The 121,896-nt window shown below is 38.5% G+C and overlaps 4 protein-coding genes, 2 long non-coding RNA genes and 1 pseudogene across 6 annotated transcripts; 2 read left to right on the top strand and 5 right to left on the bottom strand.

Annotated features, from left to right (window-relative positions):
- Positions 1-4,012: 4,012 nt before the first annotated feature.
- Positions 4,013-4,949, top strand: LOC100461285 (olfactory receptor 5M5-like). Its single transcript, XM_009246674.3, is given in 2 exon segments — positions 4,013-4,678; positions 4,680-4,949. Coding segments are annotated over 2 exon segments (936 nt in total).
- Positions 4,950-5,974: 1,025 nt separating this feature from the next.
- On the bottom strand, positions 5,975-64,454 carry LOC112135509 (uncharacterized). Its single transcript, XR_002916793.2, has 8 exons — positions 64,102-64,454; positions 33,911-33,984; positions 32,998-33,115; positions 32,138-32,198; positions 29,600-29,764; positions 29,006-29,082; positions 10,206-10,286; positions 5,975-7,642 (listed from the first exon to the last, which is right to left on the bottom strand). It is a non-coding gene; the product is annotated as an uncharacterized LOC112135509 (long non-coding RNA).
- On the bottom strand, positions 40,160-40,257 carry LOC112135591 (U6 spliceosomal RNA; annotated as a pseudogene).
- On the top strand, positions 50,339-66,971 carry LOC129048699 (uncharacterized). The gene is made up of 3 exons (XR_008511257.2): positions 50,339-50,627; positions 65,658-65,831; positions 66,471-66,971. It is a non-coding gene; the product is annotated as an uncharacterized LOC129048699 (long non-coding RNA).
- Positions 66,972-77,087: 10,116 nt separating this feature from the next.
- Positions 77,088-78,032, bottom strand: LOC112135521 (olfactory receptor 10A6). The gene has a single exon (XM_024255903.2). The coding sequence runs from the start codon at positions 78,030-78,032 to the stop codon at positions 77,088-77,090; it is 945 nt and encodes a 314-aa protein (XP_024111671.2).
- A 21,666-nt stretch (positions 78,033-99,698) lies between these two features.
- On the bottom strand, positions 99,699-100,643 carry LOC100459431 (olfactory receptor 10A3). The gene has a single exon (XM_002822070.3). It carries the CDS (start codon positions 100,641-100,643, stop codon positions 99,699-99,701), a length of 945 nt encoding a protein of 314 aa, XP_002822116.1.
- Positions 100,644-110,691: 10,048 nt separating this feature from the next.
- On the bottom strand, positions 110,692-111,831 carry LOC100462258 (olfactory receptor 10A3). The gene has a single exon (XM_002834739.4). It carries the CDS (start codon positions 111,634-111,636, stop codon positions 110,692-110,694), a length of 945 nt encoding a protein of 314 aa, XP_002834785.3. The 5' UTR covers positions 111,637-111,831.
- Positions 111,832-121,896: the final 10,065 nt, after the last annotated feature.

Below are 121,896 nucleotides of genomic sequence, written 5' to 3'. Positions count from 1 at the left end.
CCATGCTGCTCATGTTCTCACACCTAGGCCTTATGAGTGGCCAAGGGATGGCCACTTGCAGGAGCATAAACAGAGCTTATACATTCTTGCTCGCATGTCCGTGCAAGTGCAGTCATGTGGGCTAGCAACCAGTCCTCCTCACGACACTGCCTTCCAGTCTGGAATTCCAAGGATCCCAAGAATTCTTCCTTCCAGATATTATAAAGGATAGTTGTTAAGGAGGTAGGATAAAATGTGTTTTAGTAATTTGTATTCTTGATTTTTAACTTTTAAATATGTAGGCATATCGTATGTGGGCCTTCATTTATTATTCTTGCCCTGGGCCCTGCCAATGCCAAAGGCAGGTTTGCTCCTAGGAAGCCTGCTTTCTAACCACACCAAATATTTGTAGTTCTTTAACACCTGGACTTCCTCAAACCTCAGTAACTTTGCACAGGCTATTCCCTCTGTCTAGAATGCCTGAGAATTTCCTTGTACTTCTGAAGCATCCTTCAAGAGGATAAAAGGTAAAAATTGCCACCACTGTTACTGTATATTAACACTGCTCTGGAAGTACTAACCAATACAAGTAGAGAAGAAAAAGGAACAAGAATACGTTAGAGAAATGATAAATGAAATGCACATCCTTTCATATTGTATGATTATGCAGTTAAGAAACCCAAGAGAATCAACCAGAAAACTATTTTTAAATGATAGGAAACTATTGTAAGGAAGAGAGTTATAAAATTAATTTATAAAAATCAGTAGTTTTGCTATATGCAAATAATACTTGAATAGACCACAAAAAACTCTTTTTAAGATTTAATTTGCAATAGTAACAAAAAGATAAAATATCTGTGACTAGAATTTAAAGAAATACATAGGATGTATATCTGTAAAGTTTAGAGAAAACTCTAAAACCCTATTTAGGAAATTATTTAATCAATAAAATAAATACCATAGTTACAGAAAAGATGATTCAGTTGTAAAAATGTCATTTTCCCTTAAATTGACAAATCAATTTAATGCAATAGCATTCCAAGTACAAACAGGATTTTTTTGGAACTTGATAAAATAGTGTTAGAGTGCATCTGGAAAATGTAAATGTGAGAATGGCCAGAAAAATTGCTACTAGATAGTAAAATGAATTATATAACTATTTAATTTAAATGTATGGTCCTGGTTCTAGAAAAGACTACAAAAAAAAATCATAAATTGACCCAAGCACTTCAGGATGTTTTAGTATTAGTATAGGATAAGTCTGGAGTTTTAAATCAAAACCAGCAGGAAAACAATTTCACAAATAAGTTGCATTAGAACATCTGGCTAGCCATTCAAAGAAATAAGTAAAAATACAGTCATGCAGTGCATAATAATATTTCAATCAACAACAGACAGCTTACAATGGTGGTCCCATAATATTATAATACTGTATTTTACTGTACCTTTTCTTTGTTTAGATGTGATTAGATACACAAATACCATTGTGTTACAATTGCCTACAATATTCAGTACAGTAACATGCTGTACAGGTTTGTAGCCCAGGAGCAATAAGCTATGCCATATAGCCTAGGTGCATAGTAGGCTATACCATTTCGGTTTGTGTAAGTACACTCTATGATGTTTACACGATGACAGAATCACTGAACAATGCATTTCTCAGAATGTGTTCCTGTCTTTATGTGATGCATAACTGTAGTTGATTGCCTCGTTCCTTATATCGAAATTAAATTTCCAGGAAAATCAAAGTTTGTAATATAAAATTGAAATGAAGTAAGTCTCTGGACTAAAACAGGAGATAATTTTTTAAATAATTTTAAATTGAAGAAGTTTCATTTAACCATATTGCAAAGATCAGAATTCAAAAGGAAAAGGATTGATAAATTTGAAATCAAACAATGCAAACTTCACTGCATAGCACACAAAGTAATTATCACACCAATGTTAAGGGACAACTAACAAACTGAAAAGTAATTTGCAATACATGCATCAGACAAAGAGCTGGTTTCCTTAATAAACGAAGACCTCCTAGAAATAAAATCTTCTAGAAAATCAATCAACCTAATAGAAAAATTCACAAAGGAAATGAACTGACAGTTTATAGGGAAAAAAATATGCACGCAAATAATTGTATGAAAAATGCTAAACCCTACTCGTAAAAGCACACAAAACTGCAGGAGTTACCAATGTCCACTATCACAGTGGCAAAGGCTTAAAACTTAATAAAACTTTGGATAAAAGTATGGGAAAATCAGTGTTCTTGCACAATCTTGTCAGAAGCGAGTTTGACTTGGTGAAATTTACTTGGAGGTCAATTTGTCTATCACGATCAAAAAAGTAAAATGAATATATACATTTTGACCCAAACTTCACTTCTAGTGGTTTATCTTTTTCTTTTTTTCTTTTGAGATGGAGTCTCACTGTGTCACCAGGCCGGAGTGCAGTAGCGCCTTCTCAGCTCACTGCAACCTCTGTCTCCTGGGTTCAAGCGATTCTCAGGCTTGAGCCTCCCAAGTAGCTGGGATTACAGTGGGATTACAGGCACGTATCACCGCACCCGGCTAATTTTTTTTTTTTTTTTTTTTTTTTTTTAAAGTAGGGATGGGGTTTCACCATATTGGCCAGGATGGTCTCGATCTCCTGACCTCGTGATCCGCCCACCTCGTCCTCTCAAAGTACTGGGATTACAGGCTTGAGCCACCGTGCCTGACCTAGTGGTTTATCTTTAATCCACATACACACTCAGACATATGAGCGCAAGCTTTATTTGAGATAGAAAAAAATAAAGAAACAAAATTGTAAGCATTTAAATATCCATTAAGAGAGAACTTATTAATAAATTATGATACAGTTATGAAAATGTCATGGATTTCTATTAACTGCTTTGGAAATGCTTCTTTAAGTTCAGGGGTACCTGTGCAGGATGTGCAGGTTTGTTACATAGGTAAATGTGTGTCATAGGGGATTCAATAAGCCCCAATGTGTGTTGTTCTCCTCTATGTATCCATGCGTTGTTATCATGGAAATATTTCTTAAGTGTAAAAAGAGAAGAGGTGCAAAACTGTGTGATTTCATTTATGTAGAAAAGTATGTGTGTGTGTGTTTTGTGTGTATTGATACTTGTTTATACCTAAGCATTTTTAGAAGAATACTAAAGGAACTGTTAACATTGGATACCATTAATTATATTGGAGGTAGAGGAGAGAAACTGTTTTTTCATTTATATCCCTTTGCCCTATTGATAATTTCACCAAGTGGATATATTACATTTATAATTTTAAATATCCAGCCTAAAATTTAGGACAATTCAGTGTTGCCTAAGACTGCTGATCCTCCACCCCCACACATAGTTGAGTTAGGAGATTCCTCTCTTTCAGAGCATTACCCACAGTGAATTGTAACTAGTTACTTACATGTATGTTTCTCCTACCAGCCTGTGCATTCATTGAAGGCAGGCATACGTTTTATTCATTTTTGTGTCACCTTCATTTAGCATAGCATCTGGCACATTGAAGAGGGGCAGTATGTGTTTGATAAGTGAACAAGAATGAATGAATGAAGCTTTTCCATTTCCACCATCCACATTCAATCTCTCCCTCCCGTGAACTCCTACAGCACAGCTCCAAAAATACTTGGCTTACTTCCTCTTAGGAATGTTTTACGAACCCTCTACTAGACTCCATAAGAACAAAGACAATGTCATTGTCATACCCATCCCCCCCCAGCACCAAGCATGCTATCTAGCCCCACACAAAGTCCAGAAGTATCTGCTGAGTTGAACTGAAAACACTAACACTGTTGACATAAAAACAGGTTCTGTCCTAGGAAAATCGTTCTCCTGGTTCCAAAAAGAAATGAGTTCAGTCTTGCCAAGTCTGTTTTAGCAGAATAAAGTCCCATAGCTAATGACAGCCTTTAACTATTGGAAATGTAAAGCCACATTTTTTTTTCATATGGTAATGCAACAAAGAGGTAAGAAGCGTTTGTTTTTAAATATCTAATCATTTCTTATTTTTGCAGCGGGCGAGAGAACATGGCAAAAGGCAATCGTACCACAGTGACTGAATTTGTCCTCATGGGATTCACAGACCGTCCTGAGCTGCAGCTCCCCCTCTTTGTGGTGTTCCTCGTCATTTATCTCGTCACCCTGGTGGGAAACCTTGGCATGATCCTGCTGATCAGAGCAGACTCGCGGCTCCACACCCCCATGTACTACTTCCTCAGTCACCTGGCATTCATTGATCTGTGTTACTCATCTTCCATTGGGCCCAAGATGCCGCAAAATTTATTGGTGAAGAAAAAAACTATCTCCTTTTCAGGCTGTTTTGCTCAGCTGTACTTCTCCGGTGCTTTTGCCACTACAGAATGCTTCCTCTTGGCCACAATGGCCTACAACCACTACATGGCCATCTGCAACCCCCTGATTTACACAGCTATTATGACGCAGCGGGTCTGCAGGGAGTTAGTGATAGGGGTCTATACCTATGGCTTCCTAAACTCTGTGATACAGACAGCTCTGACGTTTCAGCTGTCTTTCTGCGACTCCAACGTTATCCACCACTTCTACTGTGCTGACCCCCCTCTCCTGGCCCTCTCCTGTTCTGACACCCACGACAAAGAAAAGCAGCTCGTGATCTTCTCTGCAGTAAATCTCACTGGGTCCCTCCTTACCATCTTCATCTCCTACATTTGCATCCTCTTTTTCCATTATAAAAATCCCATCTTCCGAGGGCAAGTGCAAAGCATTTTCCACCTGTGCCTTCCACCTCACTGTCGTCACCATCTTTTATGGAACACTGTTTTTCATGTACCTGCAGCAACCAAAAGCAGGGAATTCATGGAAGCAAAACAAAGTAGTCTCTGTGTTTTGTAGTCTTGTAATTCCCGTGCTTAACCCTCTTATCTATAGCCTGAGAAACACAAAAGTAAAGGATGCCCTGAAAAAAATGCTAAAGGGCAAAGAGTTATAGTGAGTGAGTTAATGGAATGCAGCATATTGAAAGTTTGATATATTGACAAGTGTAATATCTCTAATTAAGTTTAGATTTAGCAGGCCAACTGCTGTCCAATCAGGAAGCAAACAGTAATCCAATTTGGGAATTTTAATGACCAAAGTACTGGGTCACTTATTTAACATAGTAATGTTTAATCCAATTATCATGAACTATCAGAATTGACTTACAAGCTAGAATGTCAATAACTGTGTCCTTCACATGCCAAAGAAGAAATGGCTTACTACCAATTAAATAATAATATAAGCTCTAAATTAAAAAAGATCCTGAAAAGCAACATTCTGGGTGAAACTATAATTTAACAAAGCTGGGTACAAAACCCACACATGAAAATCTGTTATTAGAAACACTTTTCAGTTTACAACAGGCTGTATTGTAGAGAGTAATTTGTTAGTCTTAGAACATATTTCTTCATAACACTTTGCTACAGATGGTGATTAAGTTTCGAGACCAGCTTACAAAAACCTTATTTAATCCAAATGTAATTGAAATACTGCATGCTTTAAATAAACAATAGAAAATATAGTATTGCAGCAATAGTAGGGGGAGAAAAGAACAAAAAAACACTAGGATTCAATTAGATGTAGGGGTTGTTTAGAAAAGACAGTTTAATTAAAAGAGATAAAGAGAAGGTTTAGGAAACTTTTAGAGATGTTAAAAATAGTCATTCTTTCAACAGCCAGGGTTCAATTTTTCTAGTCTCTGGAAAGTGGAGCCACAGTGAGTTTTTGGGAGGGGGTGAGGGGCAAGTATGGAGAAAAAGGAATGGAAAGAGGGAGAATTTGGGGAAGTAATCAGGCCTGTGTATATGTGAATGTTTCTAAGAAATAAAATTATTGTCTTAATTAATTTGAATGATCTAGAGAAATACTTTAGTTTTGCAACATTTTCCATGTTCTTTATTTTTGTTTTCACAGATCCAGTATTCCAATCTCTTGGAAATAAGGCCATATGCATTCTTGCTGTTTTGGGGGATAGGTGAAAGAAAAATCTCTAATCTTTTTCCATTTAGGCAAAAATATGAGCACTCTTTGTTTTGGGGTTTGTTTGTTTTTTGTTTTTTTGAGATGAAGTCTCACTCTGTCACCCAGCCTGGAGTACAGTGACACAATCTCGGCTCACTGCAACCTCTGCCTCCCAGGTTCAAGTGATTCTTCTTCCTCAGCCTCCTGAGTAGCTGGGACTACAAGACTGCACCACCACGCCCGGCTAATTTTTGTACTTTTAGTAGAGACAGGGTTTCACCGTATTGGCCAGGCTGGTCTTGAACTCCTGACCTCGTGATCCACCCACCTCGGCATCCCAAAGTGCTGGGATTACAGGCATGAGCCACTGCGCCTGGCCAAGCACTCTACCGTTTTTCTAAGCCTCGATTCTAATACTTCTTTCGAAATAATTCTTAAGGCAAACAAATCTGCCATAAAAATATTTATTTTCCTATTTTCAAAAGTGATTACTATTAAGTAATTTTTAATGGTTTGTAACATATACAATTAATTAATTACAATTAATTACAAGTAAGTTTAAAATTAATCAAAAAAACTAAAAGGTCCCTGTTGTCCCCAAATTAACTCTGCAGATAATAATATGGGATCTTTGTTTTATTGTTGCTTATAATCAGATAATTTAGAAAAATAAAAAGAGTTAAATATTTATAACTTCTCCTACTTAGTTCAGAAAGCCTTTCCAGATAGTTGAGGTATAAGTTGTATCGCTAAGCATTTAAAGATGGAGTGTTGGCTATGGTTGAAAAGGAAGACACTAGCAGGATAAAGGAACAGAGGGAAGAAAGGCAGGAATTGAGCCAGAGAGGGAGGAGCAGTTGCACAGGTAATGAGCAACAGGTGAGCAGGCAAAGTGGAGAGGATAATGCTGAGGGATTATAAGAGCTTGAGTATTAGACCAGGAGCTCCCCCTTGAGGCCAAGCAAACTATCTTCTTCACTTTGTACCCCAGCACCTACTGCAGTTCCTGGCATAAAACAGATGCACCGTAACTGTTTGCTGAACTGAATTGAACTCGTGTGTGTTTATTCCTAACTCCCATGGGTGGGTGGACATGGTGCCCAGCCAATGGGTCCTGCGGTTTGGAAGTGACAGAGAAAAGGAAGCCACTGGGGTTATAACCGGAAGACTGTTTTTCAATATTCTCATAACGAAACTAACATCCTTGAGGTGGGAAGACATACAAAGGCAACAGCGCAACCTGACCAGGGGAAGAGATGCATTTAGGAAGTTGGTACACTGGGAAGATGGCATGAGCTGGAGCTGTCGACGGACCATAACAATCAACGAACAACTGCTGCAGAACAAGGTTGCTAGTAACTGAGATAAAGATGAACACGGACCAACATTTAGATGGAAAATTGTGCTTTCAATCAAAAGCCATGTCTATTTCTTAAACTTATTTCTCAAACTCTCTCTGTCAGTTTAATTTAGAAAGTGAAAAATAACCATGCACTAGACATCACGTTTCAATACATGCCTCTCAGCAAATGAATTCTATTCATGTTTTCAAAGGAATATTTGGTCTAAAAGTTTCATCAGTTTTCAGTTCTTTTCAAGGAAACCTGAAGGAAATGTCACAAGACCTCTCCATAATACCTTCCCAGCTGTTGAATTTGTACACTTTGCTCAACATGCTTGATTACTCTGTAAAACAAGGCATAAAATTGAGAATCTTGTATTCATAGATTGTGAAGGATATAAATCTACATTTTACTAAATTTCCCAAGAACTTGAAAAGCAAATAGTTAGGTATGAGAAAAGGTCAGAATCAGCTAATTTTTGAGCTAATAATTCCTATTTTATTTTCCCATTGAGACTCAGCCTTATAAATTTATCTCCCTGACTCTGGCCGTATGAAGTAAGAAAGGTCTCAGGTGAAGAATTCTCGAATTAATTATTTGCATTAAAAAATAGAGTACTGTATATATGTGTAGTATTAATATGATAATATATAATCCACAAGAGAAAAAAACATAATTATACACCTTTGTTTCGTTATAAAGTGAGGCTGTTTCAGTCAATACGCATAATAATTACACTAATTATTCAGCCCAAAGTAAATATCTTCTGAATATGTAAATGTTACCAAAATAATGGAAGATTTATCAGAATGTAAGAGTGCAACATTTTGCTGAAAGTGAAAATAAACTGTTATCACATGTAAATAAACAGTGTATTCGTCTTCCTTATGGTAATCCTAAAACTGAATGTTATTTGCCAGCATTCACCACTTAGACTTTTCATTAACAAATATGATATGTATCTGAAATACTCATTTGGACATCAAATGCTGAATTTTTCAACTGGTATAGATTTCAACTTCTTATCTCTCTTCATTTTACACTCTATTGATTTCTCATGCTTGGAAACATGCCAAATGAATTTTTTTATTATTCCAATCAAAATAAGGAACCATGAGAGGGAATCATATTATTCTTTTCCATTTTCTTTCATATTATTTGATGTATTAGAATTTCAGAAATTTAAGCATTTTAAAATCTCGAATATATGCCCCAAAATTTTCAACTCTGCCCTGGATGTATCATTCTAGCATTCTTTGGTGAACAAGATTGAATAGAAAAGTGTTAATTCAGTGCTCAAGAGTGGCTCCACCTGCAACTAAGTGGTGCATCCACCAGTGATAAAGAGGCCACTGATGTCAGAACTTGGGGAGTTTAGGCTCCTGGGAAAGTGACAGATTTAGCCTACTCTTCCAAGCCAGCTTGCTCTAAAAATATAAACATTTTATAAATAACTGGAACTTCCATGTCTGGTAATACAGGAAAAATTAGAGAAGGGAAAAGATCATCTTTAATTTTTAAAAACTAAGTAAGTATCTCTAGGCCTGGGCAGAAACTATCCTAATAGGGACAGTTTCCAGAAGGTCTTATTCTGTGGCCTAAAACAAAAATGTTTTATTCCCTCAAGCTTCTTTTTTTTTTTTTTTTTTCCAATAACGTAATAGTTTGTTAGTCAGTCAACAATATTACAAATATTTTTAAATTACTTAATATAAATAGTTGGCAGCAAACTATTCCATTACAGAGTTAAATTACCAGTACAACAGACAGACTGGAGATTTAGACACCTGGAAGATAACAATAAAATCAGCTAAAATATTTAACAAAAAATTTAAACTGAAGGCGTTTACCTAGTGTCCATAAAAGCACAAGCTTACTTTCTTCGCTTGGGTGTGTCAGCCACTCAGGCACCTGGACACCTACAAACCTGCAGCTCCTGCTCCTCATTGAAAGGCAGTCTTGTTTGCCAGCCACACTAGATGTGGCATGAGGAGAAGGATAGTCAATGAGCCAGTCAGACTCCAGCACTCTCCCGCCCACCTCTGCCTCACCCTCGGCTGGGGATGCTACGTGACTACAGCTTTCTCATATTTAGGCGAGAGTACAGAGAGCTCTCAGGTCCATCTCTGGGTTTCTCCTAAAAGCTTTTTATTTCATTTTTTATTGTCTTTCCTCTTTAGAAAGAGCCACTTTTAACCATTTTTATTCTTATCATGTCATATTTCATGTGAAAGTTATAAATAGCATTTCACTTATTTGCTTTGGCAAAAGTAGCTACTAGCTTTCCTTAGACCTCTTTCAAATGCAGAGTTTAAATTAGTGTTAACTATAATAAAGGAGCAAATTGAAAGGAAATTCTCATTAATGTTGCTTGTGTTGGGGAGTAGTCATTTTATGAAGAAAGGTTGAAATATCTTCTTAAAATTTTGGACTATCTTTTCTTATATTTACCACAAATCACAGATAATTCTCAAGTGTTCACAGGCTCAAAATAGCAACTCTATTAGCTTTAATCTAAGAATACAGTTCTCTGCTCTGCTTTATTTAATTAGGTGTTAAAACACAATCTGTTAAGCCTTTATCTCCTGACATATTCATATTTTCCTATATATTAAATTGTTAAATTTATCAAAAGAAGGCTGTCAGTATGATCACTTCATTAAAGCTGTAACTGACCCCTGATAATGCCTATTAGTCCACACTTTAGACGCGTGTAATAAAGCACATTAGTAGACACCTGCAAACCAAGTAAGCAGAATAAATCATGCTGAGCCTGAAAAAATGCATGTTCTTGGAGGTAAAGATTTTGCTTACCAAAAATAAAGTATGGTCTCAAAAAGCAGATGCTCAAAGCCTGTGGAAGCAGTGGTGATGTACTAGGAAGAGGAATAGATTGGGAAACTCACAGTCTGAGCTTGAGTCCTTTGTATGCTCTGATCTGTGGTATCAGTCAAGTGGCTTGACCTCTCTAGCCTTAACTTTTTCATCTGGAAAATGAGGAAAATTGTACCTGAAAGAGCTGCCAAACAGACAAAATAGTCTAGGGTATGCTAAAATATATTTTAAACATTATAAAAGTATAAAGCTTTTATTTTTAATAACCAGACTCTACCATGATTAGTGTTTAACTTTTAGAGTCTTTGATTTGAAGTGTTTGGGAAATCCTTGCTGGAAAATGTTTTTATATCTACCTCTGTGACAAAATATAGAAGTTGCATACGTCTCCAATAACGGATTTTCTTTATGCATGACTGGAAGAAATTAGTGCAGCCCATTTCCAACTTACAGGAGTTCTGGTCACACTGTCTGTTTGCAAGTCAATGATCTGGAACATGGAGACTGTCTCCAGGACACAAAGTTGTCTTCTTAACTAATAATAAATGTTCACAGACATTTCTTTGACCCTAAACCACTACAGCTCACACATTTCCATAGCGGACACTAGAAACGTTTTTCTTGTTACTGCTGCAGTTCTGAAAGGCAGCATTTGTCCCCCATGTCTGTGACTGCTCTGAGCTTCTGCTGGTCTCACTCAGCCTCTGAAAAAACATTAGAGGTAAGCTATAGGAGGCAGGCCACAGTGTGCTATGGGGAAGGGGTAAGGGTAAGAGACTTTTCCTTGGTCTCTGCTTGGACTAGCAATAAGCCTGGCAGAAGCTGAGGGAAAGTAGCACAAGAGTTAAGGTTCTGCAGATGCCTCTTCCCCTACCTTCTTTCCCTTCCTGTGCTCTCTACCTTCCCCCAGCAGGGCTGCTAGGATGAGAATTCCACCGCCTCTTTAACTCTAGGAGGAGGGTGACGAGGAGCCTGAGATGTGAGGATCCAAGGCTGGGTAGGAGGAGAGAAAAGGGGGCAGGGAAGAAGGCCGGGGAGAAGATGATGTGCCATTCTGAGATTCTGTGGAGATGCTGGCTATTGCTTTACTCTTTTGAGAAAGAGTAAAATCTCTCAAGTGTTGACGAACCATCCAGGAAAATGCAGTGTTGCCTATTAGAGTAAATAAAGTAGTTACAGTAGATATGTAACAAAAGTTAACTGAATCTAGACTTAATCTGCTCCCTGCTTCTCTCTCTCTCTCCCTCTCTCCCCCCATTCTTCCCTCCCTCCCTCCCTCCCTCTCTCCCCACCACAACACAGATACTCTATTGGGACCACAAACTCAAAATCCTAATGATTAAATTGATCATCATCTTCTACTTCACAGCCAACTACTCCTGCTTTCCCTATTTTTGCACATGACAATTTTCCCCAGTCATCTAGTTCAAAAAATATGTAGTTTTTCCTTATTATCTCATATTTCAAAGAGGAGAAAAGACTTATCTATTATTCATCTATGCATTCATGCAAGATTTCTTGCACTAATCCTTTTCCTTTTCATTGCTACTAGCAGCTTTATCATTACTTTGCACCTGGACCTCCCTGGTATCTCTGCATCTAACCTCTTCACATCAAAGATCCTCAGTAGATTCATGTATGTATAACATATAATAATATCACCATTCCAGATCAGTGAGGGAAAAGATAGATTTATCGTAAATTAGAGAAAATGCAAGCCACAACACAGTTACTTTTTCTTATACTCTATATCAAAAGAAATTCAACATTGATCAGATCTTAAGGTAACAAATGAAACCTTAAAATTGCTTGAATAAAATATTGCTGAATATTTGCTAGGCTTGGAATAAGAAAAGCTTTTCCAAGAAAAGAATTAAGTTGAGAAGTTGCAAATAAAAAGTGTGACAGTTTTGATGAAATCAAAAATTTTAATGTTTATTACAATAATTAGTAAAAAAAAATCAAATGGGAAAATATTCACTATACATGACAGAATTAATGCAGACAAATAATAAGATAAATCAGTGAAAGTATAGTTACAAGATATGAATGGATAACTCACAAAATAGGAAATATAAATGGCCTTTGATATGCAAAATATTTCAATCTCATTGTAATCAATAAAATACAAATTAACATAATATCATTTTCCCCTTTCAGACTGGCAAAGATGTTAATAAATATTAATAACCAGGATGACACTGTAGAGAAAGAGGAAACACAGTGTAAACTGGCATAAAATTTCCAGAGGGCAATTTGACAATACTCACCAAAAGCCTTAAAATTAAGCATCCTTTGATCTAGCAATTTCCTTTACAATAATTTGTTTGATGAAAGTACTCCAACAAATTCATGAAGATCTGTGTATTTAGCAATTTACTGTTAGTGATTATAATAGTAAAAAAAAGTATTAATATACAAAATATCAGTGGAGGATTGATTAAATTAAGGATTAGTGACACAATAGCATGTAATGCATCAATTTAAATGATTTATTTATTTTTATGAAAATGCTCATGATATATGTGCAAATGATTTCAAATTATGCGTATGATTTTTTAATCACATATGTGAAATAGGTAAAGATATAGAGATTGCTGGTAGTGGTTGGTATTGGTTATTTCTGGGTGATAGAATCCCAGATGCTTTTTACTGATTCTTTATAAATAAACAGAAATTAAGAAATCAATCCCATTTGGGAAATAGTCTTAAATCTTCAGTTGAGATTTTACCCTATATTAACTCCAAAGTTATATATACTCTATATTAACTCCAAACTAGGGACCCTCCTAGTGACCAATGTCAAGGCTACAGGCAGGGGCCAAATTAAAAGGATGTTACCACAATCTAAAGGTATAGTGAGCAAATAATGCTAGTGGAAGAGACAGAGAATGAGACAATACAGGGGTCAAAGATGATGCTGGAGTTTTGACTAGGAGGCTGTTGGCCCAAAGAAGAGATGGTTAACAGAAAGATGTTGGGTCTTTAAGTGCCTAACACAGAGCCTTAAACATAGCAGCCATTCAAATTTTTTTTAATGGAAGAATGTGGTTCCAGATGATTTCTTATTATGATCAATTGTATCTACGCTCTGTACAAAGTATTTTCTGGAGATTCCAAGAAGACTCTAATAGAGGCAGTTTGATCAAAACAAGAAACATCAAAATGGGAGTCAAGAGACCTCTTTTGGTACATGTGCACAATGTGCAGGTAAGTTACATATGTATACATGTGCCATGCTGGTGCGCTGCACCCACTAACTTGTCATCTAGCATTAGGTATATCTCCCAATGCTATCCCTCCCCCCTCCCCCCACCCCCCAACAGTCCCCGAAGTGTGATGTTCCCCTTCCTGTTAAAGTATAATAATAAAAAAATAAATTAATTAATTAAAAAAATAAATAAACAAAAAAAGGAAAGGGGAAAAAAAAAAAAAAAAGAGACCTCTTTTACCCATCTCCTAGCTGCATGTTTCGGAGCAAATCACCTCACCCTTTAAGGAGTCCTCATTCTGCACAGGGATTTGAATGCTACTGTTTTAGAGAGATCTTTCCTGATTTCCGGTCCTCAAGAAAAAGAAAGTAGCTGAGTCCTCCTGTTCTCACTTGTCGGGTTGTCAGAATCCAGTTGGCGCCTAGGAATTCACAAATCTCTGTCCTTCTTGTCTGGACTTGCCACTGACATAGTTAGTTCCCTTATGTTTTGGACTTAACTGACATAAAGAATACACTAAGGAACCTGCTCAGAACATCGCAGGATATTGAGCTGGGCCTCTCCAAAGGGTCTTAAACCCTGCGCTTAACATTCATTGGGCTCTTACTACCCTTTAGGCCCTGCTCTAAGCACTTTGCATACATGCGCGTATCTCACTACATCATTACTTAGCAAAAGCCGTTCTGATTAACCATAACACAGATAAGTAAAGTGGAGCTTAAAAAAACTAAATGATGGATCCTGCATCACATAGTGTGGAAATGGTGGAGGCCAGATTCAGACCCAGGAAGGAGATCGGCAGCGGATTAACAGGTGCAGATGCTGCAAGATCTGAGGCCATAAGAGGTTTTACAGCTTTCTTCACTGAAGTTTTTCACTGTACTTTATTACACAGTGTATACTTATATCAAGTTATTACATTGTACTCCTTGACAAATTTTTGTCAACTATATATGTTTTAAGAGAAAAAAAAAAAGAAAGAATGGGAAACATAGTGCCCTGCTGACCTGTTATAGGAGTGGGGACTGATAATAGCACAAATGCCCTCTGATTCATGGTATATGTCTAAATGATGGGGCTAGGTTCAGGCGCCAGATTGCTTCTCTGGAGCACCACAGTGGGCTGTGGCCTATTGTCCCTATGCCCACAGGGATTGTACTGCTCCCCACTGTCCTCACCAGGGAAAAGCCCAGAGCTGGGCTTGGATTGCTGACAGGGCTGGCCTAGGCATCAGCCTGTTTGCAACAGGAACCAACGCACAGCAAAGCTTTTCACACTCTGCCATCTGAACCAGAAGCCTAGCTTGCTTTTGTCCGAAGTGTTCTTAGGTACATAAATATAACAAGGAATTAAATAAAGCACATCTGCAGATTTCCTTCAGGCTTTACATATTCTCTTCCAAAGAACACATGCTTGAGGCTCCATAGGACAAGCAGTGGCTCACCTTCCCTGGGCCAGCTGGTAAATAATTTGTATCAGAGTAGATGTCTGAACCCTATAATTCTTGTTTCTTCCATATTCTCCATATCCTTTTTTTTATATTCTCCATATTCTTAAGCTGCAGGGTCAAATTACTGTCATGATGCAAAAAGCACCAGAGTAGACACAATTTTTTTGACAATTTAAATCCTATTTGAACCTCTCAGTTTTGGAGTGAAAACTAACTTTTGAGATGTGATAGATGAGAACCTAACAATTGCTAAAATTCTGGAATAAAAATAAAAGAAAGGAACTGCCTCTAAAACCTTACAACCCTTTGCTTAATTAGTAAAGGAGCAACAAACAATTCATAAGCCCCTACAACAAACATCACACTAAGAAAAAACATTTTACTTAAGAGCCTTTAAAGCATTTAAAAAAAATAATGTTCCACAATAAACATACGTCTGAATGTGTCTTTATACTAGCATGATTTATAATCCTTTGGGTATATACCCAGTAATGGGATTGCTGGGTCAAATGGTATTTCTGGTTCTAGATCCTTGAGGAAATCATCACCCTGTCTTCCACAATGGTTGAACTAATTTACACTCCCACCAACAGTGTAAAAGCATTCCTATTTCTCCACAGCCTCGCCAGCATCTGTTGTTTCCTGAGTTTTTAATGATTGCCTTCTAACTGGAGTGAGATGGTATCTCATTGTGGTTTTGATTTGCACTTCTCTAATGACCAGTGAAGAATGAGTTCATGTCCTTTGCAGAGACATGGATGAAGCTGGAAACCATCATCCTCAGCAAACTAACACAGGAACAGAAAACCAAACACCGCAAGTTCTCACCCATAAATGGGAGTTGAACAATGAGAACACATGGACACAGGGAGGGAACATCACACACCAGGGCCTATTAGGGGTGGGGGGCAAGGGGAGGGAGAGCACTAGGACAAATACCTAATGCATGCGGGGCTTCAAACCTAGATGACGGGTTGATGGGTGCAGCAAACCACCATGGCACATGTATACCTATGTAACAAAACTGCACATTCTGCACATGTATACCAGAACTTAAAGTAAAATTGTAAAAAGTTCCAAGTTTTGATACCTGAAAAAACTTTGCAGAACTCAAACACATTAGAATAAAATTTGATTTTAAAATATTGATTTAAAAGTTGAGTTGAACTAAACTGTCTGATGTATTACACACTCCTGATGATTTCAAGTCTAATATTTTAGACTTCCTTAAATATACTACCTACAAATAATCATTTTAAAACAACTATTTAAAAAATATCTGTGGCATTGAAGCTAGAAGCCACTTACTTGCATGTTTTTGCTATCTTGAATGTGTTGTTACCAGGTTCATACAGTGGTATAAATGGGGGGAGTTTGTTGAGTCTGAGTTTTACATAACTTGAGAAAATGGGTTCTTGCAACTTTCCTCTGGGATTTAATACTAATCCTGTTACTGAGGAAATGATGAGGATATTATTAGAAAAATCACAGCACTGATACCCTCTTGAAAAACATGAACACTGTGGCCACAGTGCATTCTAGTCTTTCTAGCCTCTGTAAACTCCAGGTAACTCACAGGTTATTTTTGCTCTCAGTAGATAGTTTTATTTGCATACCTTTTCTTAGTCATAAAAGGAATATCAGCCTGAAATTACAAGCCCAGTAGAAAGAGTGTTTTAAGCAGAGGGAACAGCAGGCTGAGGGGCCCAGATGACAGAGAATATGTACCGGAAGAACTGAAAGTCTAGGAGAAAGGTGCTGAATTAGAAAGTACAAACTAGGGAATGGCAGGAAATGAGGCTATAGATGCTGTAAAGGACGGATGACGCAAGGCCTTGGCCATATTAAGGAGTTTGGACTTTATCCTAAAAGCAATGTGAATTTACTAGACTTTCAAGCAGAGGACTAACAGACAAAAATGCATTTTAGAAAGGTTAGTCTGACCAGTGTGGGAGGTGAACAAGACAGAGATAAGACTAAAGGCAAAAAGAATTATTACAGTTAGGCTCACGTAGCAGTCATACAGGAGCAAGATGATGGGATGAACAATAATGATGGGATGGAGAGACATGGATTTTTTTTGTTTTGTTTTGGAGACAGAGTCTTGCTCTGTTGCCAGGCTGGAGTGCAGTGGTGCAATATAGCTCACTGCAACCTCTGCCTCCCGGGTTCAAGGGATTCTCTTGCCTCAACCTCCCGAGTAGCTGGGACTACAGGCGCGTGCCACCATACCCAGCTAATATTTTGTATTTTTAGTAGAGATGGGGTTTCACCATGTTAGCCAGGATAGACTCGATCTCCTGACCTTGTGACCTGCCCGCCTCTGCCTCCCAAAGTGCTGGGATTACAGGCGTGAGCCAGCGCGCCCAGCCAGGTTTTAAAAAAAATTATTAATTACTTACATGGTATATTTTTGCCATCACTTTATTGCTAAAATTCATCAGTTATTTTGCTTTAGTTGGGTCCCTTGTAAACAGCTTATATTTAAATTTTACTTTTGATGTAATTTGAGAATATTCATCTTTTAATTCAAATCTAAATTATTCACATTTATTTTTATAAATATGGCATTTGGTCAAACTTTATCATCATATTTTTCTATTAGTATGTTTTTATTTTCCTAATTTTACACCTTTTTGCTTTTTCTTTTTTCTAACTTTGCACTAGTGATTATCTTTCCTCCATATTTTACTTGCTAGTTACTGGTTATCTGTGATTTTTTTCTCAGAAAGGATGTCACCCAGGCTAGAGTGCAGTGGTATAATCATGGCTCACTGCAGATTCAACCTCACAGGTTCAAGTGATCCTCTCACCTCAGCCTCCTAAGTAGCTGGGACTACAGATGCAAGCCACCACTCCTGGGTAATTTTAAAAATTTTTGGCTGGGCGCAGTGGCTCACACCTGTAATCCCAACACATTGGGAGGCCAAGGCGGGCGGATCACGAGGTCAGGAGATCAAGAACATCCTGGCTAGCATGGTGAAACCTCGTCTCTACTAAAAATACAAAAAAAATTAGCCGGGTGTGGTGGTGGGCACCTGTAGTCCCAGCTACTCGGGAGGCTGAGGCAGGAGAATGGCCTGAACCCGGGAGGCGGAGCTTGCAGTGAGCCAAGATCATGCCACTGCACTCCAGCCTGGGTGACAGAGTGAGACTGTCTCAAAAAAAAAAAAAAATTTGTAGAGATAGGGTCTCACTATGTCGCCCCGCCTGGTCTTGAACTTCTGGGTTCAAGCGATCCTCCTGCCTCAGCCTCCTAAAGTGCTGGGATTACAGGCATAAGCCACCTCACCCAGCTGTGATTTTAAACATTGCATTTGAATTTGAATCACTTTCCAGAATACATCATGATTTTTACATACACCCTATAAAAGAAACAGTTTATCACACGTTTGCCTCCTCACTTATCTCCCTATAACCCCAAGTCCCAATGATCTGAATATTTTAGATTCATATCACAATTTTTTTTAACAATGCATCTTCTCCTTAAAAAATCACAGATGGGCTGGGCACAGTGGCTCATACCTGTAATCCCAGCAGTTTGGGAGACCTAGGCGGGTGGATCACCTGAAGTCAGGAGTTCAAGACCAGCCTGGCTAATGAGGTGAAACCCCATCTCTACTAAAAATACAAAACTTAGCCAGGTGTTGTGCTGCGCACCTATAGTCCAAGTTACTTAGGAGGCTGAGGCAGGAGAATTGTTTGAACCTGGGAGGCGGAGGTTGCAGTGAGCCAAGACTGCACCACTGCACTCCAGACTGGGTGACAGAGTGAGACTCCTTCCCAACAACAATGACAAAAGTCACTTATGAACCTATATGTTATTTCAAAATCATATGAACAGGAATTATCTAAACAATTGTTTTAGAGGTGTTATTATTTATTACCTTTTCTTTCTACCACATCTTTCATCTTCTTGAGTCAATCCTTTTTTCTAAATCTTTTCTTCAATTTTGTTTTTGTCTGACATTCAATGAACCTTTCTAACCTGAAGATATGAAGTTTTCATTAGCTCAGGAAACATTTATTTTATTTATCTATTTGTATCATTGATTCCCCTAAGTGTTCTGTTCTTTCCTTCTAAAACAAAAAAAATTTCAAGAACATTTACTTTAGATTTCAATTTTGCTCCCACACTTATTACTGTCTTGAGAACCTCTATGACAATTTAGGTCAAGGGACAATTTATTCAAAAAGGAACAAACCATCTACAAATTCTCTTATCATGTGAGCCTCACTCCCATTCTGCATCCAGTGTGGTTTCCCACAAAGATGTTTAGAGAAGAGAACCAATGGAGGTGGAAATCTTTGGTCCAGCAGTTGGATGAGTCACAGGAACTTTTGGCCCTTCTATTGTGTTTCAGAAGGAACAAGCATAATATGTGTGTGCAAATTTCAACACTACATGGACAATAGCATAGCTGTTATTGTTGTGTATTCCTCTGCAAGAGGCCATGAACCCAAAAGCCTTGTGGTGAGGGGTTAAGACTAAGATTTTATTTCTTCTTTGTTAGTTGTTCTTTGTTTAGTTTCTTCTTTCTTTTTAATTTAATTTTATTATTATTATACTTAAAGTTTTAGGGTACATGTGTACAATGTGCAGGTTTTGTTACATATGTATACATATGCCATGCTGGTGTGCTGCACCCATTAACTTGTCATTTAGCATTAGGTATATCTCCAAATGCTATCCCTCCCCCCCTTCCCCCCCCCACCCCACAACAGTCCAATGTTCCCCTTCCTGTGTCCATGTGTTCTCACTGTTCAATTCCCACCTATGAGTGAGAACATGCAGTGTTTGGTTTTTTGTCCTTGCGATAGTTTGCTGAGAATGATGGTTTCCAGTTTCATCCATGTCCCTATAAAGGACATGAACTCATCATTTTTTATGGCTGCATAGTATTCCATGGTGTATATGTGCCACATTTTCTTAATCCAGTCTATTCACAATAGCAAAGACTTGGAACCAACCCAAATGTCCAACAATGATAGACTGTTTAGTTTCTTCTTTGTGCTTAAAAAAATATAAAGTCATTACATGTGAAAAAAATAGATGTACATTATTTTAAGGTCCCATTCTGTAAAACATGGTACAAATATGCATTAAATGAGAGACCTCAGTATAATTTAACTATCAGTGTTCAAGTTCAGTTTTTTCAACTCTGTGTTTCCTCATTCTTGATTTAATATTTGGTTCATTTCTTGCCAAAATAATTATGTCTTTGAATAACTTTCAATGAAATGTGCATAAATAATTCATTTTCAGAGGCCCTATTTAAGTGAGAATATATCTATTCTCTTATCACATAAATTCCTGGCTCATCAACATTTCCCACAAAGTTCTTTAGACTTCTTGAAACTATTTGATTTTTGTCCCTTGTGAAATTCAAAAACTTCACTAATCTGTCTCCATGTGAGTCTCTTCTCATTATTATTTTTGCCTGAAATACAGGGAATATTCTCATTCTATAGAATCATATTTTTTTAGTTTATGAAATTTTCTTTAATCTATTATGGCTTCTGATTCACAGTAAATAAATGCTTCCTCAGAGATGCCTATTATCTGTATGTTGGATCTTCAGTCTCTGTACTCCTTATTTCTTATCATCTCTTTCTCTCATCATTTTTAGCTCATATTACTTTCTGCATTGTGGAAGAGTCTCTCAACTTTGTGTATCTAGCACTAATTCAATAATATGCAATACCCATGTTTCACTTTCACATAATTAAAAAAATTTAATTATGATTTTTTTAGATTGCTTTTATTATTCTTTCTCTGTTTTAGTGAACCAGTCATTTCATTTCATCTACCATCTCCCCACTAAGATTTTTTGTTTTTTGTGGTTTTTTTTTTGAGATGGAGTCTTGCTCTGCCACCCAGGCTGGAGTGCAGTGGCGCTGTCTCGGCTCACTGCAAGCTCCACCTCCTGGGTTCACGCCATTCTCCTGCCTCAGCCTCCTGAGTAGCTAGGACTACAGGCGCCTGCCACCACGCCTGGCTAATTTTTTTGTATTTTTAGTAGAGACAGGGTTTCACAGTATTAGCCAGGATGGTTTCAATCTCCTGACATCGTGATCCACCCACCTCGGCCTCCCAAAGTGCTGGGATTACAGGCTTGAGCCATCATACCCGGCCAAGATTTTTTCTTTTTATCTTTCATGTATTGTTTCATTTAACAATGTTTTGGATTTTTGTAAATAAAATGTATGTTGTTTCTAGTACTTTTTTATTTTCTCATAAAATTTAGTATTTATATTTCTGTGTCTTCAATAATTAGTCTTACCTAGTCCCTGTACCAACAAAAAACAGAATGCGTCCATCCACCTCTACTTCTGCAGCACTGCTCTGTGAGTCATGCTGAATACTATTCTTATTTATGACTTCCTTTGAAATCCTCTTGAACAGAATTGAGCAAGAAGTGAGGCTAGGAAGGGGTGCAGTAATAAAGTTGGTAGCCACCATGCATTTAGAGTGCTCTAGACAGAAGCAGACAGAAATGATAGAATTTTATGTAACTCATCTTCTCAGAGAAAGTCAATGCAATGTGAAGAAAATGAAGTTAAATAGAGCAAATATAAACAGAGTCAACAGCGTTAAGCCTTTTTAAGCAGGAAAACCCTATTTTTAAAATAAAAATGTCACATAGATTTCCAATAAGAAAAGGAAAAAGCATACTTAACAATAACTCTTCCATGAACATAAAAGTCACACAAGTTGTATCTGAAACTTGCACTCCATTCCTGTGCCCTACCAGGGTTAAGTCAAAGTATCATGGAGATAAGTATGGAAATAAGGGCCCTCTCCAATCAGAGCTGTCCTCAGAAAAACTGCATAATTATTAATGCTATTATTATTATGCATATTCCTAGGAAATTAAAAACAAACTGCACATTCAACTCAGAAAGCAAGAGGAACAAAATATATAAAAGTCAAAGTAAGAAGTTATGATAAGAAGAAAACCAGTTAGAAAAACAGGAGTATAATAGGATATACAAATAGTTCTAAAGGCTGGGCCTTCTATTTTAAAACTCATTAAACAGGAAAATCTCCAAAAAATCTAATTAAGAAAAATGCAAAAATTTAAAGACACAATATTAGAAATAAGAAAAAAGCTGTATAGCAGCTACTGAAACTTTAACAAGTATATAAGAACACAGTACTTAGCACTTGCACTATGCATAATCACTATTAAAAATAGCAGAAGTGTGGAAGATGTGGAAGTTTTATTTACAAGATTTCCAAACTTATTCTTCGAGACTAACATAGCCTTGATGTCACAGCCAGAAACACACACACACACAGAAACTATAACCCAATATCAGTTGTGAAGACAGAGCCAAAAGTTCTAAGTCCAACACGTGCCATTTGAATTCAATACATTATGTATTAAACAGTCCACACCATGACCAGGTAAGGTTTATTTCACAGGGTCAGATATGAATAGAAACTATGTTAATTAATTAATTCTACTAAGGAAGAAAAATGAGAAAACATGTTAATTTTAGACTTGAAGCAATAAAAGCATTCTCAAAATGTAAGAAAAAAAGAAAGGCTATGACCATGATCACAGCCATCAAGCAACATGATTTGGGAGAGGCTAGCTATTGCCTATGATGAAAAACTGATATTTTTATGAATCATAACAAGTAATACAAGGTTATTGTTTTAAAAGATTAAACAAATAAATGACATGGACTTCCACAACTCACTTTCTGGAGATAACCACTATTGAACCACTATACATGAAAATATTCATGTATTCTCTTCCAGGGTATTTTTGTTCCTCAAACTTTCAAAATTGCATCAATAAATACATGGTTATAGAAACTAAAATATTTTAACAATATATTGAGGTAAAAAGTAAAAATCCCTCTTACTCCTCCCTGCTATTACTTACCTCATAGAAACAAGAGTTCACAATTTGATATGCATACTTCTGAAACTCTTCTGCATTTCATATATAGGATATGCAAATATTCTCTTTCTTAAATATTTGAGATCTACTATGATCTATAAATATGTATATATACATATACAAATAACATATGTATGCACACATATTATATGTATATATATTTCTCTGCCTTGCTTTTTTCACTTAAATTTAAATCTGAACTCTTTATGAAGCTGAATTAGAGAAGCCCAGCTGGATTTATGACCTAGCAGGTCTTTTGACAGTGCAAAGGCTTCCCCTACAGGACTCACTACAGAGAACACAGAATACATTATTTGGTTCTAAGAGAGAGTAAATAAATGACTAGTCCAGTCTCTTCTGATCTCACCAATCAGATAAGTCATCACTCTTTTCATATCTTCACATGTCATTGTGAGATGAAGAGAAGCGTGGAAACCATTTTCCCCTACTTCTTAAAGGGTGAATATTTCTGTTTCTAGGGCCAAAGCAGGAAGGTATGGAGAGGAACTAAGATAATTCCAACCATACAGGACATAGAATATAGCACAGAAGTACCACAATTTATTTAATCATTTGCCTATTAACATTTTTTGTTACAAATATTGCCATAATAAACAGTAGGATAATGAATGCTTCTGGAATAAGACTGCTAAAAGTAGAATCACTGGATCATAGAGCATATACACTTTATTTTTATATATTGTTTCATATTTTAATTCTAAAACCAAAACATGAATATGGCTTTAAAAGTTCCAAAAGTACAGCAGAGTAGAAAAATTGAAAAGCATTATCTCCCTTTAAAATTTCTATTGACCACCACAAAAACTCCATTTATTATACCACTATTTTCCTGATTTATCAATCTAAGATCTTAGCTGCTGCCTCCCAGCTATGAAAGATAAAAAGGCAGTACATTTAAACTATGATCCATCTTCTCTCACACCAAAGCCAAAATCCATTCTCAATATCTCTCTCTGAAGTATATAAAGGATGTGATACTAAAGGTTATGTAAATGCCCAACAGACTGTCTAAAAACAAATGCATATCAAGGCTTATCATTGTGAAACTTCTGACAAAGGAGGCAGAAAATGGATTTTGCTAGATTCCAGAGAGAGGAAAATAAATACCACAAGCTTTATTAGCAATGAGAATGGCTTTAAGACTTTCAATAGCAATATGGGAAGCTGAAAGACAATGGAACAATAATTCAAAATGCTTTTTTAAAAAGTGATTTCCAACTTTGAATTTTATAACTATCCAAGGGCCAGGGCAGAATGTAGAGCTTTTTAGATGAACAAGGTCTGAAAATGTTTACCTCCCACACACCCTTTCTCAGGAAACAACTTGAAAATGTGCTTCATCAAAATAGGAGAGTGAAGCAATAGAGACATTAAATACCAGAGACACTCCCAAGATAAAGGTAAAGAAGACTCCAAGATAATAGCTATGCATCAAATAGGCGTGGAAGCACGTTAGGAAACACCAGTAAGAAAACACCAGGGACTCTCCAAAATGATGAAATTCATAGAATACCTGATACGAAATAACATACTGAGAGAATTTTTAAACAAGCAGAGGAGAAGAATTTGGAGATTGAATTAGCAGTATAGTTTCCTAGTTAACTATAGAAAAAATAGAAAGTTATTTAGTTAAGTTGGCTCAGGTAAAAAAGTCATTATTTACTACATATCTCAGTTCTGAATTACATACATTGTCATAATAATTTAAAACTAAATATTGATCTAATTTCTATTAAAGAGTAGCAATATCAGGAGTGAAATAACAAGAAATTAGCTGTGTAGAGTGGGAAAGAGAGAGGAAAGAGAGGTAAATACTCATCTTTTATAACAGGAAGTCAATGGATAGTGCTTAAACCAAAAAAAAATAAGAAATAACAGTGCAAGCTTGATTTTTAAAGATATAATGATAAACTATCCAGCTAAAAAATAATTTAAAATGCTCAACTGTGGGGTAGGAGAAAAGTTAAAAGGGAGAGGGGACACTGAGTACACTAATTTTTAACTTTCAAAATTAAATTAATATTAAAACGTGCAATTTTGACTTCAGTAAAGACAAAAATTTTGAAAATTTTAATATAATGCATAATGATCCCGTTAATAATAACAACAAATACAGCATCAAAATATTCAAAACTTATGTTAAAACAAGCAAGCAAACAAATGATATAACTTTACCCACAAATATAAATACCTGAATAAACAGAAATGTATTTCACATGAGAAAATTCAATATTACAAATATGATTATCATCTATTTCACTTATATATTTAAATAATTTCTCATGAAAATTTTACAACATTTTAACTAATGATGCTGAGATAACTGAATATCCACATGCAAAAGAACGAACTGGGACTCCTACCTCACACTATAAACAAACATTAATTCAAAATGGATCAAAGATCTGAATGTAAGAGCTAACACTATAAAATCTTAAAAGAAAGCATAGGTGTAAATCTTTGTGATCTTGCATTAGACAACAGGTTTTTAGCTATAATACCTACAGCACAAACAATCAAATATATACACAGGAATGCATCAAAACTAAAAACTTTTGTGGTTTGAAGGATACTATCAATAAAATGAAAATACAACCCAAAGAAAGAGAGAAAATATTTACAGATCATATATCTGATGAGCCTAGTATCTAGAATATATAAAGAACCATTACAACAGAATAATAAAGACAAATAACACAATTTTAAAATGGGCAAAGGATTTGAATAGACATTACTCTGAAGAAAGTATGCAAGTGACCATTGGTCCTTTGAAAAGCACATGAAAAGATACTAAACATCATTAAATATCAAGGAAATGCAAACCAAAACCACAATGAAAAGAGTTCCACTTCCTGAGTGACAGCATAGTGAGCTCCAAAGTCCAACCCCCCAGCAAAACAGGTGAAAATTGTATTTGAAAACACAATGATTTACTCTGTGGAAATGCTTCTAAGGGTATACAACAAATTTTTTTTAAAATTTTATTCAAGAAAATCTACTAAAACTTAATAAGAACAGTAAGATTCTGTAGTATTCGAAACAAGACCTGCTCCCTCCATCCTCTATCCCAATTCATCAAGAGACAAACTCTACTCCAAACTGATGAGGTCAAGAACACAGGGCTCTCTTTCATCCCAGCTTCCAGTTGGGGGGCTAACTTCCTAGAAGAGGGAGGATTTCAGCATTTCTTATCCTATGCCTAGTTACTGCTTTCTGAAGCTAAGTTTCAGGTGAGAGGTCAGTTCCAGCTGAGAGGTCAGGGCTCCCTTCTTCCACCAAGCCCCCACTTGTGGGATAGAGGATCTACCTTAGGCATAGTATCATTGTGAATTGTGAGGCCCTGATCACTCTTGCCCTAACGAATAAGTCAGTAAAGAAGAAATTGAGGAACAAAAGCATGCAAGACATACAGGATACAAAAACTAAAATGGCAGACATAAATCCAACTATGTCAATAATAACATTAAATGTGAATGTATTGAACAATCCAATAAAAAGGCAGGAAATCACAGGCTGCATTTAAAAAAACACACACACAAGATCTAATTCTATGCTATCTACAGGATATACACTTTAAATGTATATACAGGATATATATGCTTTCAAAGTTCATCCATGTTGTAGCATGTGTCAGCACTTCATTCCATTTTGTGCCTGAATAATTGTCTACTATATAGATATACTAAATTTTCTTTATATATCTATAAGTTGAACATTTGGATTGTTTCCATTTTTGGCTATTATGGATGATGCTGCTATGAATGTTTACATACAAGTTTTTGTGTGAACATACATTTTTAGTTCTTTAAGGTGGCACTTTGGAGCTCACCATGCTGTCATGGAAGTGGAACTCTTAATTGTGGTTTTGATTTGCATTTCCTTAATGTTTAACGACGTTTGGTATCTTTTCATGTGCTTTTCAAATGACCAATGGTCATTTGCATACTTTCTTCAGAGAAATGACTATTCAAATCCTTTGCCAATTTTTAAATTGTGTTATTTGCCTTTATTATTCTGTTATAACAGTTCTTTATATAATAAATATATTATACTATAATATAGAAATATCAGTGTATATACAGGATATACACTTTAAATTCAAAAATTCAAATACATTAAAAGTAAAAGGATGTATCATTCAAACAATAACCATAACCACAATAAAATTGGAATGGCTACACTAATATCAGATGACACAGACTAAAACAAAGCATGTGACTACAGGGATATTTTATAATAAAAGGGTCATTCCACCATGAAAATAAAGCAATTACAAATATATATGCATCTAACAGCAGGACACCAAAATACATGAAGAAAAAACTGACAGAACGAAGGGAGAAATAGACAATTCAATAATAATAGTTGAAAATATTAACACCCCACTTTTAGTAATGGATGAAACATCTAGGCAGAAGATCAACAAGGAAATAGAAGACTTAAACAACACTATAAACCAAATAGACCTACAAGAAATCTATAGAATATTCTACCCAACAATAACAGAGTATACATTATCCTCAAGTGGACATAAAATATTCTCCAGGAAAGACCACAGGTTTACCAAAAAACAAACCTCAGTAAATTTAAAAAGATAGAAATTATAAGATATGTTCCATACTTGGAATACTATGAGAAACAATGGAATACTATGAGAAACCAATAACAGAAAAAAAAAATTGGAATTTCACAAATACGTGGTAAATAACACAACCATAAATAACCAATGGGTAAAAGAAGAAATCAAAGGGAAATTAGAAAATAATTTTAAATAAATTAAAATTAAAATATAGCTGTCAAAGTTTATGAGGTATAGCTAAAGTAGTTACTTTAGAAAAGAGTTTGACAATTCTTCAAAAAGTTAAACATACAGTTACCATATGATCCAGCAGGTCCACCCATAGAACTGTACCAAAAACAACTAAAAAATACATGTTCACACACAAAAGTGGTACACATTCATAGCAGCATAATTCATAATAGCCAAAAATGGAAACAATCTAAATGTTCAACCTATAAATATATTTTAAAATGTAGTATATCTATATATAGTAGACAATTATTCAGGCATAAAATGGAATGAAGTATTGACACATGCTACAACATGGATGAACCTTGAAAACATTATGTTAAGTGAAAGAAAAGAGACAAAAAGCCAATATATTATATGACTACATATATATATGAAATGTCCAGAATAGACAAGTCCATAGAAACAGAAAATATGTTAGCAATTGCTATTCTGGACATTTCATATACATTTAATCATACAATATGTGGCTAGAAAAGTTTTTTATAGGTGATTTCCACAAAAAAAAAAAAAAAAAAAAGATGTTTCTGTGAAGATTTGCGGGTTTACCTTTCACCAGGATACAAGTCCCAGTTAGGGGATAAAGTTCTGCTTGCTGGGCTGAAGTAGCCACTGACAACAGGGCTGCTTCAATTACTTAAAACGAGTGATAACAGTACATCCAGCAAGATACCTTCCTTCATTAACTGACTTACATGATCCATCAGTAAACTATGAAAATTCTGTATTTGGTATAGGGGTTTCTTGTAAATCAGCTCTAGGTTTTAGTAGCTGGTCAGTTAGATTTAGTCAGTTATGAGTTGTCTTGTCATTGAATAAGAGAAGGCAATTTGCTGGATTATGATTATTGAAATGAGAAAGAATAATATGAGAAGTCAACAGCAAGATCTCATAAAAAGTGACTCTGCTTGCAGAAAGATATTGAGTATTATGAGAATTGATTAAAGCTTCTACAACATGAGGAACATAGATGTAGTTAAAGCCACAGTGCCTGATATAGCTCCCATGCAGGAAGGGAGTCCCTTAGCTACTGAATCTAATTGCTGGCTATAACATCCAAGGGGTGTTAATCTCCACGTTTTCAGTTAAGAACCCCAGATGCATTTTCTTCTCTTTCATTCACTAGAAAGGAGGAAGGGGAGCAGATAATTGGGGTGCCCTAAGGCAAGACGACTTAGAAGTCCTTATTTTAATTGAAAGGAGACTATACAAGCATTCTCTTCCCAGTCCAGAGGCTCTAGCTTGTTAAGTTTCAAAAGGATATATAATGATTGAGCTATTAAGAAAAATTAGATATCCAGTTTCAACAGTACTCTGCCAGGCCCAAAAACCCTTGTGACTGTCTCTTAGTCTGAGGTCGAGGAAAGTTTAAAATGCTTTTGTATTAGTCCATTCTCACATTGCTACAAAGAAATACCTGAGACTGAGTAGTTTACAAAGAAAAGAGGCTTAATTGACTCACAGTTCTGTGGGCTGTTCAGGAAGCATAGCGGCATCGGCTTGGCTTCTGGAGAGGCCTCAGGAAACTTACAGTTATGGCTGAAGGCAAAGAGTGAGCAGACATGTCACTTGGGCAGAGCAGGAGGAAGAGGGGTGGGGGACAGGAAGGTGCTACACACTTTTTTAAACAACCAGATCTTATGAAGACTCACTCACTATCCTGAGGACATTATCAAGAGAATGGTGCTAAACCAGTCATGAAAAATCCCACCCCCATTATCCAATCACCTCCCACCAGGCCCTACCACCAACAGTGGGGATTACAATTTGACGTGAGACTTGGTGGGAACACAGATCCAAACCATATAAGCTTTTAAGTCTATCAGGATCCAAGAGGTCCCTAGTTTAGTATCAAGTATCTGAAATATTTGACATGCCTTGGTAAATTGGAATTTTCTCTGGAAACTTTATGGCCTTTGTCTGCTAGAATCTTAAGGATATAAACACTATCATGTTCACAAGCCTCTTTACAAGGAGAACAAAAAAGATTATCAACATAATGCAAGAGAGTTGACCCTTGGGGGAAATAAATGTCCGTTAAATCTGTCTTCAGTACCTGTGAAAAGTGACAGGGGCCTTCAGTACATCCTCGAGGCATTTCTGTCCAGGTATGTTGTTGTCCTTTCCACATGCAGCAAATAAAAATTGACTCTCAGTGTCCACCAGAACTAGTGCCTTTAAAAAGCACTACAAATGTCTATCACTGTGAAAAATTTACTTTCTGTGGAGATGAAAGTCAGGAAGGTGCAGACATTTGTAACAACAGTGTCAAATAATGATATTGTTATCAATGGCTCTTAGGGCCTGTGCAAATCTCCACCATTGCCATGAGGTTTCTTTACAGGAAAAATAGAAGTATTACAGGAGCTAGGGCAAAGCAGTACAAAATTCTCACTATGTGAAAGAAAATGAAGCAATTAAGGCTAAGGCTTTAAAGTGGAGACAGGAGATTGCGAGGGGATTGCACTCACACCTGCTAAAGGATTACAGGAGGTTCCAGCTGACTTGGATAACAACCGAATTCAGTGTCTGCAGCCCTTTAACATCTCTCAGCTGGGAGTATCCTAATTAACCAATCAGAATGGGTTTGTGTTTTAGGCTTTCTGCCTAGCCAATGAACTACCTCAAAAAATAACTTTTCGTGGAAGTCACCTAGAAATAAAAGTGTAGATCAATGAAACAGAACAGACCCAGACAACAGACCAAAGTATAGCTGGGAGCTAAAAATAAGATAAAAGAAGTATTTCAAGTTATTGCAGAAAAGATGTTATTCAAAATTGGTGTAAGACTAGAGATTGCGAGGGGATTGCACTCACACCTGCTAAAGGATTACAGGAGGTTCCAGCTGACTTGGATAACAACTGAATTCAGTGTCTGGAGCCCTTCAACATCTCTCAGCTGGGAGTATCCTAATTAACCAATCAGAATGGGTTTGTGTTTTAGGCTTTCTGCCTAGCCAATGAACTGCCTCAAAAAATAACTTTTCGTGGAAGTCACCTAGATATAAAAGTGTAGATCAATGAAACAGAACAGACCCAGACAACAGACCAAAGTATAGCTGGGAGCTAAAAATAAGGTAAAAGAAGTATTTCAAGTTATTGCAGAAAAGATGTTATTCAAAAGTGGTGTAAGACTAAAGATTGCGAGGGGATTGCACTCACACCTGCTAAAGGATTACAGGAGGTTCCAGCTGACTTGGATAACAACTGAATTCAGTGTCTGGAGCCCTTCAACATCTCTCAGCTGGGAGTATCCTAATTAACCAATCAGAATGGGTTTGTGTTTTAGGCTTTCTGCCTAGCCAATGAACTGCCTCAAAAAATAACTTTTCGTGGAAGTCACCTAGAAATAAAAGTATAGATCAATGAAACAGAACAGACCCAGACAACAGACCAAAGTATAGCTGGGAGCTAAAAATAAGGTAAAAGAAGTATTTCAAGTTATTGCAGAAAAGATGTTATTCAAAAGTGGTGTAAGACTAGAGATTGCGAGGGGATTGCACTCACAACTGCTAAAGGATTACAGGAGGTTCCAGCTGACTTGGATAACAACCGAATTCAGTGTCTGCAGCCCTTTAACATCTCTCAGCTGGGAGTATCCTAATTAACCAATCAGAATGGGTTTGTGTTTTAGGCTTTCTGCCTAGCCAATGAACTGCCTCAAAAAATAACTTTTCGTGGAAGTCACCTAGAAATAAAAGTATAGATCAATGAAACAGAACAGACCCAGACAACAGACCAAAGTGTAGCTGGGAGCTAAAAATAAGATAAAAGAAGTATTTCAAGTTATTGCAGAAAAGATGTTATTCAAAAGTGGTGTAAGGCTAGATTATTCTTTTGGGAAAAAAAAATACTGGATATCTAGCTTATACCATAGCCAAATGTAAATGTGTCTGTGGGAAAAATTGGAAAATGTGTTTTAATGAATTTTAGGTTGGATATATTTTTCTGCAGATGACACCAAGAACATGATTCAAATTGAAAATGATGACATATTTGATCCCATACTTGTTTTAAATATTTGTATGAGATATTGGAAAGAAACTGTAAGGCAACTAAAAAATACTTGAAATCTATTCAATTCAATCTAATATTTATATTATATAAAAAGTACTCACAAACCAAAAAAACCATCCAATTTAAAATATATTAATATTATATATTATTATATAATATAAATATATAAATGTAGGATATATATTTTAATGGTGTGTGTATATACATAAATTCATTTAAAATAAAATACATATAGGATAAAGGACTCAACTTTATTCGTGATCAAAATAATGCAAACAAAATAATAGTGATATATTAATTTTTACCTATCAAGTTAACCAAGATTTAAAATGTAAGCATAAACCCCGCCCCCCCATGCTAGTAAGGCTAAGGAGGAAAGGGAAATTTCCATACATAGTAGGAGTAAAATGTTTCTGGAGGGAAACCTGGCAACATTTATAGAAGTTAAAAATACAATTTTCTTTTATACAAAGAATTGCACTTGTAAGAATTTATTTTAAGAAAAAAAAATCATGTAAGTGCAAGGATATTCATTTGAGTATTCTGTATAATAGTGGAAAAAATTGGAAACCACTTACTTGCTCATCAAAAGGAGGATGTGTAAGTAAATCCAGGGCCATTCACATCATGGGATACTATCTGTAGTTGCATAGAAAAAATGCCCATGGTCTTCTATTAAATTACAAATAAAAGGATTCAAAACAGTATATATAAGATAATTTAATTTCTATAAGTAAAAATATGTATGCATAAAATTTGGAGGGAATATAAACAAAAAAAGGAAACTGGGAAAGTGTACAACTAGATATTATATCTCTAAGCTGATGGGAGTATGGATATTCTCCTTGTTTTTATTGCTTGTTTGTATTTTCTAGCCTTTTAAAGCATTTATTTCTCTGTTAATTTTCCAAAATAAAAATTTTAAATAGGAAAAAGAACAAAGAAAGAAAATTTCTTTGCTAGATTTAAAATGTATCCTAACAATAACAAAGTAATAACTAAAACAGTGTAGTGCACTGGCCCAGGAAAATAATAAGCACATAAAGGAAAAGAAATATGATATAAATATTTATAAACTCATATAGATGAATATATTTTTAAAATGTGTGGATATTTCAATAAATTGTGCAATAAATGTAGGGTTTTTTTGGAAAAGTCACAAAGTACCAGAAATGTAGGTGAAATTTATAAATCCTTAAGGGTAGGAAAATTCTTTCTAAGCATGGTATCAAAGGCAGAATCATGAAGGTAAAACAGATTTAACGCACAATTTAAAACGTTCTGTGGCCGGACGCAGTGGCTCACTGTGCAATTCCAGTACTTTGGGAGGCCAAGGCAGGAGGATTGCTCTAGCCCAAGAGTTTGAGACCAGCTTGGCAATATAGCAAGACCTATCTCTACAAAAAGTAAATAATTGGCCAGTCATGGTGGCACACACCTGTAGTCCCAGTTACTCATGAGGCTGTGGTAGGAAGATCAGTTGGGCCCAGGAGGTCGAGGCTGCAGTGAGCCCTAATTGCACCATTGCACTCCAGCCTCGGAGACAGAGAGAGATCCTGTCTCAGTAAATAAACAAATAAATAAAGAAATAATATGTTCTATGAACTTAAAATATACCCAAATCAAAAATAAAATGAAAGTTTTGAAAAATATTTGTTAAGAAATGAAAAAGACAAATGCTCATAATATATAGTTTTCACAGAATAAAAATGTAGCTATGATTATATCTCTATTGGCTAGTGTTTTTCACATCCACAGTCCACATCAGAAAACAGCAATCCTGGGTTGATTCTTCTGCCTCAGGTACTATAATTTTCAATATATTGCATATAAAACACACCCTGTATCCTGGCCCCAACTGACTGGAACAAGCACCAGTGTGTGCTCTGGTTATCCTTTTTCTGACCTGGTAACAATCTTTTCTTGCCCTTCTCTGATCCACTCTGCTCTGTGCCCCAGTGGGCTACACACATGCATACACACACACACACACACACACACACACACACACACACTGAACCACCCAGGCTCTTAGATCTCTGCATTCTGGTTGGGTCTAGCCGATTGAAGGCACCAGCGAAAGGTTGGAAGTGTAGGAAGAGAGGTTAGGGGATGTAGTCTCTGGCTTCCTCCCTGCTCCCCCTTGCACTGTGGTTCTGGCAGTGTCTAGTCCCTCTACCATTAGTGCTCTAACCAGGCAACCCCCTGCCACAAGTCCACCACTCCGGTGACACTAATTCCTTATCACCATTTCAAGCCTAGGGTCTTAATGGCTTTATTTTTAGTTAATGTTGTTACTAGTCTCTGAGTGCCTCAACATCCCTTATGATTCCCCTTAACTCTGCCCACACCTTGGTAAACAGCCTCTTCATTAAATTCTCTCCAAAATCCCCACAAGATCACCTTCATTTCCTGTAGTCCCTGCCTGAGAAAATGGATGAACACAATGCTATCAAAAATTGGCAAGGAACTGCAACCTCCTCTGAGTTGGTTTAGTAAGATTTTATGCCTAATCAGAATGATCCCCATTAAGATGACACATCTCCCTATTGGTATCTCCTTTAGGTGAACTCAGAGGAAGTGGGTCACTGAGTTCCAGCTGTATCTGGATGACCCTAAACTCTTGTAACTCTCTATGATGCCAATGCACTGGAAGCCCTGGGAGTCGTAGGGGGCTTGTTGTTATAACCCAGATTTCAACAGGCTTTTCTAACTCCTTGAGACCTGGAAAAGTCTCTGAAATTTTAGCCACCGTCAGACTTATGAGACTATAAATATTGGAACAAAACAGGTAAATTGTCATTACTTCCTGATGATGCTCATGAAGCCCAAGAAAATCAGCCAAAAAGATTACTATGTATAAATAATTTTTCCATAGCTGACTGATTCCATATTTGTCATAAATTTTTTTTTATTCTTGATTTTTCCCTCTTCCTAATGTCCCATTGTAATGGGATCTTTGGGGTGTCACTTTTCTGGCCAGAAACCTCTGTGGCTGGCTGGTGACACCTTTGCCCAAGTTCTTGTCCTATGTCCAGAAAGAATGAGGTATGCAAACAAGTGGAAGTTGAACAAGATGAAGAGGAGCTTTATTGAGTGTTATGACAGCTCAGAGGAGACCCACAGAGGGTAGTTCCTCTCTGTAGACAGTCCTGTCAAGTGTTCAGCTCTCAGCAGAGAGAAGGGCCTGGAGAAGGTAGCGCCTCTCTGCAACTGGTAATCCTGATGTCTGCAGCTCGTCATCCTGATGTCTGCAGCTCGTCATCCTGATGTCTGCAGCTCTCAGCAGAGAGGAGGCCCTGGAGAGGGTGGCTTCTCTCTGCTGGCAGGTCATCCTGTGATCTCTGCAGCTGTCAGCAGAGAGGGTAGCTCCTCTCTGCAGCTGATCATCTCATTGTCTCCAACTCTCAGCAGAGAGGGTGTCTCCTCTCTGCGGCTGATCATCCAGTCCTCTCTCCATCCTCTGCCAGCTCTTGCTGAGCCCGTGGCTTTTATGGACCTCAGAGGGGAGGAAGTGTGTGCTGATTGGTCCATGGCGGCCATGGGTGGCAGGTCCTGGAAAAGGCACCACAAGCCCCCACTCCAGTTTGCGGGACTGGCAGCCCAGCCCCCAGAATTCAGGCCCTCCCTGGCCTGAAGGTGGGGCCTTACTGGGACTGCCCTCTTTTGCCCACGAACCTGTTTGCCTCCTGCTGCCATTCATGGTGCCAAAGCTCACCCAGACTTCTCTGAGATCTGAGCAGGCACCAACAGCAGAGAGAAGCCAGGCAGGCAGTGGGAGCAGGCACTTCTGAGTCTACAAGGGCAGGGGGGCCTTCCCAGCCCCCAAGAGTTCAGGGATGCTGGGAAAGAGGGAGGGTCTGGCTCCTGTTCCTGCTCCATGAAGTGGGAGGCCGGGATCTGTAGCCACTGATCTGGTTGCTGCAGCTGCACCTGGGAGGGTGGGGCTCCTGCCTGTTCCATGAAGCAGGAGGCCCAGGTCTACAGCTGCGGTGTGGGTGGCTGCAGGGGCACCCTGGGAGCTCCAACCCCAACTTGGAACAGGCAGGGCTTCCACTTGTCCAAGGATCCCGCCAGCTCCATGGAGCATGCAGTCCTGGCAATGCCTCCCTGCTGCTGCCATCACCATGACCTATCAGTCGCTAAGTGAGCAATTCTATCTGATATTTCTTGAAACTCTCCATCTGACTCCATTTTTATTTTGACTGCCCAGACTATCCAGGGTCAACAGCAGTCAAGGCCTCTTTGCCATGGCAGCGACCCATGAGTCAGCCAAGATGAGCAGACAGGCTGCCTGAAGAGCCCACTGGGACAGGGCCTTCTGAGCTCCACTGGGCAAGCAGGTGGCAGCAGGTAAATGATCAAGTGAACTGATTCATGAACATTAAAATGAAGCAGAAAACACTAGAAGTGTGTGTGTGAATGCATGTGGGTGAGTGTGTGCTTAACTTTAGATCCCAATAGGAACACATGCGCTTTTCAAATGCTTATGACACACACAAATTGACCATAGATTTGGCTGCAAAAAAAAGTTTTTAATAAATTTCCAAAGATAGAAGTCATATAGAGCACAGTGTTTATCGAAATAAATTAAAACTGAAAATGATAACAGAAAATAGAAAAAAAATTCTAAGTACTTAAAAATGAATACCTCTCATAAATATCTTGAGTTTTTAAATATATTCCTTTTATGGCATAACTAGAAATGGATCACTATCATCAAAGGAATGCATTGTATATCACTATTTGTCCAAAGTGGTAAACTGAAGAAAACTTGTAGCCTTAACACTATTTAATTTAAAATTAGAGTGATTTATAAAATGAAACATTCAATCAAGGGGGCTAGAAAAATACCACTAATCATAATGCAAAAAGTGGTGGAAATGAATTAATACATATAAAAGCATGAATTAAATAAATTACAGAAAACCAGTATACTTGATTTAATGAGGAAATATCTACTTCTTTGCAATAACCAATAATTGGCACATCCTGGATAAGTCTACCAAAGGGAGAAAAGAAAAAGAAAGAAAAGAGATGTAAGAAGAGAAAGGAAAAAAAACATAAAATTAAAATAAGGACAAGATGTATAACCACAAATTAAAATAATTTGCTAGGTTCAGCTTGATACTATAACCATTTTATAACAAATAATTTGAAAAAGCTAAATGAAGGAATTGTTTTCCCAACTGTTATAGAGTAATACTTCCCAACATTTTTCACACCATAGAATTCTTGGAAAATTATAATGTTGCATGGCACAGTAGTGTGAAAGAAAAATTTTACCTGTGCCTGGAAGCAACAGCCATTAAAACTCTGGCCATCTCAGCACATCTGTTACCCACTTATGGCAGGCTGGTTGGAAGTTGTATTCTAAAAGTCCTAGTCAAGGCAATATGCCAAGATTAGGGGGAGACAACGAGGAAGAAAATGCTAAAATGAAGAAACAAAATTATCACAATTATGATTTTTGCAGATATTATTATGTAATTAACTTGATAGAGAAAAAATAGGGAAAACCTCAACATAAACTCATAAGCAGAAGAGTTAGGAGTGGAACTCTAAGTTCAGAATCAGTGGATACAAGCAACAGGAAGAAGCATTGGAGATAGTCATCAGAATGATTAAATAAGGTATTGCCAATGGTTGACCAATCCCTTTTCCTATGCTTATGCTGAGCACAAGCTCATTCCCTGTGAAATTAAAGTAGTCAGTGTGGCCCCTAGGAACAGAGACTCAGGGTAATTTTCCAGGTAGGGTGGGCAAACCGAGATGAATGGATTGCACCAACAATCAAAAAAAATTTTTTAATTATTGACTTACCTACATGGCATGTTCTACTCCTCCAAATGATAAAGGGAAGTTCATCAGAAACCACATACATAGGTAAATACAGAGAAATTATCAATCCAAAGGTGAGATGGCAATCAAAAACCACCAAGCATTTGAGGAAATTTTATGCCTTAAAAGAGAGAAACTGGACAGGTGCAATGGCTCATGCCTGTAATCGCAACACTCTGGGAGGCCAAGGCAGGAGCATCACTTGAGCCCAGGAGTTCCAGACTAGCCTGGGAAACATGACGAGACTCTGTCTCTACAGAAAAAAAAAATTTTTAATTAGCCAGGCATGGTGGTATGAGCCTCGGCTACTCAGGAGGCTGAGGCAGGAGGATCTCTTGGCCCAGCAGGTCGAGGTTACAGTGAACCATGATTGCACCACTGCACTCTAGCCTGGGTGACAGAGTGAGACCCTGTCTCAAAAAAAAGAAAGAAAGAAACAGAGAAACTTAATTTCATTAACAAGAGATAATACCTAATAAAACAGATCACAAAACAAAAAAAAAGTTAAAATTACTTCAATTAATAGAAGCACACATTATTAAGAAGATTACTTATGTACTTTAAATACTTGAAATTGTGATGACTGAAAAATATTTGAAACTTATTAGATAAAAGAATGGGCTGAAAAAGGGAATAGATATGATTGAAGAAGGGACTGATGGACTAGAAAACTAAAATTTCTTTTTACCACCTAAAAGCAGAACAGAAAGAAAAGATTTGGAAAATAAAAAAGTGGACATGCAAAAGGTATATTCAGAAACTCAACCCCTATTTATTTAAATAGAGTTCCAAAAGGGGAAAATAGAATGGAGGAGAGAAAACGGTCAAAGATAACTTTAAGAACATTTCACACAGCTTAAGAAACACAAAAGTCTTCAGATTTAAAAGTCCCATTGAGTGACAAGCATGGTAAATGTTACAGAGCCATAAATCCAGATTCCTCCCATGGTAAGTTTCAGAGCACCAAGAATGGAGTGTAATATTACAAATTTTGGGCGCGGTGGGGGAGAACATAATTTGACTCTAAAGAAATAAAAAGATTAATCCCATGCTTTTCTTTAGCAACAGTTTGTGATAGAATGCAATAGGCTTTCCTCAAAGTTCTAAGAAAAGTTTATTTTGAGCCTAAACTACATTTAGTCAAACTAGCATTGAGATGAATTACAAAACAAAGCATTTCAAACATGCAAGATTTCAGGAGGTTTATTGCTCTCAGGCTCTCTCTGAAAGAAACCCGGTCTCTACTAAAAATTCAAAAAATTAGCCAGGCGTGGTGGCAGGTGCCTGTAGTCCCAGCTACTTGGGAGGCTGAGGCAGGAGAATCGCTTTAACCTGCGAGGCAGAGCTTGTAGTGAGCCAAGATCGCGCCACTGCACTCCAGCCTGGGCAACAGAGTGAGACTCCATCTCAAAAAAAAAAAAAAAAAAAAAGAAAAGAAAAGAAAGAAATATTCAAGGATATAGTCCAGTAAAAAAAAAAAAAAAAAAGAGGATTTCAAGTCAAAGGGAAATCATACACACAGACACAAGTGATGAAGTAAAACTCAAGGAAATCATATAATTAAACACAAACAATTATTGATGCAGGCTGCAAAAAAAATGAGTTTGGAAAGAAATCTCAGTGTCAACTAGAGAGATAATAATATAAGGCAAGAGAGTGGGTTTGGGGGAGAAGGAAATAAAAGTGTACTGAAGTTTTGCCTTTTTTTTTTTTTTTTGAGACTGAGTCTTACTCTGTTGTCCAGGCTGGACTGCAGTAGTGTAATCTCAGTTCACTGCAACTCCCGCCTCCCAAGTTCAAGAAATTCTCATGCCTCAGCCTCTGGAGTAGCTGAGACTACAGACACGAGCCACCACACCCAGCTAATTTTCGTATTTTTAGTAGAGACGGAGTTTCACCATGTTGACCAGGCTGGTCTCAAACTCCTCATCTCAGGTGACCCACCCGCCTTGGCCTTCCAAAATGTTGGGATTACAGGCATGAGCCACCGTGCCTGACCTGAAGTTTTAATCTTGTTGAGGTAAAAGGATATAGTGAATAGATATATTGATTAATTATATAAATCAACCTAAAATATTTAACATTCAAAATTCTTAAAATTAAAATTCCTTAAGTGTAATTTTAAAATTCTTTAAAATTGTGTTTCTATTTTAATTTGGTTGTACTTTTTTCTCAATTCTTGAGATAATCACTAAGGATAGATACTTTTACCTCTAGAAATACTCTTTCATTTCATAAGAGATTATTTCAGAAGTTATCTTCAGCCCCCATGGCACCCTCTCACTCCCCTTAACCAATCCATCACTAATGGTCATGCCGGTTTCATCCCAATACCTCCCCAGTCTATCTGTCTCTTTTGTAACCACCATAGTTCAGCCCATCATACCTCTTACCTGGACAGCCTCAATAGCTAACTGGAATCCCCATATCAATGTCTGTTTCCCATTGCCTACACTGCAACTTCTCAAAGATCTTTTCAAAATGCAAATCTGTTCATGTCTGCTCTTGGCTTAAAACTTTTTGATGTCATTAGGTGTATATAAGAGACTTCAATTATAATCAAGGTCATATTATTTAAAAGCATTATCCAATTATAGCATTATATTTAAGTTAGTAGTAGTTACGTGGATATTTATTACATTATTCTCTGTCATCTATATATGAAACACTTCTCACATGAGAAAAACAGCCAAAAAGTTAAAAACAAACAAAAAATCAAAATCAAAATATAGCAACAGAGATTTTTCAATTGCATCCTTAATGAAGTATTACAGTTTTCTATATCCAATCCTTGCACATGGGCCATGCTAATCTTCTCTGTATCCAATTTTAGCACATGTGCTCCCGAAGCAAACACTATATGTCTAAACCCAAGACCTCCTCAGTTATGATATTAACACTTCTCATACTTCTTTCAGTTCTTTGTCTGAGATTTCTTTTTGCCACAGAGCTTTTGTTGTTTCTGCCCATGGCTCTCTCTCCCACCTACTCTCTACAAACTCCCTGGTTAATTCCTATTTAAAATTCAGATTTAAATGTAAATATCACTTTCTTGGAGATGTCTTTCTTAACCTGTCCAGCCTAAGTCAAGATAGATAGATCAATAGATAGATGATAGATAGATAGATAGATAATCTTATTGGTTTGCTTTACATATTCCTCCAAACACTTATTGGCTTGTGATGATGCGCTGATTTATGTAATTAGTGTATGTATGTATTTTGCCGTTTACTATAATGGCAGGAACATACAGGCAGGAACAATATCTGTTTCGGTTCCTTATTTTCAAGTCTAGCACGGAGTGACCCCTTGGTAAGTGTGAGTTGAATGAAGAAGAAAAGAGATATGCTGTGCCTAGGATATGGTCAAAACTTAGAGCCTCGAGTTAAAGGAAAGGGTAGTCTATTGCCTCTTCTGCCACTTAGCTTTGGACAATGCATTTAAGCCTTCCCAGCTAGGTTTCTTCATGAGTAAAATGAAGGTAATAGTAGTGCCTCTGCTACAGGACCGTTAAGAGCATTAAATGAGAAAGCACAAAGAGCTCAGCAGAGTGCCCGGCTCATAGTAGACACTCAAATCATTATTCATTATATTTTCATACTTCTGTATTTTTCTTTTGTTACAAAATTTTCACACTGAAATGTTCTCCCTCTCTGCTCATGCTCTTCCTACTGTGATATGTTGATCTTTTGTGTCAAACTTGAACTGCTTTCCGTTTCAGGCCATCTGTAGAGCGTTTGAATGATAGGAGAAGGAGATGATGGTGCTGCCATGTATCTGTCAGATGTGTCACTCTCTGTGAAGGGCTGGGTTAGCCTGGCACAGACCTGAGGTTCCACGGGCTGCAGGGAACCCACCCGAGGTAGAGACTTCTGGGCTGGGACCCTTGTTCTTTCCTTTCACTCTGTCGAATCTTTGGCTTTTATTTTTCTTCAGGGAAAACATGACTGTGTTTTTCTTGTAGATTTGTTTTGTTTTATTTTTACTTCAGATTCATGTGCTTATATTGGACAAGTCTTAAAGCCTCCATGTGTTATCCAGGGAAAAATGTATTGCTTTTTATTGAATTGAGACTGATCAAGCTATCAAAAATTCGTGCTTGGCTGAGGCTGTCTTAAGTTTGGTCAACTTCTCTAGGTTCGGCAAGATTTTGTAACTATTACTGAAGTCTGTGGTGGCAAAGGGGCTCCGTGAAGGGAAACATCTGGATTTAAAGTAGACTTTAATTACATTTCACACCCCTGCTCTAGACCAATGTTTAACCCCAGGGAGAAGCTTAAAAGTGTGACTCCTTTTGAAACTCAGGAGTCATTTTAACCTAATTGCTCCCTTATAGCTTAAAGCTAACACCTAAGCCTTTAAGAATAAACTCATAGTCCCTGATTCCTGACTCTATTTGCCCTGAGTAAGTGCTCCCACAGGATCTGCACACTATCGCTAATTTCAGTAAATGTTTTCATGGTCTTGGCTGTAGAGTTAATGCCTAACGAGTTCCAGAGGAACCAATTTCCTGCTGGAGGAAACTTCCTTACCAAGTTTCCTAATTATTCCCAGTCATTGCCCTGTAGAATCCAACTGGCCAGGGGAGGTTGTTAATAGGCCACAGGTGGCAGCTACGGTTAGGTTACCAAGGAAACAGATCAACCATGCAGAGAGCGATGTTTGACACAAGGAGACCAGGGGCCTGTAAATACATGTATTTCCTGCTGCCTCTTGTTTCCTGAGGTGGGGGGAGTCAGGACATACATCCTTCCTCTCAAAGTCATTGAGAAATCGACTATAGTGAATTCTCCAAGCCAACGTTCTGAAACTTTTCGTCTCAAGACTCCTTTATACTTCTAAAATTTCTAGAAAACCCCAAAGAGTTTTTGTTTATGTAGATTATAGCAATTCATATTTGCTATATTCAATATTAAAGCTAAGACATTTAAAAACATTTAACTCGTTCAAAAATAATAATAACTCTGTTACATGTTGACAGAAATAACAATTTTTATCAAAAATATTTAAAAGGATGTTATTGTTTTACATTTTTGCAAATCTCTTTAATATCTGGCTAAGAACACAGCTGAATTCTGTCTGTTTCTGCATTCAATCTGTTGTGATATAATGCATCATGTAGCTTCCGGAAAACTCTACTGTACATTCTTGGGCAAATGAGAGATAAAAGGCAAATAATATTTTTAAATTACTATGAAAATAATTTTGATCTCACAGTACTCATACAAGTGTCTCAGGGTCTCCCAGAGGCCCCAAAACCAACTTTGAGGACCACTATTCTAAACAAAACTGCACTAAAAGATGGTCATTGAATAGCTTTATCTGAATGAAACACAAAGCAAAGCAATAGACTGAGAGACAAGTTTGCAATTATGAAGGTGGGAGCATCTGTGCTCTGCTCTTCATATTTCTGCTACTTTCGGCCATCCCGACCTACAAGGACTTCCAACCTCCTGTCCAGACATCCTTATAATGACATCTGGCCCTAACACCAAAAATAGGTTTGCTACAATTTTCTTTTGAAACAGTGACTTGAAATTCTATAAACTGCCAAGTATCAGCAGTCCATAGAGTTTTTTAGCAAAGGCTACAATGTTAGGGAAAAGCAGGTAATATTTGGCAGCAATAATCACAGAGACTGAACGAATTTTCATTTGTAATAAATGCCTGATTTTCCCCACCTTTATAAAGGCATGTCTGAGAAGCCAAAAGATAGGGGAAACACGAACTTTCTAAAAAGAATTGCCCTTATGTGCTTCCCAAAAGTGGCTGTATCTTATGCCCAAATTGCATACGATGATGGGATTCTATGGATGCCAAAAGAGTTGCACAAGGACATGTGTGTCAGACCTCCAAGAACATCCAGTATTGATTTGAACAACTCTGCCCACAATCTCTGCTTAAGACCTGTTATTCCAGGCATACAGTCTACCCAATCTGGCCACCTCTGTAAGGCGTTTGAGCCTGGGCTACATATTGGAGACAAGATCTTAGTGCACAGTCACTAACGCAATGCCTGGGGCACTTAAGCCCAACATGGGGGTACTTTCAGTTCCTGTTCTTTTATCACATGAGAGGCAGTAGAATACACCTACTAGTCAAAAGCACACACTCTGAAGTCCAAGAAACCTGTGTTCTAGTCCAACCCTGTCACAAAATAATTTTGAATATTTGGGCAAATTATTTAGTATCTTTCAGCTCCTTTGTCAAATGATATTGTTGTGAAGATTAAATGAATTCGTACATGTAAGGGACTTAGTAAGGTATAGAGTATTCAATAAACACTGGTTATTTTCTTAAGGGACGGGGTCTCCCTGTGTTGCCCATGCTGGTCTGGAACTCCTGGGCTCAAGAGATCCTCCTGCCTCAACCTCCAAAAGTGCTGGGACCATAGGCATGAGCCACCATGCCCAGCCTATACTAGCTACTATTAAAATACAAATTTTATTTTGTTTTGCCCATGTGTTACATTCTTCAGTGACTCCCTATACCTTTTTAAATTGAGTTGGATCTCTTTTTCTTAAGTCATAACATTTTTATGGTGTGGCATCACTTCCTGCCACCCCCACCACTACCAGCGTTGTATGCAGATGTCACACAATTCTACTCAGAGACGTTAAACTCCCTCATGCTTTCCAAACACCAGCCTTAACATAATGTAGAGTCTTCTTTCTTGTTTTTCCCGTATAACTAACTCTTACTGCTCTTATAAACTGTGACCACAATTGTCCCTATCATGAAGCCTTTCCTGACCCTTGCCTTTTTTTTATTATTTTGGGCAAATTCTTTTTTTTTCAATTTTTAAAATTTATTTTATATTTCAATAGGTTTTGGGGGAACGGGTGGTGTTTGGTTACATGAATAAGTTCTTTAGTGGTGATTTCTGAGATTTTGGTGCACCCATCACCCATGCAGTGTACTCTGTACCCAGTGTGTAGTCTTTTATTCCTCACCCCCCTCCACCCTCTTCCCTGAGTCCCCAATGTCCATTGTATACTTCTTATGCCTTTGTGTCCTCATAGCTTAGCTCCCTCTTATGAGTGAGAACATACAATGTTTGGTTTTCCATTCCTGAGTTACTTCACTTAGAATAATAGTCTCCAATTCCATCCAGATTGCTACGAATACCATTATTTTGTTCCTTTTTATGGCGAAGTAGTATTCCATGGTATATATATACCAAATTTTCTTTATCCACTCATTGACTGATGGGCATTTGTGCTGGTTCCAAGTTTTTGTAATTGCATTTGCAAATTGCACTGCTATAAACATGCACGTGCAAGTAACTTTTTCATATAATGACTTTTTTCCCTCTAGGTAGATACCTAGTAGTGGGATTGCTGGATCAAATCGTAGGTCTACTTTTCATTATTTAAGGAATCTCCACACTCTTTTTCGTAGTGGTTGTACTAGTTTACATTCCCACCAACAGTGTAAAAGTGTTCCCTTTTCACCACATCCATGCCAACATCCATTAATTTTTTATTATGGTCTTTCTTGTAGGAGTAAGGTGGTATTACATTGTGTTTTGATTTTTATTGCCCTGATCATTAGTAATGTTGACCACTTTTTCATATATTTGTTGGCCATTTGCATATCTTCTTTTAAGAATTGTCTATTCATGTCCTTAGCCCTCTTTTTGATGGCATTGATTGTTTATTTCTTGCTGATTTGAATTCTTTATAGACTCTGAATATTAGTCCTTTGCCAGATGTATAGATTATGAAGATTTTTCTCCCGCTCTGTGTGTTGTCTGTTAATGCTACTGATTATGTCTTTGCTGTGCAGAAACTTTTTAGTTTAAGTCTCATCTATTTATCTTTGTTTCTGTTACATTTGCTCTTGTGTTCTTGTTTATGAAGTCTTTGCCTAAGCCAATGTCTAGAAGGGCTTTTCCGATGTTATCTTCTGAATTTTTATGGTTTTAGGTCTTAGATTTAAGTCTTTGATTCATCTTGACTTGATTTTTGTATAAGGTGAGAGATGAGGATCCAGTTTGCAAGTTATCACAGCACCATTTGTTGAATAGGGTTTCCTATCCCCACTTTATATTTTTGTTTGCTTTGTTGAAAATCAGTTGACTGTAAGTGTTTGACTTTATTTCTGGGTTCTCTATTCTGTTCCATTGGTCTATGAGCCTGTCTCTTTACCAGTACCATGCTGTTTTGGTGACTATGGCCTTATAGTGTAGTTCAAAGTCATGTAATGTGATGCCTCCAGATTTGTTCTTTTTGCTTAGTCTTGCTTTGGCTATGCATGCTATTTTTTGGTTCCATATGAATTTGAGGATTGTTTTTTCTAGTTCTATGAAAAATGATGGTGATATTTTGATGGGAATTGCATTGAATTTGTAGATTGCTTTTGGCAATGTGGTCATTTTCACATATTACTTCTTCCCGTCCATGAACATGAGAAGTTTTTCCATTTGTTTGTGTCATATATGATGTCTTTCAGCAGTGTTTTGTAGTTCTCCTTGTAGAAGTCTTTCCCCAACTGGTTAGGTATATTCCTAAGTATATTTTTTCAGCTCTTGTAAAAGGGGTTCCCTATTTGATTATCAGCTTGGTCGCTGCTGGTATATAGCAGAACTACTGATTTGTGTACATTAATTTTGTATCCTGACACTTTGCTGAATTTATTTACCAGTTCTAGGAGGTTTTAGGCTGAGTCTTTAGGGTTTTCTAGATATATGATCATATTATCAGCAACAGTCTGACTTTCTCTTTACTGATTTGGGTGTCCTGTATTTCTTTTTCTCTTGTCTGGTTGCTCTGGCTAGGACTTCCAGTACCATGTTGAATAGATGTGGTGAAAATGGACAACCTTGTCTTGTTCCAGTTCTTAGGGGGAATGCTTTCAACTTTTCCCCACTCAGTATAGTATTGGCCATGGGTTTGTCATAGATGGCTTTTATTACCTTAAGGTATGTCCCTTCTATGCCAGTTTTGCTGAGGGTTTTAATCATAAAGGGATACAGGATTTTGTCAAATGCTTTTTCTGCATCTATGGAGATCATCATGTAATTTTTGTTTTTAATTCTGTTTACGTGGTGTATCACATTTATTGACTTGCAGATGTTAAACAATCCATGCATTCCTGGTATGAAACCCACTTAATCATGGTGGATTTTTTTTATATGCTGTTGGATTTGGCTAGCTGGTATTTTTTTGAGGATTTTTGCATGTATGTTATTCAGGGATATTGGTCTGTTGTTTTCTTTTTTTGTTATGTCCTTCTCTGGTTTTGGTATTAGGGTGATACTGGCTTCATAGAATGATTTAGGGAGAATTCCCTTTTTCTCTGTCCTGTGGAAGAGCATCAAGAGAATTGCTACCAATTCTTTGAAGGTCTGATGGAATTCAGCTGTGAATCCGTCTAGTCCTGGACTTTTTTATTGTTGGCAATTTTTTAATTACTATTTCAATCTCGCTGCTTGTTATTGGCCTGTTCAGAGTTTCTATATCTTCCTGGTTTAATCTAGAAGGGTTGTATATTTCTAGGAATTTATCCATCTCCTCTAGGTTTTCTAGTTTATGCACATAAAGGTGTTCAAAGTAGCCTTGAATAATCTTTTGTATTTCTGTAGTATCAGTAGTAATATCTCCTGTTTTGTTTCTAATTGAGCTTATTTGGATCTTCTCTCTTCTTTTCTTGGTTAATCTCACTAATGGTCTATTAATTTTATTTATCTTTGCAGAGAACTAGCTTTTCATTTCATTTATCTTTTGTATTTTTTTTCATTTCAATTTCATTTAGTTCTGCTCTGATCTTCATTATTTCTTTTCTTCTGCTGGGTTTGGGTTTGGCATGTTCTTGTTTTTCAAGCTCCATGAGAGATAACCTTAGATTGTCTATTTGTGCTCTTTCACACTTTTTGATGGAAGCGTTTAATGCTATGAACTTTCCTCTTAGCAGTGCTTTTGCTGTATTGCAGAGGTTTTGGTAGGTTGTGTCACTATTATCATTCAGTTCAAATAATTTTTTAATTTCCATCTTGATTTCATTGTTAACCCAATGATCATTCAGGAGCAGGTTATTTAATTTCCATGTATTTGCATGGTTTTGAGGGTTTCTTTTGGAGTTGATTTCCAGTTTTATTCCACTGTGGCCCGAGAGAGTACTTGATATAATTTCGATTTTTTAAAATTTACTGAAACTTGTTTTTGGCATATCATATGGTCTGTCTTGGAGAATGTTCCATGTGTTGATTAATAGAATGTATATTCTGTAGTTGCTGGGTAGAAGTACATTATCTGTAAGTACTGTAATGTTCTGTAAGTACAATATCTGTTAAGTCCATTTATTGCAGGGTATAGTTTGAGTTGCAGGGTATAGTTTAAGTACATCATTTCTTTGTTGATATTCTCTCTTGATGACCTGTCTAGTGCTGTCAGTGGAATATTAAAATCCCCCACTATTATTGTGTGGCCATCTATCTCATTTCTTAACTCTAGTAGCAATTGTTTTACAAATTTGGGAGCTCCAATTTTAGGTGAATATATATTTACGATTCTGGTATTTTCCTGTTGGACTAGTCTTTTTATCATTATATAATGTCCCTCTTTGTCTTTTTTAACTGCTATTGCTTTAAAGTTTGTTTTTGTCTGATATAAGAATAGCTACTCCTGCTCACTTTTGGTGTCCATTTGCATGGAATATCTTTTTCCACCCCTTTACCTGAAGTTTATATGAGTCCTTATGTGTTAGGTGAGTCTCCTGAAGACAGTAGAAGCTTGGTTGGTGAATTCTTTTTCATTCTGCCATTCTGTATCTTTTTTTTTTTTTTTTGAGATGGAGTCTTGCTCTGTCGCCCAGGCTGGAGTGCAGTGGCGTGATCTCGGCTCACTGCAAGCTCTGCCTCCCAGGTTCACACCATTCTCCTGCCTCAGCCTCCCGAGTAGCTGGGACTACAGGTGCCCACAACCATGCCCAGCTAATTTTTTTGTATTTTTAGTAGAGACAGGGTTTCACCATGTTAGCCAGGATGGTCTCGATCTCCTGACCTCATGATCCGCCCACCTCGGCCTCCCAAAATCATGCTGGGATTACAGGCATGAGCCACCGCACCTGGCTGCCATTCTGTATCTTTTAAGTGGAGGATTTAGGCCATTTACATTCAATGTTAGTATTGAGATGTGAGGTATTATTCTATTTATCATGCTGTTTGTTGCCTGAATACCTTGGTTTTTTTTCATTGTGTTATTGTTATATATTGTCCTGTGAGATTTATGCTTTAAGGAGGTTCTGTTTGGGTGTATTTCAAGGATTTGTTTCAAGTTTAGAGCTCCTTTTACAAGTTCTTGTAGTTCTTGCTTGGTAGTGGTGAATTCTCTCAGCATTTGTTTGTCTGAAAAAGACTGTTTCTTTCCTTCATTTATGAAACTTAGTTTCAATGGATACAAAATTCTTAGCTGATAATTATTTAGCTTAAGGAGGCTAAAACTAGGACCCCAATCCCTTCTAGCCTGTAGGGTTTCTGCTGAGAAATCTGCTGTTACTCTGATAGGTTTTCCTTTGTAGGTTACCTGATGCTTTTGCCTCACAGCTCTTAAGATTCTTTCCTCTGCCTTGACTTTAGATAACCTGATGAATGTGTGCCTAGGTCATGATTTTTTTGCAATGAATTTTCCAGGTGTTCTTTGAGCTTCTTGTTTTTGGATATCTAGATCTCTAGCAAGGCCGGTGAAGTTTTCCTCAATTATTCTCTCAAATACGTTTGCCAAACTTTTAGATTTCTTTTCTTCCTTGGGAACACCAATTATTCTTAGGTTTGGACGCTTAACATAGTCCCAAACTTCTTGGACACTTTGTTCATTTTTTAAAATTCTTTTTTCTTTGTCTTTGATTAATGGGATTAATTCAAAAATCTTGTCTTTGAGCTCTGAAGTTCTTTCATCTGCTTGTTCGATTCTATTGCTGAGACTTTCCAGTGCATTTTGCATTTCTCTGTGTCCTTCATTTCCAAAAGTTGTGATTGTTTTTTATTTATGCTATTTCACTGAGGATTTTTCCTTTCATATCCTTTATCATTTTGTTTGTTTGTTTGTTTCTTTAAGTTGGATTTCACCTTTCTCTGGTGCCTCCTTGATTAGCTTAATAATCAACCTTCTGATTTCTTTTTCTGGCAATTGAGAATATTTCACCTTGGTTTGGATTCATTGCTGGTAAGCTGGTGTAATCTTGGGGGTGTTAAAGAACCTTGTTTTGTTATATTACCAGAATGTTTTTTCTGGTTCCTTCTCATTTTGGTAGACTATGTCAAAGGGAAGATCTGGGACTCAAGGGCTGCTTTCAGATTCTTTTGTCCCATGGGGTGCTCCCCCACTTCCCCTAGGGATGGGGCTTCCTAAAAGCCAAACTGCAGTGATTGTTTTTGCTCTTCTGGGTCTAGCCACCAGCAGAGTTACTGGGCAGCAGGCTGGTACTGGGGAGTGTCTGCAGAGTCCTCCGATGTGATCCATCTTCAGGTCTTCAGCCACGGATACCAGCACCTGCTCCAGTGGAGGTAGCAAGGGAGTGAAGTGGACTTTGTGAGGGTCCTTGCTTGTGTTTTTGTTTAGTGTGCTGGTTTTGTGTTGCTTGACCTCCAGCCAGGAGGTGGCACTTTCAAGAACGCATCAGGTGCAGTACTAGAGGAAGGATGCAAATTGCCCTTGGGTCACGTGGTTAAGTATTCAGATTTCTCAAGCCATGGGCAGGGCCATAAAGCTCCCAAGAGATATGTCCTTTGTCTCTGGCAACCAGGGTGGGTAGAGAAAGACCACCAGGTGGGAGCAGAGTTAGGTGTGTCTGAGGCGCAGCCTCTCCTTGGGTGGGGCTTGCTGTGGCTGCTATGGGGGATGGGGTTGTGGTTCCCAGGCCAATGAAGCTATGTTCCCAGGGGGATTATGGCTGCCTCTGCTGAGTCATACAGGTTGCCAGGGAAGTGGGGGAAAGCCAGCAGTCACAGGCCTCACCCAGCTCCCATGCAGCCCACAGTCCTAAAAGCTAGTCTCACTCCCATCATGCCCCCCCAGTAGCACCAAGTCTATTTCCAGGCAGCTAGTGACCAGGGCTGAGAACTTGCCCCAGACCACCAGCCTCCCTACTTAGAAAGCAAGCTGACTCAGAGTTTTTTAATATCTCAGAGAGCCTGCAGGACCGATCCAGTTCCTTCAAAGGATCTGTGGATTTTCTCAGCTTTCCTGGTATGTTCCTGTGGTAGTTCTTGGAGCAAAAGTTCACAAGGTGAGTCTCCACATGCTGCTCTGTCTGTCTGAGTGGGAGCTGCAAACTAATCCTGCCTCCTATCCCCAAATTCTTTTGACTCCTACCCTTAAGTGATCAATTTGGGAAGTCTCATCACACAAGTGTTAATGACAGTTTTAACACTCAACACAACGCGTTGTAATACTTTCTGTATCTACTTCAGGGATTTAATTGTAAGCTCCTAGAAATGAGTGGTTGTGCCTGATCTTTGTGCCTAACATCTAGCACAGCAACTGGCACATGGTAGGCACCCAATAAGTGGTTTTCAACTTATGAACACATACTCAAATTAGATAACAGACATAATCCATTACTGTGAATGTGTACCATGTGGGGTTTAGGATTTGTAATTATGATCATGGTCATGATATGAGTGGTGCTGGTGGTGGTGGTCATGGTGATATTCATGGTGGTGGTGATAGTGGTGGTGATGGTGATGATGGTGGTGGTGGTGTTGATGGTGGCAGTGGTGATGGTGATAATCGTGATGATGGTGGTGGTGATGGTGATGGTGGTGGTGGTGGTGTTGATGGTGGCAGTGGTGATGGTGATAATGGTGATGATGGTGGTGGTGATGGTGATGGTGGTGGTGGTGATGGTGGTGGTGGTGGTGGTGATGGTGATGGTGGTGGTGGTGATGGTGATGGTGGCAGTGGTGATGGTGATAATGGTGATGATGGTGATGGTGGTGGTGGTGGTGGTGATGGTGATGGTGGTGGTGGTGGTGGTGGTGTTGATGGTGGCAGTGGTGATGGTGATAATGGTGATGATGGTGGTGGTGATGGTGATGGTGGTGGTGGTGATGGTGATGGTGGTGGTGGTGATGGTGATAATGGTGATGGTGGTGGTGGTGATGGTGATAATGGTGATGGTGGTGGTGATGGTGATGGTGGTGGTGGTGATGGTGATGGTGGTGGTGGTGATGGTGATGGTGATGGTGGTGGTGGTGATGGTGATGGTGGTGATGGTGATGGTGATGGTGGTGGTGGTGATGGTGATGGTGGTGATGGTGATGGTGGTGGTGGTGATGGTGATGGTGGTGATGGTGATGGTGGTGGTGGTGATGGTGATGGTGGTGGTGGTGATGGTGATGGTGGTGGTGGTGGTGGTGATGGTGATGGTGGTGGTGGTGATGGTGATGGTGGTGGTGGTGGTGGTGATGGTGATGGTGGCAGTGGTGATGGTGATAATGGTGATGATGGTGGTGGTGGTGGTGATGGTGGTGGTGGTGGTGGTGATGGTGATAATGGTGATGATGGTGATGGTGGTGGTGGTGATGGTGATGGTGATGGTGGTGGTGGTGGTGATGGTGGCAGTTTTGATTATGGTGGTGGTGATGTGCTGGTGATGGTGGTGGTGGTGATGATAATGATGGTGGTGATGGCAATGGTGGTAGTGGTTATGGTAATGATGGTGGTGATGGTGGTGGTGATGGTGGCAGTTATAATTATGGTGGTGGTGATGGTAATAATGGTGATAATGGTGGTGGTGATAGTGGCTGTTATGATTATGGTGGTAGTGATGGTGATAGTGGTGGTGGTAATGGTGGTGGCAGTGGCGATCCTGGTGGTGGAGATAGTGGTAATGGGTGGTGGTGGTGGTGTTGGTGGTGGTGGTGATGGTGATGGTGGTGGTAAAAAAAAAAAAAGAGCAATACTGGGACGGGGGGAAGGGAACCTCAGCCCTTCTGCTCCTAAGCCTAACAAAAGATACACCTACACCTATTAGGGACACGAAACTTTCCACTACATTTATCACCTACCCAAATTTGTTGTTCCCAGAATTGATGTCATTGATACTATTGCTTTTTGTGAGCTGATGTGAGAGAAACGTTGGTAAACCATAAGCAAGTTTAATTCCCTGGACTTTCAGCAGTGAGAGTATAGCAATTACACACTTTAGCCATTAGATGGCAGTAAGAATTTAGTCTATCTTTTGGCATAAAGTGCCAACTATTTCCTGGAGCTTTTATTCATCTAGGGCTTGGAGGCTTCACCCTCAAGCTTCTTCTTAGATCCACTTCCTTTGTCCTTGCTACCCTGTCCCTTGGTCTCTTAATTTGAACTGCTTGGTCTCTGAAAGCCCTGTAACATCATGGGTCTCTACTCTTCCCTCTGTTTTGCACATACTACATCCATTTCTGTCTGTCTCTTCCTCAGATACAAACCACATCAGCACAGGGCCTGTGCCACACTGATTCAATCTCTCTATTGGATTTTTTTCATGGGACTTCAAACATTCTGCAATCTCTCCAGCTTAAGAAGATCCTCCCTGGATCAGGCAGCCCTCTCTAGGTATTGCTTTCTAACTCTGTCTCCACAATTCAGACCTCCATTTTGAGCCTGACCTATATACCCCAGCTATCTACTTGACTGATTTCATGCAGGCATCTGAATCTTAGTCATTCAAAACTGGATTTCACCCCCAAAAGCCCTCTCTTCCAGCGATCCATATCTCAACAAATGGAACTCCCATCCACTCTCTCTCCCAACCAGAAAGGTGGGCTTATCCCTGACACCTCTTTCTCCTGCCCTCTCCCCACATATAATCCTTACCAAGTCCTGTCAATTTGATTTCTTAAATATGGGTATAAACATTCACATTGCTGCCTTTCCACTGCAGAGGTGTCAGGGATAAGCCCACCTTTCTGGTTGGAGCAGAGAGTGGATGGGGTTTCCATTTGTCGAGGTAAGGAACACTGGAAGGGAAGGCTTAGTCCAAGCTAAGCTAAGGTGAAAGTCCCACTCTCAGCTGGGCCACAGCAATTGCCACTGCCTTGCCTATTATCTTCTCAGCAGCCAGAATGATGTTTTAAAATACAAATATGGCCATGTGACTACTCAGTGTTAAACCTTTCCCTGGCCACCTATTGCTAGTAGGTGAAGTTCAAAGATCTTATTGTACCTACAAGGCTTTGCACAGTCTGCCTTCAGCTTATTGCTCCACCCTACTCCTCCCTCTCCCTTTCCAGCCCTCTCCCGTTCCTGAAGTAGCATCAAGCTACTTCATATTCATACCTTCAAACACTTTATTCCTTCCAGAGGAACTGCTCCCTCCTCCACAGCTGGGCCTGGCTAAGTCCCATCATCCTTTAAAACTCCATTTAAGTGTTACTTTCTCAGGGAGGCCTTCCCTGTCCTCAGCACCACTCCTCTCCCCACCACCCCTCCAGATTAGATAAGTTCTTCCTATTATAATCTCAAGTATTTTGGGTTTTTTCTTTATAACAGTTATCACAATTATAATTATGTTTTGTTATGTATTTATCTAATAATCATCTCTCTCATTAGACTATCTTGCTTATCTTTGTGTTCCCAGCACCTGGCACAGTGCCTAGTACATAAAAATCGTTCAACAAACATTGTTGGTTAAAGATTAAATGGCTTTTTTTTTCTCAAACTGGCCATTCTCACTCTCACAGTGTCTTGGCAGAAACTGCTAGAAAGTAACAGCCCAACACACACACACACACACACACACACACACACACAGAGAGAGAGAAGGAAAGAGAGACATACACCAAATATACTCTCTATACAAATAACACTCATCCTTCACTACTTAATTCAAATGTCACATCAACAATGCAACCATAAGAAAAAACTAAAAATAGACATTGGCTTTGGGATGGGAGAAAGGGCAGAATCAGGAAGCATCTTGAGGATATTGCTGATGAAAGTTTGAAAAGCTTCAAGGAGATTGTTGATGTAGAACTTGCAGACAGTGAGGAAAATGTTATCAGATGCTGGATTAAAGAACACCCAAAAGATGCCTTGGCCAAACAGTTAACAAAATCATCACTGCAGCAATGTAGAAAATAAAAATATATCAATAAAATGGCAAATCTGACTAAGGATATTCCCAGGCAGAATATCATAAGAGCTGATTTCTTTTAGCTGCATATAATAAAATACTAGGAGAGAAAAATGAGCTAAAGAACAAACTATTCAGTTTTTTAACAGAATATAGAGAAAATATAAAGGATCCGGAACTTGCTATATTCAAAATAAATATGTCCCTCATTCCCAGTCTCTTCCAGTGAATGATTTTAAAAGAAATAAATGGTTTGGGGGCAAAGATCAAATTCAGGGAGTGGTTGTAAGACCCTTTGTTAAAACCTTAGAAAAACGTTTAACATAAAAGAACTCCATCCTGCCTTATCAACAGAATACTGTGGAAGGAAGTGACATTGCTCCAGTTTCTTGGATCAGACCTTGAGTGACTGGCAGCTTCCAGAACATTCAAACACTCACCATGATACATGTCATTTTTAAAAGGAGGGGTTGGGAGAGTTTGTGTGTAAATTTTCTGTTGATGATCCCCACTAAAGTCTTGCTAGGTCTTCTCAACAGTTCATTACTGTAATGAACAACCAAGTTATTTGCCTCGAGCCTGGTCAGGAGTCTACTGAAATAGCAAAGTTATGTTAATGAAAACAGTGAAATGATAAAGTCATCTTAATGTAGACAATAAGTTATATGGGTTTGGTAGTTTGGGTCCCTAGAGTTTTCATTCTATATGAATTAATATTAAAAGAGCTGTCAAAATAAAAGTTGCACTGGGCAAAGTTGAACAGGAAGAGATAGTTTATTCAGGACTATTGCAACAAGGGACAGAGATTAAACTCAACTCAGCTAAAACAAAAGCCTGGAGAGACTTTAACAGCTGGAGTAGAGGGAATCATAAGACAATGGTGTTCACCAATTGGCCGTACCCAAAGCAAGCTTTCTCTGCTTATAACAGGAGGTACTTGTATAACTTGGAGCAAAATGTCTACTGAAGTTAGGCTCCTACCCTCCCATGGAAACTGGAAGATAAGGAGCTATTTCTTTTGATGTTTACATTTAAAACTAGTAAGAGGCTTCTAAGCAGATTTACATACATTTCAAAGGAGGCAGAGAAAAAATTTTCAATTACAAGTTTTCTCCAGTGATTTAAGAAAAGGGAGGTCAGGGACCTAAAGTCAGGAAAAAAAAAAAAAATACACCTGTCTTAAGTTTACTTAAGCTGAGGGGAATGTTGAAGGCCATCTCGATCAAAGCATTCCTGTTATTTAAGTTGAAGGAATTTCTCTATTTCTGCACTGTATTATTTGGGCTACATTGTGCTGTTGTCCTTATTGCACAAGCTTTTGGTGAGTTAGTTTGAATAATGTGTCTATATGTAATTTGAGTTGGGAAATAGGTGGAAACAGCCCAGTAAAGAAATGTCAAGTAATGCCTTCACTTAATTAATTCTGAGCTCTTTCAGATGCTCCTTTTCCCAAGAAGATGTAAAAGTATAGTAATAGACACTAGGGCCGGGCATGGTGGCTCACACCTATAATCCTAGCACTTTAGGAAGCCAAGGTGGGAGGATTGCTTGAGCCCAGTAGTTCAAGACCAACTTGGGCAACATAGAGAGACTCTGTCTCTACAAAAAATAAAAAATCAACTGGGTGTGGTGATGCATGCCTGTAATTCCACCTACGCAGGAGGATTGCTTGAGCCTAGGAGGTCAAGGCTACAGTGGTACCACTGCACTCCAGCCTGGGCAACAGAGTCAGACTCTGTCTCAAAAAAAAGAAAAAGAAAATAGATACTGGGAGCATGGCCAGTTGTAACTATGCAAGGGAAAGGACACGCCTATTAGCTGTTAGCAGTGAGCAAATCAAGGGACTTCAGAAACCCAAAAGACTCCTTGTGTGAAGAAGTTGGCTGCAGAATTTGACCCCAGCCTTCACATGTCACAGGCTAAATTAGTTTGCTATGGCTGCTATAGCAAAATATCACAGACTTGTGGCTTAAACAGAAATTTATTTCTCATAGTTCTGGATGCTAGAAGCCCAAGATTAAAGAGTCAATAGATTTTGTTTCACCTGAGGCCTTTTTCATTGGCTTTGTTGACCTAAAGGAAGAAACTGAGGCAAAGTAAATATAAGCAGAGAGTTTATTTGGGGCCAAGTTTGAGGATTGCAACCCAGAAAACACAGATTCAAGTTGCCCTGTATATGTGCTCTGGCTAACAGCATTCATAAGTTATACATACACGTTTTCATATACCTTTTTGTATGTATGCTATATTTTCAAAATAAAAATAAAGACATGACCTGCAGAGTGTAATCATAGGCACAAGGAAGAGTGGGGGGCTTTGATAGAGATGTTAGGTCAGTGGCAATGAAAATCACACCAATGTATACTCTATGGTCAAGTTATTAATCCACAAAGTATGGATTTAGTTAGTTAAACTCCCAAATGACAGTCTTTCCCTTCTTAACAAGTTCTTGGGAGCCACCTTTTTAATCCTCCATTCTGATTACATTTCATTAGGATAAGCATTTGAGACATCTTTGCTGGCTTTTTACCACATGAGACATTCAAACAAAGTATAGGTTTTTTATTATATCCTTTGGAAATAATTATGACAGACAATAAGTTTCACATACCATTAATAAATTATGTGGCCCTGGGCCAGGTGTGGTGGCTCATGCCTGTAATCCCAGCACTTTGGGAGGCCAAGGCAGGCAGATCATAAGGTCAGGAGATTGAGACCATCTGGCTAACATGGTGAAACCCTGTCTCTACTAAAAATACAAAAAAATTAGCTTGGCATGGTGTTGGGCACCTGTAGTCCCAGGTACTGGGGAGGCTGAGGCAGGAGAATGGTGTGAACCCAGGAGGCGGAGCTTGCAGTGAGCCAAGATTGCACCATTGCACTCCAGCCTGGGCAACAGAGTGAGACTCCATCTAAAAAAAAAAAAAAAAAAAAAATTATGTGGCCCTGAAGAATTTACTTAATTTGAGTGACCCCATTTCCTCATCTGCAATTAATAGCAGTGTGGCAAAGACATTTATTGCTATTGATGATAACCTTGCCTTTAAATGATTAATTCCTGACATGGGTGTGAGGGGCATGACTGAAGACTCACTCATGTCTGTCTGGGCCTGATAAACTTTGCATACATCCCATTCTTCAAACTGCTATGAGCTACTTTTCTCAGCTAGCAGATAGCCATCTTCTCACTGTGTCCTTACGTGGCCGTCCTTCAGTCTGTGTAATGTCTGCATTCTAATCTCCTCTTCTTATGAGGATACCAGATTTTTTGGATTAAGGCCAGCCCTAGTGACCTTATTTTATCTTAATTACCACTGTAAAGGCGCTAGCTCTAAATATAGTCACATTCTGAAAGTTAGGACTTCAACATATGAATGTCAGGGGACACAGTTCAGCCCATAATGCAGAACATGACTAAAAGTGAGACTTGACTGTCACTCATGTTTGAAATGCTTGTTCCCTGGTGTCACAAAGAAATAGCACTTGAACATACATTTGATTTTCTCAGCAAGGCCATTTTTATTCTCTACAGAAAGGGTACACTCACCAGCAGTTTTGCCATAAGAGTACACCAAACAAAGGAGACAGGGTTATTTATAACCTGACGCATCCACCCTACTGCTGTGTCTGGTTTCCATTGGCTGGAATGGGACCTCACTGTAACCCACATGGACCTAGGGGGACTGAACAAAGGGGGCAAACGTGGGAATAAAACACAAGAGACAAAAGAGTACATTTGGAAGAAGGGGTCAGAGGGCACCTTGCCTCTAGTGGACAAGGGCCCTGAGCTTTACACAGCCCTCCGTATTTATTAGGCAATAGAGATAGCAAGAAGGGGGGAGTGGTTGTTGGCCAGCACTTTATTCACAGCAGCCTGGCAAGACTGCATGCTTAGAACACTATGCACTAGATCTCTCAATAGGTAACTTCAGGGAGCCTGGCACCAGGGAGTGAGGCCCTCAGCAAACCATTTGGTGGCAGGGCAGTGTGAGTTTGGCCACATCCTGCATTCATGATAAACAGTTTGCTTTTTAATCATATAGCCTCCAGCAGAATACTAAGTTGGTCATGTCCCATGGGCTTTCAGCTCCCTGCATATCCCACTTTTTGTTTATGTATTAATTGAAAGAATGTAAGGACAGACTGGGTAGCTCTCATTCTCTGATTGGGGGTCCATCCAATTTTACAGAAAACATAGCATTAGAACAGTGTTGTGACTCTGGCCGGCATTCTCTCTGTCTTTGCACTCAGGCTCAGCTGTCTCATGGCTCGTACCAGAAGGACCGGGCCCATGGTTGGCCACGCTGGGTTCCTCCAGTCTCCCAGTCCATGGTCACACGCATCTTGAGGGCACCCACAGGGTTTGTCCATCTGTAAAAACACAAGTATGTCCTCTTCCCCGTGTCAGTAAATCCACTGAACCTTTACATTTTCCTTCTTCCGGGGATTTCCATAACACTTTTGAATAAACTTTCCTCTTTTCCTCTAACATTTGCCAATGTCTTTCTAGTGGAGTCTTACCATCCATACTGGGAGTCAAAAAATTTAAAGTAGAGGCTGGGCACGGTGGCTAATGCCTGTAATCCCAGCACTTTGGGAGGCCAAGGCAGGCAGATCACAAGGTCAGGAGATCGAGACCATCCTGGCAAACACAGTGAAACCCCGTCTCTACTAAAAATACAAAAATATTAGCCAGGCATGGTGGTGGGCACCTGTAGTCCCAGCTACTCAGGTGGCTGAGGCAGAAGAATGGCATGAACCCGGGGGGTGGAGCTTGCAGTGAGCGGAGATCGTGCCACTGCACTCCAGCCTGGACAACAGAGCGAGACTCTGTCTAAAAAAAAAAAATTTTAAACAAGGCTAAATGTGGTTTTGATTGAGGTGGTAGTTGGCCTCCTATACCCCCTTTTTGTTTTTTCAACATGCATTGTAATGTTTGATGTGCCCACTCTATAATGCCTTGTCCTCTAGCATTATAAGGAATTCCTGTTTTATGGGTTATAGCCCAAAGCTGTAAGAAATTTTGAAAAGCATGACTAGTATAAATGGGTCCATTATCAGTTTTTAATTGTTTAAGTATCCCCATATGAGCAAATGATGACAGACAATGTCACCATACATGACCAGCTGTCTCATCTGTTTGGTGTGTAGCATGCAGCATCTATAGTCACATGAACATAGCTAAGCTTACCAAAGGTAACTGTGTGTGTAACATCCATTTGCCAAATTTCATTTGGAGCCAAACCTCATGAGTTACAGCCTTCTACAGGTGTGGCTTCAGGGACATGCTGGCAAGTAGGACAGGCTTGTATTATAGCCCTAGCTTGGCTGCAAGATAAATGGAACATGCAAGTAAGGGTGGAAGTATTTTGGTGCAGAAGCACATGAGATGCTTGAGCTTGCTGAAACACAGAACAAATCAATTTATCTACTTTACCATTCCCTAGGGATAATGGTCCAGGAAGTTGTGTGTGAGAATGAATATGAGAAATATGAAAAGGAGCTGCATGAGAATGAGTAACTTGTTGAAGTCTTAAAAATAAACAGATCTGGGTCTAGTGTACTTTTAATTGTAGCAGTTTCTATGTGACTGGCTGCATTTACAACATAAGCTGAATCACAGACAATATTGATAGGATCTGAAGCTGTGAGCTGTAAAACCTGAATGACTGCAATTAGCTCTGAGCATTGAGCTGCAGCCCCAGAGGTCATTATTATTTGAGTATGTTTAGGTCCATAGATAGCAGCATGACCTCTGGAAGAGCCATCAGTAAAATAAGTCTGTCCACCTGGAATAGGCTTGTGATGAGTAATCACAGAAAGAATGAAAGAATGGATTTTATAAAACTATAAAATTTTGTCTGAGGGGTAGTGATTATCTATAGCACCCGTGAAATCTGCAAAAGCAGTTTGCGAGGCAGTTGACATTTCCCAAGCTGTGGCTTGTTGCTGGGAGTCCAAAGGAACAATAATTTTGTCAGGGTCATATCCCGTAAGCATTTTTGACCTATGCCTGCCCATAGTCACAATTTGTGTAATTAAAGAAAGATAAACTTGCAAGGTTTTGACTGTTTGATTAGGTAGAAAAAGCCATTCTATTACTGTTGCAGACTTGTCTATGAACTGGCCCAAAAGTCCTGTTGGAGAGTGGGGGGTAGGAAGAATAAACAAAAGCAAAGGTTTTTGCAGTTGTAGCTGTGAGTCATGTCTCTGCTGTAACATTTTCTCTGCAAGCCGTAATTCGGCTTCTGCCTCTTTAGTTAGTTGCCGCGGGAAATTTAAAGTAGAATCTCCTTGCAGGGTTTGGTAAAGATGTGTAAGTTGATAGGTAGCAATACCTAACATCGGCTGTAGCCCATTAATATCTCCTAATAATTGTTGAAAATCATTTAAAGTCTGTAACCTGTCTTTACGGAGAACTACTTTCTGAGGCCGTACACTTCTCGCCATAAAAATAATTCCTAAGTATTGGTATGGGGAAGTTGTTTGTACCTCTTCTGGAGCTATTTTGAGATTCCATTTAGTCAAAGCCTGCTTTGTTTCTCTGAATAACTGATGTAGGATTTGATCTATAGGAGCGGCCAAAAGAATATCATCCATAAAATGAATGATGTAAGCAGTAGGAAACATATTCTGAGACTCCTTTAATGCCGGTCCTACAAAATGTTGACATAGCATAGGACTGTTAAGCATGACTTGGGGGTAAAAATCTCCATTGATAACAAGAAACAGGTTCTCTTTGATTAATAGAAGGCACAGAGAAGGTGAATCAAGGCTTATCCTTCTCGTGTAAGGATATAGTGAAGAAACAATCCTTAAGATCTATTAATACAAGAGGCCAGACTCTTGGAATAGCCACTGGAGATGGTAAACCTTTTTGTAAGGCATCCATCCATTTTATATGTGTATTAATAGTTCTTAAATCATGTAGCAGTCACCATCTTCTGGACTTTGTTGGAATAACAAACACTGGAGAATTCCAGGAGCTAACTGACTCCTCTATGTGTCCAGCATCCCACTGATCTTTTACTAGCTTTTGAAGTTTTGTGTCAGCTTCTCCTGAGATAGGGCCCATTGATCCACCCATACAGGTTTGTCACTGAGCCATTCTAATGGTAAGGCAGTGGGCAGAGGAGAAATATCAATGACCTCCATCAGAAATCCTGATGTCCTAGCCCTTTGCTATCTGTTTTTCCAGTTACTGCTATTGGGTTAGGATTTCCCTGAAGAAATTTTCCTAAACCTTTTCCCTTCTAATATCCCATGTTCTTTAACATTTTAAGTTCTGGGTTATCAAAGGTTTCATTTGTAAGTCTCATATCTCATGCTGTAAGTAAGTCTCGACCCCATAATTTGATGGCTATACTTGCAACATAAGGCTGAAAAGTACATGACTGTCCATCCAGACCAAGACAAGATAAAATCTCAGCATGCTGTTGAACACTTTGAGCTGTTCCTACTCCCACTAGGGATGTAGAAGTTAATTGTAAGGGCCAGGATGGGGGCCAATTGTCTTTACATATTGCTGATACATCAGCTCCCATATCCATAGGCCCATAAAATGTCTGTCCTTTAATTTGCACTACACAGGTGGGTCTATTAGAGGCTATGGGTTGGGATAGATAGATTTCCCCTGTAGTTGTGCTCCCAAACCCTTTATTTCCTCATTTCTCCTTTCATGGAGAAGGGTGTAATTTGCAGGGAATAAGCAATAATTGAGCAATATATTCTCCCGGTTCAAAAACCCAAAGATCTTGTGACATTAAAACTACTTGAATTTCTCCTTCATAATCGGAGCCAATCACTACAGTAATGCCTTGCAAGTTAAGGCAGCTTTTGCCTAAAATTAGTCTCATATATCCTGCTGGTAAAACTCCCCAAATGCCAGTGGGAACTTTGATAGTTTTGTCTCCACCAACTAACGTGATTCTTTCTTTGGCAGGTAGATCTAATCCTGCACTTCCTGGTGTTCCTGGGGTGAGGGGATCAATGTGCCTCTGGGAACCGACCTCTGAAATGGGGTTGAGGTCTGGAATGGGAATGCCCTTATTGTTTGTGGGGTCCGGGTCCAGGCCCCCATCTCGTTTCCCAGCAGGGGAGTGCCATTCTGATGAAATTTTGAGTGGCACTGATTAGCCCAGTGATTTCCTTTGATACAGTGAGGACAGAATCCTGGTGTTTATTCCACTGGGTGGGGCACTGCATTGTAAGGTCCTTTCTGTCCTGAGATCTGGCAGCATTCCTTTTTAAAATGTCCAGTTTTTCCACAATTATAACATTTTCCCGTTTTGGGGTTTGACCCTTGGCTCCTTTTAGATTTGTTAACTGATAAATTAGCTATTGCTTGTGCTAACATTGCAGAGTGATGAAGCTCAGTTCCTACATCTTGACAAGCTCTGAGAAAATTTCCCAAGTTTTTTGTACACCTCACCAGTGCCAGTGCACATTTACAATCGGTGTTTGCATTCTCAAAAGCTAGAGTTAAGGTTAGCATTTCTGCAGCTGCAGTATGAGGAATCTGATGCTTCACTGCCTCTTGTAATCATGTAAGAAATTGCGCATAGGGTTCCTGCAACCCTTGCATGATATGTAAAAAGGATTGTACTGGGACTCCTTCTTCAGGAATTGTGGCCCAGGTGCATTTAGTGGCCTGTGCACACTGCTGATAAGCAACATCTGGGAGTCCCATTTGAGGTTCCAGGTCTGAATAAGGGCCATTACCTAATAGCATATCCTCTGTGATGTCTCCATTTCCAGCAGCACGGTTCTGTGTAGGCTGGTCTGCACACATTTCTTGCCAATTTAAATTCCATGTCAGATATGCACTAGCCGACAAGCAAGTTCACGCCAAGTGTTTCACATCAAAGGGTAAAAGATGCATAGCACCAAACACAGATTCTAGCAATCCTAAGGTGAATGGGCTCTGTATGCCATTATTTACCACACTCGCTTTTAATTCCTTTAACAAGTTAAAATCTAGTGGAGTGTGTTCATGAATAACCTGCTGTGCATTGTTAGGATCAGGCCTTATGGAAATAGGAAGAATGTGAGGTCCTAAGGGCTCTCCAGCTATGGAAGCAGAGCATAAAATTCTTTGTATTGGGGTCTCTATTTCTGCCACCAAAGGAGGTGGTACAGATGTTTCTGCAACTGCAGGAGGCAGTATAGGCCAACTTTTATCCTCCCTCTCCTGTTTTTTATTTTCAATTGGAGCTGTGGGTGGGACAACAGATTCTTTCAGATTTTTAGATTCAGCCTGCTGTCCCACAGAATAATGAGATAACAGCAGAAGTACAGTACAAACTAAACTCCAAGTGGAGAAAACAGAAGAATCAACTTTAAGACCTTTTTGATGAGCCTGTTTTAATTCTTCTCCTGCTCTATCCCAATTTTCCACATCAAGAGTGCCTGCCTGTGGAAACCATGAGTTATGCATAATAACTTTTTGTGGCTTCTGCAGGTTAGTTAGTGTCTGAGAATTAACCTGAGCTCCAGACTGTCTCAACAGAACTTTAAGCAACTACACATAATGTTTTTCTTCAACAGACAAGTTATTCCCCTTGTTACCCTGATTCAGAAAGCTTCCCATTCCCAGTACTTCTATAAAGCACTGCTCCCAGTACCTCTTTAGGACACTGACCTTATATATGCTGCTGGCAGACTCATCCTGGGGTCCCTGTTTGCCTTGTCAATTTCAGTTTCTCTGCTCCAGCAGACCTTTTTTGTTCACATCCTCCAAGTCCCGTGTTCGGACACCACTTGTTGACATCCTTGGAGTCCTTGTTCTGGGTCACCACTTGTTGAGAACCCAATTCTGTCACTGTTTGGGGCACCACTATGTAACCCACACGGACCTAGGGGGACTGAACAAAAGGGGCAAACACGGGAATAAAAGACAAGAGGCGAAAGAGTATATTTGGAAGAAGGGGTCAGAGGGCACCTTGTCTCTAGTGGACAAGGGCTCTGAGCTTTACACTGCCCTCCATATTTATTAGGCAATAGAGATAGCAAGAAGGTGGGGGGTAGTTGTTGGCCAGCAGCTTGATTCACAGCAGGCTTGCAAGACTGCATTCTTAGGTGCTAGACTTCTCAATAGATAACTTCAAGGAGCCCAGCACCAGGGAGTGAGGCCCTCAGCAAACCTTTTGGTGGCAGGGCAGTGTGAGTTTGCCCACATCCTGCATTCATGATAAACAGTTTGCTGTTTGATCATATAGCCTCGTGAAATGCTGAGTTGGTCACATTCCAGGGGCCTTCAGCTCCCTGCACCTCACATTCTGTATTTGTCCTGATTAGCTAGCAAGTTAGAACTTTTTAAAAGAGGCAAAGGCAAAGGAGAACAAAGGAGGAAGTAACTTATGGAACGCTGAGAAAGGTAAAAACACCTCCAAATGAGGAAGAGGAAGAGACTATGACTTAATGCTTGCTTGGACCAGTGTAAGCATGCCAGGGCAAATATTTAGGCTAAATTGTGGGAGCTAAGAACACAAAGTACATTGATTTCTTTATTATAGCTAGCAGATATCTAAGAATGTTTGCACAGGTCTTTGAATAAATTTTGTTTCTGAGAGAAGTTACTATTTATTCCTAATTAGATGGGGAGGAAAGTCTCTTTGAAGAGGAACCTCTATTTTACTTTTTACACTCGGAAGTCCAGGCAGCTCTGCTGGTAGTGCAGGGAGGCAGCTCTACTGGGGGTGCAGGGAGGCAGCTCTGCTGGGGGTGTGGGGAGGCAGCCAGGCTTTTATTGCACTTCTATCTACTGGCAGCACACATGGAAAGGAAATGCTCCCAGTGGCTAGATTCCACCCATTGTATCATTGGACTGAGTGAAAATATTCAGAACTCTAATTAAAAAATGAATGCGTTCATGAAGATTACTAACCTAACATCCAGCTGAATAATAATTAAATATATGGGGCTAGCCTGACAGAGGATGGAAATGCTTTCTTTAACTTTTCTGTTTGAAACATTGCTGATTATTTTATGTTTTGTTTTCTAGAGTCAAGAAAATGTCTCTTTTTAGCTAATTATAGCTTACAGCAACTGGGTAACCTTTTGTGAGCAAAATTAAAACATCTGCCTTTGTCTCTACCTGATTTCTCTAAAATTTGGAAACTATTCATGAGTATTTTATTTTGTGGCAATATAGTTATTTGCATAAGATCAATAAGAATCTGTTTTCTTTTGTAACAGAACACATTGGACACACTGGTTATTTTACCAAGGCTTTGGCTGGAATGTTACATTTTTGAATGTGACCAAACTGCTTTGAGGAATTGAGGCTGACTTTATAAAGCCAATAGACATGGGAAAGACTGGCCTCATGCCTTGCCCACATGGTTCCCTTACAAGGTTCCTCAGCTTGTGGTAAGTAAAGACTATCATTTTCTGATGCAACCAGGAACCACAAGATATTTTGGGTCATTGAGAAGATAGGAATTCACTCAATTTTTACATATGTTGCAAGCAGTCCCATGGTGAATCCCTGGCTTGGCTTACTAGTCTTGAGAGGTTTTAAAAGTATAATCTGAGATTTCTTATGAAAAAGTTCTGCAAAGTCAGTGGAAAAGAGCCTATATGGCCAATCATTCTTCTAGTTGCACATTTTGCAAACAATCAGGCCAAGTATAATTCTAAAACTTATTTAGCCAATAAATTTGTCCTACTAACATTTATATTTGGTAGGAATGGGGAACTGGGAAGAGAAAAAATTGTTTTAGAAGGAAACTATACCATCCATCTTTTAAGATTCTAGCCTTGACCATTGTTTTTTAGTTGTTTTTTTAGTTTTTACTATTTTTCTACAATTTAGACTGAATTCTGAATAATTTCCCAGCTCTAACAATCCTCCAAAGAAGAAATTGGACTTAATTTCCTTCATGATATTTTTAGTTGACTCCCCAGTAGAATAGGTTTTGTTGTTGTTGTTCTGATATACAAATTCTTTTTTTAATTATAATTCCTACGTGCATTACATATATCTCTTGTTTTACTTCTTCCACAAAGACTAAACTTATGATATTCTGAAGACTAACAATGATTCAACAAGCAACAGCAACTACATACTTGACTGAGGTGCCATTTTTGCCACCTGTGATGCCATCTCAATTTGGCTTTTGACAGTCTTAAAATTCCTCATCGAAACATTTCCTCACCTCTCCTTCCCATGTGAGACAGCACCATCATGAGCCTTCTCAAACTGAAGGAGGAAGGATATTGATCACTCTAACCTAAGCAGAAATTGATCATTAATGCTTCCATGGAAAGATTTTTGATCAACAGGTGGGAAATGAGAAAAAAAAATTGCTCAGAGCCATCTAAGTTATGTGGAGCATACAAAATTTGTCAGGCCCAGAGAGACGTGAGTATGGCTATGGGACCTCAATCACACCTCTCACACCCATATCCAGGGCCAACTGTTTAAAGACATTTTGTTCCTGACTAGCTGCTTTGCCCATTATCTTCATGTTCCTGGAATTTGTGATACAAAGAACAATGTATAACCAATCAATAGCTTATGTTATTTTAGTGTAAATTCTTGGTAAACAACTTGGGAACTGCCTCTTTGTTTCCTTTAAAAACCCACTTGTAACTGCTGCTCATAGTGGTGTATATTCAGAGCAACTTGCATCTACGCTGCTGAGTTGCAGTGTTCAAGCTTGGTCCAAATGAACTCTCTACTTATACTGTTTGACTCGATTTTTTTTCTTCTTTCAGTTGACATATCAATGCAAGGGACTGGAGCAAATGTGCCTAGACTGAAACAGATTAAATGCAAGAAAGAGAAGAAAACTTGAAAATATGCATTATCATTGTAGAGAGACTCAGTGATTTTTAAAAGAGCATATTCTCAAGAAAAAAAAGATCAATTTTAAAACAATATAGGGGAAATCTTAAAATGGTTTTAAAAATAACTCTGTGGAGAAATGGAGTAACAAAATAGATAACACTGAATACCAAATGATGAGTTAGAAATTCACAGAATGAATTTGATTGAAATTCACATAAAATTAATGACAAGTAAAAATTATCATGAAATAGATAGGAGACATGGAGAATTGATCTGATAGCTCCAATACTCATAGGAGTTTAGATTAAGAAAGCAGAAGTGGGGTGGAAACTATACACAAAAATAAAAAGGAGCAGAAATAAAAGCGAATCTCATTTTTGCTACACTGGAACTAGAAAACAGTGAAATAATGTCAGAGTTTCTTTTTTCTTCTTTTTTTTTTTTTTTTGACAAAGTCTCCCTCTTGTCCCCCAGGCTGTAGTGCAATGGTGCGATCTCAGCTCACCACAACCTCTGCCTCCTGGGTTCAAGTGATTCTCCTGCCTTGGCCTCCTGAGTAGTTGGGATTACAGGTGCCTGCCACCATGCCCAGCTAATTTTTGTATTTTCAGTAGAGACAGCTTTCACCATGTTGGCCAGGCTGGTCTAGAACTCCTGACCTCGGGTGATCCACTCGGCCTCCCAAAGTGCTGGGATTACAGGCATGAGCCACTGATCCCAGCCTGTTGAGAGTTTCTTAAAGCATAACTATTGAAACCTGGGAATTATATAGCCAACCAAACCTGTGGCATATAGAAAAATTATTTTAAAATAAAAGCTTTAGGCAAAATAAATTTAACAGAATTTATTTGAGCAAAGAACAATTCATGAATCAGGTATTGGGGCTCAGGAAGTGTTGCCCCAAAGACTGGCACTTTGATATGCTGAGAGGCCTAGAAGCTGCCTCAGAATCAAGGTCCCTCTAACCTTGTCTTACCCCCTGACACATGCCTGCAGTGCAGGAAGGGGCTGTCTCTGGGATTTTCTTATCTGTCCCAGAAAGCTTCTTTCCAAAAATAATGCAATTGCCTTTCTTCTCCTTTCTGAAATATCATTACATATCACAAAAAAAGGAGACAGGAATGCAACCTCACCTGAAAGGACTTTTTCATAAGAAAATTACCATCTCTCAGGTTCATTCAAATTCCAAAAAGAATCATTTACAAGTTAATTTCTGTGCATTTGCTTCCCCTAATAATCATTTGCTACCCCTCAAAAGAATTGTCTACATTCCCCATCTCCCTCCCCTCCTATGAAAAGGGTATATAAGTTTCTGTGTCCCATTGGGTTATTGGGTAATCATTCTCCTGCAATTCCCCCAGGCTATACACGTTAAAATAACATTTTGCATGCCTTTTCTCCTATTGATTTGCCTTGTGAGTTGATTTTCAGCAAACCTTCAGAGAGGGCTACTGGTTGCCCATTTTTATGGGTATTTCTTGATTATATGCTAAACAAGGGGTGGATTATTCATGAGTTTTCCGGGAAAGGAGTGGACAATTCCTGGAACTAAGGGTTAATCCCCTTTTTAGACCAAATAGAGTAATTTCCTGACATTGCCATGACATATGTAAACTTTCATGGCACTAGTGGGAGTGTCTTTCAGCATGCTAATGAATGATAATTAGCATATAATGAGCTGTGAGGATGCCCAGAAGTCACTCTCCTTGCCATCTTGGTTTTGGTGAGTTTTGACCAGCTTCTTTACTGTAACCTATTTTATCTGCCAGGTATTTATGACCTGTATCTCCTGCCAATCTCTTATCTCATGCTGTGACTAAGAATGCCTTAACCTCCTGGGAATGCAGCCCAGTAAGTTCCATCCTTATTTTACGCTACCTCTATACAAGATGGAGTCACTCTGGTTTAAATGCCTCTGACAACTCCATTTTGGTTTGCTCTATTAGGGCACAACGCAGGAGCTCAGTCTAAATCAATAGCCTCCTGTAAATTTTATTTAACAAAGACAAATGGAAAACCGTTTTAGACATGCAAGGATGCAGAATGTATAACAATTATACAACGTTTGAAAAATAATAACTATTGGAGAAACTGAAACCAAATAAAAGTTCATCTGATAAAAACAGCTGAAGAAAAGGGAACATGTAGAATACAAAAATGAATAGCCATTTTTAAATCAGAAAATCTTATAGTTCAATTTTAAAATAATTTGAGTCATGTATAACAACATATAATGCAATAATAAATGAAAGGCTATGAAAAGAGGTATAATAGAAAAAAATAACAACAGTATTATGCTAAAATATCTGATTATTTTCACAAACTTGGGAATGATAGCTGGGGAAAACAAGAAAATGTTTGCTTAAAGCCTTACCAATTAAAGGAATTACGTAAAGGTTCTGCTCTCCAACCCAGACAAACCACAAAATAGTAAATGTTAAAACTCAACATTTGTTAAGTGATTATCATATGCCAGGCATAGCTCTAAGTACTTTACATTTATTATTAAATAACTCCTTCAATAAGTCTCAAATATTTAAACTGTCCTGTAGGACAGGGTTACTGCAAGTGTAATTCTGGATCAGCAAGACCTAAGAGCTTGTTAGAAATGCACGTTTTTGGGCCCCACCCCAGACCAACTGAATCCAAATCTCTGGGGAGATGTCCATGAATCTGTGTTTTAATCAGCTCTCCAGGTGATGCTTTTGCACCCTAAAATTTGAGAAGCACACATCTCCTCAGTTAACGTGCTAGGATGAACTGGTATATTTCAAATGCATTAAAAGTTTACCAGGAGATATTGATCTACTTAGACTTCTGAGAGCCCAGGCAATACCTGAAGCAACAAGAGTCCCAGAACACTGTCACTGGTCTCTCTGTGGGCTTCTCAGAAACTGGCTGAAACAGATGTGTGTCTGATGGGACCCTCTGTTCCCCACAGACAGTGAGCACTTTAAGTGATGTCTGACATCACCACTCTGCCGGAAGCCACTGAGTGAAGGCTAGGAGATGCTTTAAACAATGTGCTGCTGCCTTGGTGGCTAAGAGGTTCCAGGTGCCCAGAGGAGTGCAGCATACACGCAATAATGTAGCTCATTCAGAGAATCAGAGTGGGCAGTTATCAGGTAGGGGCCTCTTGTGGGCACAGCTCTACAAGGTGGCCCCAAATCTCTGCCTTTACATAGTCTTATGCTCATTTCCATCTTAACTACCTGGTAGTAACTGCTCTTTCTTTGCATGTGCGTGCTGCAGAATAGCACTTCCTTATGATGAAAGAAAAACTTAAGTACATTTCAACTTTTAAGAGTTTATCAGAACGTTCAGAGATTCAAGAATGGGGGCAGCACCAGACCACAAGGGGCTATCACTCCATCAGGAAAGGCAAGAGCGGAAACTTTATAAAGTTTCTGCAGAAGCAAGACAAAGAAAATAATTTTGATTGGTTAGAAATTAGTTGGTGGTTTGTGATTGGTGCTGTTTCTAGTTTCAATTTACTGATTACACTGGACTCTGGTTGGTTCACATAGGAATTTAGAGTGCCAAAGCCACCTTAGTCTAATGGCCTCCCAATTAGATTCTTTTAACAATTATCATTTTGAAATATTCAACATGAAAAACATTGAAATAGTTATGAAATCCATTCTCACTATCACAATAAATTGTAACATTGCACTTGCCAGTGAAAAAAAAAGAAAGTGTTAGATTTTTAAGTTTCATTGGTGCTGTTTCTAGTTTCAATTTACTGATTACACTGGACTCTGGTTGGTTCACATAGGAATTTAGAGTGCCAAAGCCACCTTAGTCTAATGGCCTCCCAATTAGATTCTTTTAACAATTATCGTTTTGAAATATTCAACATGAAAAACATTGAAATAGTTATGAAATCCATTCTCATTATCACAATAAATTATAACATTACACTTGCCAATGGAAAAAAAAGAAAGTGTTAGATTTTTAAGTTTCATAAACCAAAAATAAAATTCTAAGGCCCCAACCTACTAATGGACTCCCCTCTCAGCCACTGGCATTCCAAAGTAAACCTGAAAAACTAGTTCAGACCATGATGGGAAGAGGTAGGTTAGACATGTGTCATTATAACTTCCTCCTTTTGGAATTCAGACGTAGTTGACCAGCACTACCATTAAAACAGAGATCTTAAGACAGAAACAGACTCTTTGTAACAGTAAGATACCAAATTCAAACCTGATTCTAGTATGGTGATTCATGACAGATAGTAGGTCCTGAAAGAAATTGAAATTTTTTTCCCCAAAATATATTTCTTTGACATGTTCTTAAATGGCATGGCCCTGCAAAGCTGTCTCTTGTGTGGAAAATCCACATTCTGTAGAGAATCGTCTTCCCTTTCCATATCTTTTCCCTGATCCAGGAGAGAATTAACTAAAAGTATGGAACATTTTTAGGTCTGATAAGAGCTCTGAAGACTGGTACCTGGGGGCTCCATCTGCATAATAAAAATCTTGGTCTCCACAACTTCTTATCTGAACCCAAACACTCCTTTCTATTGATTCCAGGCTTTAGATAATAACTCAATCAATTGCTAATCAGAAAATCTTTGAATCTACCTGTGACCTGGAAGCTCCCACTTCAAGTTATCCCATGTTTCTGCAGAGAAACACTGTACACTTCCTTACACATATTGATTGATGTTTGCCTGTAACTTTAATGTATAAAATCAAGCCACAAACCAACTACCTTGGGCACATGTTCTCAGGACCTTCTGGGGCTGTGTTATAGGTCATGGTCATCACATTTGGCTCACAATAAATCTCTGCAAATATTTTACAGAGTTTGACCCTTTTCATCAGCACTTTTTATCAACTACCTTGTCAGAATGGTTTGTTTTGTTTTGTTTCAGAGACAGGGTCTCACTCTGTCACCCAGGCTAGAGTACAGTGGCATGATCACAGCTCACCCACTGCCTTGGCCTCCCAGGCTCAAGTGATCCTCCTGCCTCAGCCTCCCAAGTAGCTGGGACCACAGGCACATGCCACCATGCCTGGCTAGTTTTTTATTTTTATTTTTGTAGAAATGGGGTCTCCTTACGTTGCCCAGGCTGGTCTCATATTCTTTGGCTTAAGTGACCCTTCCAGCCCAGTCTCCCAAAGTGCTGGCATTACAGGCATGAGCCACCATGCCTGGCCATTTTTGTATAAATGACAACTATCAAAACTGTAAAGGGAACATCCCTAAGATGTCTTGATCAGAAATTGCATGTTGCAGTTTCAAGCATAGAAACTGATATTAGAAAACTTTACTTGTGGAAACAACCTCAAATTCCTTCTCCTAATTTCTGAAAACACCTTATTAGAAGTATACAAATTTAATATTTAATGTCTTATCTAATACTTTGTTAATCTTATAATTATGGCATATAAAATAAAATACTTTTTTCATCATAAAGATGTCCCCAAATGCCTTCTTGTTTACTTATCTCTGTGTGCCATGAATTGAACAGTTTTGAATATTGTTTATGCTTTTGATTGCACTGAAAGCTGGTGTTTGTAAAAGTAAATAGTTCTTTTACTTACTTCTGTATTTATGGAAAATTTTAAAATAAGCATGTATTACTTTTGTGATTAAAACTTATAAATATTTAAAGTAAATTAAAATAAATGGTAAAGTAATATAGCATAATAGCATTTAAAAATGCATAATCAGCAATATTTTCTTTAAAAATAAATAATATTTCTAGCTTTCTTTTGATTAATGAAAAATGAAAAAATGCAAATTTAAAAAAGAAAAAGTAAATAATACTAGATCACAGGTCACAAAACAGATATTCTGGAATGCTATGGTAGAGCAGGTCAAACAATACAACCTTCCTTATTGGCAATTTGACAACATGCATCAAACATCTGAACGATGTTCAAAACCTTCAACCCAACAATCCTTTTTCCAAAATCTAGTCTAAAGGAATTAAACAGTTAAATAATTTTACTGCAGAAAATTTTTAAATAATTTTTTTGCAGGAAAAATGCTGTGCATGTAAATAGCAGTGATTTTTATGCCTTGATAAAATTCAAAATACCTTAAACATCCAAAAATAGGGAATGAGCAAATAATTTTCCATGTTCTGATGAAAAATTATGTTTATGAAAACTGTGATAACATAAACAATGTGTAAGTCACTAACTTAAATAAAACAAATAAAATACACACTTGAATAATCCTATGATCCAAGTTATATAAAAAGCAAGATATATCTTCAAGAAAAAAAAACACTTGGAACTCAATAAAATTAGGTGCAGCTTTTCATGGTAGAAACTTTTTTTTTCTGCTTATTTTCTTTGAGAAGCATATATTGGAAAAAAGTATTAACTTTTATGTTTGAAACAAGCTTGTGTGATTTGCTTTCTGTTTCAAGTTTACTTGGAACATCAGCCACCTCTAAGCATCTTTGGTGAAGGGGGTTATAAAACCTTTAAATTTGTCCATATTATTGGTTGCTGTTTGCCTGGATTTTCTGGAAGAAAACCGTAACTCTATTTCACTTCTAGGATATTATTTTTCTTGTCAAACTTTATTCATGACTACTAGTATTACAGCTCCATAATTTCTTTTTCAGATCTAAACAGAAAAAAATATAATTTAAAATTTTCTAACCTTAAGCTTAAATATGTAGTGGAGAAAAATGCCAAATTATCCACTACATGTAAGTTTTCCTAAATCTATTTTTTTTGTAACAATAACAGTCTGGATTGGGTTATGCTGTAACAGAAAACCTAGCAAATACTGGATTAAACAAAGACAAGGTTTATTTGTCTGAAGTAACAGTCAGTAAAGAAATAGGCAGGAGAGGAATGTTAAGGTCACTATGTAATGCCGTCATAGACCCAGGGGCCCTCTAGCTTTCCACTTGGCCTCTGTAGGGCCTGGCTTTTCTAGCCATGCTTTAACTCTCATTGCAAGATAGCTGCTCTATCTCTAGCCTCAAGGCTGGTTTCAGGTAGAAGGAAGGAGGAGGTTGAAGAGCAAAAAGTCCTTATTAACTAAGTCACATTTTTAAAGAGTTTTCATAGACACCCTACTCAAGGATGTCCACCTATATATCACTAGTCAGAACTATGTCACAAACCACACTTGTTCAAAAGAGAAACTGGGAAATTGGTTACTAACTGGATACATTACTGCCCTTAAGAAACTTGTTTTTTTTTTTCTACTTAAAGAACAAAAATGGGGTTTTCTCTATTAAAGAAAAAGGAGAATGGGCATAAACTAGACAACTAGCAGCAGTAGTAGCCATGGTGACTATAACTAAAAATCACCATGAAGAACAGTATGCCGAAATGATATGATTAGGCTATTATGTGTGAAGCATACTAACAATTTCTATTCATCAGAATAACATAAAAATTTTAAACTATGACTAAATTTACTAGTGATTATTTCTATCTCCTCACATAACATCACAAATGTATAAATTCCCAGCATATACTTCGATTCACACACACATACACATGCACATGTACAAATTTAGAATTAGAGTGACCTAATTTCTTATTGTAATTTCATAAATATCTTGCCAATCCAGGCTTTTATTTATCACAAAGGCAATGAAAGAGGAAAGCGTTGAATATAGTAACCTTCCAGCATCTAATGACCAGTACACTGTAAATCCTTCAAGAGCAGAGACTATTTCCTGAGATTTAGCTCTCTTAAGACATTTTTATAAAGAATTTTTTAAAGAAAAAAATTGGTTTACAGAATCAATGTACAAAATGAACTAAAGAATGGCTAAAAAGACTTTCTGTATTTAGCTTCCTTTGTTTGCTTCTTTGCTGATTTGTTCGTTTTACATAAGCCTTACTTAATTGGTTCTTTTAAAAGCTATCAGAAGGAAATTTCAGGATATCAAGAGATGGGATCCAATCAAAGGCTTTTGCTGAGGGCTGTTTGGTGCCCAGATGAAAACAGTATTATACAACATTCAGATATTACCGATAGGGACAGGAGGCAGCCAAATGCCTAGGCAGATGGGGTGGGTTCCTGGTGAAACCCCACCTCTAAACAAAAGACAGTTTAAAGCCTGAAAGCCAAGCTGCAAGTTAAACCCTAGGACCGGATTGAGAACTTATCTTTCCATTTCGCATACTTTCCTCTGATTGGTCCCCAATCTTCACCTATTTTACATATACCTACCCTTTCCTAATTGGTTTTTCTACACTGTCATGCCCACCTTTGAGTGGTGTCTTCACTTTAACCTTTTTTCATACTCACAAACCAGCATGTACTTCCCATTTTGAGTCCCTAAAAGGTCCTGGACCCAGCCACCATGGTGGGGCTTTCCTGCCTTCCAGTAGAGGAACCACCCCCCACATCCCCTCTCTGCTGACAGTTGTTCTGTCCTTCAGTAAAATTCTTCTCCACCATCCTTACCCTTAAATGTCCAGTGTATCCTCATTCTTCCTGGGTGTGGTACAAAAGCTTGGGAACTGCTGAATGCAGGTACAAGCTATAACACAGGCGAGCTGGGGCATGCCAGGTGGGCTGTTTCTGGGGTCCCCAGCTTCCAAAGTGACTGAGAAGAAAAATCCTGCATCATTACCCACAAGGTTCCAGCCTTCTTCTCATGAAATTTCTCTCTTTTTGAAATTCAAATAGATTGGCACCTTCACCTTTATTTTTGGCAGAAGTAGTAGTGAAGAAAAAAAGGGTTTTCCATCAAATGAATGATTGCTTTGTAGAAGTGTTCTAACCGCTTTATTACCCCACCTCCACCCCCAGAGCAGAAAAGAAGGGTGTTGTCAACTCCTTTGATATAGATTTAATGAGTAGAACCCTTTCTATTTATTATAGCAATATTAAAATAGGAAGCAAGAATGAAATGTTATATTTCAATGTTGCAATGTGTCTAATTATTCATCTTTATATATAACTAGAAAGACTATTACATGATTATTTTATATTGGAAAGATGCACATAAATATGGATATGACCCAAGGATAATAGAAAATGGGCAGAATGAGGTAATCATATTTATGTCCCACAACAAAAAAACACAATCATTCATTGTTTGGCCTGTATGAGGTGCATTTTTGCCTTATGAAAGAAATTTGACCAAGTTTCAAAAAATATAGTTTATAAGTGGAAAGGACAGCCGTACTTTAAATGACCTTCAAAAATGATCACATGATGTTCTCTACTCAAAACACTGGATGAATATATATTCTAAAATAACCAGAAGATATCTAGTTTTAAATTATAGCCTCTCTGGGTCCCTGAGTAGAGACATTGTGTTCCTCTCAATAAATAACTGCTCTTTCCTACTTATTTATGGGACAGATTTTCACTACAGAAGCAAAAAGTCTCATCTTGTTATTGTAGGCTTCTTGGCATTCAACATAGTCAGTGGGATAGGATGGGTGCTCAGGTCAATCTGAAGTTGTTAAAATCATTTAGAAAAGTAACTCAGTAATATCTATGAAAACTTGCAAACTCACATTTGTTTTGACCCTTCAAACCTACTTTGTGAAAGCTATTCTGTAAAAATTAAAGCACCAGAATTTATGAATATATAAAAACTGGTTGTTTTAGTATTATCTATTGTGACAAAAAAATAACCATTAGTAGGGCTACTGCTAAACAAATTGTTGAAATTGTGTTATATTCAATATTAAGAAATAGTATGCTTTGGTGAAAAAACTAAAAACATTAATATATAAAGATGCTCCTGATATACAATCAAACTTGGAGAACACAATAAATTAGTCATACTCATGCCAAAAAATGCAAACTTAATAAATCTAAATTTATTAAATTTAGATTGAATACAGTCATGCAGTGACTAAATCTTACATGGCTTCTCAACACAGTCAGATTGTGTGTAAAACCACTCGCCTTCGCCATAATTTCATCAAAGCCCTCTTCATCTCACTATTTCGCAAACTGTAGATGAGCGGATTCAGCAGAGGTGTCAGAAGTGAGTAAGACAGCGACATCAGTTTCTTGGTTTCTGGTGAGTAGCCAGATTTGGGTTGTAAATAAGTCATACTGGCTGTGCCATAGAACAGGGTCACAGATGTGAGGTGAGAGGCACAGGTGGAAAAGGCCTTTTGTCTCCCAGTGGTTGATGGCATCTTCAGGATGGCAAACAGAACTCGAATGTAAGACAAGAGGATCAACAAGAAAGGAACCAAAATAATCAAAAAGCTGCCTGTGAAGGCATAGATTTCAAATGAAAACGTGTCTGCACATGCAAGTTCTAACACTGCTGGGGTTTCACAAGATATGTGGTTAATTTCATTAAGGCCACAAAAGGGAAAACTAGATACCCATGATGTTTGAACAGTACCTAACATAAAACCTAAGGCCCATGAAAATATAATTAATTTCATAAAAACTCCTTTATTCATAATCATTTGGTAGTTGAGAGGATGGCAAATTGCAGCAAATCGGTCATAAGCCATTGCTCCCAGGAGAAAACATTCAGCCCCACCTAAAAGAAGGATGAAATACATCTGTGCAAAACAGCCCCCAAATGAAATGGTAGTTTTTTCAGTAGAGAGGACCACCAGCATTTCAGGCATAATAACTGCACTGAAACTCAGGTCCACCACAGATAAGTTCAGGAGAAACAGGTACATGGGAATGTGGAGGCTCTGGTCTAGGGAGATGATGACTATAATGATGGCATTTCCTATCAGGGTCACCAGATAAATAACCAGGAAAGCCCCAAAGAGCTGCCCCTGGAGCTCAGGATAGTTAGAAAAGCCCAAGAGGATGAATTCAACCACACAGCTTTGATTTTGTCTTTCCATTTTCAGTAACGAAGTCATGCATTGATTTTATGGACATAGTATATAAAGAATAAAGCCACAGTCCATTAGCTAAGAGTTCCAGTCTGCATTCACCCCAGAAATTCTGGCAGAAGGTGAAAAGAGGAGCCTATCCTGACAGAAATTTTCTTTGGCAATTTTAGACAATGACCAAATACTTGGATTATACTCCAAATATAAAAAATAGAAATGAAGAATTCTGGCTCAGAGATCTTGTCTGAAAAGTATGAAATAATATCAAATTAAACATAGTCTTAAAAGAAATATAAATACTTTGTACTTTAGGTTCCAATCCCATAACATTGCTGCAAGTGTTCTTTATTTAACTGAATTTTACATAAATGCAAAACTTAAGACCACAAAAAATAAAATATAAAAAAGTAGATAGATTGAAAAAGATATCCCAACAAATTTGATAATAGCCTAACAATCCAATGTTACAGCAAATTTGATATAAACTTATTTAAAATATTAATTAGATTCAAAGTACCTATGTATGACTTGGAGAAAGAAAACAACATTCTGTAGAAACATAGAGGGGATTTGAATTTTCAACACAACCATATTAGGTGACCTATAGACTATGTGAATTGGCTTCAAGCTTACAGATTTCTGCCCATCCTGGATCTGGCCAATTATATTGGGATTTACCTGGATGTGAAGTTTTTGGGGCTGTATCTCCAAGGTCTATCATTCTGACCATGATGACTTAAGAAAAAAACCATTTGGGGGATCATTGTGTAATTTAAAAGATTTCACTCTCTCTCTCTCTCCTTTTCTCTCTTCTCTCTTCCCACTATACGCATCATCAAAAAATTCACTTAATCATTAATTATTCAACAAGAACTGATTAACTGCTACCATTTTCTAGGCTCTGCAACCTTAGGAATACATGTGAATCCAGAGCTCAACAGAGAGCTAAGCACACTACATAAAATAGCTTCTGACCCCTTAACCAGTATGCTGCATAAACTAGTACCTCCCAGTACCGCATACCACAGGACTTTTTCTTTCTTTCTCTCTCTCTCTCTCTATATATATATACACACATGCACACATATATATACACAACTGAATGATTCAGTGCATTGATTTTGTAACATTATATGGCATAGAATATAATATATTCTCTATATATCCTTTTTTGAGAAATATGTATAAAATATATTTTTATATATTTATATAAATATAAATGGTTTAATATTTTATATATTTTATATATATATAAGCTCTAGTGAGGTGTATATATATATAAAATCCCTCACTAGAGCTTAGCTCCCAGAGGGCAAAGATTTTGTTTGTTTCTTTGCTCTACACACAGTGCCTACAACACTCCCTGGCTCATAATAGGTGTTAAACCAACATTTTTGAATAAATGAATTTTAAAATAAGAAAAACCTAGACTCTATTTTTAAGGAATAGAGTGCCTAAGAGAAGTCAGCACACAACACAATTGGAAATTAATAACACGTGCTGTAGAAATTTAAGTGAGGGAATGACGACATTTGAAAGGGGAGGGAGGATGAACAAACACAGTCACAGGATGTCATGAATGGAAGGCCATTAGGTGGGAGGAGGATGGCGAGAGGAGGAAAACTGACTTGCTCAAGTCAGGAGGCACTTGATGACACCATAAAACTAGAATGGAGGCCTACTGCCTTTTGTGTGATGTTTTGAAAACCAAAAGAAATTCACTGTGAGAGATGAGGAAGACAGGAAGACAGATGGACACAGCAAGTTGATGGCGTACAGTGCTGTCTTGAGTGCAGACCTGTAGGACATTAGCAGACAGGAGAAGACAAGTTACTTTATTTCTGAATTTGTCCATAGTCATGTATTAAAATCAAATGACTGTATTTAACCACAAAAATTGTACTGTATTTTGGATGTCAAAAAACCTCCTACAATTATTAAGACCAGACTCTGTGAGGCCAAATATTTAAAATGCATTTCTAATGGCAAAAAAAAGAACAACGTGTATTCAGTTCCAACTACATAAAAGTAGATTGGTTTTAAAAATTAGAAAATTTATAGAATGTTATAAAAAATAGAAAATCTTTATAGCGTAGAAGACCCTCATGGTGTCTTGGATAGATCACTGACAAGTAATACTTATGCAGATCATTCCCTTCCCAAGGCTGCCAATGGAAAGAGGTAAGTGTTGGACTTACTGACCAAGTTCTCTTCTAGTTGTAAACTCCAGAATATGATGATTTATGCACGCAAAGCACTTACACTTCTACTTATTGCCTGAACTTTTCTCTGAAAAGAAAAAGAAATTGACTGGCATCAAACCAAAAAGCCTACTGATTCAAATGTTTCAGCTGAGCCTAGTGACTCCTGAGCACTGAGCCATCACTTCAACAGCATCTCCAACTATCAAAGAGGACAACTATAAACAGAAGTCCCACCAAAACGCACAGGAGCAGAATGTGCACTTTCTTACCTGTTGACCCTGTCTCTTTAATTTTCATACTACTTTATCAGAAGATTCACCTGTAGTCAAAAGCCACCTATTCATAAACACAACTGAGTGATTCAGAGCATTGATTCCATAATGTTATATGGCATAGAATTATACGCCCTGGAGAATTCCTCCCTGGAGAACATGAAATCACTTTATAGAGACCTTCCTGTATTTTTGTGTGATAACTAAAGAAGTTTAAAGTTGGCCCCTCAGGTGAAAAAGCTCAGGAGCACAAACGTGGAGCAGCACTCCTTCTTATGTCTATGGGGAATGAGCACCTCTTCCCACAAGAGACTCAATTCCACTGTGACACCTCCCAGTAGGAGGCAAGAGCAGAGGCTGAATGAATGTTGTCAATAGGGAAAGAAAGGAGGGGTGGAGTGAGGGTGTGAGCAAAGGCAGGTGACCTAGGGCTAGAGGATTTGCATGGACATGATGCACAGTTTGTGCAACCATTGGAGACACAACAAGTAGATTAAAGGTGCATTGTAGAAAGCCTGGATGCCACCCCCAACCTGAGAACTTTTATCTTTTTGAGAAAAAGTATAGAGTCACTGAAATTTTTGAAGAAAAAATGCCATTACAGTTAATTTCATACATGGAGCTTTTTAACTTGGAGTCAAAATATCCTGACTGGCTTGTATAACTTTGAGCACATCATTCAACTTTCTGGATCTATTACTTTCTCTGTAAAATAAAGATAATGATATTAATCTCATAGGGTGTATATGAGAAGCAGGAGACTCAGAGCTCAGTCTAAACAGCTTGAACAATGAAAAAGACTGTAGGCTCTGTCATAGCAGAGAAAATAGAGGAATGACTCTACAAGCTTGGCTTTATCCAGAATATGTGCTCAAATGGAGGCTCCTCTTTTCTTCTCATCTCTGCTTTCATAGAGTAGGTTCTGTTCTCAAGAAAGCTTGCTCTTCCTGGCAACAATAAAGCTGCCAACAACACTGAGGGATACATTCTCCCCAATCAATGTCCAGTGGGAAATGTCCCAGCAATCCTGAGGAAAGGAGTGTCTCATTCACAAAATCTAATCCAAGAACTTCTCCCATATCAGTCACCATGGTGGGATTGCATGCTCATTCATGAATCAGCCCTGTGGCCCAGAGATGGGAAAAGCTGCCTAATATGTGCTACTTCATGACATCCCATGGGGGCTTCTGTTGTACTGGGCAGTTCTATGTGGTGATGTCAGCAATTGTGTCACAGGTGATGTATAGTTTGTGAAAAGTCATCGAGATGTAGAGCCATCATTTGTACACTTTATGTGTTTTAGATTTCTATAAAAAATACTTGCAAACTATATGTCTGACAAGGGACTAATATCCAAAATATGTAAAGAAATCAAACAACTTAGCCAAAAAAACAAATGACCTGATTTAAAAATGGTCAAATGACCAGAACACACATTTCTGAAGACTTATGAGTGGCCAACAGATACATGAAAACAATGTGCAACATCTCTAATCATCAGAGAAATGCAAATTAAAACCACAATGAGATATCACCCAATACCTATTAGAATGGCTGTTATCAATAGGACAAATTATAACAAGTATTGGTGAGGATATGGAGAAAATGAGACTTGTACACTGTTAGTGGGAATGTAAATTAGTACAGCCATTTTAGAAAATAGTATGAGGATTTCACAGAAAACTAAAAATAGAATTACCATGTGATCCGGCATGGCTATATATATAGAAAAGAATTAAAATCAGTGTATCAAAGAGATATCTACATATCTCTTTGAAGAATGTAGAGATATCTACATTCCCACATTCATTCATAGTTCACTGTAGTATTATTCATGATAGGCAAGACATGGAAGCAACGTGTGTCTATCAATAGATGAATGGATAAAGAAAAATGTGATACAGTAGTCCCCACTTATCTAATGAGTATACATTCTAAGACCCCAGTAAATGCCTGAAACCATAGATAGTACCAAACCCTATATATACTATTTTATCCTATACATACATACCTACGATAAAATTTAATTTATAAGTTGGGCACAGTAGAGATTAACAACAAAAACTAATAATAAATAGAGAAATTATAACAATATACTATAATGAAAGTTGTGTGAATGTGGTCTCTCTCTCAAAATATCTTATTGTACTGTATTCCCCCTTCTTCTAGTGATGATGTGAGATGTTAAAATGCCTATGTGATGAGATGAAATGATGGAGCAGGAAGGTGCAAGATTTTATCATGCTACTCAGAATAGCACTCAATTTAAAACTTATAAATTATTTATTTCTGGAATTTTCCATTCATTGCATGCAGACTGGTTCACCACAGGTAACTGAAACCTCAGAAAACAAAACTGCAGATAATGGGAGAGTACACAATGCATACATATGTACCTACAATGTATACACAATACATATGTATACACAAAGAAATACAATATGGCCTTTAAAAAGAAGGAAATCCTGTCATTTGTGATGACATGGATGAACCTGGAGAAGATTACGTTAAGTACAATAATCCAGGCACAGAAAGACAAATACTGTATGATCTCATTTACATGTAATATCTAAAAAAATTGATCTCATAGAAACAGAGTAGAAAAGTTGTTATTAGAGATTGAAAGGGGTGCATGGAGGGAAGATGTAAAGGGGAGATGTTGATCAAAGGGCAACAGAGTGAGGCTGTGTCTCAAAAAAAAAAAGAAAAAAGAAATATACAATAAATTATTGTTAAAGACTTCAGATAACAACCTAATCATATACCTTAAAGAACTAGGAAAGCAAGAACAAACCAAACTCAAAATTAACAGAAGGAAGGGTATTGGGGAGGGGGAAATTCAGATTTTTAAATGGCAAGGTAAAGATGGCATTATCCTCATAGAAATTACACCAAAACAATAAAACTAATGAGAAACATGAACCTAAACTTCATATGCAAAAAACAAACCCATTTTCTGAGGATAAATTCAAGCCAGCTTTAGAAATTTGCATAAGTAACCAGGAGCCAAATGTTAATCGCCAACACAAGGCGGAAAATGTCTCCAACGCATGTCAGAGAGTTTTGTGGCAGCCCCTTCCATCACAGACCTGAAGGCCTAGGAGGAAAAAATGGTTTCGTGGGCTGGGCCCAGGGCTCCCTGCTGTGTACACTCTAGGGACTTGGTGCCCTGCATCCCAGCCATTCTAGCCATGTCTAAAAGGGACCAAGGTACAGCTTGGGCCATGACTTCAGAGGGTGAAAACCCCAAGCCTTGGCAGCTTCCACATGGTGTTGAGCTTGTGGGTACACAGAAGTCAAGAATTGAGGTTTGGGAACCTCCACCTAGATTTCAGAGAATGTATAGAAATGCCTGGATGTCCAGGCATTTTGCTGCAGGGGTGGGGCCCTCATGGAGAACCTCTGCTAGGGCAAAGCAGAAGGGAAATGTGGGGTGGGAGCCCCACTAGGTAGGGTGCTACCTAGTGGAGCTGTAAGGAGAGGGCCACCATCCTCCAGACCCCAGAATGATAGATCCACTGATAGCTTGCACTGTGCACCTGGAAAAGCTGCAGACATTCAATGCCAGCCCATGAAAGCAGGGCTGTGCCCCACAAAGCCACAGGGGTGGAGCTGCCCAAGGCCTTGGGAGCCCACCTCTTGCATCAGCATGACCTGGATGTGAGACATGGAGTCAAAGGAGATCATTTTGGAACTTTAAGTTTTAATCACTGCCCTATTGGATTTTGGACTTGCATGGAGCCTATAGCCCCTTTGTTTTGGCCAATTTCTCCCATTTGGAATGGGTGGTTTTACCCAATGCCTGTATCCCCATTGTATATAGGAAGTAACTAACTTGATTTTGATTTTGCAGGCTCATAGGTGAAAGGGACTTGTCTTGCCTCAAATGAGACTTTGGACTTAGACTTTTGGGTTAATGCTGGAATGAGCTAAGAATTTGGGGGACTGTTCAAAGGGCATGATTGTGTTTTGAAATGTGAGGACATGAGATTTGGGAGGGGCCAGGGGCAGAATGATACAGTTTGGCTCTGTGTCCCCACCCAAATCTCACCTTGAACTGTAATCCTCATAATCTCCACATGTCAAGGGCAGGACCAGGTGGAGGTAATTGGATCATGGGGGCAGTTTCCCCCATGCTGTTCTCGTGAGAGTGAGTGAGTGAGTCTCATGAGATCTGATGGTTTTATAAGCATCTGGTATTTCCCTGCTGGCACACCTTCTCCTTCCTGCACTGTTAAGAAGGTGCCTTTCTTCCCCTTCACCTTCTGCCAGGATTGTAAGTTTCCTGAGTCCTTCCAAGCCATGTGGAACTGTGAGTCAATTAAACCTTTTTTCTTTATACCAGTCTCAGGTATTTCCTAATAGCAATATGAGAATGCACTAATACAGACATATCTTAACCTAAATTAGGTTATGGGAAAAGGACTGCCAAATACAGTGAGGTTAAAAGAAGATGTATGTTGACTCAGAGGGGATGAGGCAGGGGCAGTTCAGATGAAGCAGAGCTTCATCTAGAGCTGTGGCTCCCAATGTGTGGTCCCTGGATCAGCAGCATCAGAACCACCAGGGAAATTCCTAGAAATGAAAATTATTAGGCTCCTCCACAGATGTACTGAAATGGACAATCTTTGTGTGGAGCTCAACAATATGTGTTTTAATTATCTGTACAGGTTTCAGACACACACTAAACTTTTAGAATGATTGCAAGGGGCACACCCTGGAAAGAAAACCCACAATCTTCTTGTTTGCAATGGGGAGAACTGGATGGGTTTGTTGATGGTAAAGGCATCCCTGGACCTGCTTTCACATGGGGAGAAATGGATAGGTATGGATGAGCAAGGGTCACTCAAATGTACCATCGTTTCAGGAAGCTATCTGTGAGTAGTAGAATCTGGGGTAATGTGAGCTCCAGTTTTCTGATGGCAAGAGAGCAGTACAGTAAAAATAACTCATCTTCATGATGTAGATTAAGCTGTGTTATACAGCAATGCTTCCCAAACTTTAAAGTATATTCAAGCCACCTGGGGATCTTATTAAAATGCAAATTGGAATTCGCTAAGTTCAGGTTGAGACCTGAGATTCTATACTTTTAACCTACCACGTGAAGCCTATGTGTCAGGCCCACAGTTGAATAGCAAGTTTATAACAAATGTTACTGGGTCATACCTGCTGACTTGAGACATGCCCCAGAGCCATGTCATAGAGCAGATAAATATTATGACCAAAAACATCGGAAGAAGTTTTTGTTTTGTTTTTCTGAGACGGGGTCTTGCTCTGTCTCCCAGGCTGGAGTACAATAGCATGATCTTGGCTCATTGTAACCTCTGCCTCCTGGGTTCAAGCAATTCTCCTGCCTCAGCCTCCCGGGTAGCTGTGATTACAGGTACATGCTACCAAGCCCAGCTAATTTTTGTATTTTTATTAGAGACGGGGTTTCACCATGTTGGCCAAGCTGGTCTCGAACTCCTGACCTGGTGATCCACCCTTCTCGGCCTCCCAAAGTGCTGGGATTACAGGCGTGAGCCCCTACACCCTGCCAGAAGAAGTTTTTAAATTCATGAAGTAACAGCCTCTATAGAAGAAAAGCACAGAGGAAAAAAAATGTATGTTCAGGGAAGACATAGCAAAACAAAAGAAACTTACTAAACAACTATAACTGGCAGAGTTTGGGGAAGGTAGTGAGTGGAAAAAATCATGAATATGATGTTATGTTGGAAGCATGGAAAAAGAAAATTCAATGCTGCTGGTTCAATTAGTTCAAGCCCAGCTGCTCACTGCTCAGAAGCTGAAAACACGAGAAGCAAGCTGTGGTGAAAGGAAAACAACTTTACTGATCAAGTGCTAGCAGATGGAAGATGGCTAGGCTTCTGTCTCAAAGAAGCCATCTCCTTTTGAGCTGAGCGAAGAGATTTAATGAAAAGGTGTGGGAAATACACGGGAGTGGCGCAGGAGGGCTCGGGTCTGCCTGTCTTGTTCCCATGGTTATCTTTAATAGTCATCCATCCAGAGGTCCAGTTTGTGTCACCCTGACTGCAGCCAGGTACTGGTGGGCTGTTTGTAACACCCCCTAAGTGGGAGGGTTCTGCAGCTGGGTCTCTCTGCCTGGGTCATTTCAAAATTGGAATGGAATTTCTAAGCAAGCCCATAATTAGATAAGAGAGCACTAGTCACAGAAGTGTCTGGTAGGAGAGGGAGAAACAGAGTTTCAAAGTATGTCTCAAGGCTGAAAGCAAGAAAGGAAAAAAAAAGTTTTAAAATGCATTTGGAGGCTGGGATACTTGGTTACAATTCCCCACTGTCAAGTTCCATTCTACTACTATGGAAAGTGGGCAAAACAGTCAATCTGGCTACTTTCTGCTAAAAAGTGGTATAGTTAGGGGGTATCAGAATGGAATCTATTTACCTGGAAATGGAAATATTCCTGAATTCAGACTCACATCAGGAACTTGCTGAAGCATTGTGGTGCAAAGAAATGCTTTTGAGAAAGTCTGTCCTGCATCCTATACAAAGGGTATAACAGTAATAATAAAGTCCACAGGAGCCAAAGAGAATAATGACCTGCATATCAAACATACTGTATATGATGCATTAGGAAGTTGGCTGAATCATCCTGTTACAGGGTCCTGGGGAAGGGTATCTATAGCAGAATTATGGGTGTCCAATGCATGCATAGCTTGGGTTATACTGTGAGAATAATCTGGTAGATGTGTACACAACATTCAGTATTTTGCACAAGGCCCCCTTGGGCTTCAGTCAGCATATCTAAGGCCATACAGTTCTGTAGGACCACTTATCTAATCTGCAAGGTTTCTTCAGTGAGAAGGGTGATGGCATGATGGCTGTTATTAAAGGTGGTGGCCATGTTTTTTGTTTCTTTGAGACGGAGTCTCGCTCTGTCGCCCAGGCTAGAGTGCAGTGGCGCAATCTCAGCTCACTGCAAGCTCTGCCTCCCAGGTTCACACCATTCTCCTGCCTCAGCCTCCCGAGTAGCTGGGACTACAGGCGCCCAGTGGTGGCTATATGTTTAGCCAAAGCCTCTACTTGTAATTCTTTATCTTTGGCTGCTGCCTGGGGGGTAAAAACTGGCTAAAGGATTAAACCACCATGATGCCTGTTTTTTAAGAGTGGTTTCAAGCCTTTATGTTTTCCCAGTTGTCAGCGAGAGAGTCTAGATGGAACAGGATACATTCTGGTAGGTAAGGGAACCCCAAAGTACATCTTCTAATCCAATTATAAGGTAAGTAAGGCCAACCGTGAGTGTCACAGGCCCATAACTAACCCCAGTAGGAAGGGTAGGTTCTGCTATGGAAGATATTCTGATTGTGTCATCCTATCCACATATTATCAGTCAGCCAAAGGGTTTGGCCATATTGTTGAAGAGGTAACCATCCTATATCATGAGAGATAGCATGGAGTATACTGTTGTTGTGTTTTTTGATGCATAGAGGTGCTTGACCCATTACCTGGATTTTCTTCACCATCAACAATTCTATCCCATCAGTTATGGCATATCCTATGCAGGGATGGCATTAACCTGCTTATAAACCAGATAGAAAATATGCTTCTGGATTTCTTCAAAGGTGGGGAACTCATTGTGAATGGTACTATAATCATAGAAAAGAAACGACTGAGTACTCTTACCCCAAGTATAAGAATGACTCCAAGTGCTCAGGTTAGCAGTTGTATGCACCAGCGCAAGCCTGCAGTAGAAGAAAAGGGTAGTTCCTCTCAAACCCAACAGTCTGTTTTATTTTGGAAGGAAGTCTACATCTTCGCCCATTCAACAAAAAGGTTAGTTTTAGCAAAAATAAAGAAGGTACTTATGACTGTAAAATTCATTAAGAACTTAATGTTAACAGAAGAGTATTACTTATCAATATAATTTCTCTTTAATAAGAGCTTTAGATCCTCTCTTGATTTACATAACCAAACTGGCTGGTCACCTGATGTATCAGGTTGGGAGGGGCTGCCTTCACCCAAGTGCGATGTGTCCAGGGCCTAAGTCCAGTCAATTTGACAGATGAATGTATTAGCAGCACATCATGAGGTCCTGTCTACTTTTTGACTAGCTCTTGGTTCAGCCCTTGGTTTCTCCAGGACTTTAATAGCACCTTATCTCCTGGGTAGAAAGGGTGAAGGGACTCATCCATGGGGTATGAGGACCTGGAAAGAGAAAATCATTCATAAACTTTCAGAAGGAAGAGTTCTTCCTTTTCTTCTTTTGACTTGAAAAGCAAGTCTCATTCCAACAGAGAAATTGGACATTCTGGCATATAGAGAAAATTGTGTCTTAATCCCAAGTCCCCCAGCTGACATTCCAAAAGTTGTAAAAAAAAAAAAACAAAACAACAACAACAACAAAAACACCTTTTGCTGCATTCCTTTTGCAACCCCTGTCATGGGTACAGTCATTTTAGTATTCTTTGGTTTTGGAGAACTAAAGGACTGAATAAGTAGCCCTAGCATCAACTAAGAAATCAATTAGATTGTTCCCCACTGTCAATTGTACCAAAGATTCCTGTAGAGATATGACAACAGGATGACTAAACATACATATTTAACTAGCTATAGGAGGGGCTATGAATATTTATGAAGTGATCTTGACACATGTATATTGAACAAACATGCATGCAAAATATGGTTCTGTGTACCTTGGAGTGGAGACAACTCTTGCTTAGCATGGTCTTGGGTCCTGTTTATAATTTGGTAACTTATTGCTGTAAAGAGTCTATTCTGTCAGTCTTATGATCTCTATTTCAATGTTAATGCTGGTCAGTTGTGCCTAAATTCCAAAGGAGGGGACAGTATAGTGAGGTGTGTCTGACCTCCCCGCTTTCCCGTTATGGACTGAACTTGTTTTTCAGGTTTTCTTTTAATTCCCTTGGGCCAAGAGGGGTATTCATTCAGTCTGTTGGGGGACTTCAAATTTCATATTTTAGTCTATAGTCTCCCGTTTTTGTCAAAGTAAGCCAGAGACAGTATTGATGGCCAAGGTTTTATTTTGTTCCATATCAATGCTGGGGTGGTATGCTACCTGCACTGGGTCCATCATGTCCCTCAATGGGACCCCTGTGGCCAAGTGTCACAAAGTCAAAAGACTTATAGCCAATTAAACATTTTAGGTCAGATTGGAATGGAGGTGAGCAGGCACTCATTGACCCTTAAAACGCCTTTTAAGTAATATAAGAGCCAAAAACCAAAGCCAAAAGACAAGGTTACAAAATTGACTTATCTGTACATTCTATGCACTAAGCTACTATAATCTTGGCTTGTATCAATTAGCTATATAAAACATAAGCATTTTGTTTAGCTGTTGAGGCATCTGTCTACCCATCCTTGATTTTGAGGGTCTGAGTAATTTTATCCCTCAAAACCAGCCCTAACAATCTCACACAATAGTTCCAGTGCCTGGAGGGATTGAATCGTTTCATCTGGAGGTAAAACAAAACATAAAGAATTAGCAATTTTCAAATGAAAATGTGACAAGCCCTCCCTAATTTTGAGAATGAAAGAAAAATAAGCTCACAAATAGTTAATTATTTAAATTATTTAATATAAAGGCATAAAATAAATTCTATTAATTCAGATAAAGGCAAAATTATTAAATGAATCTTAATGTTTTTGAATACAGGCCTGTCCCTGTATCTCACGAAAGCAGTTTACTTTGATTGTCATCTTTGCCCAGGTCTAAAGACAAGGCTTTTGTTTAACTTGAGTTTGGTGTCAAATACTGGCAGGAATTGGTGCCTTCTTTAGATGTGATATGTGTACCCCAGAGTCAAAGCCCTGCAACTTAACAGCACAAGGATTAATTAATAGTACCCAATAAGGACTTTTTTAAGGGGCTGGAGGTAGTGTTACTGGAGTCCATGACCTGAGTAGAAGCTGTAAAAGATTTTACAACCTTATGGTGATTAATTTTTATAGCTTTGATACGCCCCAGAAATAAGTCAGGGACTTCATTTAGGATTCAATTTTAAGGATGTTTGTCAAAGAGGCTGAAAGGCTCAAAACATTAGATCAAAACAATCACTGTAAAAATAATAGTTACTCATTTAACCAAAGTAATAGTTAAGACTTTAAAATCAATATTGAGAGTTACATGGTTGTAAAAACCTTGACTCTTTTAAAACTCAATTTTTCTAAGCAAGCAAAAATCTAATAAAGACAACATAAGAATTCTCTTGATAAAATGTAAAATGTTGTATCTTAAACTAGTTACCAAAAAGGCAAAGAGAAACCTTCTGCAGTGTGACTGCTTCTCCTTTTGAGAAACCCATTGAGATAACCTGGGAGTTAAATTTGATTTAAAAAGTGCTTTAATTAAATCACAAGGTAGGAGACCAGAAGGACTTGTTTTCTGGTCACAACCCTACTGAACAAAACAGGATCTTGTCTGAACAGGATAAAGTGAAGAAATTAGCAGAGACTAAAGTGATTCCTGACTGCCTTTATTGTTCATTGGCATAAGACACTTGCATGAGCACCATGACACTTTACAAATGCTATGGCAATGACCCAAGAGTTACCATCCCTTCCCATGGCAATGACCCAGAAGTTGCCACCTCTTTCCTAAAAAGTTCTAAATAACCAACCCTTAAATTTACATTGGCTTATTCCCTAATTTGCTTAAAATTAAAATTGGGTTTACATGAGTATAAACACAATTGCCAAGAGCTCATTAGTGAATGCTTTAAGTCCCCTGTCACCTCAGGTTTACCTATCCTGAGAAAGTGTTGCAAAATCGGTACCCAGGATGCTCAGACAAGAGCCCCCAACTTGCTGGCCCTGGGGCAGAATCAATATGCCTACTATAAACAAAAGGGCCATTGACAATGAGAATGTCCTAACTGTCTCCAGTGAGAAATGGAAAAGCTCCCCATCAATAATAGAACTATCTTTCTTCCAGTAGCCCCAGTGAACTGCCTGGCTCACTGGGACTTGACAGTTCAAGTTTACTGGGGATCTCTGACAGAGCACAGAGATACTTATAAACCCCTAAAGGACTTAAAGCTATTATTTCACAAATACATAGATAAATAACATGATGCTGTAGATAGGAATAAGAACATGAAATATTCTATTCCTCCTAATTGTAATTTTTCCTCCTAGTAATGTTTATATATTTTAGATTCTACATAAAGACAATGCTGGCACAAGGCTTCCAACCCATCCTATCTTCTGACCCCAAAATTAAATACATCCTGTCATTGGGCTTCTTGAATCATGTAACCAGAGGTTTTTACTCCTTCAATGCTGCGCAGAGCCTATGCCCATAAAATCAGCAAGAAGCAATGGACCTCTGCCCTTCTTCAGCCCCCTTGAGATAAAAGAAGAATATCTAATCTCCAAGGTGGAAATAAGACAGAATACAGGTATGACTTGATTTCTGGTCACAAACCTGCCGACCAAAACAGGATCTGGTCCACGCAGGATAAAGTGATAAAACCAGCAGGAACCAGCAGATGTAACAAAAGCAATCCCTAGATCCCCTTATTGCTCATTGACATAAGACACTTCCACCAGCACTATGACACTTTACAAATTCCATGGCAATGACACAAAAGCTACCACCCCGTTCCACGACAACAATATGGAAGTTACCACCCCTTTCCCTGGCAATGACCCAGAAGTTACCACCCCTTTCATAGAAAGGTATAAATAACCCACCCCTTAATTTGCATTGACCTACTCCTTAATTTTCATGTAATTGAAAGTGGGTATAAGTGAGTATAAATACAGTTTCTAAGAGCTCATATATTGACCACTCTGGGCACACTGTCTATGAGTTAGCCCTGCTCCACAAGTAATGCCGTTCAATAAAAGATTGCTAACATCACTGACTCACCCTTGATTTCTTTCCTGGGTGAAGCCAAGAACTCTCTTGGGCTAAGCCCCAATTTGGGGGCTTGCCTCTCCTGCAACAATCGGACACAGGAAGAGTGTATTCAAGGTTATAAGTATGGCAGGGGAATATATGAATCTTAGGAACAGCCTAAGAAGTTTCCTGATTACATTTAACATTTTAGACATGTCAAGAAAAGCCAAGAATACAGAATCAAGTCATACTGGAAGAAAACATTAATTTTTTTTTACCTTCAAGATAAAACATTTCAGCATTAGGCCATAACAACTGTTAGAACTGGAGGAAAAGTTTATAGGAGCTGATGAAAAAGCTGAAGGAGAGTTATTATCTCAGGCCTTTTCGAAGGGAGAGAAAGCTGAAAACGTCAAGATACAACAAAAGTTGATCTTCTGAGATGTCAATCTGAGAAGTTTTCAAAAGAAACATTACAGAATTAAAAACAAAATTTCTTGTAATATCATTAAGAACAAATCACTACCTTAAAAATCTTATTTTAACATAGGAGATGAATCCTAGAAAGACTATCATAAATAATTTCATTTTAACTATAGTCATCACATACAAAATTCTTTTCTTAAAGTCCCATTCATGAACTTTATCATGACATACACAGACCATCTATGACATGCTTGGACTTTCTGACTTGTGGTATACTTCCCTCCTTTCTAAGTAGTCAGTCATTTTACTTTAGGACAAAAATTTATCATACAAGATCCTTTTTCACACAAAATTATTCTCTTTTCTCTATAAATTTCCCCACCAAAAATATATCTTCATATTCATAACTTTTTTTCACATCATTCTTCCCTACTTACTGGTTTCTTTTTACTTTTTAAATAAATAACTTTCAAGTAACCTCCAAATTGCATAAAATTATTTTGTTCTCAAGAAAATAATTTACAGAATTATATACTAATTAGAATTATTAGTTACCTTACATTTTAGTGAAAACTTAGGAAACAAGAAATCCTGAACTCTATATCAGATGTTAGCATTTTATAAGTAAAACTATTCCACAGTTTTGGAAACATGTTTTCACATGCCATAATCTTTTTTTAATTGGAAATGACCCAGACACCAAATGAGTATCAATTATTCCATTTAAAATAATTTTAAGATTTTAAATTACATGAAAAGACCACTTACAAGTATTTACCTCATTTACATGTATTCAAATTTTTATTTTTAGAAATTTATCTAAGTTACTTTTGAAAACTGAGGCATTATACAAAGCTAATCATTATTTAAAGTTATTTCCATACTAGTCATTTTTTAAGTCTGACTATTAGGTGAATAGCTAAGCAAGAACCTTAAAGTTAAACACGTGGGCATTTTGCTGATAACTCACAAGATTCAGCTGTTTTATCGAACCAACAATCTTAAATTAGTTTTATTTGTCAAAAAAAAGTATCACACAAATAAAGATTACTCTGCTTTCGGCTGGGTTTACAGTCTCACAACCTTTGTGCCTGACTCTGACACCTGAAAACATCTAGCAGAGGCAGATATAAAACTCATTTACCCAGACACAAATGTGTCCTGATGATTCTGAAGACATTTTTGTTTTTATTTAACCACTGATTTTTAAACCGGTTTATTTATTAAAGATTTACTTGAATTTGAAAAGCATTTGGATTTAATTTATGAGTACTCATTTACTTATAAGTAAATTTGGTAGCATGCCGACACAACATGGAAGATAATACATGTACATCATACAAACATATCTAAATATGTCTAAACACATGCACAAATGAAGATCCAATAGCTTTTCCCTCAGAACTCTAGCCATAAGATAGCAATATAAATTCACCAATCTGTAAAAGATAGCTGGATCCAAGTTATGTCTGATGACATTGGAACTTGTTTACATGGCTAAACTTTGTTTGCCCCAATAGATAATTCACAGAAAGCTGAGGGACAGATTTTGAGTAAAGTAGTTTTCTAGCAGTTTTGATTTTAAAGACCTCCTCTAGCTTTTTTTTTTTTCCTTCAGTTTCAAATTAGTTTCTAATGTTCCTATTTTAGCCGGAATTGACTAAACTTTAAAAGATTTTTTAAAAATCTTTAAGTAACCTTAAAATAGTCAGTTTTATCTCAACACCAGTAGCTTAATAACAGCAGATTCAAAGCAAGCAGAAAAGAGAAGAGAGAAATAGAGAGAGAGCTTTAGAAGACTCTGCTGAACTTTATAATTGCAGCTTAACCACATGAGCTCTGAATTTTCCTTACTGTAATTTGCCCATCCATTTAAAATGTGCACCAAAATGGGCCATCATATGTAACCAGCTGGAGTCCCAGACAGTCTAGAAAAGAGTTCACATGCTTTTTTTCCCCCATCAAGCTTGACACAAGTGCAGGAAATACTCTAGAATCCCAAAGAGGATGACAAAATCAGGGACCATAATGTTGAAAATCATCTCTCCCTTAGCAGGAGGGGAGCAGTTTATCTTGCAGGCTTCTGACAGTAAGACGGACCTGGTCTTCGATGGAGGCCATGCTAATGCACCACTGGAGGGAGGAGTAACACTAAACAGAGACACAAACACAGATCTGATGCAGATGGAGTGCAGATTTTTCCAACTCTGGCTCCAGCTTTCGCTTAACATACCTCCCTTGAGTAAACATGCAGGTGTCACTGAAGTTCAGCCACTGTGACTTACTGAACTCTAACTGTTCTTCAGCTTTTTCTGCTTGCGCATTGCGAGAGATGAGGATCTCTTCATGAATTACTGAAAGACTCTCTGGCTCTCACCATTTTGTTTTCAATGGTTTGCAAATTGTACACATCTTTTGTTATCTATCTGAAGATCAATGGAATATAGTAGCACCAATATAATTCCATTTTCCTTATGACTATCATCCCTCATTGCTCCCAGACATTTCAATTCATGAATGATTGCATTGGCCACTGCATTTATCTCCATGGTACATAATTCCAAGTCACCATTCCTGAAATATAATGTTTCTCTATGTCCTCGAAAGACATTACAAATCGATGAATAGCCAAAATACAAATACACCTATATACATTTAGAATTAACATAATCTTATTTCTTATTGTAATTTATTAAACATAAATTCAATTTATTTGATATGAATCTAATACCAATAAGCAATTCAAGTGTTTAAGCCAAATTTAATATGTAATAAAGACTAAGGAAAAAAAATTAGCTGGTGTGTGTTAAACCATCACAAAATTTTTTTTAAAGTCTCGTTATCACAAGGTTACATGAATGTATGGCATATTCTTAAATAATATACAAAAATTATAAGACCTCCCCTGCATTTAGCAGAATACGTATACCTAATCTTAATTAATATCACACTATCTTTTACTCAAAGTATTTTTTGAAGCTGTCACAAAAATTGGAATAATTGCCTTACTCAACAATAACATAAAAACTTAATTAAAATTTGTTCCCACCAGTTTTCCTACTAAATATGATTGTTAAAGTCTTAAAATGAATCAGTGGTGTTCCTTCCCAAGCTAGGTTGCACAATAAATTATAACAAAAACTTAAAGGACTAAAAAACACAGAATCCCCATTTTGCCAATAAGCCTCTTCTTTTGAGACAGAGTCTTGCTCCGTTGCCCAGTCTGGAGTGCAATAGCACGATCTCAGCTCACTGCAACCTCCACCTCCTGGGGTCAAGTGATTCTCCTGCCTCAGCTTCCTGAGTAGCTGGGATTACAGGCACACGCCACCACAGCTGGCTAATTTTTGTATTTTTAGTAGAGACAGGGATTCACCATTTTGGCCAGGCTGGTCTCGAGCTCCTGACCTCAGGTGATTCACCAGCCTCAGGCTCCCAAGGTGCTGGGATTACAAGTGTGAGCCACCGCACCCAGTCATAAACCTCTTAATGAACAAGGTGATATCCCTCAAAAATTAACTCTAAGTCATCTACTTGCTCATATTTGAAAAGTAAATAGCACAAACAAGTTTAAAAACATGGAACCACCACCAAATACCTAAACCACAATAAGCCCACCACCATCATTCAACCCAGGAGTTAGATGTAGTGTTGTATCATAAACACAGTTTTAAGACTTGGAAGTTTGACCAACAAAAACGGCTTATGTTATATTTATATTGAATGAAATTGTATATATATTTATCTATTTATAGATATAGATAGATGTAGGTAGATACAGAGAGGTAAGATATGCATATAGATAGAGAGAGATATGGCTAAATAGAACTGCAGGATAACAAGTTTCTTTCACAAAAGTCACCGATCTCATATTTTCAGTTGACTATCAACCTGGGGACTATCTAAGGACTATGGATCATCACTTCACTTCAAATGCAAAGAGAATGTGAGCCGGGTGTGGTGGCTCATGCCTGTAATCCCAATGTTTTGGGAGGCCAAGGCAGGTAGATCACTTGAGGCCAGAAGTTAGAGACCAGACTGGTCAACACGGCAAAACCCCATCTCTACTAAAACACAAAAATTAGCCAGACATGGTGGCACATGCCTGTAATCCCAGCTGCTCAGGAGGCTGAGGCATCAGAATGGCTTGAACCCAGGAGGCAGAGTTTGCAGTGAGCCAAGATTGTGCCACTGCATTCCAGCCTGTGTGACAGAACAAGACTCTTTCTCAAAATAATATAAAATAAAATAATAAAGTAAAAGAGAATGTGGACAGCATTCCTGACCTTGGGAAGTGGTGCTTAGGACTACCTCAAAAGTCAAAGACCTCTCATCTGGAGAAGAATTCAATAAGATTTTAAACTACTGGTTACTGTGTTTCTTACAGGAAGAATCAAACATTAGATGTTCCCTGAAATACTACTTTTACTCCTAACCCTGAGATACTGAAAATTCATTATGAATATATTATATTCGGACTCACAAAAAAGGGAACATCCCTTGTAACTGACTATACCAACATGTAAAGAGGTACCCAACTCTTGGAATCCAACTGGTCAAACCACTTATTGAGACTGGGCAGATAATCTGAAGGGTGCATGCAACAAACAGAGCACTAAAGTAACTTAGGCATACACACAAGAATCAATCGATTAAACCACCATTTCCACCCACTTCTTTTCAGAACCCTCCTAAGGCTTCCACATGAGCACTGTTCCATTACCAGTTCTCTCTGTTTCAGTCTTGTGCCTAACTCACCCTGAATCTGCTCCAAATCTTGAAGCCAACGTCTTGCCTCAGACTGTCTTCTTTTTATTAATTCAAAAATTTTTCTAAAGCACGTACTCTGTCCCTGGCACAGTATTAGGCAGATGATGCACAGCAGTGAACAAATTAATATAGTTACTGTCCTCCTAGGGCTTATTATCAAATATGGCAACCAAATATTAAACAGATCACATATTAAAATATATGAGGAAAGCTTAAGGTAATAAGCTGCCTATATGAAACAGGGAGAGATTGGGGTCTACAGAGTGTAGCTAATACTAACAAGGCAAATATAAATTCAGAATCACAAAACAGTCAGCACAGTCTTATATTTTAGTCTCAAGTTCTATATTTCAAACTGACACACAGTTCATAGTGGGGAAGACTCAGGAGCAGCTCCTTTCATGTTTCTAAGCCATGTGCATGAGGTCTTGAGCTTAGAGTCAAGAAACACTTCATGGCCAACTCCTTGATTGGCAGGGGAACTCACTGGACTCTCTCCCACAGGTCCTATTTCAATTTAGGTGCTTGTCTTCATTCTCCCTCTGTTCTATTCTGAAAGCATGAAATATTCCAAAGGTAGCAACATGTGAAATTTTACATTCTGAGAAAAGCCACACCATTAGTAATATAATTCACATATGATAGAAAATAAGCACAATTAATTAATTAATTACATTGGATTTCCACAATGAACAACAACAACAAAAAAATACATGAGTCATTGTTTCTAAACAAAGTGTCTGGGGGCTTTATAGGAAATTTTGTAGGACATTTTCCATTTCCTACAAATGGAAATTTAACAAAAGTCCCTGAAAACAGTATTCTGCAAGTAAAAAAGATACTATCCAGTAAGAACTCAGAAAACTTCCCAGGTAGCTCTCTGGTGACCAATATTGGATAAATATTTGGAAAACTATCAAAAGAAATATACTTTTGGATTATAAGCTCAGTGAGTCTATGAAGTATAGAACCATTTGGGTCCCCCAAAATAGATGCACTTTTTTTTACTCATCCATGGAAGAAATTTTCAATCCAAAAATAAAAACCTCACCAATCTATTGTTGGTCCCTTGAAGCTCTACCCTGTTAACAAAGCACAGTGAGCTTTCAGGCCAGTCTGAAGAACTATAAGCATTTTGAAAAGTAATTCTGCAACAGCTAGTAAAATTTACAAGCACATACACTCTTCATCCCATCAGTCCCACTTAAACAAATCTATCAAACAGATATATAGACATCAGTACATGTGAGCATATGGAACAAGGTGTTTAAAGCATTGTCTTAATGACAATAATTCAGTAGCTACCTGGATGTTCATAATAGAAAAATGGATGAATAAACTGTTGTATCACATGTTATGAAAACATATGTATCTATTAAAAACAAGTGACAGCAGTTCTTTATTGAAAGAGAGAGATTCCCTGATACATTTTCAAATGTTAAAAATTGAACAAATTGGCCGGGCGCGGTGGCTCACGCCTGTAATCCCAGCACTTTGGGAGGCCAAGGCGGGTGGATCACAAGATCAGGAGATCAAGACCATCCTGGCTAACACGGTGAAACCCCGTCTCTACTAAAAATACAAAAAATTAGCCGGGCGCGGTAGCAGCACCTGTAGTCCCAGCTTCTCGGGAGGCTGAGGCAGGAGAATGGCGTGAACCCGGGAGGCAGAGCTTGCAGTGAGCCGAGATCGCGCCACTGCACTCTAGCCTGGGTGACAGAGCAAGACTCCGTCTCCCAAAAAAAAAAAAAAAAAAAAAAAAATTGAACAAATTGGCTGAGTGCAGTGGGTCACACCTGTAATCCTAGCACTTTGGGAGGCCAAGGCAGGCGGATTGTTTGAGCCCAGGAGTTAAAGACTGGCCTAGGCAACATAGCGAAACCCCTTCTCTACAAAAAATACAAAAATCAGCCAGGCATGGTGGTGCATGCCTGTAGTCCCAGCTACTCAGGAGGGTGAAGTGGGAGAATCACTTGAGCCCAGGAGGTGGAGGTTGCAGTGAGGAGAGACTGCATCACTGCACTCCAGCCTGGGTGACAGAGTAAGACCCTGCCTCAAAAAAAAAAAAAAAAAAAAGGAATTTAATGTATTCATACCAAGAAATGCAATCTGTTTTCACCCTTTATTAAATTTAAATGAAGTGCAATAGGGTAGTGGCCAAATATCACATGGCTTGTCAGCACAGTCAGACTGTGTGTAAAACAACATTTCTTTGCCATAATTTTATCAAAGCCCTTTTCATGTCACTATTTCGCAAGGTGTGAATCAGTGGATTCAGGAGAGGGGTAAGCAGTGAGTAAGACAGCGACATCAGTTTCTTGGTTTCTGGTGAGTAGCCAGATTTGGGTTGTAAATAAGTCATACTGGCTGTGCCATAGAACAGGGTCACAGATGTGAGGTGAGAGGCACAGGTGGAAAAGGCCTTTTGTCTCCCAGTAGTCGATGGCATCTTCAGAATGGCAAACAGAACTTGAGTGTAAGACAAGAGGATCAACAAGAAAGGAACCATAACAATCAAAATGGTGCCTGTGAAGGCATAGATTTCAAATAAGAAGGTGTCTGCACATACAAGCTCTAACACTGCTGGGGTTTCACAAGACAGATGATTAATTTCATTAGGGCCACAAAACAGAAAACTAAATACCCAAGTGGTCTGCACGGTAGCCACCATGATCCCTGAGATCCATGAGAATATTACTAATTTCATAAAAACCCCTCTGTTCATAATCACTGGGTAGTTCAGAGGATGGCAAATTGCAGCAAATCGGTCATAAGCCATTGCTCCCAGGAGAAAACATTCAGTCCCACCAAAAAGAAGGATGAAATACATCTGTGCAAAACAGCCCACAAAAGAAATCGTAGTTTTCTCAGTGGAGAGGACCACCAGCATTTCAGGCATAATGACTGCACTGAAACTCACCTCTACCACAGATAAGTTCAGGAGGAACAGGTACATGGGAACGTGGAGGCTCTGGTTTAAGGAGATGACGACTATAATGATGGCATTTCCCATCAAGGTCACCACATAAATAACCAGGAAAATCCCAAAGAGCTGCTCCTGGAGTTGAGGAAAGTTAGAAAAGCCCAGGAGGATGAATTCAACCACAGAGCTTTGATTTTGTCTCTTCATTTTCAGTAGTGGATCCCTATGATATTTTTCTGGATGTAGTATGTAAAGTATAAAGTCGCAGTCCATAGCAGAGAGTTCCAGTCTGCCTTCACCCCAGAAATTCTTGGCAGAAGATGAGAAGAGGAGCCCATCCTGTCAGAAATTTATTTCGGCAATTTTGGAGAGTGGCAAAATCTTGTAATAATAAATATTTCAAATATAAAGGGAGAAGTGATATTCTGGCTCAGAAATATCTGAAGAAAACTAAATAATACCACAGTTCTATTTCATCTTGCATATTATATAGTTTGAGACTGGATTAAGAAAATGTGGCACATATACACCATGGAATACTATGCAGCAATAAAAAATGATGAGTTCATGTCCTTTGTACGGACATGGATAAAGTTGGAAATCATCATTCTCAGTAAACTATCACAAGAACAAAAAACCAATAACCACATACTCTCACTCATAGGTGGAAATTGAACAATGAGAACACATGGACACAGGAAGGGGAACATCACACTCTGGGGACTGTTGTGGGGTGGGGGGAGGGGGGAGGGATAGCATTGGGAGATATACCTAATGCTAGATGACGAGTTAGTGGGTGCAGCGCACCAGCCTGGCACATGTATACGTATGTAACTAACCTGCACATTGTGCACATGTACCCTAAAACTTAAAGTATAATAATAATAAATAAATAAATAAAAAGAAAATTAAACATAGCCTTAAAGCAAATATAAATATTTTATAACTTAGATTCTATTTTCATGACATATAAATGGCATCCATTTTTCTCAATTTTAAATAAATATGAAATTTCAAACCTCAAAAAATAAAATGTTAAAGAATAGATTGCAAAAAATACTCCAACAATTTTGGTGATGTCCAAAAAATTCAAAATTACTGCAGAATTGATATATATTTATTTAAAATATTTATCATAAATATCAGGTTTAAATGTCTGTATGTGACTTGGTTAAAGGTGACAGGACTCTGTAGAAACACACAAAGGGCAGTGTGGTTTAGATGTATCTATCTTAAATGATCTGTAGACATGTGAATTTTGCTCCAGGTTCACTGATTTCTGCCCACCCTGGATTTGGACAATTATGTTCAAATTGGCCTGGATGGGAAAGTTTTGAAGGCCAGTTCTCCATGGCCCACCCTTGTGACCATGATGACATAAGAAAAAGCCCACTTTTTTGGTCACTGTGAATCTGTAACTTAAAAGTTCACACTCTCTCCCTCTGTCTCCCTCTTCTCTCTGTCCCCACTCTCTTTTTCATCAAGTTCATTTAATCATTAATTATGCAACAAGCACTGATTGAGCACCTACCATTTTCTAGGCTCTGTGCCTAGGAACACATTTGAGCCCAGCCCTCCAGAGAGGGCTCACCACGCTACACAAAATAGCTTCTGACCTCTTAACCAGTAAGTTCTTTTGAAGTCCTACTGCTTATACCTTGCTCTACTTTTTTTTCCATTATCACCAACTGAAATTAATTATACATATAATTCTAAATCTCTCACTAAAATATAAACCTGTGGTGGACAAAAATTTACTTTGGTTCTTCGTTAGATACACAATGCATACAAACATCCAAGGCCATTAATAGATGCTAAATCAGTATTTGTTGAATAAATGAATAAAGATATGTGGAAAATCACGACTCTACCTTTAAAGGAGTGTCTGAAAGAAAAGAACACAACATAATTGGGAAGCAGGAGTAATAACGAGTGCTTTAGAAATTTAAATGAGAGAAAGATTACTTCTGGAAAATAAGCGAGGGGAATAAGCACAATCACAGGATGTCATGGGTGGAAGGCCGTTAGGTGGAAAAAGAAAGGCAGAAGAAGGAAGGCTGTCTTGCCCAAGTTAAAAGGAACTTGACATCTTAGTACTAGAATGGAGGCCTGCTAGCTTTGTCTGATATTTTGAAAACATGAGAAAATTTACTGTGGGAAATGAGGAACCCAGAGGACAGAGGACACATCTGAAGACATCCAATGCTGTCCTCAGTGCAGATCTGTGCAGATTTGTAGGACATTCACAGAAAGTAGAAAACAAGTTGATTTATTCATGAGTTTGACCATAGACATGTATTAAAATTAAATGCATGGATTAACCACAATAATTACATTTTGTATGCAAAAAAGTCTAAAATTAGTAAAATAGGTTCTGTAGGATCAAATATTTCAAAGCCATTTCTGCTGGGGAATAAAAACCAATATGATTTCAGTTCCCAAATATATGAAAGTAGATGGGTTTTGAAAATTAGAAAATTTGGAGTATCATATAAAAAACAGAAAACCTTAACAGGACTGGTTAACAACATGTAATGGATCAAAAGTGTCATGAGTGGTAAAGAACAATTGACCGGCTGGGCACAGTGGCTCATGTCTGTAATCCCAGTACTTTGGGAGGCCAAGGTGGGAGAACTGCTTGAGCCCAAGAGTTTGAGGTTGCAGTGAGCTATGATTGTACCACTGCGTTCCAGCCTGGGTGACAGAGGAAGAGCATGTCTCCAAAAAAAAAAAAAAAAGAACAATTTACCATGAATGGTCCATCTTTTTTTATACCTCAGAAGACCCTCATGGTGTCTTGGACAAGTCACTAACAAGTAATATTTACACTAACAAGTAATATTTATGCAGATCATTCCCTTCCCTAGGCTTCAGCCTGCCAATGGAAACAGGTAAGTGTTGGACTTACTGACCAAGTTGCCTTCCAGTTGAAAACTTCCAGGATTTGATGATTAGGGCATTCAAAGTACTTACTACCTCTATTTATTGCCTGAACTTTTCTCTGAAAAGAAAAAGAAATTGACTGGCATCAGACCAAAAAGTCTGCTGATTCAAATGTTTCAGCTCAGCCTAGTGACTCCTGAGCACTGAGACATTACTTCAACAGCATCTCCAACTATCAAGGAGGACAACTACAAACAGAAGCCCCACTAAAATGCACAGGAGCAGAATCTGCACTTTCTTACCTGTTGACTCTGTCTCTTCAATTTTCATGCTACTTTATTAGAAGGTTCACTTGTAGTCAAAATTTACCTATTCATAAATACAACTAAGTGATTCAGAGGGCACTGATTCTATAACATTATATGGCATAGAATCATATGACCTGGAGAATACCTGCCTGGTGAACATGAAATCACTTCATAGAGACCTTCCTTTATTTTTGTGTGATAACTAAAGAGGCTTAAACTTGGCCCCTCGGGTGAGAAACCTCAAGAGCACAAACATGGAGCAGCACTCCTTCTTATGTCTATGGGGAATGAGCACCTCTTCCCACAAGAGACTCAATTCCACCGTGACACCTCCCACTAGGAGGTGAGAGCACAGGCTGAATGAACATTGTCAATAGGGAAAGAAGGGAGGGGTGGAGTGAAGGTGCGAGCAAAGGCAGGTGACCTAGGGCTAAAGGATTCGCGTGGACACAATGCACAGTTTGTGCAGCGGTGGGAAACATGGCAAATAGATTAAAAGTGCTTTGTAGAAAGCCTGAATGCTCCCTCCGACTCAAGAACTTTTTAACGTGGAGTCAAAATATCCTGACTGGCTTGTATAACTTTGAGCACATCACTCAACTTTCTGGTTCTATTACTTTCTCTGTAAAATAAAGATAATGATATTAATCTCATAGGATGTATATAGGAATGAGGACTCAGGATTTAGTCTAAACTGGCCTAAGCAATAAAGGAGGCCATAGGCTCTGTCCCAGGAGACTGTAGAGATTAATGAATCTGCAGGCTTGGCTTTATCCAGAAGGCAGATGATGTGCTCATGCCGAGGCTCCACTTCTCTTTTTCTCATCTATATTTTTGTGGGGTAGGTTCTATTCTCAAGAAAGCACTCTCGTCCTTGCAGCAATAAGGCTGCCAACAACACATAGGGATATTCTCCCTAATCCGTCTCCAGTGGGAAATGTCCCAGTGACGCTGAGGAAAGGGGGTTCTCAAAGAAGCAGTCCAGGGACGCCTCCCATGTTAGTCCCCATGGTGGGATTATATGCCCATTCATGAACTAGTCCGGTGCCCCAAAGATGGGAAAATCTGCCTAATAGGTACTTTTCATAATTCCTACCCCATGACATCCCATGCGGGCTTCTGTTGTACTAATATGCTCTATAGCCTGATGTCAGTGACTGTATCACAGGTGATGTACAATTTGTGAAAAGTCATCAAGATGTAAAGTCATGAATTGTACACTTTACATATGTTAGATTTCAACAAAAAGTGTATAAAAAAATTTCAGACATATTTAAAAGGGTAAGGGGAGAATAATAGTAATGTTAATCTCCAATTTAAAGCCAATATGTTATGTATATAACAATAATCAAAATGTGGAGATTTTAACACATTTTCTCAAAGTTTGAGAGAGCAGACAACAAAAAATACAAAATGGAAAGATTTGAATAATAAAATGTTGATTTAACAGATGGTAATGAGAGTAAATATGATATAGAAGAACACTTTCATCTCATTAACTTTATATTTTTATCCCAAAGTATCTATATAATATTTACAAAAATTGACTGTGTTTTGTCAAAAAGAAAATCTCAATAAATTCCAAAATCTTGGCAGTCATATATATACAGCATTCCTTGTAATAAAACTGCAGAAAAAGCCCAAAATAGAAAAGAAAAACTAGTCTTAGAAACAAACTAACAACACACTTTAAAAAACTAGATGTAAAAACTCTTATGTTCATTTTATAGAAATTATATATATATGTGTGTTTTATATACATAGGAAGAATCAGAAAAAAATAGACATGAAATAATTTAGATTGGCTACTTTTAGGAATGATGGAATTGGGGGATGAGAATAGAAGTATTTTTCAGAGACACTTTTGTATTTTTATTTTATAAACCTACTGCTTGAATTTAAAAGAAATAAATTAATTTTGTAATAAATAAAAGCAAGGTTTTTAAAAATAGAAAGTGAAGTTCAGCCATAAGGTCTTTGCCCATGCCTGTGTCCTGAATGGTATTGACTAGGTTTTCTTCTAGAGTTTTTATGGTTTTAGATATTACGTTTAAGTCTTTAATCCATCTTGAGTTAATCTTTGTATAAGGTGTAAGGAAGGGGTCCAGTTTCAGTTTGCTGCATATGGCTAGCCAGTTTTCCCAACACCATTTATTAAATAGGGAATCCTTTCCTCATTGCTTGTTTCTGTCAGATTTGTCAAAGGTCAGATGATTGTAGACGTGTAGCATTATTTCTGAAGCCTCTATTCTGTTCCATTGATCTATATATCTGTTTTGGTACCAGTACCATGCTGTTTTGGTTACTGTAGGCTTAGAGTATAGTTTGAAGTCAGGTAGCATGATGCTTCCAGCTTTGATCTTTTTGCTTAGGATTGTCTTGGCTATGCAAGCTCTTTTTTGGTTCCATATGAAATTTAAAGTAGTTTTTTTCTAATTCTGTGAAGAAAGTCAGTGGTAGCCTGATGGGGATAGCATGGAATCTATAAATTACTTTGGGCAGCATGGCCATTTTCATGATATTGATTCTTCCTATCCATGAGCATGTAAATGTTTTTCCATTTGTTTGTGTCCTCTCTTATCTCCTTGAGCAGTGGTTTGTAGTTCTCCTTGAAGATGTCCTTCACATCCCTTGTAAGTTGGATTCCTAGGTATTTTATTCTCTTTGTAGCAATTGTGAATGAGAGTTCACTCATGATTTGGCTCTCTTTGTCTATTATTGGTGTATAGGAATGTTTGTAATTTTTGCATATTGATTTTGTATGCTGAGACTTTGCTGAAGTTCTTAGCTTAAGGAAATTTGGGGCTGAGACGATGGGGTTTTCTAAATATATAATCATGTCATCTGCAGAGACAATTTGACTTCCTCTCTTCCTATTTGAATATCCTTCTCTTGCTTGATTTCCCTGGCCAGAACTTCCAATACTATGTTGAATAGGAGTGGTGAGAGAGGACATCCTTGTCTTCTGCCAGTTTTCAAAGGAAATGCTTCCAGCTTTTGCCCATTCAGTATGATATTGGCTGTGGGTTTGTCATAAATAACTCTTATTATTTTTAGATACATTCCATTAATACCTAGTTTATTGAGAGTTGTTAGCATGAAGTGGTGTTGAATTTTATTGAAGGACTTTTCTGCATCTATTGAGATAATCATGTGGTTTTTGTCATTGGTTCTGTTTATGTGATGGATTACACTTATTGATTTGCATGTGATAAACCAGCTTTGCATCCCAGGGATGAAGCTGACTTGATTGTGTTGGATAAGCTTTTTGATGGGCTGCTGGATTCAGTTTGCCAGTATTTTATTGAGGATTTTTGCATCGATGTTCATCAGGGATATTGGCCTGAAATTGTCTTTTTTTGTTGTGTTTCTGCCAGGTTTTGGTATCAGGATGACACCAAAAGCAATGGCAACAAAAGCCAAAATTGACAAATGGAATCTAATTAAACGAAAGAGCTTCTGCAGAGCAAAAGAAACTATCATCAGAGTGAACAGGCAACCTACAGAATGGGAGAAAATTCCTGCAATCTATCCATCTGGCAATGGGCTAATATCCAGAATCTACAAGGAACTTAAACAAATTTACAAGAAAAAAGCAAACAACCCCATCAAAAAATAGGCGAAGAATATGAACAGACACTTCTCAAAAGAAGACATACATGCAGCCAACAAACATATGAAAAAAAGCTTATCATCACTGGTCATTAGAGAAATGCAAATCAAAACCACAGTGAGATACCATCTCACCCCAGTTAGAATGGAGATCATTAAAAAGTCAGGAAACAACAGGTGCTGGAGAAATAGGAACACTTTTACACTGTTGGTGGGAGTGTAAATTAGTTCAACCATTGTGGAAGACAGTGTGGTGAGGATCTAGAACCAAAAATGCCTTTTGACCCAGCAATCCCATTACTGTGTATATACCCAAACGATTATAAATCATTCTACCACAAAGACACATGCACACATATGTTTATTGCAGCACTATTCACAATAGCAAAGTCTTGGAACCAACCCAAATGCCCATCAATGATAGACTGGATTAAGAAAATGTGGCACATATACACCATGGAATACTATGCAGCCATAGAAAAGGTTGAGTTCATGTCCTTTGTAGGGACATGGATGAAGCTGAAAACCATCATTCTCAGCAAACTATCGCAGGGACAAAAATACAAACACCACATGTTCTCACTTATCGGTGGGAATTGAACAATGAGAACACTTGGACACAGGAAGGGGAACATCACACACCGGGGCCTGTTGAGGGGTGGGGGGTTGGGGGAGGGATAGCATTAGGAGATATACCTAATGTAAATGACGAGTTAATGGGTGCAGCACACCAACATGGCACATGTATACATATGTAACAAACCTGCACGTTATGCACATGTACCCTAGAACTTAAAGTATAATAATAAAAAAAAAAGAAATTTGATCCCCAATGTTGAAGGTGGGGCCTAGTGGGAGATGTTTGGGTCATGGTGGTGGATCTCTTATTAACAGATTGATTCCCTGGGGTGATGAGGGGAGTGAGTGAGTTCTTATTTTGTTAGTTCTGCTAGAGATGGTTGCAAAAAATAGCTTGACACCTTCCCTCTTTCTCTTTTTTTCACTTCCTCTCTCACTGTGTGATCTCTATACTCTGCTTCTCCTTCCCCTTCAGCCATAAGTGGAAGTAGCTTGAGGTCCTCATCAGATGTAGATGCTGGCACCATGCTTCTTGTATGGACTGAAGAGCCATGAACTAAATAAATCTCCCTTCTTTATAAATTACCCAGTCTCAAGTATTTCTTTACAGCAATGCTAACAGACTAAAACATTACTACATTGCATTGATCTTCAGATAGATAACAACAGATGAGTCAATTGACAAACCATTGAAAACTAAATGTGAGAACCAGAGTGTCAGTCACTCACAAAGAGGTCTTCATCTCTTGCAACAAGCAGGCAGAAAAAGATGGAGATCATTTTCAGTGTTCAGTAGTCACAGTGGCTGAACTTCAATGACACCTGCATGCTTAATCAAGGTAGCTATGTTAAGCCAAATCTGGAGCCAGAGTTGGAAAAAATCTAAGGCTTTGACACATGGGATAAGAATTCTAGGTGGATGCCTCCAAAGATCTGGACTTCCAAGATATCACTAAACTTTCTAATACTGCAGAAGTGACCAACCCCTCCCTATTCAGGGCAGGAAGACTATTGAAGAGGTGTACGATCAGAAACTGCCTTCACCTCTTTTCCTCAACACTAGGCCTATAAATATGGTTAAGTCACAGCACAGCTCAGCCAGGGAAATAAGGAAAGAATGGAACAATACCACAAAAGAGCTACAAGGTCTAACAGACCTTCACCAACAAGGGGAGAACCATGGTACTGGTTCTGAGGGTGCTGGACGAGGAGGCTGGTAGGCAAGACTGGATAAGTGAAAGTTTATCGACCTGATCTGGAAAGAAAAGATAGGGAGTTTGGCAGCAGGGAGGTCTAGGGTAGAGGCATATTGATAGACATATGGAGTGGGCATAAAGTGTGAAGGTCTTCGTATCTTGTGTTAACACCTGGTCAATAGGTAAAATGACTCACCCAGTTGACAAATTAGCCTACTTCTTCTGTCAGCAACCACCCCAGTGCTGGCATGATGCCCACAGGAACAAAGTGGCCTGGCAGCAGAGATAAAGGCTATGCAAAAGCCCAAGCAATGTGGAACTCATTTACCAAGACCAACCAGATTTACTAGTGATAATGTGTAACTCCTCAAAAAAATTACAAATCAGTGCATAGACCATATACAAATATACCCATACACATTTAGAATTAATGTAATTTGATTTCATATTGTAATTCCTTAAACACAAATTCAGTCAACTCTATATGAATTGAAATAATACCAATAAACAATTCAGATATTTATGTCAAATTTCATATGTAATAGAGACCACGTAAAAAATCAGTAGGGATTTGTTTAACAATTATAAACCTAAAACCAGTTTAAATAGACACACAGATATATATGTATTGTCTATTCCCAAATAATATACACAAATTATAATGACACCCCTTCATTTAGCAGAATATGTATATCTAATCTTAACATCACAGTATCAATTTTATTCCAATTATTTTTAAAAACAATTGAGGGAGGTAACCTGGGAAGATAGGTGACCGGCTATCTCGTAGCTATCTATTTAGGAACAAAAGGAAAGGCAGTTTTTTTGCCTCAGCCAGTTTCCAAGCTTAACTTTTCTTTTGGCATAGTGAGTTTGGGGTTCCAAGATTTTACTTTCCTGTCACAGACTACAAATGGAAACTTCATAAAAGTTTCTAAATCAGTGGTCTGTAAATGAAAAAGATACTGATATTATCAAATGAGAATTTGAGAAACTTCCCATGTAGCTCTCTGGTCACCAACATTGGATAAATATTTGGAAAGATACCAAGAGAAATCCAGTTTGGGATTGTAATTTGTGTAAGATCATGAAGTAGAACCATTTTTGGCCCCCAAAAATAGATGCACTTTTTTTTTACTCATCCGTGGAACAAATTTTCAATCAAAAAATAGAAACATCATCACCTTATTTGTTGGTCTCTTGAAGCTCTACCCTGTTACCAAAGCACAGTGAACCTTCAGGCCAGTCTGAAGAACTATAATCATTTTGAAAAGTAATTCTACAATAGCTAATAAAATTTGTAAACACAGATACTCCTCATCCTATCAGCCTCACTGTAGCAAATCTACCACACAGGTTTAATGACATCAGTACATATGAGCATATGGAACGAGGCATTTATTGAAGCACTGTCTTAATGACAATAATCCAGTAGCTACTTAGATGTTCATAATAGAGAAATGGATGAATAAACTGTTGTATCATGTTATGAGAACATATGTATCTATTAAAAACAAGTGACAGCAGTTCTTTATTGAAAGAGATACATTTTCCAATATTAAAAACTCAACAAATTTACACATTCATACAAAAAATGCAATCTGTTTTCATCCTTTATTAAATTTAAATAGAGTTCATTCAGGCAATGGCCAAATCTTACTCAGCTTCTCAACACAATCAGACTGTGTGTAAAATCACTTTTCTTCGCCATAGTTTTATCAAAGCCCTCTTCATCTCACTGTTTCGTAAGCTATAGATGAACGGATTGAGCAGAGGAGTAAGCAACGTGTAAGCCAATGACATCAGTTTCTTGGTTTCTGGTGAGTAGCCAGATTTGGGTTGTAAATAAGTCATACTGGCTGTGCCATAGAACAGGGTCACAGATGTGAGGTGAGAGACATAGGTGGAAAAGGCCTTTTGTCTCCAAGTAGTTGATGGCATCTTCAGGATGGCAAATAGAACTTGAACGTAAGAAAAGAGGATCAACAAGAAAGGAACCATAACAATCAAAATGGTGCCTGTGAAGGCATAGATTTCAAATAAGAAGGTGTCTGCACACACAAGCTCTAGTACCGGGGGAGTCTCACAGAAGAGATGACTAATTTCATTGGGGCCACAAAATGGAAAAATAAATACCCAAGTGGTCTGCACAGTAGCCACCATGATCCCTGAGATCCATGAGAATATTACTAATTTCATAAAAACACCTCTGTTCATAATCACTGGGTAGTTCAGAGGATGACAAATTGCAGCAAATCGGTCATAAGCCATTGCTCCCAGGAGAAAACATTCAGTCCCACCAAAAAGAAGGATGAAATACATCTGTGCAAAACAGCCCACAAAAGAAATCACAGTTTTCTCAGTGGAGAGGACCACCAGCATTTCAGGCATAATGACTACACTGAAACTCACCTCCACCACAGATAAGTTCAAGAGGAACAGGTACATGGGAATGTGGAGGCTCTGGTTTAAGGAGATGACGACTATAATGATGGCATTTCCCATCAGGGTCACCACACAAATAACTAGGAAAACCCCAAAGAGCTGCACCTGGAGTTCGGGAAAGTTAGAAAAGCCCAGGAGGATGAATTCAACCACACAGCTTTGATTTTGTCTTTTCATTTCAGTAGTTGAAACTTATATTGTTTTTATGGACCTGGTATATCGAGTATGAAGTCATAATCCCATAGCTGTGAGTTCGAGTCTGGAATTCTTGACAGCAGATGTAATGACAAGCTCATTTTGACAGAACTTCAGGTTGGCACTTTTGAAGAATGGCCAATGACTTGTAATAGTGAATCTTTAAAATACAAATAAAGAAGTGAAGTATTTTGGTTCAGAAATCTTGTTTTTAAAGTACAAAATAACAGTAAATGTCTGGCAACATCTTTGTTTTGTAGGTTGCTCTCTCTCTCCTCTCTTAATGCCAAGTCCCCCTTTAAAACCCCTGCTTTCTTCCCAAAAAGTGAAGCAGTGTCCTTAAAGGCAGGAGCCTATACCTCTTCCCTTAACTGGATTCTGCAAGCAAAGAGCAACTGAACCTGCGTTTTGGTTACGTCTGGATTGCGAGCTAGTCTGGAACTTGGCTGCAGTCCTAACTCCGCCACTGTCTCCAAGATGGGTCTCTGCCTCTGCTGCACTTGGGGTCCCCATCTGTATGGGTTAGAAGCAGCAGAATGATCCCTTCTGGCTCTGACATAGGTGTTTCTCTAATTCGTTGATAGAAAACTGCAGGCTGCAAGGCCTCAACTCCAATCAGATGGGAGCTGGGCTGAGGGAACATGGAGTAGTGGTGGGTGAGCACATAGGCAGCCCACATGCTGCCTGAGTCACTTTGGGCCTGCCAGTCCCATGCAGAGATGACCATTTTCTTCCCAATCCAACTGCCCCTCCAGAGCCCCTCTCAGGGCAAAGCGACTTCATTCTCTCTGCTCTCAACCAGATCAACAATCTTTGTCTCCCGGTATTCCCTTCACTGTCAGGGCCCACAAGTCTTTAAAATCTGGAGTCCTCCTGGCCTCACGGGTCCATCCCCGCTGACACTCCACCTCACTGCCTCTTTTCCTCTCCCTTCACCTCCCCTACCTTTAAACGGAAACCTAACTTGCTATTCCATGTTTTATACCCCTTCCTCCAATCTGTACCTCAAATTTCTGACAAAATAATATCACCCTCCCTCCCAGAACCTTCAGGGTCTCCCCTTATCAGTAAAATACAATGCCCACTTCTGAGGCTGGCATTTAAGGGGAACTAGAGTAATAACAATTGCTTTAGGAATGTAAATGAGGGAAACATTACTTCTGAATGGACAGTGAAGGTGGGAAACCATAATCACAAGATGACATGGGTGGAAGGTCCATTAAGCAGAGGAGAAAAAGCATAAGGAGGAAGGCTGCCTTGCTCAGATAGAAGGTATTCAATGACACCTTAGTACTAGCATGGACCTCTAAACTGGACTTTGTGTGATGCTTCAAAAACCAGCAGAATTTTACTGTGGGACAAAAGGAAGCCAGGAGGAGAGAAGGACACCGCAAGCTGAAGACATCTTGATTTCATATCATTAGGACATTAGCAGAGAGGAAAAGGCAATTGATTTATTGAGTCTGACCACAGTGATATTAAAAACCAATATATGTTTTAACTATAACAAAATATTTTGGATGTAAAAAATCTCCTAAAATAGACTTGGCAGGAAAAAAAATGCCTAAGTATCGTTTTAATAGCCAAAACTACATTTTCAGCTCCAGGCCTATAAAACCAAATACGTTTGTAAAATGAGAAAATTTAGAGTATCCTACTAAAAATAGGCAGCTTTTCAGAAGCTGATAAAGCAAAGTTACAGAACAAATCTAAATTACTGCCTTCGTGAGTAATTTTTTTAAGCTGAACTTAAATGCTCCATCTTTTCCCTTTAACATAAAACAACATAATGCTGATTTAGCTAATTCACTGATATGTTCTACTGGCTCTGGCATTAACTTTCTGTATAATCTTGGGCAAATAACTCCCTCATCAGGGTTTCATCTTTATAACCAATTGGACTTATTTCTGACCGCCTTCACCCCGCTCCCTCAACTACATACCTCTAAGAATTGACGATTTGTGCAAGCAAACCGTCTATAGATCTAATTACTGTCCGAACTTTTATGTGAATAGGAAGGGCACAGCAATTGACTTTCTTACCTGAGCATTGAGTTATTACTTGATAAGTATCTCCAGTTATCAGTGAGGATAACTACAGATGGCAAATCCACCAACAAATCCATCTGAAGATACCAAAGCAGAATCTTCAGATCCTTATCTATTCACCGTCCCTGATTTTCATCCCATTTATGTTTTACCTCTTCAATTAAAAAGCACTTCCTAAATACAACTTAGTGATTCAATGCATTGATTTTAAATTATACTGCATTAAATTTTATGCCCTGAGAGAAATCTTCTCTGGAGAACTTACACACAATTTATACAGACTTTCCTGTATGGGGACAAGGAAGCTCTGCTGCACAAACTTGGAAGACGACTCTTCCAGGTTTCCATAGGGAATTAACACCTCTTCACACGAGAGACCCAATTCCACCAAGACCTTTCCCATTAAGAAATGAAAGCAGAGACTGAATGAATGTTAATAAATAGGCACAAATGCAGAAGGGAGAAAAGAATGTGAGCGTGAGTAAAGGCAGAGTGATTTGGACAGAGGATCTGATTGGACAAGATAGACAGTTTGTGCAATGGTAGGAAATGTGTTATGGCAAGTAAATTGAAGTTACTTTGTGGAAAGCCTGGAGATACCAAAACTTATATTTTCTAGTAGTAATATGGAAATATTAAATTTTGGGGGAAAGTCTTTTAGATAATTTTATAGTAGAAACTTTTTAACTTGAAGTCAAAACATCTGAACTAATATGACTTTGAGCATCATGTCTCTTCTCTGGCTCCATTACTTTTTTGATAAAATCAAGATAATGTTATTAACTTCACAAGGTATATGTAACAATCAGAGGACTCAGAGTTAAGTTCACACTGATTTGAGCAATCAATAAGACTATTAGCTCAGTTCCAGCAAAGTATATGGATGAATGAATCTGTAGGCTTGGCTTTATCCAGAACTCAGATAATGTTGCCAGGACCTGGATTTCTTTTTTTCTCTATTTCTCATCTCTGCTTTCCTAGAGTAGGTTCTATTCTCAATGAATATTTTCCCTTTAGTGGCAATAAGGCTGCTAACAACACTTAGGGATAGATCCTCTCTGTATCCAGTGGGCAATGTACCAGTTATCCTGAGGATAAAGGGTTTTCATTTGCAAAAACTAATCCAAGAACCCCTCCTATATCATTTACTATGGTGGGATTACATGACTATTCACCTATAAACCAGACACTGTGACTGTGAATGAGATGAGAAATGCTACCTAATATGCAAATTTCATGGCATTCTATCCTATAACTAGGTACAGCATCAATTCTAACTATGCATACCTGAAAATGTTTAATTTTTTAAAAATCCCCAAGGTACTGTTTATAGGAGAAGGAGGTCAAAGAATGATGGTGATTCAACACACAAATGCTCTATACATAAAGCATGGTATACTTTAAATTATTATATGAATACAAGGAAGTGAGATGAAAGCTGAGAAACAATAATGTTGCATTATTTATTTTTGCAAGATGGACTGGACAGAAGTAGAACTAGGATGTAATGAATGGAGCAAAATCATATATATTGTAGAGGATAAATAGTAATATATAGTCCTGGATATGAATGTGTTACATAAAGAAGACAGGATTTCAAATGTTGGTGAAAGAGAGGATGAATAAATAGAAACATGGACAGGGAAGTCCATAAATAAATTGCTTCAAGGGCTTTGCACACCTTTGGAACTGGTTCCTGAGTCCAAGAGTGAGGGGAAAAGGGATATACTTACCCTCCTAAAATAAGTCAAGGAGTAAATTGTCACACACTCTATTAATGAAGAAGTCTTCTCAGAATTGACAATCCCTTCATTGAACAAGCTGAGAACCTGACTGTAAAGGCATTGTTATGAGCCTATACAGATGTCCCAGTCCCCTGAGTCATGCAAAAAAAAAAAAAAGAAAAATCCATTGAAACGCTTGAAGTGGGAAATGGGAAGTGTGATATACAGAAATTATCTTCTTTCCTATGAGTCTGTTACCTAAGATGCAAAGCAACAGAGTAAGTCCCATCAGCAGGCAATGGGATGAGCAACAATTTTGGGGGGGTGGGGGAGGGTGTTATGATGGTGATATTGTTGGACCTATCATTGTATATAGGACTCCCTTGAGCATTTCTTGAAAGGTCAGTCTAGTGGTGATGAATTCCCTCAGTTTTTGCTTGTCTGGAAAAAGTTTATTTCTCCTTCCATTCTGAAGGATAGCTTTTCTTGGTATAGTATTCTTGACCACCAATTATTTTCTTTCAGCACTTTGAAAATATGACTGTCTCTTCGCTTATAGAGTTTCTGCAGAGAAACCTGCTGTAAGTCTAATGAGGACTCCCTTATATGTGACTTGATGCTTTTCTCTTGATGTTTTTAGAATTGTTTTTTTATCTTTGACTTTTAACAGTTTGACTGTAATGTGCCTCAGGAAGGATCTTTTGGGGTTAAATATGTTTGGGGACTTTGAGCTTACTGGATCTGGGTCTTCATATCTCTCCCAAGACTCTGAAAGTTTTTAACTATTATTTTGTTAAATAGGTTTTCTGTGCCTTTTCCCATCTCTTCCAGAACTCTCATAATACAAATATCTGTTTGCTTAATGGTGTCCCATAAGTCCTATAGGCCTTTTTCATTCTTTTTTATTTATTTTATTTTTATTTTCACTCACTGGATAATTTCAGACAACTGATCTTCAAGTTCAGATATTCATTCTTCTGCTTGATCTGGTCTGGCTATTGAAGCTCTCTGTTGTATTTTTTATTTCATTCATTGAATTCTTCAGCTGCAGGATTTCTGTTTGGTTGTTTTTTATGATATCTGTCACTGTGTTAAATTTCTCATTCATATCATGAATTGTTTTCTTGATTTTGTTGAATCTTCTATATGTATTCTCTTGTATTTTACTGAGTTTCCTTAGGATTGTTATTTTGAATTCCTTTTCTGGCAACTCATAGATCTTTTTTCCTGTGAGGTCTGTTATTAAAGAGTTATTGTGTGCCTTTGGTGGTATCATATTTCCTTATTTTTCATGTCTTTTGTGTCTCTGTATTTATGTCTCTGCATCTGGTGGAAAAATTGCATCTTCCAAACTTTATAGAGGGGCTTTCATAGAAAAGGAATTTCACCTGCAGTTGTGTCTTTGTGTGGCTATTGAGAAAGGTGTAGTGACTCTGGTTCTGAGTAGATGTAGTAGTATAGTCTCTGTGCAATTTCTTCAACTGCAAGCAACATCAGCAATAACTGTGGGTGCCTCAGTGTTGTGGCCTGTAGAAGCTTGTGGCAGTGGCAATGGTGGCATGGGTTGTTAAGGTGCTCAGTAACAAGGGCTTTAGAGGTCCTCCTTTTCTCATTTTTCCCATAATGGGGAGAGGTAGCTGAGGTGTCTCCTCTTGGTGTCAGATCTGACATGGCCTACAAGCAGCTGCAGCAGTGCTAGGTTCCAGGTGCATGTGCTCAGAGCATCTGTGGAGCTGGAGTACTAAGCTCAGGGTCTCAGGAACCTACTGTGTGACCAACTTGGGTCTTAATGTGCAGGTTCACCCTCTGTAGTGGAGTTGGATATAGACTGCCAACAGTATCTGTGACTCTGAGGCATCCCCTAGCAGCTGAGGCCTAGAAAGTCAGGTTGTATCTATGACTCTGACCCTGGAGATTAGGACATAACACTGGCTTAGCTCTGGGGAAGAAGGGGTGCTTCAGAGGTTTGGGCCCAGGGAGCAAGGTACAGCTGCAATTTGGGAACCAGAACCAATAAAGTTCAGTGGCAACTCAGGTCCCAGGGGATGAGAGATCACGTTGTGGTGACTCTAGACCTTGGGAAGGTGGGAGTATCCCAGACTCTGTGAGGCAGTTGTAGTGACAGTGAAGACTCCAGAATGGTGGATCACAGCTGTTGTTTGGGCCCTGGGGGACAGGCAGCAGCACAGTGATGACTCTACTTCCTGGGAATGAGGGGTGTCTCAGCAGCTCATGCTCTAGGGGACTAGTCCAGCTCCAGGGAAGCAGGGTACTTGAGTTGTTTGGTCTCTAGAGCATGGTGTCTAAGGTCAGGCACTGCTCTGTTTCCCTGGGGTGCAGGGTACTAATATAGCTAAGCCTTGATATGTACAGCTACTCAGCCTAGGCACCAATTCCCCAGGGGCAATGTGTCACTTCAGCTAAGGACTGGGGGCATGACCACTCTGGGTGGCCCAGGCACCATTTCCCTGGGATGCAGGGCATGCTTCTGCTTAGGCTCCAGGGAGGCATGACTGCTCTGAGCAGTGAAGGTACTGTTTTTCCAGGAAGCAGGATACTGGTTCAGCTCACACACAGAGGGGCAGAGCACAGCAGCAACTGGGAAGGGTATATGGAAGGACTTCACCAAAGCACTGTTTCCTTGGGAGGTAGTACATAGCTTCAGCTCAAGTCCTGTGGAGCAGAGCATGACAGCAGCTGGAGAGGTTTTGGGAGCAGCTCTGTAGAGGCAACATTTCCTCAGGAGTGGATGAGCAGCTTTAGCTCAGGCTCCTAGGGGGAAGGTGCAGCAACAACTGTAAAGGGTAGATGGGGCAGGTCTGCCAAAGCACTGTTTCCATGGGAGGGAGTATGCAGCTTCAGCTCCAGCCTGAAGGGGTGAGGTGCAGCAGCAAATGGGAAGGGTAGGTACAGCTGCTCACTGGTTACAGATGTTGGGCCACTGGGTAGGGGTAGTTTGGAGCCTCAGGGGTGAATGGGTGCTGTGGTCACCCACCCCCAAAGCAAAACACACTCCAGCAGTATTCCCAGGTTCAAGACAGCATTGTAATGCATAGCTGCATGGGCCACAGTCAGGGGCTGAGACAGGGACACAGGGCACAGTGTCAACTCCACTGGTGACAGAGGGGAGCTAGCTATGGACTCCAGGCAGCTCTCTTAGCTGGGCTTAGTGCCTGTGAGGACTGCAAGAGTCCACAACAGTGAGGACTATAGGTGTCCGAGGTGTTGATGTGGGCTGCTGAGGTGACCTTGCTTGCCTTTTCCCTGCAAGGAGAAGTCCTTACCGGTTCCAAGCTGATCCCAGCTGGCGAATGGGGTGATGGGGCCCAGGTGCTTCCTTCCATCTCTATGTGGCTGTCCTGAGTTTCTATGCCCACCCAGGGTTTCTGTGCCTCCCTTGATAAACTTTGGTGCTCTCCTTTAGTTATTTTTATCAAAATATAGTGGTTTATAGTGGTTTATTTGTTGTTTTGGCTATCTTTGTGGGGGATGGGTAGGACGAGCACTATGGACTTTTAGAGGGCTATCTTGCTGTCATGAAAATCCAAATATATATAATTTTTTTTAAATAGCAATTGATGAAGAAATACTCTACCAGGAAGAGGCATACCCAGTGCTCTTGCCTCTCACGATTCCCTTTGGACACTGTAATATGATTTATACTTTGGAGAGCAGGATGGTAAGGGTCAGCAAAGGAGTGATATAATACATAAACAGTTACCATTTTAGACATAAAAGTCTCAATAGTTATACATGTCCTTTAACTATTTCTTATCCCCCAGGGTAAAGAAAGAAACTTATACTTTATATTCTCTGAAAGAGTACCTCTTTTCTTTTGCATAGAAATATAAATATATCTATCACTGCCAAGAAAAATGTAAATTTCTGTTACAAAATCCTCCAGGAACATCACAATTGAGAGTCCCTAAGGTAGCATCTCTAAAACCATAGGGACCCTAAGGGGCCTCTCCCCAGAGAACCAATCCCCAGTAATCTCTAAGTATCAGCCTGATCTTGCAAAACTTCATGCCTAGGGCAGAGTTTCTTTTATTCTCTCCTCAGATTTGCCTTTTAGGAACTTGACTGTGGAAGCAGCAGGGAGAATGAATTTGAGGAGGCTGTTAAAGTTAACCAGGTGAACAGTGGGTAAGCTTCGGAAAAATTAAGTGGTATACGCAATTGGATTGGTGATTGATGGAAATCTGGGAGATGAGAACAAGGCAAGAGTGACAACTAAGTTTTGGCATAAGCAACTGAGCAAAACTTAAAAGATAAAATAGAGGACTGGATGAGTTCAATCTGAAACATGTGAGTTTGAGGTCAACCAAGTAGAAAAGTCCAGTAGGCAGCAGGATATACTACTCTCACTATTTTTATTCATCAATTATACCACAATAAAGCTGGCAAATAACAAAAAGAAAGGAAGGCAATAGATTGAGTAGGTATAAAGGGATAAGATCTGGAGCTCTTCTGTCTTAAACAGAAGTGCAAAGATCTCATCTGTGGTGACAGGAGAGAAGGCAGAGTAAAGGGGTACATTTTGATGGTTGTAAGCTTGGTTCACCTTTGTATTCAGACCAGTCTGGGAATCACTGACAGCTGCTAGAGCTGATACATTCAGAAACAATTTATTTGAAGGACAGAGGAGACTTCAGGGGAGAAAGTAGTCCTGAAGAAGAAAACAGAAGGCTAAAGCTTTGAAAATTGAGAATAGTGAGGAGCCAGAAGATGTGGGAAGATGGGAACAGGGCCAGGGCAGTAAGACTGAGATTCTGAGCACAGTCTGTGTCCTCATCTTAAGGAGGCTTAATGGCAGAGTCTTAAGAGAGGGGACTGCCTTCAAAGAGCAGGAAAATCAATTTGTAAAGGAGAGGTCATCTCTCTAACATCCCTGGGGAAATAGAGTTTCTAAGAAAGCCTCAGTTTGGTGACCTATGGGATAAGCTGTCCAGATCTACTTTCAAGAATGAAGAATCTTCAGGAATGAAGATTTTGCGAGTGCTGTTGCCAGAAAGGCCTGAGCTGTCAGCCCCTAAAAGGACTGCTTCACCTGGGGCAGCTGTATCTACTAACTGATCAATAGCAGAGAATAAGGGCTTGGCCCCCACTCTGAAGGTCAGGACACCTCTGAAGGATCATCCCCGCCTTCAGTCCATTGAAGCCTTCAGGAAGTCTGCCTCAAAACTCAACTTCTTTCTTTGCTAAATCCTGCCCTTCTTTCCTTCCCTTCCACAGATGTTGATCCCATTGCACACTAATCTCTATCGCAGCGTTTCCTGCAGAACCTAATCTACAATAGTTAAAAAATATGAGTACTTGGATCCTGGCAACACCAGCAGGCACTGAAGACCCTGCATAGTGGGTTGTGGGACTCTGCACCTTTGCTTTAAGCATAACCACCGAAACCCCAGAAGCACCTCTCTCACCAAAGATAGTACCTTGAAGTACAGCTGAAGTTCCTGTGCCTCAGTTCTCTTGTCTACAAAAGCAGAAGAATTACATTAACACTCTTTAGGCTCATATCCACTTCTAGAATGCTAATCTATTTCATTTTTCTGTTCATTATGGTAATAACAAAAGAAAGAGAACAAGGGAGATAAAATAACATGAAGAAGAAAGGGCTTAATGCATTACAAAAACCAAAGAGCAAAGAGTGAAGGAGAGAGTGGCAGAGATGATTAGGAGAGGTGTTCATGCAAGCCTGGTAGGTTCATTAGGATTTTTTTCCCCAATTATAATGGGTTTTTGAATATTTTCCACAGATAAAACTGTCAGAGTTTTGTTTCAAAATTAGTACTTTTTTATTGTGCTAGGTGTTAAAATGAATAGATTTGGATTGAAATAAATGTCTCATAATTATCCCTACTCCTATGGAAATGATAATGTCATCTTCAAAATGAGGGAAGATTGACTTCAAGCTGTTTCAACAAAAAGTGGGTCTAATGAGCAAAGGTGTGATTAGAGCCAATCTGGTCAAGAACACTATCCACCTGCCCATGCAATCTGGCAAAGTCACAAATTCATTCCATTGGGACTGGCTACAAGACTGAATGGATCAATACACCTGTTAAATCATCCCATAGTCAAACATATGTTGACAGCTCAAACTTATTTTTATCAGCCTGGTCTTAGATACATGTAAAAGTAGATACATGTAAAAGTTTGGATTCAGTGGCCATTTAGACCCTGTGATTACAACAGACTGTGAGTCCCTCAAGAGCAGGGGTTATTCAGTTTTGAAGCTCCTTTGACTATCATGTGTTGATGGAACGTAATTAGATAGTTAGTAGATTTATTAATTGAATAGAGATATAAATGAACAACAACGAAAAGTATAATTAATTGATTTGAATTAATTTGAGTCTATGTGACTTAGCTTCATGTGAAAATGGATCTCCAGTGAGCATCCAGTGTATTCACAACAAAAAGATGTCCCATAAAATTTTCTTTTTTAACATATTCTCAGGTT

The sequence above is a fragment of the Pongo abelii genome, chromosome 9 (assembly GCF_028885655.2).
Source record: "Pongo abelii isolate AG06213 chromosome 9, NHGRI_mPonAbe1-v2.0_pri, whole genome shotgun sequence".
Lineage (NCBI taxonomy): Eukaryota > Metazoa > Chordata > Mammalia > Primates > Hominidae > Pongo > Pongo abelii.
This window is presented reverse-complemented; position numbering and strand designations above follow the sequence as displayed.

What these genes read in the sequence shown, in the direction of transcription:
- LOC112135521 (XM_024255903.2), bottom strand. Translation starts at nt 78,032, where the DNA reads ATGGAAAGACAAAATCAAAGCTGTGTGGTTGAATTCATCCTCTTGGGC.
- LOC100462258 (XM_002834739.4), bottom strand. Translation starts at nt 111,636, where the DNA reads ATGAAAAGACAAAATCAAAGCTGTGTGGTTGAATTCATCCTCCTGGGC.
- LOC100459431 (XM_002822070.3), bottom strand. Translation starts at nt 100,643, where the DNA reads ATGAAGAGACAAAATCAAAGCTCTGTGGTTGAATTCATCCTCCTGGGC.